The 135,139-nt window shown below is 35.1% G+C and overlaps 6 protein-coding genes, 1 non-coding gene and 1 pseudogene across 7 annotated transcripts; 5 read left to right on the top strand and 3 right to left on the bottom strand.

Moving 5' to 3' along the window:
• Positions 1–24,235: 24,235 nt before the first annotated feature.
• TRNAQ-CUG (transfer RNA glutamine (anticodon CUG)) lies at positions 24,236–24,307 on the bottom strand. Its single transcript has one exon. It is a non-coding gene; the product is annotated as a tRNA-Gln (tRNA).
• Positions 24,308–29,028: 4,721 nt separating this feature from the next.
• On the top strand, positions 29,029–35,178 carry bgm (bubblegum). The gene is made up of 6 exons (XM_068295238.1): positions 29,029–29,187; positions 31,588–31,835; positions 31,978–32,323; positions 32,401–32,900; positions 33,758–34,349; positions 34,413–35,178. The coding sequence occupies exons 2-6, from the start codon at positions 31,597–31,599 to the stop codon at positions 34,734–34,736; spliced, it is 2,001 nt and encodes a 666-aa protein (XP_068151339.1). The 5' UTR covers positions 29,029–29,187; positions 31,588–31,596; the 3' UTR covers positions 34,737–35,178.
• A 59-nt stretch (positions 35,179–35,237) lies between these two features.
• Positions 35,238–35,942, bottom strand: NimC3 (Nimrod C3). The gene has a single exon (XM_068294728.1). It carries the CDS (start codon positions 35,940–35,942, stop codon positions 35,238–35,240), a length of 705 nt encoding a protein of 234 aa, XP_068150829.1.
• Positions 35,943–46,135: 10,193 nt separating this feature from the next.
• hll (heimdall) lies at positions 46,136–48,279 on the top strand. The gene is made up of 2 exons (XM_068295159.1): positions 46,136–47,243; positions 47,304–48,279. Exons 1-2 carry the CDS (start codon positions 46,144–46,146, stop codon positions 48,277–48,279), a joined length of 2,076 nt encoding a protein of 691 aa, XP_068151260.1. The 5' UTR covers positions 46,136–46,143.
• Positions 48,280–48,290: 11 nt separating this feature from the next.
• LOC137580622 (insulin-like growth factor-binding protein complex acid labile subunit) lies at positions 48,291–50,251 on the bottom strand. The gene is made up of 4 exons (XM_068294727.1): positions 49,394–50,251; positions 48,724–49,317; positions 48,468–48,662; positions 48,291–48,416 (listed from the first exon to the last, which is right to left on the bottom strand). Exons 1-4 carry the CDS (start codon positions 50,249–50,251, stop codon positions 48,408–48,410), a joined length of 1,656 nt encoding a protein of 551 aa, XP_068150828.1. The 3' UTR covers positions 48,291–48,407.
• Positions 50,252–58,860: 8,609 nt separating this feature from the next.
• LOC137581280 (28 kDa heat- and acid-stable phosphoprotein pseudogene) lies at positions 58,861–59,667 on the top strand (annotated as a pseudogene).
• Positions 59,668–62,060: 2,393 nt separating this feature from the next.
• On the top strand, positions 62,061–131,605 carry nAChRalpha5 (nicotinic Acetylcholine Receptor alpha5). The gene is made up of 14 exons (XM_068295108.1): positions 62,061–62,602; positions 64,057–65,074; positions 86,734–88,444; positions 97,464–97,603; positions 108,540–108,875; positions 109,157–109,232; positions 113,089–113,283; positions 114,442–114,528; positions 116,706–116,815; positions 123,297–123,448; positions 123,635–123,757; positions 123,869–124,007; positions 125,119–131,269; positions 131,336–131,605. Exons 3-13 carry the CDS (start codon positions 87,469–87,471, stop codon positions 125,269–125,271), a joined length of 2,487 nt encoding a protein of 828 aa, XP_068151209.1. The 5' UTR covers positions 62,061–62,602; positions 64,057–65,074; positions 86,734–87,468; the 3' UTR covers positions 125,272–131,269; positions 131,336–131,605.
• NimC4 (Nimrod C4) lies at positions 71,276–72,524 on the top strand. The gene has a single exon (XM_068295327.1). It carries the CDS (start codon positions 71,280–71,282, stop codon positions 72,426–72,428), a length of 1,149 nt encoding a protein of 382 aa, XP_068151428.1. The 5' UTR covers positions 71,276–71,279; the 3' UTR covers positions 72,429–72,524.
• Positions 131,606–135,139: the final 3,534 nt, after the last annotated feature.

Here is a 135,139-nt window from a genome sequence, read left to right as displayed (position 1 = left end):
ATGTTTTTTTTTTTTTTGGTAAAGCATCAAACTTAAACATTGTTTTACACATTTTATAAGATACTCTTTCCTTGCCTTTGGACAGCAAAGACTTTAAAGAGTAGTTTAAGTAAAAATGGATTAAGAGATGTCTAATAAATCTATTTTACAAACATTATAATTGAATACTAAACTGAAAAACCCTTTTTTTAGTTTTAAAGTGTTTGGCTGAAATCTCTATTACCCCGGACTAGTGAAAACTATTTTCAGGGTCGTTTTGCATAGCATATTAGAGGAAAGAAGTTAAGTAAGAGTAAGACCAATGGCAGCTTTTGCCAATTTCAGCAAAACAACTTTGAAAACAAATCAGAAACTGCATTAGTTTTTTACTTTTTTTTTACTATGTTTCAACACGCAAATGTGTTTTATTTTTATGACAGAGTCCCACGCTTACATACATACATACATAAGTATTTCGAGGACTCTTTATCAACTAAAAATTAACTTCTACTTTCGGATTAAAAATCTCTCAAATATATTACTTATTGAACGTTTCCATAATTCTAGATATTAAGGTTTGCTTTTTAAGGTATTATTAAACTTTTCTCAACTATTTCCTTGCCTTATATAAGATACGGAAAGGAAGTAAAAATCAATTGGATTCTGAGTCTTTAAGAATATTCAAACAGAAAATAAAAATAAAACTATATTGGCCTAGTTTAAAACACAACACGGAACCAAACTTTATGTGAGTGATGATAAAAACGAATTCAGTTTTAATTTGGTCGAATAAAAGGATAAAAGTTTGTTTTTCCTCAAACCTGAATATTATAAATAATTTACATATATCTTAAGTTTTTCTTTATTAAAAATAGATTACAAAACCGAATCTAAAATTGTTGCTGTTGCTTGGTCTAAACTAAGATAAAGTTCTGTTTTTCTTGTTTTTTAATTAAACTTTTCATTTTCAAATCATTTCTCTTGATTAGCCTAATTGCTTAGTTGACATTGACTCGTTTATTGTGACAGATCAATTTCAAGCGTTTATCACATAATTGCCTAAGCTCTTTATCTAAAGCCTTTCCATGCAAATTTTCACAGTTGAACGATTGCCAATTTGAATGTAAAATTGTCACACGATTTGTTATGACGGTGACTTTAATTGATATATGTGTAGAGTCACCTTTTTGGCTAGTATAGATACATTGGTGTGTATGTGTGTATGTGTATCTATGAGCTTGGACACACGTGTTTCATTTTTAGTTTCGCCACGCACTTCTCTCAATGCCAACGCACATAACTCAAAGAGAACGCTTCAAAATTTCTTGAAAATCTCATAAATTTTTGCATTCATGGCGATTAATTACACACACACGCACATCTACTCACACACACACACGCATAGACACGCCCCAGAAAAAAATTTATGCATGTATAAATGGCAAGACTGATCAAATAACTTTTCAATTGTGTGGAAAATATGAAAAACTTGAAAATTGATTTTGACATAAAGTGAATTTATTTTATTTGGGAGTCTTAAAAGTAAAAAGAAATCACAGCAAATTACTTCGATGCGTAAGATTTTGCCTTTTAAACTACGCCTATAAGAAACGAGGTCTGACTGAAGAGTTTTGAATTTATTTGTAAATAAATTCTCAAAACTATTATTAAAGATTAATTTACACATACTAGACGAAGTAAAAACTGTGAATTCTGAAGCTTTCATGTTTATTTAATAAACCAAAATATTTTCTTGTAAATTTTTGAAAACTGAAATCATAAGACAAAACTTAAAAAGTTCTCATAAAAAAATTTTTAATTATTTGCAGGTATTCAAAAATTTGAAAAAATTTACAAATTTATGGATTGAAAATATGGAAGTTCAGTTTTTTGATTGTAAACGTTGCTTCTCTGAATTCGATCAATCGATTACTACTAATTAAAAAAGAACTTTGATTAGCCCACAAGTTAAAAAAGGGCAAAGGAAAGTTCTCTGTGATTTTGTTTAGTTTTTAGCAATATGTAGGGGAGAGGGCCCAGTTATGACCCGGGTTTTGAAAAACCTCAAAATTTTTTCTACAGTTCCGGAAAATTAAAAATTAAGAAGTTTAACATTTAAATAGTAACCAAACGCAACTTTTTTCCAAAGAATGTATGTTTATTTGAGTTACTCAAAAATTTTGGAACAGGTTTAATGTGGATAACTTTTTTTAGGCCGAAAAAAAAGTGGCCCAGTTATGACTCACCTTAAGAAATTCACTAAAAATAAGAAAATATGAAAGGAAAATCACACCAATTGTTGTGATTTAATGGTTTACTTATTATGAAGGCCTTCAAAGACAAAAATAATGAAAAACACAAATTAACATTGAATTAAACTATATAAAGTTTTTTAATTCCCAAACATTACTTAATTTGTGTTTTTACCAAATGAAACAATCCCGCACCTTCCCGCTCGAAATCTTCCAGAATATTTTCGGACAAACTGGTCTCATTAAGTAAATTTCCTTTCCTTGTTTTTATACAACAACAAAAATGTTTGAATTTGACAATTTTACATAATCCTATTGCAAAAAAAAATATGGGACATAACTGGGCACCCCAGCTGAGTCATAACCGGGCCTTTTCATAGTTTAAAGTTTATATGTATATTTTTTATAGACACTACATAATCACATAAATCCTTATAGGATCACAAAATATACGGAAAATAGAATATTTTAATGCATTACACTCACATTTTCACTGTTAATTTTACAAAATTTTGGTACTTTGAAAAAAATCAAAAAAACTTTTTCGCACGATTTTCAACACGATGTTTGGTACGCATATATACAATACGATATTAACGTTGGGGTCTGTCCAAAAACTGCAGAACGTCTAACAAACATGATTTACAGGGCTCAAACTGTCATTCAATACTGCATTTCAAAAATATTTGAGAATGTCACAACTGGGCCTGAGTCACAACTGGGCCCTCTCCCCTAATACATTACAAGGTAAGATAAGAGATTTTTTATGCTCAATCTGTCTTCTACCCTATACTTTGGAAAACAAGCAGCTTATAAATCTTATAAGTTATCAAGTAGGTCAAAACATTTAAAGATTATTCCAATAATGCTTATAGTATTAGTTTCATAAATAAAGTCTTGAAAATGATCTGATAATAATGTTCATTTGAGATAGAAAGACGCTTTTTAAAGCTGACATCCACTTACATTGGGAACTTCAGTTATGCTAATTACCGATTTGGATGAATTTTGAATTTGTTGTAGAATACCCCGTTAATTGAAACTGTGTGAAATATATCGGCGCGCTATTCTATATTTTCCTATGAAATCGCGTTTAATGTTATACCTGAAGTTCCCCTTGTTAGTGCCTCTTCAATCCGTTTGATCACTTTTAGATACTATATCAATTGCCCTCTTATAAATAAATTTTCGTATTTAAGTTGCAGTTCACCAAATACAAACAAAAAACTGGATTTTCAACGCAAAATGCAACTTAATTTTTTGTTTTGTTGCTGATGCATTTATGCTGCTGCGCTTTTTGTCTCTCCCTCTCTCTCTCTCTCTCTCTCTCTCTCTGTATGCTGACCTTCATTCATTGTGGGATTTTTCACCGATATTGCTGTTGGTGTTGTTTGTGTTGTTGTTGTTGCATTTTTGCACTGGACTTTATTAATGACAGTTGTTGCATAATTTATATCAAAAAAAAAAAAAAAAAAAAAACTTGATGTCTCTTGGAGAGCAGAAATAAATTAAATGGGGAATATAACAAACAAAACAAAAGACAACAAAGAAGTATGTGAGTGCGTGTGTGTGTGTGTGTTTGTGGCTTATTTTGCTATATTTATTTAATTCAATTCAAGCCAATGGCCAGGGCAATATGCCACATCAAAGTTCACACCTTACTACCACCTATTATATCCGTACATATATATGTAGATGTATATGTGAATTGAGCGGATGAGCTGACTTTTAATCGCTTTGATCTCTTGTTCGATTTTCGTGTTCGCATGGCGTATAGCCCGAGGGCCACATCACATCTCATCTCATCTCATTATTGGCGATTATTCAACTGTTTATTTTATGGCTTTCTCATTTGCCTGCCTGTTCTGGCCCTCCTCTTAAATTGGCAACGTCATCATCATCATCTACATTCACATTTACAAAGTTCCATCATCTCGATAGCTTGCCATCGCCCATCATAATCGGGCTATTAGCAGAGAACAGAACAGAGAATAGCGGAGAAATGAAATGAAGGCTTCCTCTTCTTACACTCCATGTATTTACATTTCATGCTACTCAATTTTATTGGCAGTTTGGGTCAATTGTCTGATGACTGAAATGTTTCTGATCTGGTCGTTTCATTCTTTGTTTCTTTAATGAAAACAAAAATATTGTATCAGCCAAGACAATGCATGACTACAAAGATACCCTGCTTTAAATTGATTAAAGAATTTAAAGACTAGTTAATATTTAGATAAATATTTTCAGTAGTCAATTCATTAGTTACTAGACCAAACTACTATTTGACCTATGTTGACCTAAACCAAATCTTCATCACACATTTACGTAACTCGTTTTGTATTGCTTCAAAAAAATAAATGAAATTAATATATGTAGAACGTAAAACTCTTTGCATTGCACTCATAAATTTCTGCATCGAAATGGAAATGAAACTATGTTTATTTGTATTCAGTATTCTTCTTCTTTCTTTCTTTTTTGGCAATCAATAGAACCTAGAGAGCTGCCAACTGGCAAGTGACCTGAAAATGTTTCCAGAAAAAAAAAACAGCCAAAAAAAACCTCGATTAAGTAAATTGTAAAAGAGCAGAAGAAAAAAAACAGACAACAAAACGTTTTCAGTGCGAATGAAGCCAAAACTAATGGCCAATAAGTGTGGGAGAAGGACAACTTGGGTTATCTGAAGAACGTGTCACAGCTGCAGCAATTGATTACGCATACGAACCGTTGAACTTGCTTGCTTAACTTTGACCATTGTTGCACTCTGGACAACAAGACAGTGAAACCTCAAAGTGAAGAGAAGCAGCAGAAGTTGCTGCAATCTAGAGCTGTTGCATTTTACCTCCTCACCTTATTAAACAATGAGCAAAAAAAAGGGTATAAATACTCTATGACAGAAAATTTAACCACATTTCGTTATTTATTTATAAAAAGTTAGAACTTCAAGACAAAGTAACATAAACAAAATTCGTCGATATCATTCAGATACTTTGTTGTTGTAGACACTTAAAGGCCACAATAGACTTTATATTCGGCTTCATTCATCATTTTATATACTTTTTTTCTAGCCAATATTTTTCTTTTGAAAGAAATTGTAAGAAGGCAACAAGAATAAAGAGCTATGACTGAGCAAATTACATCTTAATTACCAACTCATCATTACTTAAGTGAAATTAAAAACGATTGATTGTTGTTAATTATTGTTTAACAAAATAATAATCTTTCTCCTGTTAAAGATTGACCACCTTAGGGAAGCTATTGAGCTCACTGTACCATTCAGAGTTTAGTTTTGCAAACTTTTTTCTAAGCAAAAAGCTAAACAACCAAAAACAGAAATACAAAAAAAAGTGTTTTTGTTGCAGACATTTTTATGAGTCCGAAATTGGTGGTGGTTAACTGAGGATGTGCGGGAGGGGGAGTGAGAAAAGTGGAGGGAGAAGATGTCACTAGCAGGCCACTAGTATAAGTATTTGCTATTTTATTAAAGTGCTTGCCTTCGAGAAGAGTTCTGCTCTGGGAGGGTAATTGCCGGCTGCGTATTGTGTTGACTGACTTTTGTGGTCTGTCCATGACCGTTTTGGGTGGTCTATGAACAAATCCCTACACCATTGTTTGACACTGACATTTATTGTATGCTAAAATTGTCCAAAACGAATATCGAAAAGAATATCTAGAGAAAGGTCAGAGTGCTTGTGATACGGTTAGATACTCAACCCTTTAAAACCCTCAAAGGACTTGGGATTAATTAATCAATTTCTTGAACATTTTCCAAATCATTTTCATTTTCATCTGAAGTCAATGAAAAGTAGATTTACTTGCTCACACCTTCGATTGTGTGGCAACAAGGGCAACAAGTTTGGTGTTGCTGCTGCCAAGCAGAAAATTTTCCATTTGTGGCAAAAGCGTAAATTGCATTAAGGGAAAAGTTTTACTTTCTACTTGAACGATTTTGTCAGCAGCATCCTTCTTGGTGCTCTTCTGTCCCATTTGCCTAATTACACCAAAGTGGCAACATCATTAAAAAACTTGCACATTGCTTTTGATTAAAGCCAAGGCAACTGAAGCGACATATTTATATATGTATATATATATGTCTATAATACGTATATAAAGTCACATTATGCAGCATATATATAATATTGTTTATATTTTATCTCCGTTTTTTTTTTTTTTTGCGAAATCATGTCAATTGCGTTCAAGAATTTCCGTAGAACACTCAGTCAGCATCAGTCACATAACGCCCACGCCTCCCCAGATATCATATCATACAATATCGTATCAAAAAAGATGTCGCCATTCAATAAATATAAAATTTTAATGAAAATGTTTATTTTTACGCTACCAAATTCGCACAAATGAACAAAGTCGCAAGACTTGTTTGTGCTATTTGAAATACTCTTGCCACAAGTCGAGACTGTGGCCTATTTAAAGTGGAATTGAGCTAAATACCCACATTGAATCTCTTTATTGTCAATCTGTTTCTAATCTTGATAAACTGTCTGCATACCTTATCGTAGTGAATACGAAAGAATTTTGTGTCACACGCATACAAAACGTATTGAGATTTTATTTGATGTTTGCAAAGTTTTAAAACTATGCTCCAAATATTTGAGCATCTTTAATTTGTCTAGACAATATTTCAATTTGATAATTCTTTAATGATCGCTTTCATGTTTATACATATAAATAGAATGCCAAATGAAAGGCAGTTAATTATCAAAATTGAGTTTCTTAAATTCTTAGAAAACTTAGGCCTCATTTTTGGAATATTTAGAAGAATGATCTCCTAAGTTGAAGATATATTAGAAACCGGAAAGAAATAACTAAATAACTAACAACAGGCAAAGTTTGAGGAAAATGCTGAACTTTAAATGACTTTTGGGTACTTAAGATAATTTCGAAATTCAAAGAATAGGTCAAAAGGCCATAGTAGCTCTAAATTTAGTATTTTAATAACCCTGAATGAATAGTCTGAGACAAAAGTAGTAAGAATTCATGATATTGTCTTTGAAATAGTGTATTACTCAGTCGACTTGCCGGCTTTTATAAATTGAATTTTTAATAATGAAAATTAGTTTGTTCATGCGTAATATTTATAAACTGTCGTCATCAATAGACGCTACTCCGCCTTTAATCCTACCCCCGGTTAGCATCTGGTCTTCCCCAACTAAGCAACAACTCGTTAACAATTCACAAAATGAGACCCGGTCTGTCTGTTGGTGTGTCTATTTGTCGGTCTGGTAGCTTGCCTTGGAAATGCACTTAGGCTTCAATTTAAGATTTTCAATTAGTTGCAATTTTTGTTTTGTTTTTCGCTTTTGGCTTTAGCATGTTTGCCGAAAATTGATGACTCTCTAAGAGAAAAGAGAGAAACGAAAACTTTTCTTTTCTGCTACCAAAACTTGAAGGTCGTAAATTAAAACAAAAACCGTAAAATAAAAGGTTTCAACCCTCTGACTGCTGATGGATTACAAATTAAGTTGAAATTGATGCAGTCAAAGAGTTCAAGTCCGAATCTTTCGATTCAATATGCAAGGCAAGTTGGAAACGGAATTGTGGGGAATTGTTTTTTGGTTTTGGTTTTTTTTTTTTTCTCTTTTGCTTTATAAGTATTTTGTGTCTCTGGGGTTTCGAGCCTAAATGGAAATCCAAACACGCACCATTTAGTTAACACTTTTGTGGTCTGGTCAGTGGGTGGCTGTGGTTTGGCCTGCTCCTTAATGAAATGCATGAGATTTCTGTTAGTCTCTTTCTCTGTCTTGTGTCTGTCTACGTCTGTGTCCGGGTCTGTATCTGTGTCTCACTTATTCTATCTCTCTCTCTCTCTCTCTCTCTCTCTTTTGGTATCTGAAGTGTTATGAACATTTCCAGCTACCAGATTGGCATACATAATTACCAAAAATTGCACTCTGGGTGTACGCTCTTAAGGTCCGATGGTTCGCTGATGAGTGCATTGACTTGGTTTCTTTTTTATTTTTCTTTCCTTTTTTTTTTTTGTTTTTAGCCAAAACGATGTCTGACTACAGATAAAAAGTAATGAAATAAGTGGCCACCTACCTATCTTTCATACATTATGCTTGCCAGGGGAAATATTTGGTATTTTTTTCTTTCTCTTTTTATGTAGACTTGTTTTATTGATTGGCATAAAAGAATAAACTTTTGTGAGTTCAATGAAAATTGAATAATTTTAAGAACTTTGCCCTAAACGTATGTATGTAGACTCAATTCAAATGTAAATTAAATTAGTTATAAAAGTTGTCAGACTTATTTGTAGTAAGTAGTACTGCATAGTACTGCATTCGATTGCTGAGTTAACTGTTGTTAATTGAAGTTAAAAATCGTTCATAACATTATTTAAACAACATTTTTTACATGGGCAAAATGTGAGCTGATTTTAAAGATATTCTTAAACCAAGGATAGATATTGTATAATGATTATAAGTCATATAATTATGTCATTACTACATATATATTTCTTGATATTTCCGAGTATTACCCCTTATTTCCATACTACTCCAATCCCTCTTTTTTAATTCCTTGATGTTTTAGGTGAAAACAAAAACCAAACAGAATTCATTTAGCATTTATAGATTCAACTGATTTTAATGGAAGTACCCAAAACAAAGTTCCAAGTATTTTTGGTTTTTTTTTTACCACTTTTAGAAAGTTTTAAAGATCTAAATATAATCAAATCAAAATTATTTACTTATGGTATCAGTATGTGAATGTAAGTATATATTATATTACTTTTCAAATTTCTCATCCCCATAAAAAAAGTTTGTTTGTTGGTCCTTTTCTAGCATTTGAATGTTTCGAAAGCATAAAACAAAGCCCTCATTTATAAGCTTCATCTTTTATTAACTAAGAATAATTTCTCTAAAGTAATGTTTTTTGAATGACGAAGCATAATTTGAAGTAGGGTAAAAGTAATAACACACATAATAATAATAAAATTAAAATAAGATATTTCAAAATGTATAACATTCGAAAAAGTCCTTTTTGTAAGATTCCATTCATCATTAAATGATCAAAAAACCACACCGAAATGCCAAAATAAATGGCTCAAAACTTTGACAACAATTAAATCCATTATTACGTGGGAATAATTTTTAGTTGCACATTTAAAATTTTTGGTATATTTATATAATTTCATAAAAATTATCACGAATTTCACTCATTTTCCATATCAATTTTCCTGTATTTTTATAGAAATTTATTGATGTGATTATTGGAGTTTGTTTATTGTATTCACTTTTAGAAATTTCTAGATTACTTTGACACTTTTAGATCAGAGAATCACTAGGATCATATATTTTTGCGCTTTAATTGAAAAGGAATTGATTTATTATTCACTTGATATGTAGAGCCACAGCACAATTCATATTTAATTACATTTCCAAATATATATTTCGGGTAATCACTTTTCTGAAATCATTATCAGTTCGTTAGTTGCGTTTCCCATAAATTACATATCGAACCCACTCTAAGCTCACAATTGCCGCTCGACAAATTCAAGCCATATACGATTTGCAAAAATATACTATATAGACACATATCGTATGGGTTTTTTGTTTCTTTTTGGCTCTACGTTATCACGATCACGAATTCTAGGCATAGAAATCGTCACGAGAGGCATAAAAACAAATCGACGTCATCGATCAGTGTGTGACTTTATTTATTTATTTGCTTTTTATTTATTTTTTTTTATTGAAAATTGAAAGTGTGTTATAAACACAAACACACACACACACACATACACAAGCACAAACACTCACACACTTGGGAGATGAAAATGAAAACAACAACAAAAGTTGTTGGATGCCGCCAAAAAGTAAACGACCTTTAACGCCAATGAAACAACAAATAAAAAACCAGAGGAAAGCTGCAACAATATTGGCGACTCCTTGCAACAATTTTGACGCTGTTTCATTTGTGGTTACTACTGCGATGTTGTTCTTGTTTATGGAATCGTTCAAAACGCGGTCAACTCACTGAAATGTAATTTATGCGTAACGAGTTCACGCGCCTACAAAACTTGCGACTTGTGCTAGGTACCCCAGACACACACACACACACACACACACACACATGTACTACGGTGTGTGCGTGTATGGCATACATTGTGGACCACAGGCACCTATAAAGACTTCCAAGTCACAACAACTGATTCCAATTATCCGTTTTAGCTAAAACCAAAAAAAAAAAAAGAATACAAACTATTTAGCTGCTCTCTTAGCTCCGAAATAAACCGTCTAAACGAACCGCACGCGTCGAACGCACAAAGCGTACTGAACCGAAAAACTTTGTTTTGAGGAGCCTCCAGCGGCAACGACAGCGACAACATGCACACAGCGTACACTGAAGGTGGCAGCAACTGTGTGTGGGGCACTGGCAACATTTTGCTGTGTGTTGCCAGCAACAAACTAAATGTTGCCAGTCTCCTTTGGCTTAATGTGCCAACACAATTTAATAACTAAGAAAATCTATTCAGATCTTAGTATCTATTATTAAGTTTCTCATTTGATATATTTTATGGATTTCAATGGCTTTAAATAAAACTTAGTTATCACTTAAGAATTTGGCCTAAATGAAAATATTCTTTACTAAGATTCCAGACTGTTAAGAGACTGTTTAAGTCTAAGTCTTAAGAACTATCAAACACTTAAATTTTCTAAATTTATGAAAATACCTAAAATTCGGATCTTTGCTTTTTTAACAACTTTATGAACTGGAAAACTTTTTTAAAACTTTTATAATAAAATTAGAATAAATTTTTAACAAAATGTTTGTGTAGTTCTTAAGAATTCCTTATAAATTCTAGGTCAAAACTATTAATGACAAGATATCCTTAACTGAAAATATGTTTAAAATAACATAGGATCACAATTATTAAACAAATTATATAGAATTTAAGTAAATTTTTAATTTGTGCTGAGTATAAGCATTTTCCACTTATTCAAATAGGAAATGTACAAAGGAAATTAGTTGAAAACGGCAATTTAAAGATAATAACATGGTTTTGTTAATGGAAGAAAACTTAAGAAAATGACATATGGACTTGAATCTTCGTGGGTTCCTTTTTAATCTAGCAAAAACTCTTCATTAGACTCCAGGTCTAAATTGTGCCAAAATCTATAGTGTCTGAGATGAGATATTGTTACCAAAAATATTCGTTTTTCTAACACCAACTACAGCTTCAGGTATTGCACTTCCTTTGGCCACATGTTGCTGAGTCTGCGCCTTGAATTCCCATTAAAGTTGCCTGTTCAGAACTTCATCTATCTCACGAGTGGGTCCCTTTTCGGCTGGCTGGGTGGGCCTTGTGCTTAATGCAAGATTTACGCCGGCATTCCATTGAGTGGCCATAAGCACCTGTTGCTTTCCTACTAAAGGTCCCCCCCAGCTCTGTGACCCAAATTTTTAGCAACAAAGAAAAGTTTTTCATGGGCCTAAAATAAAAATAACAAACTTTGTTGTTGTTCCATTACTTAAAAGCGGCTTATGCGAAATCAAATATAAAATTGTACGTATTATTATTTGAACAAAATAAATTTTTTGTTTTTTGTTCTATTTTTTTAAGCTACTGGGAAATTTTTTTTGGAGACATTGTCATGGTTTTTTTTTCAATTTTATTAGTTTGAATGAGATCAAAAAAAAATAGAAAAAAACGCGACCTTCCCCTTAGCCACATGAGGAAAATGTCGAAGCGAAATATGTGACAGCTGATAATTGAAAAGCATTCATTGGAAATGCGGAAAATTATGTTGTTTATTTGTATACTCTTTTCATAGGGTACACACACATTTGATACAAAGTTCAGAGTTTTAAACTTGAATTGGAAACTATTGAGATTAAAAAGTTACACTCACGGCCAGATTAATAGGTTTGTGACTGAGAATTTGAAAAATGTCAGGTTCTACTATCAGAAAACTGTTAGAGCATAGAACATTCGGCTAGGTCTTATAAACAATTTTACTCTAAGCATCTACTATGCATTATATTTTGTGGTTGCCATGTGCCATTATAAGTTTGCTAAGCTAATGGTAATTATCTGAAATGTTAATACATTAGTTTCAATTAGTTTTGTGAGGTCATTTGATAATTTAAATAATTAAACAGGTCAAAATTATTGCTGACATAAATCTTTTTATTCTATCAAGTGGGTGGGTGGGGGAGAGAAAACTATTTTAAATTAGATGAGAGAAATTTCACTTAATTCCTTTGTACAACATTTTTCGTGTTTTTTTTTCCTGGACGAGTCTGGGGGCGATGCGGGCAGAGCAACCATTATGCATAAATTTCCGTTAATTAAAAGCCTCACAAAGTGCAAAACTAGAAAGAGGAGATAGATAAAGCCAAAGAAGAGGCAGGGAGAACGAGAGGGAGATCGAGAGAGTAGAGAAATGGAGCAGCTTTTATGCAGGCCCCAATATAAAATATGCGTGTCGGTAATTTGAGGAATGCAACAAAGGACACCCAAGCAAAGGACTCGTAAATTTTCAAGTGCATGTTACGAGGCTAGAAAATCTAACCCCCCATATGAATCCGAACCACAAACCCCCTCTCTCTCTCTCAACCACTCTTTATATGCGATTCATGCGGAAGCGGAAGTTGCAGCCAATGGCGTATGTGGAATGGGTGAAATGTTCTTCAGTGGACAAATGTCCTCGTAACAAGAGTCCTGACCATGCAGACCAGTCGGGACTACAACAACAACAACAACAACGCCACTAAGAACCTTTCGTTTTGCTTTCGACTACAAAATATTTACACATACTAAATCCGTTGGAAGTACTCTGTGTGTGTGTGTGTGTGTGTGTGTGATGGATTATGACCATGTCCGGCTGGCCATGTCCCTTGTGCACTTTTCCCAAGTCTCAAGTACACTCATTTAACTTGTCCTGCTCCTCTCAATTATGCAATTAGTTGAATACATAAGTATCTCTATGTATGTGTTGAAAGTGAACTTCTAAACTGCAAAACTTGACAGGGAAAACAATTCTAAATGATTTGCTGTGAAAAATGAGAAAATGATTTATATCTAATGGCAATTTTTGCTAAGTTTGCCACAAAAATTCTATCTTGCTTAGGTTTTCAGAACTAAGTTCCATCATTGCTTAATTGATGTCGACTAATTGTAAGATCAAGTTATATAAATATGTAGTTGAGCTTGTTAGATCTTTTAGAAAGCTTGATTTTTTGAATTTGCTTGGGTAATTTAGCCATTTTAAATGGCTCTTTATTAATATTGAAAAAAGGATTAATATACTTGGGAACGATAGGAATAATCAGCTTATACTAGCTTAAATTGATTGGATTCATCCATTTCCATTATTTCTATTGACTTTCTTTGGCTGTAAAAATTGATAATTCCTTGGGATTATATTATTCATTTGGTACTCATTACTTTGCAGACGAAAGATTTCAATACCCTATCTCATTGTATATTAAGAGCTAGCTAAATCAATTCCAAATGGTATTCCTATTAATTAAATATTTTAGTTTATCTGTTATTTATTTAATGCTTGAATGAAAATCCTTTTTTGCAGCCATTAAAAAAATACCTTTGACTATTAACCTCCCATGGCTTGATAAATAGCCACAATTGCAATGTTTTTTTACTTTATAGTTTTTTTTTTTTTATTCAAGACCATTCATAAACCATAATAAACTATTCATTAGCCATGAATATGCTGTCAAATGCAGAGACGCATATTTTACGCATAATTTATCAAAGTTTCATTGGGCATATTGAATGATTAATTTGATGTCTGCTTTGGATATTCTCATAAATTGGCGCAAAGTCTCTATGAGGCAAAAAAAGGTGACGAAATAACTGAAGCATAAATTGCATAACTCAAATGTTTGTTAACAGAGACTAAGTAATTGATAGAAAAGTTTAATAAATTTTCCGGCCATCAATGGCAGTGAAGCGATTCCAGTGAAACTTGCAAAGAAGTTTGTGCAAACAGAAAATAAAAGACTTAGTAGAGATTGTCTGAAAAGAAGCCAAGTAACAACTTCCAAGACTTCAATTCTTAAAGTAAATAAAGCATGCAATGTCTTCTGTTGTCAGCATACATTTACCTCATTGTCAGTCAAAAGAAAACTCCGGGAATATGGACATTAATGTCTAAACAATAAACATGCAAGAAAGACAACATTTTCCTCCTTAGTCTCTTTCCAATTTTTCCTCCTCATTCTGTGTGGTTTTTTCTTCTTTTTTTTTCCTTTGGCCGACCTACTTTTGGCATATTGATGTCTAGAAAGAAAATATTCGTATCCAAGGGGAAACATAGAGAACAAACAGCAGCATTTAGCTCTCATTCGTTATGGGTATGTGACAGCCCAACTGGACGTGGAAGGGCGGTGGAGGTGGCAGTCAACGGAAACGGAAACGGGAACTGTAACCAAAGACGTCTACCACACACACACACACACACACACACACACAAAATTGCATGTCGAGGGCTGCATAAAACTCGAATTACAGCAAATTTGTGGATATCGTTCACAAGCGACCTCTTGTTAGTCGAGTGCAATGGCGTGACGCTTTTGTTTTTGGGGGTTTGGGCCGGGGTTGAGGTTTTAAGCCAAGTGCATTTCGTTTATATTTGTCAAATACGTACTTTACAATTTTGACTAGAACAACAATAAATTCGGAAAAATTAAACAATTGAAGAACACAAAATTGATGCAAATGGTTTAAGAAAATATAGTGCAAAAAATTTTTGTTATCAATAGAAGCTATAAACTGAATATGGTCTAGTCCATTCTCTTCATTTGTTATTGAGCTTTTTGTTCTATTGTTTTCCTCATCGTTAGTTAGATTTGAGTCCCTTTGTGTTTAGTTTACCTCTGATTAACATTTCCAACATTCAAAACATTGACTAGTCTTTCCCGCTAGAGTTTAGAAATGGAAATCAGTATTCACTGCTTAACAAAATACTTTTAAATTAATATGACTATTTCCTAGTTACGATGTGACAAAGAACACTTATAAATCGAAATATTACAAAAGAACTTTTTACATTTTTCACAATGATAAAAACAAACACTATAAATCTTAGAGCACATGAAAATGTTATTTATTTAGTTCCAGGATCATAAACAAATTATTTTATGTGTTTGCGATGTATTTTAAATTTTCAGAATAATAATCAACGAAGGAGAACCCAGAAATTGGATAAGCAAAACAAAGGCTAGGTAAAAAAAAAAAGATTTGTTCTCATTTTTTTTAATAAAAGTAAAAAAGAAATTTATAGTTGGAAGATGAATTATAGCTAGAAGACATATTTCCTGTATATCTTCATAAAAAATCTGAATATGTCAGGAGGAAAATGTTTAATCATACAAAAATATAAAATAAACAACTTCACCTCACCACACCCAATAAGATATATTTTTACAATTTGTGCCACTGCAAGCAATTTATATGTTAAACTTAGATTTTTCCTTTCGCAAACATTTTCCCCATGTTGCCATTTTCATTTTCATTTTGAATTATGTGACTCCACCCCGAAAAAAGAAACCTAAATTAAAAAAGGAAACAGAAACCAAATAAAATAAATAAACCACAAAACAGAACAAAACAAAAACTGATAGAGATAGAAAGATATTCATTCATATAAAGGGGCAGGGCCCCAAAAACTTGACATCCATGTGTGTGTGTGAGTGTGCGTGGGTCCGATAAAAATTTCTGTGTCTACATATGTGTGCGTTGCCTATTTTTTTGAATACGCCAAACAAAAAAAAAAAACACAAAAGGGTAAGTCAAAAAGTTTTGCGGTCATTGACCTTAAGAGAGAACAAACCCTTTAATGAGCTTGTGTTAGTGATTTATGTTCCTTGACAGTCCTCACTGCAAATCAATTCATTCAATTCAATTTGTTGAAATCTTTCGTTGCTCGTTAAATGCAATTCAGTAGGGCGTTGTTAACTAAACTAACCTTGACTAAATTGTGACTAAACTTGTGCACTTTATTTGCATATTTATCTAATCCCGTTAACTGGTAGCAACAACTGATGACAACATTTAAAGTCTTCTCAGTCCTTGTCGGATTTACTTACTAAGGGCCCCAAAGTAATGACAGTTTGATAAGTTTACAGGGCGTGGCTGGCTACAGAGTAATAAGGGATGGACGAAACGAGGGGAAAATGGGCGGAGGGCAGAGGGTCAAAAGGTGCAATGCCAGTGTGAAAATACTCGGGGGATTATGTCGAGCCAGTTTCAATGCAGTTGTCAGCATTAAGCAAAAGAATTTAACTTCATACACAGAACAAAATAGTCACAAGTGTTGGATAAATAAAAAAAAGTTTTAAAATAAAGAAGACTTTGAGAAACAGAAGATGAAGATCTTCAAAAGTCAATTTTCAGGTCAAATTTTCAAAAATTTTATCTAAAGTTGATAACGTATACGCAGGGGGCACCAACTAGAACACAATTCTTGCGGAGAAGTAAAGTAGCAAGGTCAAGCAAAATAATGATGGTTATGGTCATGGAAGTTGAAAACGGCTAACAGACTTATATAGAAGCATCTTTTACCATTTACACCGAAGTAGAATATACTTAAGAGTGATGTGTTTATAGTTAAGTCTGCAGATTATATTGAGTCCAAACTAAAACACCTTTCTAACAGTGTACGAACGGTTAAACAATCTGGGATAAAAGAAAACAAAAATTCAAATCAAATATTTGTGAAACGGCTCTAAAGGGCTGCGCTCTTGGGCCACTGATGGGGATTGCCCAGGCGACAATATCCTTAGATTGGTTTGTGCTGCATCGCGACCAGAACATTGCTCGTTGGCGCTAAAGAAATTGGCACAAAACCGACATGACAAGCAGTCAACTAACCCGCACGGCATGCACTGGCATCGGCAAACAGGATCAACAGGAATTTGCATTTTATGGCGTCTGCAAATGCAGTTCAACCCAACAACGAGCCATACTTTGCACTCCTTTCCTACATACCTACATGAATACGTACATACATGACCGTCCCGTAATTGTTTAAATTAAGTTTGGACAGAATGAAATAAAATAAAAAAACAAACAACCATACACACGTACAAACTGATACCCTACACTAAATGCAATTAAAGTCAAGCGGCAGACCGCAAATTAAGTGGACAGTGTCATTTGATGCCCGACCAGTATGAAGAGTGTCCTTCTGCATCCTTTGTACTCGAGCAACTCGTGAAACTTTCTGTTGGGCAATTAAAATGTCAAAAAATGTGTACTCTGACAGGGTGATTCGGGTATCGCTTTACATATTTTAATTGTCCCTGACAAAGCAGTCAAATTGTTTGTTTTATACTTTAACTTCAAATTTTTTTACCAAAGATGGTAATGTCAATGCTGATGCAAGAACTAATGACTCCAGTTGGTCGGATTAGATTCTTTAGAAAATGAAATGAAATGGCAGTTTGGTCTTCCTTGAGGGTGACCTAATGACCTTTCTGTATAAGTAAGGTTAGATATAACCACGATTTAGTGTGACTACCTAGTTTTAGCCATCAGCCCAATTAGTTCTCTCTTAAAGTTAGCCTCCAAGGGAGGTTTGCTGTTTCACTTTTAACCCTTATTAACTGATCATCCTCCAGGGAGTTGTCTTTTGGCTATCTTGGAGAGCCTATTACTATTCTGTGTAAGCCGAACTTAAAGCCAACACTATTAAAGTGCTTATAAATGAAAAAAAAAACCTCTTGCCTATAAATATTTGCCATACTGTAAAGTTTTCCTGTAGTCTTAGGAAATTCTTATGGCTATTTTTAATGTTCAATAAATTATAGTATTTGCTTTCTCATATCGCATTGCGACGAGAAAGAAAAACTTCTTATCTGCTTCAAAAACTATTCCCATCACCATAAAACTCAATCGTTTTCCAACGTTTAATGCCCTTCGACCTGGCACATACGTGCCTTTGTCCTTGACCAGAAACTTAAAGGCAACCAAGCAAACAAACACGGACAGCACGAAAGGAAAAGAAAAAAATCTGCCAAATCATAGGCCATTTCAATTTAAATGTCCCCAAATGTCCCCTAACGAAAGTCACACTCCCGACCGCTCCACTCCTTCCGTTTACTGGCCACACTTGGCTCCTGCTCCAGTTCCTGTTCCCTCCCCATTGGGGAATCTAATGCTTAATGTGTTTCCTGTTGACGAAGCCGTTTCATGGTCTTTGGTTTGTCCAGGCGGCTTTGGCTTCAAATGACATGACAAACACGCAACTGAAGCTATCCCTCTTGTTCCTTTTCCTTTCTTTCAATTTATATGTATATATATATAATTCCTCAACACTGAAACAAATATTGATTATTATTGGGCTCTGGTTCTGCTTGCTGTGTTGTTGTTTGGTCAGAGCTTTCCGCGGATTTGGTTGGACAGCTTATGGGGTCCATTGACCTCTGCAACGATTATGAAACACTTGTCCTCAAAATGATGTTAAGTACATGGATTGTCTTGAAGCCAAGGTGAATAGACAACAAATACGTTGAATGTATACACAGAGTTATCTATTTGCTATGCTTTTGGTCTTCGTCTTAAATTTGTCAAACAGATAATCTAAGTGAGTTAATTAATTTTATTCCGGACTTGATGATAAGCGACTAAGTAGCGTCATTTTGGGGTACAAATTTAGGCTGACATTTATAGTACTTGATTCAAAGATGCGAACAAAAAATTCAACCTAAAAACAAGTTGAGGCAGAAAATTGTAAGCTAGAAACATTCTCAGAAGCAACAAAAAATCATTTCAGATGACTGGCTAAAGGCTCTTGGCCTGCCTTAAGTTTAATTGTTGAAGTTTCAATTTCAGGAAATGATTAAGCCATTTTTCATGGAACACTAAATCTTGTTGTTCTTTTCTTTAACAAATTTTCTCAATACCAAGCTGAACAGGTCGTAATATCGAAAGCCATCCTAAAGTTAACTTCTTTTTAAACATTCTTTAAGTTCATAATCAAAGGACAGCTTAATTATATTCTATTTGCAATCATTAACCTATTATTACTTTAGACAATAAAACTATTCGTTATATGTAACTCACAAGGACCTTTTATTTCCCTTTATAATTCCAGCTCATTGTTGATTTGTTTGTTGAAGTTATTGGATAATGTCAGCTTCCGATTGTGTATCCGAAACAAACTGTAAGGCAGCTGAGTTCAGAGATCGCATTGGTGACGGCATCACAGCACATTGGATGCCCAAAATATCGCGTTGTGGCCCAAAACGTCTTTTGCGCCAAGTATTCAAATAGACAGCAGCGCAGGTCAACCCATCCACCACCTCACAGGTGGCTTCATCTAGACAGGGGCCTACGAAAAGTCCCAGAATACCGAAATGAGGAAGCACAAGTTTGCATGCTTTTGGTAGCTCCACCCAAAGGACTCTCTTAACAATTCGGCAGCCAAAGCAAGTGACATCGGTTATTTGATCCACAGAACTGCGTCTTAGAATCCAACCGAAAAAACGTTTAATCCAATTGATTTTGCTTATTTCTCTCTCCAAATCCTCTGGCTGGACTAGAGGCGGCAATTCGGGATGCAGCATTTCTGGATTTATTGGTTGAAGTACCCGGAGAGGAATATTTTCCTTACCATCGTTCGAAATGCTACTGCTAGACAATATGGGACGCAACATTTCTTTTTTCTTTGGCTTGAGTCCCTGGGGCGGAATATTCTCCTTGTTGTCGTCCGAAATGCTACTATTCGAAAGTCCCTGGGGAGGAATATTTTGCTTGTTGTTGTTGGAAACGCTGTTACTGAACAACTTGCGGCGCATCATTGCTTTCTTCTTTGATTGAAATCCATTGGGTGGAATATTTTCCTTGTTTTCGTCCGACGAACTGGTTAATTCTGAGATGAATTCAGAAGACCCATCGGAGTGGAATACAGACATTTCGCAGTTTGATATTCTGAAAATTTTCGTATCTATATAAAACCGCTGTTTAAAACCCGATTTTTACAGGAAACGACTATTTGAAATTTTGTTTAGGGAAAGTAAAAAGTTCCAAAAGTAAGCAGAGTTACAATAAATTATATATCAAAAAATTCAGAATTTTTTTTTTTTTTACTGTGTGTCCTGTTTGTTAGAAGACTCTGTGAAACTGAATGAAACTGGTTATACACTTGTTATTTATGTTTCATAGTCGACAAATTTTAGTTCAAGGCATTCTTGATTTCTCTAAAAATCTTGACATGAAAGAAAAATTCATTTGACACGTCATTAATTATATTTGCAGAGAAAATCTTCTTTATATTGGTCTTAAACAAACACCTGATCTATTTTCTACTACTTTCTGAGAGTGTATAAAATAATAAAATGATTTCAGATAAAACTTTGACCAAAACAATTTGGCATTGTTCTCTGATGGGAGGCACAAACTTTGCATAAAGAAAACATTTAACTGCAGCCAATTGTCCGAGGAATCTCTTTTTGCTGTCAACAATTCAGGGAAAATCTTTTTTTTTCTGTCTCTTTGCATTTTTTTCGTCATTTTTATTGCTTTTTTCTTCTTTTTTGGTTGCGAATTGATAAATCGTAGCGATTTTCTTTATGAAGCGTAGCCAAACAAACATGCGAAATTGGCGAGAGAAAAAAGTTCCAACAGAAACAAAAAAAGAAGAACGAAAAACTTCCATATTACTGCAATAAAAAATGAATGCCAGTGAGTGCATGTAAGTGAATGCATATGAATAAATATTTGTGGCAATTTTTTATGGATATTCCCTTTTTGATTGCTACAAAATACGAAAAGAGAAAAAACTCCAAGAAGAAACTCATCGCAGAATAATCAACTTACAAGTCATGAGTTTCATGTCACAAAATTTCATCGTGAAATTCTTCCCTGAAATATACCGAAACACTTTATCGAAAAATTTCATAATATATACCTTGGCCAGCTGTGGGGCACTTAAATTTAATAATCCATTCGATGTTTGACCTATTCCCAGCTTTAACGCTTACCGCAATTGTTTATGGCATAATACGCATAAAAAGTTCAGGCAGAAGCAAATAGGTGACATTAAGGACAACAAAGTGAAACTAAGCAAAGGCGAAAGTTGAATACTCTATATTTAGGAGTTTTTAAATCAAATTGTGGGCGTTTCAGATTACAATTTGGTATTAATTAAAAAGCTATTTTTGTTTCTATATTAAAGAGTTTTTAAAACCTAAAATGTTATTGGATAAAAGGTCAATGAAACTTAATATAAAACCATAGCAACTCACTTTGGTTTTGAACTTTAACAACCTTCAAGTAATACGCTAAGACAATAAGACCAAAAATATTCAAAAAGTCTTCAAATGGACCGCATTATTGGTTTTTGATATCTTATTGACATAATCTATGACAATAACTGAATTGTTTTGAAATAAGCATTCTCAAAGAATCCCACTGATATCGTATATGACAAATTTTGAACAAATATGTACCTATGCCAGGAATTTAATCAACTCTTGTTTCTAGAGTATTCAAAGTTAAATCCAACCAAGCGCATTAAATAGACGCCACGAGACGAATCCCGTTTAATTTAACGTTTACCATTTCTGCCACCCAAAAATCTCCACCCACAACCCCATAATAAACAAAGCCACCCAAACTCCACCCACTTTGCCACCTAGAAAAACAACCCTGACCCATGAGTTGCCTCTTTGTCTGTCTGGCTTATCTGTTGACAGCTTTTTGTCTGGCAAATTATCGACATTCAAGTGGAGTGTCCAGTATACAAGTAGCTACTCAAGTTGAACAAAATGCAATTAATTAGCTCTTCTATTGGCAAAACTGAAGGCACGAAATTAAAGCCAAAATGTCATTTTCTAATTGTTACTTCATTTGTATCTTCTTTTTTTGTTTTTGCTTCTCTCGTAATTTATTATTGATTATTGATTATGATGGGTTGTCTACCCACAAGTTCAACCTACATTAAGTATTCTGTATTGGGGCGAATTGCGTCGCATCTGTTTCTATTATTAACTTTGGTTATTGGGCGTAATGTAATGTGATGCTTTTGATACCTTGTAGGGGTTCTGTTTTTATTCAACATTATTCTCTCTTGGGGTCAAAGTTCCTTTGAGGGGGCAAAAGTGTATGAAATGTGTGAGAAAGATAGAGGTAAGTAGAAATTGAACTGAGTGTTTAGACACTTTGCTATTTATTAGCATGTCGAACTAAAAATAACATTGGGCCAGGATAAAATTAATAGAAAGTAAGATGATATTTCTATATTTCTGAAGTAGCCACAGATCAATATAAATCATTGATTTGGGGTCCCTCTACTGAAGTCACGCGATTAATAGTTTGGCTTTTGTATATACTTATGATTGAAGTATTATTAAAATCACAAACTAATTAACCACACGATTTAAATTATAAATTTCAGTTCAACCTAAGAAAATAAAGTTAGTCAGTAATATTTATTGATCTATGACTAAATTAAGTTATAAGATTTGTGCATTATGTTTGTAGTTGGTATACAATTTAATTGACTAATCTTTTGAATATAATTATTGTTAACATTTGAGTTAGTCACATAATATCTGTAGCTTAACTCAAGTGATAGCCATAAACTAGTCAACTTAATGTCAGATACACTTACTTATAAGTCTTCCATTCACTGCATTATCTTAAGATCTCCTTGTCTCTGTGTGTGTGTGTGTGTATGGCTCTTTCTTTCTCTGTCTATTTCTAGCACTCGCAAGAAGCCAAATCTGACAAATTAATTAATCAAAACAATGTTGTGGCAAATGCCATTTAAAGTGGCTAATGAAACAGCTTCACAACAGACGGCCAAAATTTCAACATGAAATGAGTTGCCACTTTTTATGGCCAATGCAATTTTATTAGAGCCACGAAAACTATTTGCTGCAGTTAAAGTTAAGGGAAAATAAAGGAAAAAACTAAAACTGAAACTGAAGCTGAACACAGATGCTTACCCAAACATATGCAAATGCAATAGTTGTATCTTTTGTGTGTGTGTGAGTGTTTCATGTTGTAAAATACAAAATAGAAAATTCAACGAGCCAAAACACAATAGTAATAGCAACAAACTAGAGCAAAAGGATTTTACTGATTGCAAGAATCACACACACAGACACACTCACACAAAATAGATTTTAGCATTCTGATTAAAGGACTTCAAATTTATCAGCAAAAATCAAACCATTTGCCAGAGCGAACCATCAACTAAAAGAATTTATGTTATAATTTGAAATTATTTAAAATTGTTTTATATACGTTAAAAAAATTGGAAAATTTAAGAATTAACCATCAAAACCTTTTATTTTTAAAAAGTTACTTTTACAAGAGAATTTTAAGATTTTAATTTGGAAATTAAATTTCTTCTTTTTCCGTTGTGTATTTCAGGAAGTGACACCTTAATCGCATTGATGATCCTCCAATTATTTATTTATTCCCTCCTTAATGGTATTATAAAATTTGTGAAATTTTATTGTTAACCCCATAAACAATATATTTTCTTGATCAGCGTAATAATTCGAGTCGATATACCCATCGAATGAAACTTACTATTTATGTTTTTGATAGCCTAAATGAAATCAAGTTTTCTAATATATGGATGTATATCTTACATAAGTAGAAAGAAGTTGACTTTGTGAGAAGTTTTCCATTATAGAAAGAGAATCGTATAAAATACAAAAAATATTTTCAAAAACGAAACTTATTCAATAAAATTTGCTTGAAGAAAATAACAATTGAAAAATTTCCATAGGTATACATATAAAAATATATAAACATATAAAAACATTAGTCTATGGTAAATAGAAAAGTTAAAATCTATTAACTTATATTTCAGTTTGTAGCCTAGTCTTACTTCAATTAAATGCCTAAAATTTAAAGAATTTATTTTATGATGACATAACAATATTTAAACAGTCTCTTCTCTATGCCCATCAATATTAAAATTCAAGCAAGACAAATTACTTTAACTAAACCAATAAAAAAAATGTTTAACATATCTCAATAGTCGTCAAAAAGAAAATTTCACCTTAGGTTCTACCGAGATTTGAACTCGGATCGCTGGATTCAGAGTCCAAAGTGCTAACCATTACACCATAGAACCAGTTGTCAGCACGGCGAATGAATAACATTCTGAAAATTATGGCCAAAAAGAGAAGAGAGCACAAGTAAGAGAACGTAAAATATGGCTAAAGAGAAAACGTAATTGGCAAGAAGGTGGTAAAAAACTAAACTCTAACTATAAATAGATGCAAAAATAATCGAGTCGAATTTTCTTTATTACAATTTTACATTCAATGTACATCATCAGGAAGGGAACGTTTGGTTTAAATAATTGGAAAGTTTCCCACCATTTTCTTTTTTTTTATACAAAAGAAAGTAAAATTTATATGTCATTAAATTCCTTTATGGTATGCTCTTTAAAAGCCATAAATTTCCAATATTTTTCCTAACCAATTATAAACACTAGAACGTGCATTTATTGCCCACTCTTGCTCTTTACTTTAGTTCATTTTACAGTCACTTCTTTTCCTTTGTTTTAACTATTATCTATGTATATATATTTCTGTGGGGGCGTGACATGTCAATTATATGCAGTTCACTTTCATTGTGTTTGACTTTGTCTTTTAACTGTAGTCACTAATTAGCCAAACACTTGTTATTCCAACCGTCGTAACCCGGCCATCGAAGCGCCAGAGTGCCATGAACTTGTTGAAATGCCAGGACACGTTTACGTTTACATTTAGCTTACCCACCTGTATTTAAACTGTGTGGAAGGGGGAGGGGCGCGGTTGGGGAGGATTTTAGCGCATTTATTTTTATCTCCAACCCCGCTCTATATACGCCATTATTATCACATCATTTGCATGCGTTTAGAATAAGGACAACAGCTCGGTGTAGTGACTGTAATTTGATGCCAACTTTGACGACAATCTCATTAACATGACATCAAAATCGGAGACCCTACTCAGTGTGTTGTTATGTCGTCATATAAAGAAGGTTTCTTTACCTTTAATTGAAGTACCGACAATAAATATACCCTAAACTAATAGGAGAAGGAATTTCAGATGCGAAACTTAGAGACTTAACCTTAGTTCTTTAAAATCTTTGAAGTTTCTGTATCTTTATATCATTAAAATCTTCAACAGTTCGTTGACTAACTTTAAGAATTGTTCTTGGCCCTGTCGATAACACTTAATGTATTGCCCTTTTGCCTTTTCTTAACTTGGAGTCGACAATCCCAAAATACCCTTCTTTACTACACTTACTGGGTGTGTAAGAGAATTGCAATGACTGGGAGATGAAATAAAATGGCTGAAATGTTAAATGATAGATGTTCTTCGATATGCGTAATCAATGCAATTGTTGTCTGCTGTCTGATAATAAAATTCCGACAACAAAATTGCATTTATCACATTTGTTAATAAAATGGATATTGTCGATATGCTGGCTGTGGGGGTGGGAATGGGCGGTTATCTGAATTGCACATCTTAAGAGGTTAAAGAAAACTTCTTTCTTTGATTTTATAACTTTAATTTTCAGAGCCAGAAGTAAGCTCTTTGCTTTAAAAGCTTTATCAGGTTGAAACCTTTGCTTTGTGAGAAAAGCTAACAAAAAGCTTTACAGTCCATTGCAAAAATCAGTGTACCAAGATGTGTATTGTTATTATTAGTATAGGATATCGTTGTAAACTATCAACATAACCATATTTTAAAAGCACTGGCGACTAAGGCCTTTGGATTAGACGATAACTACATCCATCCTGGGATTCGATTCCGGATCCTTGTTGACTGGGACATTTAGACAAGTCATTTACAGAGGACTTCATCAAGATCTGTAAGTGAAAAACAAACTATTAAAATGAGTCAAAGTGCCATCTGAATATTGAATGAAGGTAAAAACCTTTGTTGAAAATAATAAAACTTCTAATTCCTAGCCAAACTTTAAACTTATATTTAGAATCGAATGTCTCATAAGCATTTGTTTAAGTTTAGTATTAATGCTTTGTCTAATATTGTAAAATATTTAAGAGAGACTCTTTTATAAAATACTAATTCAATACATAACCTTTCAGTAAACTTTCCTTATTCTCATACCTTCTAAAAGATTTCTGCTTCGAAAACTTATTGTAAATATTATAGGTACTTCTTTCTACGACAAATGGAGAAAGGAATCTTTGTTCCTAAACTAAACTTGTATTTTAAGTTTTACTAAGTCTATTTCTTATCTTTATGAAACGGGTCGAAAAGAATACCATATAACTTTATTTCATATAGAAATATATTAATGATCTGTGGCAGGATATCATAGAGCACCCATTGAAATTATGCTTTTATTATATACTTGTACTAAGAATTCTAAACAAAAGGCCATTATGAGAAAAATAAAGTGAAATCTATCAAAGGGAATCCCATTTCGGAGTTTCTTTCTAATAATAATCATGACTAGCGCTTTACCACTGTTTATTCTGAAAATCCAAAAATACAAAACAAAACCGATCGACAAGCTGTACAGATAAGACTCTCGGGAATCGCGCTGTGGAATGAATCAATTTTTTTTATTTTGGCTTTTTTTTTTGCCGAAAAAAAATAAAAAACATTATCGCAAACAAATTATGGCACATTATGTCAGGGCAATGAGAGATAATAATGCACCCAACAACACAAAAATTATTTTGTTATTTTTGTGCACGCGTTAATCTATAATCTATTGATGTTTATACATACATTTCGGTACTTTAGGACTACCTTTGATGAAAACTTGATACGGATTTTAAAATTTGCTCTTTATTCATAGGTTTTACATATGGATTTTGCATCATAAAGTTTCATTAAATGTCCACGGCTTATCAGTTAGTTGAATTTATTAGTTCTGTAGATAATTTTATCAAAATTAATTGGCTGTGTAGTATAACTAACCATAACACTTATCAGTTAATGACAGTTACCACATGATATACTAGGGTATAGAAAGTCGAGGTTAGTCTCTGATAATTGCTTTGATTACCATGCTCGAAAGTGATTTGTAGGAAGATAATCACATAAGCTTTAGCCATAAAGATCCCAGGAAATTGATTTTGATTTATACGAACTACGGGCTAAGTATCTAATCTTTTCTATTGCCCAACAGCTATAGCCTATGTCAAATGTCGATGACGCGGGTAAATTTTGTTTTATTTTTGAATTTGTACCATTTGGAACGGAACAATGACCATTGGTTCGGGCATATAATAAATATTGAAAAGGAATTGCCGACTATACACACATGCATAGGTATGTAAACCATGGATAGGTTAAAATTTGTGGCTTATCATATCATAAAAACAAAATGTTTCGCATTGTAAACTTCAGCTGATAAGAAAGGAAGAAAAAACAATTGGCAACAAACTGAATCGGTCAATTGTTTATATATGGCGTAATATAAGCCGGACAGCTAACAAGTTAACCAATTTAGATAAGCTGTTCGATATGTTAAAGAAATTTTGATGATTCACTAAATGTCGTCAACATTGTATCTATTTTTATGAATTATATCTTAATTTAATTAATTTTGATTTATTTTTAAATCCATTTATCCGTGCTTCTTATCAATCTAGCTGGATACCATAAAAAGGTTTCCTCTTTCAAGTCAGAGCTCCATTTGTTGGACGCGTATTCCAAGTGTCGGTACTTATTAAATATTAAGCGTAAAATAGTTTCAATAGTTTTGTTTCCGATTTAAATGGTAAGAAAATTTTCCCAACATGCGTGAGCTGATAAAAACACACACACACAAAAAAAAACAAAAATGATAAAAATCGTCTGGACTCGAGTCAAGTTCAGGCCTTGTCTCAAGGTCTACATATATGAACATTCGACTAATTCACTATTGTATACCACATAGAAATCTCTTTTCAATTGGGGAGAGAGAGAGAGGGAGAGATTAGTTTTTAACTGATTAGCGTTAGAACATAGACGAAAAAACTACTGAAATTTAAATAAAATAAATGTGTCAAAGAAAAATTATAGCGAAATCTATTTGTTTTTTTAAATGGCGATTAGCAAATTGTAATCATGGCAAAGATTGTGCATTTCTAGTTATTTTTTATAATCCTTTGATATTCAGAGAAGATTGAATGCTCTTTGCCAAATTTGAGAAATATTTTAATTATTTATGTCACTTGGTTTTAGTTTTTATTTTTAAATGTTCCAAAAACCAGCGAAAAAAATGTGAAAGAAATCAAGCTGATGTTTTGTATTGGAAGACTAATATAAAATTTAATGGATATTATAATTTTAATCTATAATTTTCCATAACTTATATTTTAGATAACAGACATTCATCCATGACAAAGCAATTTAAGTGGTTACCATGTCGATATGACGCCGATATTTTTGAGCGAAGTCTGTTGGTATCCATAGGGGCAAAGTGTTTAGAAGAGGACTCTGGGATATCTCGTTGAGTGCATGCTAATAATACATACAAATGTTCTTATCCGGGACAAAAGTCTTAAGAAAATCCGAGTATACCCCACTAAAACATAGTTATTTCTTTCACTGATAAGAGTCTCAACAGTCTGTTTCAGTGTCAAAGCAAAGATGTTGTTTAGAATGTGTGCGTAAAACACATCATTTAATTTTCTAATCCCAAAGTCAGCAAAGTGCGAGTGAGAAGGCCATATGCATATATCCCCCCCAATTGTTGATAAGAAATACATAACACAGCGGCATTTGCTGTTGGCAGCAGGTATCGACGACGGCGACGACGACGACAACGACAACAACGTCGACGTCAACGTCGATCGACACCAGCAACGTTTTCTATAGCATCCGATCCTGAAGAGCGCGATCAGTTCACGCTTTGCCCTCGCTGCTTGCGGTCGTTTGTGTGTCGTCGTGTCTCAAGAACAGGAATAGACCCCTCTAAGAACCACAACAAATTATTAAAAACCGTCAAAATTTTTACGGAATATCCAACAGTTTTTTAAGTCAACACGTAAATTATGTAAGTTGGCCAAAACCAAAAGAAAAAAACAAAAAAACATTGACAAATATGAAAACAAGTGCGTGACTTCCCTCGAACACGTGCAAAAAAGAAAAAGATAATAGAAAGAATCCAATTTTTGTTTCTCTAAGGCAGCAAAAAAAAAAAAAAAAAAATTTTGTTTTATTTTTGCTCTTCTTTAGACTTTCGTCTTTGGTTTTTAGTGGGTCAGTGCACTTCGATTCGGGTTCATTGTCATGCTTACCGCTATATTTTGCCATCTTCGTTTGGTTTGATCGAGCGAGCCTCTTTTACATAGAGTGGACATCTCACCTCACCCACTCTCGCTCTCTTTCTTGCCCTACCATTCTGTCCATCTATTCCCCAATTCCGAAGAGAATGAACCAAATAACCAAAAATGCTTCATCCCCCCCTTTCCATCTCTTGTGTTGTCATTTGTCGTGGTCGTCGTCGTCGTCATCGTCGACGTCTGCGTTGGCGAGAATCTCGCAGTCTTTTGGGCAAATATTTTTAGATGTCGCTTGGCCTATTATCAGTTTTGTTTTCACACGCTTGTTCTGCCTCTCTTTTTCAATTTTGTTGTACATAAATCTTTAAACCAAAAACTATTATGTGTAACTTTTCCATAGTGTGCTGCAATGAGTCTTAGGATCAGGCGAGTTTGAACGGAAAATGTCTCGACAACGGCTTATCACAAAAAGCCGGTTTTCTATGATTGAGTCCGACTAGTGTTTCCTGATACTGCGCCGCTGGATTATATTAAGTTGTATATTGTAATACCCTGGAAACGTAAAACTCTAGAGCATATCAGGCAAAAGGAAGAACAAGTTTCGTGTAGTTTCTATTCCCTTTTATATGTAGATAACAAAGAATGATAGATAAATAACTTCTATGTAATAGTAGCCTATCATTAAAGTCGTAAAGTTTTTATATAACAGTAAACTTTGGAATAGAAAACATATTGTATCTTATACATTGTTAATAACAGATTATCCTTTTGGACTTTAATAACCAATGTGGACTTTAATAATATCACACTTGAACCACTTATACATATAGCCATTCAATTTTCTCTGTATAACAGGTTATACTTTGGTAAGTCCTTTCGACTTTATAATTTTCCCAACTAGTCAGTTCATATTAAGCTTCGTAATCAACTTCAGTCGATCTACTTCAAATTGATCTGTATAGCAGCTTTTCAAAACATTCTAATTAGTGGTAATACCCAAGTCGACAACCTGACGATCAACTTGTACTATTACGCAGCCATTAAACTTGATTTCTATTCATAATTTGATTTTATAATTACGAACATGAGTTCGTCGCGTGCCTTAGTGTTTATTCATCACCACGAAGAGGTTGCTGTGTTTCTTTCATATGATTTATGGTGTTTATATTTGAACTTACTCAAGTGATAATCGTATTCCCACCCAAAAAAAAAAAGTAGGAAAGAAATGAATGAACATATTGCGCCCTGCAATAACATCTCAATTATGAAATGATTTACCTAAAGGTTATGAGTCTTTCCAACAAGTTAAAAGCGCCAATTATTCACTTTTAATGTTTTTGTCTATTTCCACGACACGTTGGGTGTCAATCAATCAAAAATAATCACATTCGAGCGTTACTCCGTACTCTATCTGCTATTACAGCTGACCCTTTGGACTGTGCCTAAGTCAGGTGTCTTAGAGGTGTATTTTTTCCTTCGTGCTTGCCTTATTTAAATTCTGTGGAAGTATTTTGACTATTCTTTAGTTTCTATTATTTCGTGGGTATTTTGGGTTGTTCTTATCGGTTTTTTTCCCCTTTTTAGCAAGTTGGCGACTGTCGACTATTTATTGATTAATAAAATGTTATGGAACACAAGTCATGGAACTTTTGTGTATATAGATATCAGAAGAATTACGAAGAATGGACTTTGGTAACAGGGAAATAATATCAACTATGTTTGGACAGACTTCTGGTAGCGTGTGTTTTTGTGGTATAGCTAGATAAGTTATTATATAACCTGCTGAGCAATTGGATACCTTATTCGATCGTCATGGTAACAGGTGAAAGCCAAGTGAAGGAAGTAACCGACTCTTTGGTAGTTTGAGCCGTCATCTGTTTTTTGGTATACACTTATATATGACCCCCTCTTCAAAGTTGGCCGACCAATAATCAGGTGTTAAGTAATAATCTTTTGACGATAAGAACCTATTTTATTCATATGAAACGGAAGCCTTGACACAGGCCTTTCAAGTTTTCAGCTCTTATCGTTTAGATGAAAATATTTATATACAATATATGTATACATACATATATGGGTAGAAAAAAACGCATGTACTTTAGCCGTAGATGAGGTGATTGTGTGGTCAATCAAGAAAATGAACTAACATCAATTCGATTTTGTTTTCACAGTCAATTGAAATGTCCACAAACGAGGCGCTCTTTAATCGTCCTGGCCCCAATCGCCTGAGGCCAGCGGAGGTCTATCGCACCACCGTACCCACAGAGGCGGTTAAGATACGGATGCATAAGGATGGACTCGGTGCCGAGGAACCCATCTCCATACCCGGACTCCTGAAGCGCACTGTCAACAATTATCCCGAGTATCCGGCGCTGCGTTCAAAGAACGGCAAAAATGGCTACACGACTGTTACCTACAGGTAAGCATCGAGAGAGAAGTTGCTAAGCTAATTAGCTCGGCTTTCGATTTTTACGCTTCTTGGCGAAATTCGTTTAACGTTGATTGAATTTAATCAACCGACAACCCAACCCACCTGATGCCATCATCTTTCCATTCGACAGACAATATGAGCAAAAAGTACATCAGGTGGCCAAAGCCTTCATTAAACTGGGCCTAGAGGAGCATCATTCGGTTGGTGTGCTGGCCTTCAATTGCGCGGAATGGTTCTACTCGGCCATGGGTGCCATACATGCACGCGGTATTATAGCTGGCATCTATACCACAAATTCTGCAGACGCTGTCCTTCATGTGTTGGATAACTCCAAGGCACAGATCGTTGTGGTCGATGATTCCAAGCAGATGGATAAAATTCACGCCATACGCGATAAGTTGCCCAATCTAAAGGCTGCCATTCAGATTCAAGAACCCTATGCTCCATACCTGAAGAAGGAGGATGGCTACTATAGGGTGAGTGTTTGAGTGGGTTTTAATCTTCATTAAACTTTCATTTGATAATGGGGTATTCCCTTCTTCTTTTCTTGCAGTGGTCGGAAATTGAGTCGATGAACGTTAGCGATGTGGAGGACAAGTTCAAGCAGCGTCTGGAGAATATTGCCATCAATGAATGCTGTTGTCTGGTCTATACATCCGGCACTGTCGGTATGCCCAAGGGTGTAATGCTGTCACACGATAACATCACCTTCGATGCACGCGGCATTGTCAAATCGCTGGAGAAGATTGTGGTGGGAGCTGAATCTATAGTATCGTATTTACCACTTTCCCATGTGGCTGCCCAAACGGTTGACATTTACACGGCGGCTGCCATTGCCTGCTGTATTTGGTTTGCCGATAAGGATGCTCTAAAGGGAACCCTGGTCAAATCATTGCAAGATGCCCGTCCCACACGATTCATGGGCGTTCCCAGGGTCTATGAAAAGTTCCAGGAACGTATGGTTGCCGTTGCCAGTTCCAGTGGTAGCTTCAAAAAAATGCTTGCCGGCTGGGCCAAGGGCATCACATTGAAGCACTACATGGAGAGTCAAGGGTAAGTAGCAAAGAGCCTACAAAAACAACAACAAAAAAAACAAAAAATGTGCTTCAACTTTAACTTTGTGTGCGCATAAATTATGCAAAAAGGATGCACAGTTAAAGTGGCTTCCAACTCCCTTCCTATGCACAATCCCGGCCAGCCTCTGCTGTGTTTTGGCCCGCTAAATTATGCAAGTACATCGCTTGGCAACGGCGTGCTCTGGTTTTAAGCGAAAATCACTGACAACAACATTCCTCATACGTCACGTTGAACCTGCCAGCGAAAGCTCCTTGCTGGCATTTACCAGAACATGCCATGGCGGACACGAGCCAAGGAGTAAACACATCGGGATTTTCTAGGAGATATTTGGCTAGCGTGTAAAAAATATCAAGGAAAACTAGACTTCAGGATTGTAGAAGCTTAAATACTCTTTACATTACTCGATGTCTAAAACCATTTCCTAAATTCAGACAATTGCAATTTCATCATTATGGGCAACCATTTCAAAAACAGCCCAAATATGCCAAAAACTCTAAGATACCAAATTTACCTCAAAAACCTTAGAATTCAATTAAGAGGTTCGGCAATCTAAAAGGTCGAAATCGCTTTTACCCTTTGCAAGGGTATACAAAAAGTGCTTTAGCAGTGATTAGATTAGAGACATTAGAAAAAGAGGATTCTGAGAAGATTCTAAGAGATAACTTGATACACTCAAAGACTTTTTTGACTTGAGCTTAATAAGAGTTATCTTTAAAAGTGTAGCTCGAATCCTTTTTGCCTACTTTAGTGTGCAAAATCTAAAAAGTTGTAGTTGCCAACTCATAATTTAAACAAAATTGTAATTAAACTTTTCACATTTAACACACTTACAGCAAAACCTCCGGCGGCTTTCGTTACAAGATTGCCAAGTCGCTCATCATGTCCAAGGTGAAACAGGCCTTGGGTTTCGATCATGTGGTTACTTTGGTCAGCGCCGCTGCTCCTATGTCACCGGAGACCAAGAAATATTTCCTTAGTTTGGATTTGAAAATTCTTGATGCCTTTGGCATGTCAGAGACTGGAGGATGTCATACCATTTGCCTGCCTGACTCGGTGGCGCTCAATTCCATTGGCAAAACGATGCCCGGCTGTGAGTCGAAGATCATCAATAAGGATGAAAGCGGACATGGTGAATTGTGTATACGTGGACGTCATGTGTTCATGGGTTACATTGACAACAAGGAGAAGACCGAAGAGTCACTGGATGACGATTGCTGGTTGCATTCCGGTGATTTGGGCTACATTGATGATAAGGGTTATGTTTGCCTAACAGGACGTTCCAAGGAGATTATTATTACAGCCGGCGGAGAGAATATTCCCCCAGTTCATATTGAGAATATGATTAAAAAGGAATTGGATGGTATTTCCAATGCCTTCCTGGTGGGTGAGCAACGTAAATATCTTACTGTGTTGCTAACTATTAAGGTGAGTTTCACATAGAAGCTACAATTTTTCAGAAGATAACTAACCTCATATTCTTTGCGGCAGACCGAACTGGATAAGGATACTGGCGAGCCACTGGATGAGCTTACCCACGAGTCTTCGGTATGGATGAAATCATTGGGAGTTGAATACAAGACTCTCTCGGAAATCCTTAAGGCTGGCCCATGCCCCAAGGTATGGAAATCCATTGAGGATGGCATTAAACGGGCCAACAAACACTCCATCTCGAATGCCCAAAAGGTGCAAAAGTTTACCATTTTGCCACATGATTTCTCCATCCCCACCGGTGAATTGGGACCCACTCTAAAGGTCAAGCGCAATGTGGTAGCTAAACAATATGCCGATGAGATTGAGAAACTCTATGCCTAAAAAGCGAAAGAGAATCATTTAGGAACCTGAGCTTTAAACCAACAACAAACACACAAAAACTGAATTAACTGAATTTAACGGACTTCTTATGCCATTCATTGAGTGCCAGTTTTAGGATAGAGAACGAGTTGACACTGGAGTCAACGTTTAGGACAATTATGCTGGTATGCTTGTGCCTACAAATAGTCCTTAGATCAACAAACTATTCTGATTTCTACACACATATATAATATATATACATAGTTATATATAGGTGTATATACTATATAGAGAGATCTTTTATACTTAGTACTTTTTAAGTCTAACAAGCAAATTGTATTTAATTTGTTTTTATTTTTTATTTACTTGAAACGCAAGATACAAAACAAAAAAAACAAAAAACAAAATTGTTTATTGTCTGAAATTTATACAATAAATATTTTTGCTTAGATATATGTTAAAAGAGATGTGATTGCAAATGGTTTAGAATGGAATATTAATCGGGATAAGTGGAATTCCCCTCTACCTCTGCTTTGATTGTTCAGGCTGCTCTTGCGCCTCCTCCACAGCAATTGGTGATTCACTGCCATCTTCTAAACCTTTGGCCAAACGTTCTGCTACACGTTGCATTAGCTCCTCCACACTCATCTCGATCTTAGTGCAAGCATGACGATGGACATCATAACGTTGATCTTGACCACATTTAATGCGTTCACATTTTAAATTCAAACTAAACCAACTGCTCACATCCTTATACCCGGCACGACATTCGCATTCATTGTGAGCAATGCATTGGCTGTGCTCCGGACAACCGCCATGGCAAATGGGACGACAATTGAACTCGTGGTTCTTATGCTGATGCTGATGGGAATGCTGATGATGATATGAATGCTCATAGCCCCGCATGCAACGGCATTTGTTGGGTTCCATGCAGTAGCTGTGGGCGGGACAGGCCTCCAGACAGATGGGTTCACAGAATCCGAAAAGTATTGTACGATAACCAGGGCAACAAACTTGAACCGTATCCCAGCGAATGCGTTCCTCATAGACGACATACTGCTCCGTATCAGTGCTGCCACTTGGAGACTTGGTAACCGGCACCTGGTACTTGACACTAATATTCTTTTGGCAATGACCATTCGTAATGGCAAAGCCCAGACCGGTGGACGCCATTAGACCCACACTGAAGAGGAGTAGTGGAACCACGGCTGCGATAGCCGACAGCATTGTGCGTACTTTGTGGCCACTCCAAGTGCACTAAACGCAGCATCAGTTGATAAAAGTGAAATTCTTTTGTTCGACCATCCTCTTGGGACAGACAAGGCAGACAGTTTGCCAGATGATGATAAGTCGTTACATCGTTTGTTTTGCAAATGTCGTCTTATCAGGGAGTTGTCGCAGCATTGGAAATGTACCGAGACGACTTGATCAGACATTTCACATCGAACATGTTCCAAGTTCCTGGAATGTCGATCAGAGCTGCAGTTTCGTTCTATGTTCAATTGAAGAAGTTTCGTTGAATTATGCAATCAAAGATGGATTACTTTCGCAATGGTATACCTTCTCATGGGCTTCTTGATATATTTTTCGCTACAGAAAAGTCATTAGATTAACTACAACCGAACTTCAAGCCAAATAGATGGCATCCAGGTAAGCGTTCGATCACTATAATCAAAATAATTCCTTTAAGTTGATTTTTCTGCAGACTTACATACAAATATGGCCCGGTGAACTGAGGAGTTGTACTTTAGAACCTTCCGGACCCTCCAATAGCTTCTATGAACAGATGCGTCTATAGAAAAGTGTTCCTGTCTAAACGTTAACAAATTAAGTGGCAAATGAGATAATCCTGTCTTGAAGTGCGTCTATTTTGTTGAACTGTATGGGTTTGTGTAGCCAAGCGTCTCTAGAAATGATTTGTTGAATTTCAATAATGTAATGAAATATACATACATTGTACACACATAAAAACAAAAGACATGTAAAAAAAAAAACACTAGTTTAAGGTTTAAACTTAAATTTTTTAATTTTAAACATAAATCCAAAATAAGATTAATTTGAATAATTTGTATTTTTAATTGCATAATTTTAGGCTTCGATGTAAAAACTTATTCAATTGTATTGCATACTTACAGGCAAAGAATTACATCGTTTAAATTAAATTTGTGTTCTATGTAGGACACTCTCGCGTAGTCCTCCGGCTAAATTTGTTAGACACCTTACAACTCTGAACAACTAGACAAGTGTCTAAATAAGGACAATTAACTATTTATCGATATTAGATACTCATTTATCTTCTAGGGTTTTGAATTGGATGAAACTTTATCTCAAATACAAGAATTTACTTTTTTAAAACATTTATAGAAGTTTTGGGATATCCTGTGGATAAAAAATAATACTCTAATAGACTAATTTTAAGAAAGGAAATGTTATAAATTTGTTAAAAAAGCTTTGTATTTTGTTTCAGCGTTCAAGGGGCAAAGTTTCCCCTAGATCAACCCCTGTCAATACCTGAATAAAAATTAGTTAAATAAATGCCAAAGTCCTTTCATAACCATTTCTTCAGAGCAACCTTCCTTACTCCGCAGACTTTTGAGGTGTCTTTTGAATATCTTCTTAGAACAACTTGTATTTTGTCGACAAAATGACAAAACCACCACTGGCATTGCAAAGATGTATGTATGTACATATCTACATACATTTGTATATACATATGTACATACATCATTAATATCTGAGAAAAGGCGGAAAAAAAACAGCTGAGCAAATGCCGACTTTTGCTAATGCCAACGTCAACGTCGCCGCTTACTATTCCAGAGAGTGCTAGCCTAACCATATTGTGTTTGTTGTCTGGTCTCCCAAAACACAAGTTGGATAAGTATTATATGTACATACATATGTATCTACAAACGTATGTACATACCTTACCTACTACCTACTTACTAGCTAACATGCTGTACGGGTATCTCATAGCTATCTGCATAAATATGTATGTTCGTATATGTAAAGACAGATACTGATGGGCGTGGGGAGGGCGCGAAGGCTGGGCGGGACAACCATCCAAACAACCAACCAACCATCCATTCATAGCCATACCCGCTACACATGTGTGTACATACAACGACATCGACTAAGTTTTGCATATGAATATTGTGCGTTTGTGTTGCTCGATATATACAAATAAACATGAGCCGAAAGCAGGCGAACAGAAGTGATTAGCAGGCAAAGGCAAAAATGTAGTCAGAGGCAAAAGGCAAATATGTGTATGCAATGTTGTTGCTGTTGTTGTTGTACTTGTAGCTGGTGTAGTAGACGGACTTTAATGTTACCCCATATGAGAAGCTAAAACGGTAACAGGCGACGACGTCGGCGACGTTCTCTTCAAAAAAAAAAAAAAACAAACTTTGTACGTAATGTTGTGTGTTTTTACATATGTATGTAAGTATCTAGCTAGCATGCACATATAAATGAATATATGTGTGTATATTTGTACAAATATATATGTACATACAGTTGTAATGAGCAGAAGAGAAAAAAAAAAGGAAAACACATATGTACATATGAACATGTATACAAAATAAAAGCGAAGCAAGCAGAAGCAAAGCGAAAGCCAAAACCAGAAATGGGCATGAAAATGAAATATAATAGGTAAGTGGGGAGGGCGGAAAGACGAGCAGTCAGGTGGGGGGGCACTGTGACGTCGAGCAATTTAAATATGTATGGGTGTAAGTTTTGGTGAAAACATATGTAACCTGTATGTTGTATGCTGTCTGACTTGTTCATACACATGTACACACATATGTATGTATGTATGTACATCCATGTGTGCCGATAAGTTGAGTGAGCCCAACGCTTGCTCTCATCATGATGACGATGACGATAATGACGATGATGACGTAGCAAAAGCAGTATGCATGTATGTATGTACATACATATGTTAGCTACACCAACAACAACTACAACAACTTAATTTGTTGTGATTATCGGCATTCAGCGGGTGCTTCATACGAGTTAAACGTTTCATGATTTGCCACACAAACACTGGCAGTCAGAAAAATTAGCCTGCTCCGCGGTACATTTAACTAGCGAGGCCATAAGTATAAGAACGACTTAAACGGTTTGGCATCAATAGATCAAGTTTTTACAAATTCTATTATCCATTTTTAGCTGCTTTAGATTCGAGATTAAACGTTTTCCCGTATACAACTATACGGTTTATCCTAGAAGGTCCTGAATTGGTCCTAAATCACTTCTTCAGTTTTAAAAAAAAGAACCAAAAATTAAAATATTTGATTTAACAAATAGATTAGTACACTTAAAAAATATTTTTAGAAATTATGGAAATTACTTTTGGCGAGTCCATCTGTTTTCCTGAGACCCAAAGTGATCCATTGATGACATAGAATTTAGATACTTGAGGAATTGATCTTGTTTAACTAAAATAAACAATGTTTTCCTACCTTATACCTTCAAGTAGACCATTATTAATCCAGCTTTAACAGTTATAAATAAAAGAAATATCAAAAAAGAGAAAACAAATGTAAGGTCAAGGAAGTTATTTTTCAAAAAAAAATTACTTTTTAGCTTTTTGAATCCCAAATGGTTTTTTAAAATTTGCCTTTTCGGTTATTTAAATTATTTTAAAGCACTTTCTCCCTTGTGAACATCGTTCAGTGTCAGAATGTTTAACTTAATTGAATATGTAGTTCAAAGGAAACTAAATCATTTTGCTTATAATCTTTCAAGTAGTGTTGAATGAAATTAAATTTTTGTTCATGTCTTTAAACAAGTGCATGTATTTGATTTCATTTTCATAGCAAAACATTTCCCCCAACTTCAATTTCAATCATGACTTACACAATTGATAGTTGACATTACTTGGTTATCTTCCGTTGAGTCTGCTTGAATTCAGTTTTCAGCTTATCTGGGCTGGCATGTAACATTCATTGGTCGTATAATCATGACAACGCATAAATAATTGCCCTCATATACCCCATTTCAATTCGAATCTGAATAGTAGGCCTGGAGAATTTTCCATTATGGAGACGCAAAGTGCGGCATCATCGAAAACAGAGACTGCATCTCATCGATGCGTAGCCAAAAACAGATAAGACCCAAGCCCAGGGCCTTATGACAGTGACAATAATGACGACGATGGCACTGATGGGGTATTGAGAATGGAAAACATACATATTATAGAAGCCATAGGCTTTTGTGGCTTCTTCGGTCAAGCGATTAGCAGGCAAAAGTCCAAGAACATACAATGGTCTTGTGAGGTTCGAATGACGTAAGTGCATTTGTGCATAACGAATGTGCATTTATGCCTCTAATAGATAAGCAAATGTATCTTTTAGTATGCCTTTAATAGGATACCGATAAACGATGGATTACCACTTATAAGTCTTGTCCTTTAAGGTTTGGTTCAAGGGTGTTTAAAATGTTACATAAACGGAGGGAAGGTTCGATTTAACAAAACATTTCGCATAATTGTTTCTTAAGTAAAACTTCTTTGGAATCGTTTTGGAACCAAAATACGAAAAAGTCTTGTGGTTGGTCAAAAGGTGGAATAAAAACAAAACCGCATTAAGTTTTGCGGTACTTAAGACCAGACATTAAGTCTTTGATCTTGAGTGAAATACTAAAGGCTCATGTTATGCCAAAATCCGAGTTCCGAATCTTAATGTACCTACATACATATGTATATTTAATATAAAGAACAAAGCTAGATACTACATGTATGTTGTTTAATAGCAGTAGGGATATATGTAGTTGTAGATATTGGGGAGTCAAATCTACATTTTTGTGCTTTAAGTGGTCTAATAATGTAAATAAAACTTTTTCGATTATATTACAGAAATGTCCTAAAATATGTAAACAAATGCTGTTTGTATGTATGTATTTGTATATACACGTTTCGATTCCTTAAACTTTAAGGCTTAAATCTTCTAAGAATGTAATAGAGTAACATACATACACATGTACATATATAAAGGACACATTTAAGACGCATCTACTACTTCTTTTAGTCTTTTGACTTTCATTACCGTTCAGATTTTAAAATATACATAGATCGATGGGCGAAAATAGTTTTAATATTAAGATATTGATTATAGATCGATGATCAGTTTCATTTGGCCAACAAGGGTAAGATATTGGTTAAATATCTATTATCAAACGGTCAATAGATTTGTGTGAATTTGAATAGGCCTTCCCATATCAGTCAATACCTATGCAGCTGTACACCAGACAAATGTGTCAAAGTCGTCAAGAGTCATTGAGTTTGGGGACAGCCTTTCACATTGACTCTGACAATTTTGTCACCTGTTGATATCTTGAAGAGTTGTTAGTGCTTTGTTGTGTTAATGATGGTATTAATAGAAATAAGCACAGTTTTAAATACCGGTTGTTATTGTAATTGCTATTTATGCGAATGACTGACTGGTCAGTAGAAGAGAGAGAGAGAGAGAGACAGAGAGAGTGATAGAAAGACCTCTCAGAAAGAAAGAGAGAGAGTCAGAGAGAGAATGACAAGTGAGAGCGGGTTAATATATGTATATTGTTGTTGTTATCTTTCCCATTCTGACTGATATGCTTGGCAAGTAGAAATGAGTTTAGTTGCATGATGTGGGGGAGGGGAGTGGCCAAATGCCAGAAGGGGATACAAAGGCAATGCAATATACATGTGTGTGAGGAATATGTATGTACACGCTTGTTTGTCAATATATGTATACACATGTTATTTGATTTTCGTTTCGCTTTTTATGTCTGTCTGTCCGCCCCACTGCCGCTGCGAGAGAGTGCGCGTGTGTGTGTGTGTGTGTGTGTTTGCCGCACTTCTGTTGCTCGGTACATGAATATAAATGTTGTTTATCTGCCCTCCGCCTTACTGCCCGACCTATACCCCAAACCCCTCCCCAACAACATCTACATAGCAGTAGTTTAGTGTGTGTATCGTTTGCGAGTGTGCCAGTGTGTGTGTGTGTGTGGTATGTGCATGAATATGTGCTGCTTCTTTATTGTTGTGTGTACTTGTTGTTGTTGCTGCTGTTGTAGCTTTGTCTGGCTCACTTGCTGCTGCTGCTGCTCGTATGAACTTTTTTTTTTCGCTTTGGCTTTTGTATTCGGTCGGGGGGTCTTTCGGTCTGGCCTCTTGCTAATCAATGCTGTGCGCCGGGTTATTTCGCTATATCTATATGTACACAAACAAATCTACAAAAGTCACAGACATGCACATGCTCATGTTGTATTATTCGAATCTCTCCTCTCCGCCCATATACCACCACCCCCCACCACAGCATACTACATGAGATTGGTGCGTGTAAATTGTATGTACAACAAAACACAATGTTTTGTCGGTATTACATATGCAAAAAGACGAAGAATAGGCTCACACAAGTACGTATTTATGTATGCATGTACATCAAAACATATAGAGTACATAATATATGTGCATACATACATATGTATGTTTGTAAGTATGCATGTCATTTCAGCTATAGAAAAACTTAAGGCTAACCGCTAGAAATATGAATGGAAAGACGACAACGCACTACGCCCAGTCATCAAGCGGGCGGGGGAAACAGAAAATAAAAACGAACCCTTTTGACCTCAGCTGTCTTTTGAGGGGTAAGTGAGAAAGATATGAGATATTTGGATATCCTATGCTGCTTATGTGGGCATAAACGTTGTTTCTTTTATTAGTTGTTGGCCTTGAACAACGGAAACTCAAATCAAATTGTTTCATACCCTCTGCAAGAAGAGGATGTATGCACTTACATGTCCTTAATGTACATCATGTTTGTCCTTTACATCATTGTTTGTAATGGTAGACATACAAACCATTTCTGTGTGTGTAACTTTTTTAGGGTATACCCTCGTCGTCAGTATCAATTCCCATATCGTTTGATTGCCTAGAAATTCTTGATTATTTTCTTTTAGGATGGACTTTATTTTATAAAGAATTTTCTTCTTTCAATCTCTTTAAAGCCAAACCTTTAAGAATGCAAAACTTCCACATGAAAATCTGAATTCTATAGCAAGACAGACCATTAAAATGCATTTCATAAATGTAGGACAATTTTGCGATAGTACAATCGGATAAATATTTACGTTTTGAAGTACTAATAGGAAAGCCAACATAGTTTGTTTGTTTATTAAAATAAGTGTCTCACAACTCCCAAAATAATTTTGTAAGGTTCGTAAATTCTTATTAGTCATTTCAAACCTCCAGTTTAAGTTTTAAACTGCGTCAATATTAGTCTTTATTATTCAGATATGGATAGAATTACGCTGACATTGTGGGTGTATCTTTTCTAATGACAGATTCTCGCATATGTAAATCGTTATGTCCCTATAAGGTCCACTCTAAAACTGAATTATTTTATTGCTACCGTTTGTTGTTAGTTGGTAGTTAAGGTGAGCTTTCTTTTGCAGTAGAAATGCCCAGATGCCTATTGTATGTCCCTCCTCCCCACACAAAATTCATCCATTTACAACTATCTAAAGATATATACAAAAAAACATGCATACATATATTCATATCTACACAGATACTTACTTACATTATATATTTGTATATATAGAGAAGTATTTGTATATATGTAAAGCTCTCCGATTTTTATCTTTCGCTTTATTTGATATAATTTCCCCATATACCGTTACACATATCACACACACACACACTTAGCCATAGATTTGTATGTACAAAAATACTATAACAAAACAAAAAAAAAACAACAACTGCAACTATTTGTGTTGTGTGTAGTTTTGATGCAATAAACACACTCCTCCCTCAGTACCCCCCACCTTGCCTCTTACCCACCGACTATTCTTCATACACTCTCTCCTTAGTTGCTCGCGCTATTTGCCACTCCCCACTCCCCGATATCCGACCCCCTTCCACCATAAGCTCCAATCGCTGAATTGCCTACACTTGTTACGGATTCATGGGCTGCTGTTCATTGGTAAATAATTTCATAATAATGTTGTTGTTGGCAAACATAATAAAAGATAAGCCGCAAAAAGGAGTGGGGGATGGCAAAAAGAAAAATAACAACAAACTACATAAGCAAGCAGCATACAAATTACAACAATTACAATTGTGTTAATAATATTTCATTTTGATTGCGATATCATTGCCCATGCATGTACATACAATACAAATGACTACATATTTACATAGCAAGTGAGAGAGAGAGAGATAGAGAAAGAGAGAGACAGACGTACATACATATGTGCGGCAACATGGTTAGATGGACACTTTTGACATTTTGCAATAAAATAAATTAAACAATAAATTATAAATTTGTACAAAAAATGACTGTTTGAGTAGCAGGCGCGCAGAAGACCAAACACTGTGCTTGAACGTCGACGTCGCCGACGACGACGCCAGCAGCGTCAATGATGACGATGACGACGACGACGCCAGCGTTTTGGGTCTGAGCTTCGGACTGGTGTTTGTGTGAAAGTAATTTTTTTTTTTTTTTTTACTGCCGCCTCTGTTGCTTCTATTCCCAATGCTTCTGTTTGTGTGTCGCAGAGTGCGTGTGTACCTAAGTGTATGTATGTGTGCGGCTGAGTGACCAACTGGGTGTGCATACATGAGTGTGTGTGTGTGTGGGTTGGAGGGGTAGACATACCCGCTATAAAATCATGTTTTATGTACGACAAATAAACCATCAGACGCACTTTCCCTATATACTTTGTACCTGAACTGTACATATACATATACACATATGGATAACCGTAACCCAGTTTTCCCCACAATACACACACACACACACACACATTGATGCATGCCTGACCTAACCCTCTGAATTTATGGTGGGTCTTTATACTAAGAGATCGTCTGTGGGCATTTGCCTCAGGTCAGTTACATACAGTATGTTTTTTTTTGGGTTTTCTAAATGTTAAGCTACCCAAAATGGAAAACTTTGAGGGAAATTTGATAAGTAAGGATACTATTTGGAATAATTGTTGTTAATTTGAAATTTTTAATTAGGCAGCTTACGAAATAAATTAAAACCATAAGTTTAAAGCGAATAAAGGTTTTAAATGAATTCAATTTAAAATTCAAATCTATTCAAAGGAATCCGAAGTATGTCTTTAAGCATGGAAGAAAGTCCAAGAGATCCTGACCCCAAATTGTATTCGACTTTTTTGCTCTTCTTGCGCCCAAGAAGTCTTCGAAGTGGTCATTTAATTTGGACAATTCCTTATACTAGAAATAATCCAACTGAGAAATATAAAAAATTTGGTCGAAGAGTGCTTTTAAATACAAAATATTTACTTATCATCTTATTATGTATGTATCAGATATTTCTCTAGACTTCTTTGTTCATTTTTTAACGAAAACAATTGTATAGCTCCTTGACTTTGGAGTAATTCAATAAAATTTGCCTAAGGTCCAAATACTTATAGCTTAAGCGTAAACAAATAAGCATTATTTAAAGCTTCACAAATTTAGTTGACTATTTTGTGACTAATCTTAGGAGAAATAGAATTAGAATATTTAAACTGAACTCAAGGTTAAGAGTACCTATAAACAGCATCTAATGAAAAGTCAAAATGAGTTTCTTATATATTTTTATACAGGTTTATGGTATTTCCGAACACTAGGTCAAAGCGAACTGGAATTTGGGAGACCTAGGTGGACTTGGATATTCTAAAGTAATTTTAACTTTAATGAGGACACTTTATGTGTCTACATGTTATATGGTTAGATTGGTTATAAAAGTTGGTACTTTTAATAAAACGTTTAGCCAGAATTAAACTTTATACCTTAGTTCAAGTTAGACGTATGAATTTAAGCTCAATTGAAGTTTAGACGAGAAGACGTATTTGACGTAATTGGAGTCTTATTGAATTTTCGTCACTCAATCAATTTAAAATAAAAATCATGTTGCTAGCTCCAATACAAAATGGATTGTTACTACATGGAACTATTGTTTATACATGTACAATGTGTGTCCATAATCAAAATTTTGTCTAGCATGTTATCTCCATGAACAAAACAAAAAAGGGAAAATTGTGCTGATCCCATTGCCCCCAAATGACTGATCGAGAGCCGGAACATGAACTTAGGAGCCAAGAACCCAAGAGGGTTTCGACTCAGATTTTGGTGGTGGAACGATAAGAGAGCAACAGAAAGACTCCTATCGGTTAGCCACGTGCGTCTAAAGGTCAATCAGTTTAAGAAGTAGAATCAGCATCAAGCATTTGACTAATCACTGAAGAGACACATTATGAGCAATAGAGATTATATAAATATACGGAGCCCGTAACCTTTTTATGGTCAACGTCATATGTCTGCTTGCCTGCCTGCTGCTGCTTCTGTTGGCTCCTCTCGTACATTCTCGTTCTTATCACTCGCCCATAAATAGAGGTCGGTTAAACGTTCTGACATTCATTTACTGTACGAGCCTTCAGCATGAACGACGTGGATCTAAGACAGAGCATCGACAGTGGCAAACTAAAGCCTGCCACGAGTTATACGAGTACCTCACTCCATGAGGGAGTGAAACTCCGTTTGGGTGAGTCGGGACCATTGTCCGAGTTGCCACCAACGACATTGCCGCAGATGTTTCGCGAGGCGTGTGAAAAATATCCAGAACATCCTGCTTTGACCTGGGAGACACCAGGAGCTGGCGATCAAGGCTGGACAACGTTGAGCTACAAGGATTATCAGAAACAAGTAGAACAGGTTGCCCTTTTGCTGATCGATGCTGGTTTGGAGGAGCGGAGCTCTTTGGGCGTCTTGGCTTTCAATTGTCCCGAGTGGTTCTTCGCCGAATTTGGAGCCTTGAGAGCTGGTGGTGTGGTAGCTGGCATCTATCCCAGCAACTCGGCAGAGGCTGTGCGTCATGTCTTGGATACTAGTGAGGCCACCGTTTGTGTGGTCGATGATGCTCAACAAATGGCCAAATTGAGAGCCATCAAGGAGAGGTTACCGCGTCTGAAGACTGTCATTCAACTGCATGGTCCATTTGAGTCGTTTGTGAATCAGGAGAATGGCTACTACAGCTGGCAGAAACTACTGGAGAAGGTGTACCCAATAAGCTTAAAGGAAGAACTTTTGCGACGAGAAAGTCGTATTTGTGCAAATGAATGTGCCATGCTTATATTTACCTCTGGAACTGTGGGATTACCCAAGGCAGTGATGCTTTCACATGATAGCATAGTTTTTGACACCAAAGCCATTGATCTGACAATGCGGAATATAGAATTGGGAAATGAGCGAATGGTCAGCTATCTACCATTGAGTCATATAGCAGCTCAAATCTTTGATATATTTCTGGCCATGCAACATGGTGGATGTGTTACATTTGCGGATAAAGATGCGTTGAAGGGAACTCTAGTGAAGACATTCCTCAAGGCCAAGCCAACTAGAATGTTTGGAGTTCCACGTGTCTTTGAGAAGTTTCAAGAGCGTCTGGTTGCTGCAGAGGCCAAAGCCAAGCCATATTCCCGTTTGATCTTAGCCAAGGCTCGTCAGATTGTGGCCCAACATCAAATGAGCAGCATATTGGGGTAAGTTTCTCTTAACTGTTACAAAGTTCCTTTAAAAAAAAACAAAGTTTTCATTTCTAGAGAGAAACATTCTATATATTCGACTTCGAAATATTGGCTAGCCTCTCGTGTCATTCGTCCCATACGCCAAATGTTGGGACTTGATAGTTGTAAATCTTTCCTCACCGGCGGCGCTCCTGTATCGGATGAAATGAAGAACTTCTTCCTGGGCTTGGATATGCCTTTGGGTGAATGCTATGGCATGTCGGAGACCGGTGGAGGCATCACTTTAAATGTCGAAATCACAAATCTCTTCAGCTCTGGCCGACCGATTTGTGGCTTGGAGGTTGAGATTCAAGAACCAGATGCAAATGGTCACGGTGAAATATGCATGCGTGGTCGCAGTAACTTTATGGGTTATCTGGGACAGCCCGATAAGACTGCGGAGGCTATCAAAGAAGATGGTTGGCTGCACAGCGGTGATCTCGGCTATCTGGATGAGCATGGTAATGTGGTAATTTCAGGACGCCTTAAAGAACTGATTATAACAGCTGGAGGCGAAAATATTCCACCCGTTCACATAGAAGAACTGATCAAAAAGGAATTACCTTGTGTCAGTAATGTCATTCTTATCGGCGATCATCGCAAATATCTCACAGTGTTGATATCACTGAAAACCAAATCGGACTCAAAGACTGGCATACCCTTGGATGCATTACGTGAGGAGACAATTGAATGGTTGAACGAATTGGAACTACATCAGACCCGTCTTTCGGAACTTTTGGGCATTTCGGCTGATCTGCAATTACCCAATGATGCAGCTGCTCTAACCGCCGCCTTGGCTATTAAGGCGGAGCCAAAACTTCTCGAAGCCATCGAAGCTGGCATCAAGCGAGCCAACAAGAATGCCATTTCCAATGCCCAGAAAGTTCAGAAATTTGCTTTAATACCACATGAATTCTCCTTGGCCACTGGTGAATTGGGACCCACTTTAAAAATACGTCGAAATATTGTTCATGCCAAATATGCTCAAGTTATTGAACGGCTCTATAAGTAAATTAAGTAGACTTTTCTCTTAAAAATATTATGTATTATATAACACAAAACTCACAAGAAATACAATTACATATTTTAGAATTAATAAAAATAATATTGAAATTAAGTCGAACACTGTGCAATGTGGTTTTAGACTTTCTATAAAAAAGATAGAATTAAAAGTGAAGTTCTTATTATTCATTTACTTACCGCTCCATTTATGGCCTGCATTTTTTTCAATCTTTCCTTTCTGTCCACATATCGACGAAGCCAGCGAAGACCTGCAAATGCTATGGCTATGGCCACCAGCATCCAAATGATCACTGAACGTGAATCGAAACGATCAGTTGGAATTTTTGGCCAGGTTAAAGGTGGAGGAGATGGATTCAAATCATCATAGGTTTCCTGCAAGTTCAAATTGGAAAAGTATAATAATAATTTTTCCTGTGTATTCTTTTTAACTCACATCGCATTCACACTTTTCTTGCTTTTTCATTTCAATCCCTCCCACATTGAGTAGGACTATGGAACGATTTTGTTTACCCTCCCAACAGTCGAGACCTTCGGCACTCAAAAGATCATCTGACCAATCGCTTAGCATGGACCACGAACGAGCAAAATTTAGAGTCGAGGGAAGCTTACGGATCATATTTTTGATTAGCCAGGCACAGTGCCAATGATTATTCGCCAAGTTAACCGATTGAAAATTTACTACTTCACTTAGATTGATGGACTTTAGGCGATTCGAACTGAGATCCAAACGCAGAGATAGACGATTTAAGGCAGATGGCAAATGCTGTAGCCACATGACATCTTCAAGTAAATTTCCAGCCAATTTCAGATCATGTAAATGAGTTTGATGTTTCAATAAATAGTCAGGGACTTCTCGTAAATGATTGTGTGAGAGATTAATCTCATCTAGCTGAGAGTTGGCATGAAATAGTTTTTCTGTAAGATTCTTTAGTTCATTAAAACTCAAATCAAGATGTGAGAGCGGGTTAAGGGCCGCTAGGCTATCAGCAAGTAAATGGGACAACAAATTGTGACTGATGTTAAGACGCTGCAAAATGACAGAGAGAGAGATAAGATAAGAACTAGATTTGGCGACATTTATATTTTGTTTTCAACTCACTAACCTCCAAGGACTCTAAGCCAGTGAGAGAGTTGTTAGACAATTCCTTTAGCTGATTGTAACTCAAATCCAAATTTTGTAGCTCAAAGTTTTTGACAAAGCTCAACGATTTGAGGTTTGTTAGCAAATTATGTGACAGATTCAAGTGGACCAAACGTTCCAGTCCACTTTCGGTAAGGAAGTCGATACTCTTCAGACGATTGACATCTAGCCTCAGACTACGCAAATGGGCATTGCTCTGAAAGGACTCCTTTGCGACTTTCTCAATTAAATTATGCTGCAAGGCTAGACCAGAGAGACGATGCAAACTCTGGAAATAAGTGCTTGCAATCAATTGCAAGCGATTCCCATTCAAATGCAAATGTTTCAAATGCCCAAGACCTTCGAAGGCATCTGGGTCAATGGTATCCAAGTGATTTGTTGCCAAGTTTAGTTGCTGCAATTGTGGATAGAGCTGGAAGGCTTTGGGACTCAGTTTACTAATCACATTGTGACTCAGATCGAGGTTCGTTAGACCAGCCAATGGATCACTAGACCAAGATCGAACTTCATTAATATTATTGTGAGAGAGGCTCAAAAATTGTATCCTGATTAAGCCGTGTAGAGAGTAATCCTCCAACTGCGCCAAACCACTGTATTCCACATTTAAATGCAACAAATGACTAAATTTGAGGAAAAACGCGTTTTCCAGACGCGAAATATTGCAATTACTCAAACTTAATTCAGTCAGGACGTCTGACTCATGTATAAAGGTCACATCACTCTTTTTACAATTATTTAACTTCAAGGCATTTAAACTTGAAGTTGTGTGAAAACTAAGTAACACAAAAAACCAGAAAAATCGGTAGTTCTCGCGGCTCATTTCGTTGGGATACTAAACTCTAGTAATGCTCTGGTTGGGGTAACTTATCTCATTGCAGCTGATGCTGTGTAGACTGACAGCCCATCAAGATAGAGTTAATCAGTCTGAACAACTGGACAATATTTGTTATGGCCCAATATTTACATACCCTTCAGTCAACACAACGAATAGTGGTGCTACCGTTGCGAACTGAGAATGCAATCAGCCTTGTTCATTTTGCATTTGTTGTTTGTTTCGAGAGACAATTAAAAATTTCGATTAAAATTCGCTACTTGTGATAGAAATTTTTTCAAATATCTTTACCATTTCAACTTATTTCAAAGTTGAATTACTACATTTTCAGGTGTTACTATTTATAAGAGCTTACAAAAGTGATAACCTGTCTCATGCGTCTTAATAGTTTGGTGTGTCTATTTTAAGCATAGGCAAATGTGCTTAGTTGATTGAAAGTTCCACACTGCCTTTTGATTATAACATGGAATTACAGTTCAAGATTGCTTATTAACTAATAATACTTTATCTTTTATGAGCAGTTATTTATTTTATATATTTAAATTGAAATCAAAACGAATTTTTCGTACAAAAGTTTTGTGCTTTTAGCTCTATTGTCTATGGAATTGCAGGCAAATCCCCCTTTGGGCTTAACCTGTTTCATGGAAGTTAATTGTTTATTATTTATTTTATTATTTCAGGTTGATTAGAGAGTGTTCAGAATGCCTTTCAAAACAACTTACCAACTTGCAATCAATTTATACATCTATTATTTATATTCATTTGGGTTTTGTAGCTCCTCCATCAGTAGCTTGTTAATCATAGCAAAATGCACTTCATTGGCTTCCATTTGCGATTGGCTCTACCACAAATCCAAAAAACCAAGATTACACATGCATGTCTATTGTTTTTTGGGCAGAGATATGTCTTCTTTTTTTTATCTCAATTTCAATTTGTAAGCAACTCCATCCTGTCAGCCCATATCAAATAACTTTATTTGGCTCGAATTCAAAAATCGAAATTAATAAACATTACAAAATGCCGCAACAGGCAAATTTGTATAGTCATAATCGTTTCTCTTCTCGTTGGTCTGTATGCAATTCCATGCCATGGATGGCTGTCGGTCTGTGTGTGTTGTCTGTCCATTCGGGCTAAGTGCATTGGTTGTTGCGGCTTTTTCTACTACCCATCTTGCTCTCCCTGTCTCTCTCTCTGTTGGTCCCTTATACGGTCTCTGTCGCTTCCGTAATACCGTCAAAATCCACAGGCAAATAGGATAAAGTAAAAGTTGAAATGCAGGTGAAAAGCAAACATACAAATAAATCCTCCACACAGACACAGACCAGAAGAGAACGATGTGAGAGTTGGCGGGTGGAGGGGTCAGTACAGAGATTTCAATTGTGGAAATTGCACATTTTAATTGAAATATTCATTGCAGCTATACAATTTTCATTTTCCAATGAAATATACCTGCAAAATGAGTGAGGTTTTCTTTTTACTTTTTCATTTTTGTTATTTTCCATAATAATTAATGGAAATTTATTGAAGTGAGGATGAACAAATTCTCACACCATATTAATACGCTCCAAACAATTTGCAATGATTTTTTCGTTTTGAATTTATTGCATTATTCATTTCATGCAAATTTTGTAGAGTGAATTTATGCACAATTTATTTTGCCTACTTTTAGGCTGACTATTTATTGAGGTGGAATCGGTACAACTATGTTTTCGTTTCTTCCTTGTCTGCTGTTGTATATCTCCATAATGAGTGATTTAGTTAGAACACTCTATTAAAGTTTGTTTCATCGTTTTATAATAGACCATTGTCAGTCTTGGGTTTTAATTTTTAAAATATTCTACATAATATAATTTAAATCAAGTCGTCTAACTAACTTTATTTTTAATACTTTTTTCATTGCCAAGAAAATGTATTTTTAAATTGCCATGCAATTGACTGCCGCCTACCGCCGACACTGGAAAACTTTCGGCTAAAATGACAAATTTAATATGTTCCTTACCACTGTCTGTCCGTCTGTCTGTCTGCACAGACATTCGTTTGTTTGTTTGCCTTCTCGACGCTTCTCTTTCTATATACCCTAGCCGAGTTTTAATTCTAAATTGGCCGTTTTTGCAGTTATTTAGACTTTTTCAAAATCGGAAGCTGGCTGTATCTTTTGACTGCTACGATTTTAAAACAATTCACCATAATCAGAGAACAAAGAAAATTTTTACAAAAGTCTAGACTCAATTCATTCGCAATTAAATAGTTTTACCACTGCGGTTCAGTTAAAACAGCAGACAATATTGCCAAGTAATCCCCAACAAAATGGAAAGAGTATATCAATTTCGTTACACCACGCTAAACTTACTGTATCTCGGTTTTTGTCCTTTTTTTTCATTGTGAGAACTTGGCAAACTGCCAGAAAAGAAAAGGACAGCCAACATATTTGCTAGAAGCAATGCAGTTGCTAGGCAAATGGGCGAGACGAGTGCAAGCGGGGGAAACGGGGTGAGGTTAGATAGGGCATTTCTCTGCACACTTACAGAACCGTTTTTATTTGCACATTTTATTTGGCAATGCAAGTCTCGGATTCTAGGACTCTGTTTTCGCTGTCTTATGCTGTCCGTCTCTTCCTCAGCTCTCTCTTTGTCGTTTCCTCCTCTTTTTTGGTATTAAAATATTTTTGTACATATTTCAACTGCCAAAAATTATTTCAATTTAGTTCCGCAAAATAAATTTGCGTCTGCCATCCGATTTTATACACTTGCTATGGGGCATTATTATTCCAAGCAGATGTTGTTAATGCATCCATGGTAAAGTTAGCTGAACCTATTGAATCCAAATCTATTTTAGACATTTCATTTCGTGCTTATTAACAGTTAAAGTTAATAAGTAAATTCATATTTCTTTTTATTTTAAATCAAAAATAGTTTCTTAAAGAGCATTTGATATTCAGTACTTTTAAATTTGTTTTTTGTTGGCAATTTTTCTTAGCGGATGTCTACCACATAATTTTTGGCTCATAATGAACATGATAGTGTCATAATAGTTACTTATTATGAGTATATTAAGTGCTTTTTTGTTATCTGTATTGAAGAATAAAAAATATTGATTTAAAGGGGAACAATAAATCTTAATTTATTAATGGAGTTATGAGACTAAAGTTATTAAATGGTACACTACATTTTAGATCATTTCATCTACTAATGTGTTAGCTATCTCGAGGTCAACCTTTGGGACAGATTTTTTGATAGACTCAAAGGTTTTGCATGTATATAAGATTGTCGTCTGCTTATAAGTAAGGTCTAAGATATATATGATTTATCCTTTAAACATAGAAATTTGAATTATCATTCACACAGTTCTTATTATCGTCAACAATTCAATGCTGAAATGTACACTCGGCGTATACGTTATATTAGTCATATATACATATGTAGTAAATGCTGTAAAATATTTGCATACCAATTGAAGTTGTGAAATCTTTCAATTAAAATTAACATATTTAACTAAAATTACACATGTATTTTCAGCTAATCCCACAATGAATGTATTACAAATTAATATTCGCACATTTCTCTTGTAAAAACGTTAACAAATTATAGCGATTATTTAATCATATTGTAGTCATTCATTTTGCAAATCTTTTTTTTACATGACATGTAAAAGGATGGAGAGAAAACATTTGACTCTGATTTGTTGAAAGTTTCGTTGTCAGCAGCAATTAAAACAAGGCCCACAAAAAAAAAAATTGGACACGAATTACGAGTTACCAAATAAAATGTACACCAAAATAAAGCCTGGTCACACACACATTTACACACAAACACACATACGTATACAGGTCTTTCATAAATATTTGTTGCAAGTGCCCAGGCAGAAAAAATGAAATTAAATGCAAAAAGCATGCGGGCGGAAAAGCGTCAGCCGGTCAACAGAGACCCCCGGACTAGAACAAAAAGTCATTTTATGTCCAGAGTCCAGGCCAAATTCTCAAACTTTGTTTCCTACCCATCCGCCCGAAATTCATGTACACGTTCTCGTTCATTGTTCGCATGCCGAATTTTTGGTGTTGTTGTTGCACACCAAGTAAATACAAACACATACCCACAAAATATGTACAGATATACATACATGTATATACATACATACGTACACATTCGGCACACACATGAAAAACTAAAAAGGAAACACAAACTAAATGCAGTCCAGTGTTTCCTGTAATGAAAACTTTTTTGGAAAAAGACGTTCTCATCGCGTGCTATGTGTGAGTGTGTGTGTGTGAGGGAAAGCTGCCCCGTTGCAGTAAATAAAAGTCCAACAAAAAGGAAAATTCTATTAAAATTGAAAAGGCAAAGAAACACCAAGCTGTTTCAACAAAAGTCGAGAGTCGCTGCCCTTCCATTGGCTTATTCTCACATTTCGCCATCGGCGGAAAACAACCGCTCTGAAGAATTGCAATTACAACGAAACTAAAAAAAAAAAAGAAATAAAGAAAACTGCTGAAAAGAAAAGGGACAATGCGCTTATTACCCAGAATTCATAGCGTTGAAAAATGAAGCCAGATTCCAAGGGAAATTAATGCGAAATGAGCTGAACAATTGAAGTGAAATCCAACAGAAAAGAAATGTATAGAAGTTCAGGCAGGTTGAGACATAAAAGCTGTGAAAATGAACTACAAGCCACGTGAGAATCAATGCTGTTTTCATCAGTGATCAAGTAAAGTCATGAAAGTTCAACAAGGTAATTAATTTTGAGATTAACACCTTCAAAAGATTGGCCTCTTGAAGAAAAGTTGCAAAAGAGAATTTGTGGGTCTTTGTAAAAAGGACATCGAATAGAAAGAGCCAAACTTAGGAACTAAAAATTAAGGTAGGATTACAAGATGAGCCATAAGATAAGAAGAATGATACCAAGGATTGATTTGTTGTTGGAGATGTCATCGATATGAGCTGGTAATTCTCAAATTAATTACATATTAATGAAATAGATGCTTTTGAATTAATATTCTAAGATGCAGTATTCTGTATATTAATTGGTTATAAAGACAAATGATCAACAAGGATATGGGTTTGGATCCCATTCTATTGTATGGATTAGTGTTCGTTTAAACGATTCTTATAATTGGGTTGACAGTTTATCTAAAATGAAGTGTGTAGTATGGGGATGACAGGATTACGACTCTATCATTATGGTCTGCTTTATAAGTAATAGATTTGAATAGACCATGAAATGTTGGCCTAGTTGATCTATTGGAATATCTTGTCAACTGGGATTGTATCCAAAATGGTATCTCATCATCATTTGACAAAATGCTGCAAATGTCTATCTAACATTTTCTGCCATCATCATCCCTGCGGTACAAGAGCACAAAACATAACATGCAAGTCTACCCAATTCAGCAATTACCCAAACATTCGTTGCACTCGCGCCAAATAGTATGCAATGAGAATTCTGTTTGGGGAAAAAGTAAAAAATGAATTGTTGTCTGCAACAGGGCGAGGACGATGACGATGAGAAGGGCCCTGAAATGGAAGGCGAAACTGACTGATATCTCAGCTGGGGCAATAACAAACCCAACCCAAACCATTCGTCGCTACGCCTCCTACTACTCTCAAATGAAAATGGCTGACTGCACACACTCAACAACACACACACACACGCACACAGGCATACACAGACGAGACGAATTCGTGTTGCATGCCAATAAATCATAACCGCCTGCAGAACGAAAATGGATTCGTCGCGCGAAGTGTTGGGTAACGGTAATGGTGCAATCGGCCATGTTATTATTATGGTTATTGTTGTTGTTGTTGTTGTTGTTACTGTTGTTGCAGTTGCCGCCACTGTTGCTGTATTTTCCGTTTACCACCGAGTTCGTTTCGTTTCGTTTCGTTTGGTTTGCTTTGGTTTGGTTTTGGCTCGGTTTCGTGCTGGCAAGTTGACTTGTCATAAAAATTGAAATTGTTATCAACTCGTCCGTGTGTTCCTTTCGAAGGATGCGAAGGATTATTGCATTAAGGCGAGTGAGCGTAATGGAAAATACTGGTACTCCAGGTGCCACGCCTCCCACTGCCCCCTCAATAAACTCACACTGTGCAAAAACCCATCCAACAACAGGCAAGATGCAGTTGAGCGAACATCCGGAGGATTAAAACTTTCGCCCAGCACAAAAGTGTGATGTGATGCGTCGCTTTGTCCGTGTGCAGCTGCAACAAGAGAGACGAAAGAAAAGAAAAACGCAGGAGAAGAAAACTCTTCGCCGCTTACTTATCAGTGTAGACGTGCGTGGAATCGAAATGACCAATAAAGCACATTTCACATCGTTTATCATATTTCATATGTATTTCGCTTTATGCAAAATGCGATATGAGTTTAATGCGCCAACGTCAAGTGCCATGGCAATTAAGGATACGTGTGCAACAACCTTTAATTGACAGACTTAAAATTCTCGCTCCCTCTCGCTCTTACCCTCCTTTCCCACAGGCAGATCAAATGTAATGGCTGCAATGAAACACGAGAATGATTGAGCGTCTGTGCCATAATAAATTCATTCAATAATGCAAAAAATTTCCCATTGCAATGAGTCAACACGAGTGAGAGAAAATTAAAAAAGCCGTTGCACAGAAAGAAATTTACATTTTACGAGTATTCAAATACCGGAATCTAATGAAATTTATTTCTTAAATCGAATCGGAGTGCCAAATCTAAAGTTATAAGTATGGGTCTACATCCATAATCAACTGGAAGAAGTTATATTCGATAAGTCGGATAATCCTTAAGTATTATTTAAATAACATCGCAGTACCAACTTTTTCATGTATCTTAATTCCTTTCCACTCTTTCTTTTTACTCAATTGTATATTAAAAGTAGATTCTAGACTTAACTTTGTGCCGATGCTGCTGGTAAGAGCATAAAAATGTTCTTAAAGATATTAAGAGCCAATAAGATCACACAGAATACCTTTTATGGTAACTAAAGAGTTACTCAAGTAACTAAAGAGCTACTTAAATCTAGTTAAATCGACATTAGAAACAATCAAGACTAAATACAAATACTAACGAATGTGTTCAGTTTTTTTACCCAACATTCGTTTGGAGTAATTTTACATCAACTGAACTTTAGGGAAACACTTCTAATAAAGAAATATAATTGAAATGTTCGTTCGAATAAATTACCATACTCTATTACACTCAACTAAACATAAAGCTGATGTTTTAAAATCAGTGATTAAGATACTTTATTGGTTCTTAAAATGAACTTGCTGAATTTCAAACAAATGTTAAATTTCTAATCCTTGTGGTCTTTTTTTAGTTAATTTAAAATGTCAATGTCCTCGACACACTTTGGTAGCTTGAAAGTTGATTTCGTTTTCCTTTTGAGTGTCACGAAATCAATTGGATGACTAAAAAAAAAAAGAGGGAAAAAATAACTGAGATTCGAAAATCCAAGTGCATAAATTATTAAGAAATCAGAGCTAAATTGAAACAATGATGAAACTTGCAAATTCTTCCAAAGCGAATGCCAAAACGATGGAAGAACTGTCAATTGGCAGGACCTCAAAAGAGTTGATATAAAATTTGTCGTCTTTTGGCTTGCATTTTCAGTTGCAGTCAGCCGATTGCATTTTGTCTCTTCAAGGACTTTTTGCAAATGGCTCGTAAAATCAGGCAAAAGCCACGCCTTCAAATGCTGCCAACGTCTGGTGGCTTATTGACAAAAAAAAAAAAAAAAAAAAAAACGAAAGGAAGAAAAATAAAAAGAAAAGGAAAAGGCCGTGGCTGAGGCTGAAGCAAAGTCAGAAGAGAAAACGAAGAGCATAAAAATATATAAAAAGCCTTTTCGCTTCCTTTTTCATCTCTGGTCTGCTCTAAATTGCACTTTATTTGCGGTTTGTTGATTTTATTGCACAACTTTGTTTACAATTCTGCTTAAATTTCATTACACGATCCCCATAGCACAGGACAAGCTGGTTTCAAAGTTGGATTTCGGTTTGCGGGGAGCCTGGAGTGGAGTGAAGTTGAGTGGCTGGGCTCGGGTCTTTGGTTTGGGGATTGAAAATGAATGCCAAAACCTTGATATGAATTAATATTTGAGCAGCGCGTTCTCCGTTTTTTTTTTCGTTTTTGTTGTTGATGGTACGAGGAGAAGCTGCCAAGTGGAGCAGACACCAACCAGGAGTTGGTCAATGTGAAACTGGTCGAATGGTAAATGGACATTGTGATGAGGGGGTTGCTCGCGCCGCGTATAGGGGTGTTGTGGCATGAGCATTGAATGGACATTGGTTATATGGGTCAATACAACACTTTTGCGGATTTTGGTATTGGTTTCATACGGTCAAATGAGAATTTAACGAGCTATTTTTAAGTGCACCGAAACTTACAGATTAAAGTTTTTAAATCTCTAAATTAATTGGTCGCCAACAAAACTAGCATTGAATATGTACATAATAAAATGGTTAGAAATAATGTTAAAAATAATGGGAATCATATTTATAATCGTCATCAATCTTAAAAAACGTTTTTCTCGAGATTCTTGAACTCAGCTGTAATCAAAACCTGATATCTGGCCTTAAATAGCTAGACTTAGCTATATTACCGCTTGGTTGTAAGCATTATTTTAATCCAAGTAGGCCAAGTAGGCAAGCAAATTTCAAGTGAAACCTTACGAAACAATTGTCGACTAAGGGAGAAAGATTACTTTAGCAAGAGACTTTGTAAGAAGCACACGTTCAGGTACTTACTTTCTTACTTACTTTCACTTAAACATTCTGTTTAATTCTTAGTTATATCAAGCCATCATGCCCCGTGGAAAGTTTGTTAACCACAAAGGCCGCACCCGCCATTTCTCAACACCTGAGGAAATGCGAGAGGATTTAAAAGATGATCATTCTAACAGCGACAACCAAGAGGAGCCACAAACTGCTTCCACATCTAAGCCAAAAGAGAAGACAAACGACGAGAATTCCGATTCTGATAATGACAATAATGATAAAGAAATAAGGACACGTGAAGCCAAAAAAGGAGTAGCAGCCCTAATAGATATTGAGAATCCAAATCGTAGGACACACAAGGTCACTAAAAATTTGAGCCTCCTCACTATGGAGGAAGTTTCGTCGTCAAGCTCCCCGAAACCGGAACTTTCGCGACGCCAACGCGAAAAGATTGAGCATCAGAAGGCCAAGCAACGCTATGAGAAACTTCATGCAGCTGGCAAGACTAACGAGGCCAAAGCGGATCTGGCCCGATTGGCTGTCATTCGTCAACAGCGCGAAGAGGCCGCTGCCAAGCGAGAGGCTGCCAAGAAGGCAAACGAAGTGGCCAAAGGCACAAAGAAGTAGTTTCAGCTAATTCAAAAATAATACAAATTATTTTCAAAAAATAAAGCGTATATATTTATATACCTACAATTTTAAAACAAATGGTAAAGGTGAAGTCAATAATATTTAAATTTCAGGCAGTTAAAAAACTTTTCACAAAGGAATCTATAGCAAAATCTCCATTTCCATCTCCATTTGAAAAAGGATTTAAAAAATGAATTAAATCTAGCGATAACAACATATTACTTGATGTCTTGATCAAATAATGAATTCACTTAAACTAACGCCCACTGTTATAAGTCGAATACCCTTTCTAGTTTTGCTTTCAGAAATCTTTACATCTCAGCTTTCTACCTTTAGACAATTTTTGTTTTGTGTAAAGCTTTTATATTTTGTATATGTATATATTTCGTCCTTTTTTTGCTTTTGTTATTTCCCTTTGTGCTGGCGCAACATTCATGTGTATTTGTGTTTGTATTTGTATTTTATTTAATTTGCTTGGCACTTTGCCTGTTTGCTTATTTGTTTTGATTGTTTCTTTTTTCGTCATGTTTGCCTGTGTGTTTTGTTTCTTATTAGTTGCATTTGTTGTGGTTGATTTTAAAACGAGAGTCAAGTTAAATAAAGCGATAACACTTAAAAGAGTCGAGGAAGGGGCTAAATTGAGCTGTCAATTGAAATTATCTGTGAGAGCCATTAACCCAAATGAAATACAAATTAAATGACCGAAAATCAGAAGTGCCCTCAAATGTATGCAACAAAAATACAAATTCCAATTTACTGCATGCATATGTATGTGTGTGTTTGTGTGAATGTGAGTGTGTCCGCGTTTGTAATCAAGGACACGACTGACTCGCATCGGTTTTCGTTGAGATAATCAAAAATGTTAATTTAGCCCCCCTCCCCACAACCCAAAAAAAAAGGAGAAAAAAACCATTTGATTTTTGTTGCTTTTGCAAAAATCTTTGCCCAGGCCAAAACGATTAGGCTGGCCGCATATCCTGCCATGGTCTGCTTTGAGCTGCATGCCGAAAGCGAATGGCATTATCACAGCCTTCATTCATGGATACCAAACAACCAACCGACCAACCGACCTACCGACCAAGCTCCTCTGTTGTCCTTCGTTCAGTTTCGTTTGAAAGCCATTGGAAGGACAAACAGGGATAAGTGCAATGGAAGCCTAGCAAAGCTAACAAAAGGAAGAGAGGTTTACCTAAAAAGAGAACCAAAAGGGGCAATGAGCTTAAAGCTCTATAATAAGAGTACAAAATACGTGTTCTAGACCAAGTTGCCTACAAGTGTCCGAAGTATAAGAGAGATATTGTTAAGTAGTAAGAATGTGTCTAGGCCTAGTTTGAGCCAGATTCTCTGCAGCTTTCGTTCGTTTTCTCTCTCTCGCTTTGGCTTTCTCCCTCACTTGCTCATTGGACGCCCTGTAGTTTTGCGTTTGTAAAAGCCATTTTTCATTCATGCGAATTTACTTTAAATTAATTTTTTTGTGGGGTCATAAATCATTTTTGGCTCTGGACCCCACGCATGTGGATGCTGTTTACATGTGTATTGGTTCAAGAAAAAGGACCAATAGCATAAGATAGAAAGAGGGGGAACCAAAGCGAGAAAGTGAGCTAGTTAGACTTTGCATAAGTGGCAAGTATTCATTTTAAGTGAATATATGAATGAGTAAACGAATGTTCAGCTAAACTTTAAAAAACCTCACATTTTTTAAGTAGAAAAATATATTAAGAACCATATAAAAAACAATAAAAAAGGGAGCCATAATTTTAAAATTAAAGTTCAATAGACAATAAATATATCTTTTGAGTAGGTTAAATATGTTTTACATATAATTTATGATTCATTTGATTCTTACAAACAGTTTCTATTTTAGACATTTTACTAATATAAAATCCATAGAAAGGCAAAAACCTTTTGAAAAACCCTTGAAAATTGTGAACATCTGTTAGCTGACCGCATTCAGCCAACTAACTCAATACAAATTAAGTGAGGCACGTCTGCAATTTCAAACCCACACCCTGTATGACAAAAAGCTCTCTCATTCAATCTCTTTCCCTCACTCTCTTAAGTTTTGTTGCAGCTTAAGGAGACACTCTCTTGCTCTGTCTCTCTCTCTCTCTCTCTCTCTGTGTGTTTACAGCTTCCCAAAAAAAAATAAAGGGAGAGCGAAAGCTGCCCGCCTATGCCAACAATCCAACGCATGACTGAAAAATCTTCCAAAAGGATTCTCACACTTATCGTTCGCATCTCATTTCCAGCCTTGAGCATCTGCTTCGTATTCTGCAAAAAAAAAAAAAAAAAGAATGTAAAGGATGTTTCGCAGGATGATGTTCGCTTCGTGTTGGCTGCTTCGGTATGTACTTCGGTTTGGGCACTACGTTAATTCTGCAGTCACTTTCCAGCATTGCCTGGTTGGCTATGTTGGACGAGCATCGCATTCAGTTGGTGTTCCGGTTTCGGGTTGTGCTGTTTGTTGCCTTCTTTTCCACACACAGGACATAAAAACAAAAGAAAAAAAAAAAAAAAAAATTATATACATATATATTAACAAAAAAAAAAAAAAAAAAAAACACTACAAGCCAAGTGAAAGATAGATTCACAAAAAAAAAGGAAGCAAAGCACAAGAAGACGAAGAAGAAGAAGAAGCTGGTGAAGAAGAAGTAAAAGGAAGTCTTCTTCTTGCAGGAGACTCGCGTTGTGGTCGCGCGCTTTGGTGTCTGTGTCTCTGTGTGCGTATCCGTGCGTACTGGTGTGTGTGTGTGCTTCTCTCTGCGTGCGTGTGTGTGTGTGTGTGGGGTGCGTGTGTGTGTGTGTGTGTATGTTTGTCTGTCGTTAACGATGCGCGCGCGTGTGTATGTGTGAGTGTTAATACTAAATAGATACTAATACAACCAACACAATTAACCAAAAATAATAATAACCTCAACCAAAAAAAGAAAAAAATCCAAAAACAAAAAACGAATATTTCTTCGAAAAGGTGCATTAGAATACAAAGACAACAATTTGCAAACAACTCAAGCAGGTAAATTATAGAACTCCAACTAGATATAGACTAAGTTATACCTACATCCATATACCTACATATATATACACATAGAAGTGCGTGAGTGTGCGTGGAATTGCTTTCCAAGAGGAGGAAATTGATATTCTTATTTCTTCTTGTGCAAAAAAATAATATATATATACATATATCTATGTATATATATATATGTGTGTATGTGTGTGTGTGAAAATTCCATCATGATGGCTATACAATGTTGTACACATATTTCCCATACTCATCCTTTTTATTCGTTTTGTTGTTTGCCCATTTTAGAATAATTTTATATTTTGCTATTCTTTTTATTTGATTATGGCAGAAAGAAATGTAATTTTTGTTCTAATAGACCATTAAATGTTCTCAATTTTGCAGAAAGTATCTTTCAGATACATGTCAAGTTTAGCGCTCTACATACATACATACAAGTTTGTCTGTGTGTGTGTGTGTGTGTATAACAGGTGCCAAAAAATAAATGGCAATGGTAACTTTTATGTTCATATAGTGACATTGTGTTGGCTTCTGTATGCTCCTGTGTGTGTGTGAGTGTGAGTGCCTGTCTGTGTGTGCGGGAAAAGTGGCAAAAGGAAAAGGAAAAGAGCATATAAAACTGAAAGATATTTTTGGGTATTGTCAACAAGTGAGAAATTCGTGATTATTGCACATTGAATATTGTATTTGTTCTGCTCTTCAAGACTCACACACACTCACACACATACATACATAAACGCACACACACTCACATATGCAAAAGTTTTGTCAACTGTTTTAGAAATCACTGGAAATTGTTATTACCAACAAAAATATGCCATAAGAAGAAGAGAAACATGTACAAATATTGTTTCGGGCACTTTTGGACAATTTCAATCATTATTTCAAATATCTTAAATCAATTGAATGAATTCAAAATGTAAAATTCTTTACGTGCATATGTGTTAATAAATATTCCTGGACTTAATTTGGAGCTCATGAGGATTTGACATTTTCATTGTTAACTTAGAAAAAGTTTAATGAATTTTCTGTCCACGTCAAGATATCAGATATTTAATGCTTGTAGGGATAACAATTTATAAGAGCCTCTTAAAATATGAGAGCTTTGTCTCGTAAAGTATAAACGGAATATTTAGGTTTCATTAACAATATGTCTTAAAATTGTTTGGAAATAGCTAAAGTTATTCCATGTATCTGAGGTTACAAGATTCTCTAAGACAATAAGTTAAACCAAATGCAGTATTGGTTTGCTTTTACTGACTGATTGGGAAAAGACTTGATAATGAATGAAAATATCTTCTACATGGACGATTTATATTATTATTTAATTATATTAAAATTTGAAACAAAAACTACTATAAAAAGGTTTTCCATTTCATTTAGCGAAACAAAAAATTATTAAAAAACAAACTAATAATGTTTTAAATTTTGAATGCCATTTCTTTCAGCGTCCTCCAAGCCCAACAAATAGAACACAAGAAAAATGGATGACAGAACTAAATAAACCCACAATATTATAAAGAAAAATTTAACTAAATATTAAATTTAATACAAATAAAATAAGCAATATTTATTCTAATCGAGTGAGAGAAGCACAAACAAAGGCAAAAAACCCAATTCGTACGAAAGTTGACTACTACCAAGAAAAACAATCTCTTACTGAAGCAATTGCAAAAGGCTAAAAACTAAAAATATATTCAAAAATAATTTATAACCATGACTATTACGAAAGAAATTTTGAAATTTATTGTAAATATTTAACGAAAAATAGTTGAATAAGAAAACAAATTTCACTAAAAGATCGACTTGAAATTCACGAAGTCAAAGAAAAGAAATTTTCAAGCAAAACAAAAAAAAAAAGTATATATAAGTGGAATATATTATATATATACATGTATTCATTGAAATAATCGGTAAAGAAATCAATTTTTCTATTATATAGAAAGAAAATTCATCTACATCTAGTTACAAAATAATTGATTATCAATTTAATACAAATATAACAATAACTCTCTCAATAAAGCAACTGAAACACGCACAAAAGCATTAAGGATAAAGAACCTATAAACAGATATATATATATATATAAATATATATACACCTAAATAAGGATTGTGAAATCATGCTAAAAATTTCCCTCGAAACCTACACACATACAAGTATTGCATATTCAACTATAATACTAATAATAAAAACATAAAATAATAATAATAAATATTAACAATCACAATTGATTCACAATTAATATCATAAACCAAAAAAAAAAAAAAAATATCCATTCAAATCGATTCGTATGACAAATTTGATAACATATAGTATTGAAGAAACATAAAATAAATTGGAACATTTCTGTTAAATATAACAAACAAGTATTCAGATAGGTCAACTAAATCTTTATAAATTTACAACAAATTGGAAAGGACTTACAAATGATTGATTAAAGCAAAACTAAAAACAAAAGTCAAGGTAAGTGAAAGCAATTAAATGTTAAAAATCGTTTTATTTTTCCATAACATTTGCTCATATAGTTTGGCAGATTTGAAACAAACTACATTAAGCATTCAAATTGCCTTGATGTACAAAAGAATTCAAAACACGTCTTCGTCTTCTCGAAAATTATATACTTTTGGGGTTTTGATAACACAACTAAAGGGTTAAAAAGCTTAGACCTTTATTAATAGTTTTCAGCAGTTAAATATTTTTTGTAAAAGCAAAATTTAGAACCCAGTCGAAGATCCTTCCCCACAAGGGATATTGTTGTTCTTAAACATCTAATGTTTTGGTTTCTCACCCTCACGTGACACATATCACTTAACAAAACCTAATCTAAATGACCCACTGTGAAACCTGAAAAAAAGTTGAAGATTCAAGTTGTTGATAAAGATTTGTAGCCTGTCCAATGCATAAATAGTAAAATTGAAACCTAACATAGGTTAATACTTTCCATTTCAAAACCCATTTGACTTTGATTCGATCAAACTCTTTATTTGACAGTCAGACTTCATTTATAACGAATATTTTTCTTTCGCACTCGTTAAAAAGTTTGAAAAATATTAGCTGGAGAAATAATTTTTTGATTATTATTGCAGATCTCTTTCTGTTTTTTTTTTGTCAACAAACTATCTCTTAGCGTTATTTCTATTTGTATCTGTTTTTTGTATGAAAGCTTATGATAATGAAAAGAGAAGTTTACCATAACCACAGGCAAATTTGGCAACGCATAATTTTTGGAGTACTTGAAACTGCTCCGCCTCTAATGCCCCGCCCCTATATTCACCACCCACCCACTTTAATATCCCTGAGGTGCAACGGTTGTCCTTAGCTCGACTTGATTTTGGTTTAGATTTTTGTGTGTGGGTTTGAAACATTTTAAAATTGTTCCATTGACCTTTGACGCAGACATACACAGAAAAAAGAAAGAGAAAGAGAGATAGAGAGTGGGAGAGAGAAAGCGAAAGGGAGCTGTGAGTAAGGAAGAAGGGGAGGAGGGCTTGGGGGATTTGGCATTGGATGATGGTTGGCCATGCCCAAAAGCAAACAGCAGCCACTCTGAGGACAATAAAAAGCAAGCTCACAATTGCCAAATAAATAACTTCGCTTGGCGCGTTTATTTGCTTTTGTACTGTGTTGTTGTTGTTGTTTTTGTTACTGCTGTTGCCTTTTTTCTTCTTAATTTTCATTTTCAGTTTGCCACACTCAGTCATATGTATACACACCAGAGACACACACACACACACACACAGCTAGAGGATTGTTGCATATTAAAAGTGCTTTTTGGGGTCTCTTCCTGTTTTTGTTGTACTTGTTGTTGTTGTTGTTGTTTCTGTTGTTGCCATCTTCATTTGCACTCGACTCAAAAATTTTTCATTAATAATATGACACAATTCTTGGTCTGCATTGTCCTGCGCCTGAGAGCACTTTTGGCTTCTTATGCTCATTTTGCTCATTTGAGGCTTTGTCTTCCTTCCCAACGTCTTTAGCCATTTCTTTTCCCCATTCATTCAACACACACACACAAACACACACCCTCAGCAAATCCAAATGCAAACAGTGAGGCAGCAAGTAGACAACAACAACAGAAAGAAAAGAAAAAAAAAAAAAAAAGTGCAACTTTTTGTGTCATAAAGCAAAATGGGCATATGGATTTTTTGATCAACTTTGTCAATGGATTTTCGAGATGCTTTTTGCATTTGAACAAAAATTTTCAAATTTACCTGAAGTCTTTTTGTAATTAACCTTTATTATTGTTTTTAATCATTGATTTCAAGTTCGATTCAGTTGATCCACTCTCTCTTTTTGTTGGTTTTACATATAAAAGTTAAAATATTTCTTAAAATATATATTTAATTTTATGCTCATTTTCAGAACCCGTAAAGTCTGAAAAATTTGATTCTACGTTGTAATAAATTACGATTTAAGGATAGTCCAGTGATTTGAATCGATTATAGAATTCTCATAATAATACCCTGATATATGTGATTAGTAAGAACTAGGTTTAATCCTGTAAAAGAAAATTGAAAATTAATAATTGCCTAGTATTTGGTGTATTTTACAACAGAAATCACTTTATCAAGTCTTTTTAGGCCTTCTCATTGATTAATAAATGTTTTTTTTTTTAAAGCCAAAATAAGACTCAAAAAAAAAAAATTTAGTTAATATTTAAAACATGATTTGACAGTTTAACAGAAAAGCTCACAAGGAAATCAAGTTACAAAATCTGAAATACTTTACTTTTTAGAGTATTCAAACAATTCGTATATATTTAGTTTCACCTTCATTTATTTGTCTCCATCTCTTTCTCGAAGTCTCTCTTGGTGAGTGTGTGTATGTTTTTTTTTTCTTTTGCTGTTTTTGTTTCGTGTTGGTCGACGATGTCCTTAATTATGTGCCAGCAGCCATGACTGACTGCCATACTGCCACAGTGACTGCTGAAAGGACACGCACACACACACACACACAAACTTTGCCACATGCACACATACACTTTTGACATAGGCGTTGTCAGCCTCGGCACTCGCGAGTGTTCATCGTCGTCGCCGACATCGTCGTCTTCATTTCCGCCCCCCCGCCAATACACTTTAGGCTTTGCCAGATTTTTGTGGACCCCACGATGATGACGATGTGTCATGTTGGACTTTGCCGCGTCGAGTCTCGAGTTCTCAGAGTCCTTGTTGCGCTTGTTTTTATCGCTCTTGTTTGGACCCGTTGTTGATGAGTGTCGTAGTCGTCGTTGTCCTCGTCCTCGTCGTTGTCGCCGGAGACAACGCCGCCGCCTCTGCCGCTGCTGCTGCTGCGTTTGTTGTTGTTATTTTTATTTTGAAGTATGCTCTTGTAGTGGGTGTCATGTCCGTTGCCTGCATGTACTTTGAGGCGACGAATGCCGCAGCAGTTGCCGCCGCCGCCGCCTGCTTAGTGCTTACTGCTTATTTATGTATGAAGGACCTTAAACTTTGCAACAAATGAAAATGGCCGCAGAAAATGAAAAGCACATAAAAAAAAAAAACGAACGAAACGAAACGAAAAAAAAACACCAAAACGCACAGAAACCAGCAAAACATAGAGCAAAAGCTGCGAAAATGGCGTACGCGATGCTTTTTTAATCACAGCCGGCTGCTGCTGCTCTGCTATGGGGCAAGTTTCAGTTTTTCCTTTCAGTTTTCACTTGCTTTTTTGCTGTTGTTGTTGAATTATTTCCCATTTGCAAAGTTTCTCACGTGTGTGTACCCAGGCTCGAACAATGCTCACTTTTAGCTGGCTGCGTTTCTCCTCTACTGATGATGAACCTTCGCTGTAGAAAAATATACAATAAAAATAATGTAAGGTTCAGCATTTCGCTTTCTCTGTGTACTTGTCCTTATTGTTTAGGATACTTAATTTGAAAATAGAGAGCAAAAACGAAAAGCATCACAAAAAACCAGGCCAGGGTAGAGGTTGTAAATTTAGATAAAGGTTAGGCCAGGCTTTACAATTTGTGAAGAATCTTTCACCATTTTGTTAAGCTTTAACTAACAGTTAGTTGATTGGAGCAATATGTATGTCATTGAAAAGGGTATACATAACAGATAAGACATCCTTTCAGTTCCAGACTAGCTCTCAGATTGTGTGATTATCTTATCTTTTCAAAATCTCATCAGATTTTCGAAAAAGAAATCTCGATCTTCATTTCATAGTAATCTTATTAACTCCAGTTTTATTTTAGAATATAAACCACTATAATTATCAAACTAAGCGGGAACGGAAATTGGCAAGAAAACCAAACAAGACCTTCAATCTCTGTGTTGGAGAATATTGTCTCGATTCGACTTGTAGATGTGTTCAAATGACTTAAATGCCAGTTTGATTGAACGACGATGTAGACAAAAAACGCTTTTCCTTTCAGTTGATAATTTCAGTTTTAAACGTTTTACAATTGTGTCTAACAGCATCATTTGGCTTTGTTACAGATGTAACTTTGTGTTTGCTTGTAATTTCAATTAATTAAATGAAAATCCCACTCATATATTTTGAAGGTCATGTGTAGATAGATACACATAAATTCACACATTCTGTTATTAGATGGAATCAATTTTTTTGTTTGAATATTTTGCCATTAGGCTTTCGCAATGGGTTCTTTCTTTCGCTGACGTCATATGGCAATGTAACATTTTGTAACTTTTGTCACGCTCATTTCAAGTCAGATCTCTCTGGGCATACACACTCACACACACACACCAAACACACTCAGGACGGATACAAAAAGAGAGACCCGCAGACAAAGAGAACTGTCAATGCAGGAACAGGCAAGGCAGGGCACGTATCCTGGGGCATGCCACATACGAATGTACATACATATGTATGTATGTATGACTCTGTGTGTGTGTGTGTGTGTGTGATGAACGGATGAATGACAGCTGACATAGAAACAAAAGTGTGTGTGACACAGTCACATTCTAATCTAAAATAATTGAATTGAAGTCAGATTGCAACTGATGCCTCACTCTCGCTCGTTCTTTTTGTCTTTCTTTTCCTCTGCAAGTGTGTGTTTGTGTATCTTACAGATACGGCACGAAAAGTATCTTTTAGTGTGTATGTATTTAAGTTTAACTGGTGAATAACAGTGGATATGATGATGAGTAAACGGCAGCAGTTACCATATACATACATACATACAAACATACTTATGTATATCTAGGCATATGCCACTGACAGACTTGACTCGCTCTATCTGCATTTTGTATCTGTATTTGTATCTTCACAGCCCACATCACACACACACACACACACACACACATGTGTGTGACTGTTCGTTTTTGGGTTGGTTTTGCTTACGATAATTAATGGTTTTGTGAGGGTTTTGTCGCGCTCTAACTGGATTTTGGTTGGCCCAGATTTTGCACGTTGCAATTAGACTGAGACTAAGTCAAAGTTCCTTTTACGGCTCTTGGTGAAATATATTGCCGAACGCAACCCGCTAATTGCCAGCGATAAATTTGCATTATCGCACGTAGAATAAAGACAAGCAAAAAGGCTTTGGCTCGAACTTCAACTTCAAACTTTCTGCACACCGATTTAGTCTCGGGCTCATTTGAACGGTTAAATTATCTAAGTTTAGTGGCTGGCCAAAAAAGGGCTGGCAGGCCGACAAAACTTTTGTGACATCTGGCCCTCAAATGCACAGGCACGCACAGGACATGGCCCAAGAGAAGAAGTCCTAGCGAGTAAGTTTGCCAAAAACTCGAGTCAGAGAGACAGAGATAAAGGGAGAGAGAGAGAGAGAGAGAGAGAGAGGTTGTGGACAGTTTAACATGCAGCCTGTTAAGGTATTCCATGAGTTGAAGGCCAAAAACTTTTTTCGCTTTGGACTCATCTCCCAAATGATATGACAATAATGTTAATTATAGATTAGTCCAAAACAAAATTCTCGATTGGGTACTAAAATTGTTCAAATTATGGTTAAAGCATGGCTGGAAAATAAAATTGCTTGGACAAGAAATGCTAGCTACCTAGATGGCTTTTCTCTTTCAAACAAACAAACAGGTAAGAGGTCAAACAGGTAGATGGACCTGTCCCATGGATGCTAGGTTAGAAACAGGTTTAGATATACAGAAATTCCATGAGAACATTGAAGTAATATATGTACATATATGCGTTTTCTATATCAATTATATTTTCCGCAAATAAACTAAACTAAAAACAAAATAGGCACATTAGTTCCGTTGCTTTTGTGACTCATGTGAGGCCAACACCATCCGACTGAAATTTGTCGTATCCATTCAAATGAATGAAAAACAAATGTATCTCTTTTTCTCTATATATAATTTTATATGTATGTGTGTATGTGTATACATATTTATGGCTTATCAGCTACAACTGAAGAATATGCGGGCGTCTTTATGAAGCGGGGACATTATGATAAAACCAGAGTTCGAGGGTGACCTTTGCCAGTCGCTCTTTTTTTGTGAAGGAGAGAGACAGACCGAGGGAGATATGAAAACACAACCCTCCTCTCTACATCTCTTTATAGTAGTAGTTGTTGTTGTTGTTTTCCTCGCTCCTCCTCTCACTCTCCTTCTCAATGTTTATCTCATTCATTCTCATTCTGAGGATTATCTAGCTGCGGATGTGGTATGCCTAGGCCTCAAGTCAACTCAAATGGCCTGTCTGTATTTAGTTCAGTCGTGAGACTTGTACAATGAAGATCGTTTTTGGTTTATGCCTTCTCCTCAGTCCCATTGTGGCCACATCGATCAGAGAGAATTACTGCGAACGTAATGTAACCAGTCGCACTGTCGTCCCCGTGATCAAGACCAGGACCATAGTAAAGAAACCATCAAAATGGACACCCTGGAAGAAGACGGAAAAAAAATTTGAAGAATACACGGCATATGAAGAGCAAATCACCCATAAATTGGTATCGGATTGTTGTGTGGGCTATCATCAAGTGGAATCAGGTCTCTGCGAACCGATCTGTGAGCGTGGCTGTCCGGCTCATGCCAGTTGTGTGGCTCCCCAAAGATGTCAGTGCACAACAGGCTATGTTTCCGCCTTGGATCATCGTGACGGCAGTCATTACTGTGAGCCAATCTGTGAGCGCAGCTGTTCAAAGGGCTCACAATGTGTTGCTCCTAATACTTGTTCCTGTCGTGAGGGCTATAAGCAGCTAAGTCCCGCGGGTGATGGTGTCAGCGGGGATTGTGTGCCCACTTGTCAATTGGGTGATGGCTGTGCCAACGGCAAATGCATCGACGTGGAACGTTGTGAATGCATTGAAGGCTACGACTGGGACGAAAATGAGAATAAATGTAAAGAGATTGCTCACGTAGCGTCAGTGGAGGAGGAGGAAGAGCCAATGTCCACCACCAATGATATACCACCCACTTCCGAAGAATGTAGCGAAGGTTTTGTCTTATACGGCGGGCAATGTAGACCCGAAACATTCGACAGCAACGAGGCTGAGGTCAAGGATTGTCGCATAGCTGGCTGTGTGGGTCATCATCAGGTGTGCAGTGATTTAGGCTCTTGTATATGCGCCGAGGGTTATGTCCAGGAGAATGATGCCGAGCAAAATTCAACTCTCTCCTGTCGTCGTGGAATATTGGAAGAGCTATTAAGCATTGATCAGGCTGCCGATGAGGATAATGAACTGAATCCATGGACTATACCAATCATTGGCTTGGCCAGTGGCTCACTGTTCGTCCTGTTGCTGGCTGGTCTGATTGGTGGTGTGCGTCATCATCGCCAGCGTCGTGATCAATCCGAGAACGAGGCCTTACCCAAAGAGCCTGTTCTCCAGTGTGAATACTCAAAGAAGAGCTACGATGTAGACGAATGGGTACCATAATTCTGTCGGCTGTGTTAGTTCATTTTTCATTGTTAGCTATTAAGTAAAATTTATTTTTTCGATATTAAATTTAATAAAGTATGTAGACTGATTAAATAGACTTGATATTTCCCTCTTCCAACTAAATGCGGGTGGGCACAAATCTTTCAAGTGCTGATTGATAAATTAAACTTAATGTTCCAAAATCGATGCTCAGCAAGGGAAATGTTTAATGGTTTTTTATTTCATTCAAGTGACATGTAGATGATTTCTATTTAAGGATGCATTCTCAGACATTTCTTTATTATTAATAGTTTCAGTTTCTCTGCAGCACTTTGATTTATATCATAGTTAGACAGTTAGAACGTGAATAGATTACGCATAATTATATGCATAATTTGGCATGGCATTTGTTAAGTAATCGCTTGTGGACCTTTGTTCTATTTGTCATCTATGCAAATGGGAATATGGAAATTTTTCTATATATATTTTCGTGCACTTTGACTTTTTTTCCATTGATACGAGTACTTAGTCAAGGACAAGTTGGATAAGAGCTGCACTTAAATAAGAGATTTATTCGTAGCAACCAAAGACAATGGGCAACATATCATCTTTTATCTGCTTGGGGGTATGAAAGACTTGAATTGAATGGAATACAATGAGCAACAAAAAGAAAAAGAAATATGTATGTATATACATATGAGCTTATACCAAAAATAGTTAAGCATATTTGTAAACATTTATTAGGGTCAGATAAGGCAAGAATTAATATGTCAATGGCTAGAAAGCAGAATTTTTATAATGTGTATTTAAGAAGTAATAATCTTTCAATATTATTTTTCTCTTGATTTATGGAATTTGATTAGAAAGTGATTGCTAATGTATTCAAATTTGTGCTCTTGACTTATCTCTTAAATCCGAAATACCTATAGTTCTTTTTTAAATGCATATTTATAATGCTATTCCTTAAGTTTTCTATGACCTTGAGGCGAAACAAGTTGTTAACCTTATTAAATGAATTGAAGGAAAAATGTTTGAAAGATTCCAAAAAAATTTTTGCATTTTTCAAAAACACATTATAATATTAAGTGTGTTGAATTGTATCTGGACGATATTATTACCAAAGAGATTATATATGTATATCAGTTAAAAACTGAACTTTTTTGGTGGTGGTTAATTGATATAGACAAAATAGAAATAGACCAATGGACCAGGTTCTACTTCTAACGGTAACTTCTTGATAAAAAATAAATTCCTTAGAGATAAATGTAAATGTATATGTTTTAGTGGTAGTATAAAAAAAGATCTCGATAGATGCACATTTTTAATATATTTTCTTTTAAACCTTGACGAAAGCTTTAACACAGAGAGGGATAGCAAAAGAGAGTGAGAAAGAGAGAGAGGGAAAGTGCTTAAAGAGAGTGTATTTTACAGAGAACATATTATTCCAAGAGAGCAAAAAGTGCGTGAGAGCTTCTAAACTTTGACTACGTACAAAAAAAAAAAAAAAAAAAATCTTAGCAAACGAAACGCAAAAAACACATGAACAGCCAACGCACCAAAAATTCGTATAGTCCTGCCGCCCAAAGGATGGCCATCATCACCCCCCCAACCAGCTAGTGAGCAGGGCCACCACCAACAGCTTCCACCTCAGACAGCATCCTCCCCCCACCAGCCCTCTGTAGCAAGGATACTTAAAGCTTCTTTAATTTTTATGTTGTTTTCTCTTCTCTTTTGTCGGTGTTTTCTATGTGTGTGAGTCTGTGTGTGCCTCAGCCATTCTCTTTGATTGCTTTTGTGCGTGTCTGTGTGTCCCTGTAGAAGTCTGTGTGTGTGTATTTGTGTGTTTGTAACCTTTGCTGCCTCACATTTTCGCGTGGGAAGTTGCCCAAGGACATGGACTCATACTCAACTCAACTCATCTCATCTGGACTGGCTGGTTGGTTGGTTCGTCGCTTCGTTGGTTTGCCTTTGCTTTTGCCTACTGCCTTTTTCTTTCCTCTTATTCTGCGTTGTCTTCTTCGCTTTCCTTTTTGCATTTGCCATTTGGTTGCTCTTTCTCTCTCCATCTTTTTTTTTTTTTTTTGCTTGGTGCTTAGTTATTTATTTATATTATTTGTTGTTTGCAAAATTTATTTTTGGCCCAACGTGCAAATGTTTCTCCTAGAGAAACTTGCATTTAATTCAATTAAATTAAAAAACGAAAGTGTAAGCGAGGCAAAAATAAACAACAAAAAAATCAAGAAACCTTGAGGTAAATGAAAACTATTCTTATTTATATATAGGACTGTATAGTATACATAGCTACCACAAGAGGATCTCATTTTTACGTTTCGTTAACTTACTAAATGAAATTAGCATGAAAGTGGAAACGAAAATGCGACTCAAAACGAATGCGAGACACAAAGACCCGAGAGTGAAGGTAAAAGAAAAATTTGTCGTAGTTTTTAGTTTCGAGAGGCTTCTAAAACAATAAGCAAAAAGTTCATCTGGGTTAAATTTTTATTTCAACATTCAAAGCACTTAGGATGAAAAAAAAAAAAAAAAAGCAAAGAAACTTCTTTAAATACCTTTGCCAATTATAACTAAAATTATATTTTAGTCAACTGTGGCGTATAAAAGAATTATAGAAAAAAAAAACTAGTGCTCATATTACAAATAAAAATTAAAACTATAAACTTTGTTAAACTTTAGTAAATTTATAAATAAGACAACAAATGTGATTAGCAATATTAAGATTTGGGATAACTTGGCCCCTTAAAGTATGCAATATGGTGGAAAAGTATTCTTTATTTTTACGTTTCGTTTTCTCTGTAACTTAAAAATTGCCTATAATTAGAATATTTGCTTGAAAAATTATTTTTTTTAAAAGAAACAATCTCTTTATGTTTTAAAAAGTGAATTTTTACTCTGTTTATTGCATACTTTAGTGGACAAAGCTTACAATGTTATAATACATAAGTAAAATTTCATCTCAGATCATGTTCTAAAACAATTTCATAATATTTGAATTTTAAATGCGAAAAAGGATCTCCTATTCATTCTGACAGCAACAAATAGTCTTATAGCAAAACGTGAGAACTTTATTATAAATATTTGTTAACTAGGTTTTTTTTTTTAAATTTATTCCTTTGCAACAAAAGTTAAAGATTATTTAAATTTATCTTAAATTTTCGTTTGAGAATTCTGAAAAAAGGTTTGTTTGTATTGTGTTTGCAATTATTCAGCATTGCTTTTGTGATTCTATGCATAAGTTTTGACTTCTTTTATTGTTGAGATTCATCTTGACCTTTTATCATAGTTTTTATTTATGGGAGGGTGGTGCGGGGGAGGAGCCTGAACTTCAATTGGGAGATGTAACAAAAGGAATAAAGTAAAATTTAACAACAAAGTTTCAGCTTTTACTTATTTCCCCAGTTTCCTGTCTATAGATTGTGTGACTGAGTGTGTGTGTGTGTATGTGTGTGAGTATCTGTACTTGTTGATGCAGCTTCTTTACCCACCCTTCAAACACCACCTTTTTGCACAACCTTTCATTTGATCCACTGATGCACTGCAGATTCTGCAAAAATGCATTGTCAGAAAGTAGGTCGCTGCAGTTAAATTCTGCTGCTACCGCAGTTGCTGCTGCTGTTGATGCAGTTGCTCCTGCAGCCATCAAATATTAACCACTAGTTGCTCTAAAAACTGCTTAGACCCTTTTTTTTTTGACTGCCACGCCCACAGTCAGCCCAATTAAAAAGCTGGAAAATATGTTGAGGTTTCTTTTTTTTTTTTGGGGAAAACTTTTTGTTTAGATTTTGTTGGGGGGTGTTCTGAAGGGAAGGGATGGGGTTCGGTGGCATAAGAAAGGTGGTTTTTGCGTTTTTAGGGGCGTGGCAACTGCAACTTCAGTTTTGCCACTTTCACCGTCACGCCCAGTTTAACAGTTGACCTATTTTTCCTCATCTTTGAAAATTATTTACAGCAGCAGCCCAGCGAAACAGTGTGAGAGAGATGGAAACACAGTGTGTATGTGAGAGAGAGGAGAGAGAGTGTGTGTGTGTGTGAGACAGAGTGAGAACAAGGAACTAACATATGGAACATACGGATTGACAAGGTAAAGGAGGAGGGGGATCAGGTGTATGGTGGCTTACTTGGTAATGTGTTTCAATAATCACAAAACCTGTCTCTTTCTCTTTCCTGCCTTTCCTCTCAGTTTTGGCCTCACAAATTCTACATTTTTATTGTCAAACATGAGCAAGGCCACTCCCCCCCTTCCATACGCCTTCATGGCAACAGCAATTAAACGCACACACACACATACATACATACACACGAACACTCCTAATGCACATCCTGAAGTATGTTAATAAGTTTCTCCCGTACAAAAATATTTACAAATATAAGTGAATATGAGTGTGTGTGTGTGTCTGTGTGTGTGTGAGTATGCGAGTGGTGCGTTTGTGTTTGTGGAAAGAAGTTTGGTTTTTCTTTTTGCTCACAGAAAACTGAAATCTTATATGCATATTCGTATTTTTATGCTAAAATATTTTTGTGCTCGTGTCTGACCTAAAAAAATATTAAAAAAAAAGAGAAAAAAAAACAACAGCAACAATATGCATATATCGTTAAATGTTTGAAAAGCGGTTTTTCTCTCAGAGTTTAGTTTTTCCTTAGCTTTTTTTATTTTTTTCCATTTTTTTGCCTTCTTTTTTTTATAAACCAAAGTGCCCAGACCGCAAAGCATTTAACTTAATGCACATGAATCTCAAGCATATAAACATATATATTTATATTATATACATATATGCATGTATAACTACATACTTTTCTATGTGTGTGTGTGTGTGTGTGTGTTTGTAACTTGTTGGACAGGATGGAAAATTTTTTTGTTGGGCATTCCAGAGTTGAGTTGTTGTTGTTGCTGTTGTTCTCGGTGGCATAAAAAGTTTGCTATTGCTCTAACATTTTTTAGTCTCATAAATTAATCACATTTGATTAGGTAAGTTAATCTCGGCATAATCAGAGTTAAAGTATCTATTTGCATACAAATGTGAGATGAACAAAACAGTTTCTATTATGAGAGTTATTATTTTTAGTGTAACGACTTTGAAATGCCGTTCTTAAAGGATTCTGACCTTTGACTTTGTAGTGAAAGTCTGTTAGAGATATAGTTTTTACAAAGAAAAATATTGCAAAGTTCTAAGAGAGATATTAAATTACACTTTCAAACTAACCTTTATTTGTTTAAATTTCTTTTTTATTTTGAGAGTCCTCCTTCTTTATCCTTTTATATTATATACTTAATTTCTATACTGCAGATGATAAATCATTTTAATGAGTCTATTACATCATAAAATCAAATTAAACGAATCCTTTTAAGAATCCTTTCAAAAACTTTTCCAAACATATCAATTTTATCAATTTGAATAATTCGAGGTAACCTTCAACTGGCATAAGATCAGACATGATATTAATGATACTATTTATATACATATATTTAGAAATTTGCAGTTGGTTTGAATTTTACAGCGAGTTTAAGATAAAGTTTAAGTCAATTATTGTCCTGAGAGATTAAAAATATGTTCTGTCATATTCAAATTCACAATTTCTTGAACCATGAAGAACTTTATGTTTTTAAAGAAGTAACTTTTCTCACTTCAAGTAACTTTTGTCACTTAAAATATTATAAGATTTTTAATTGAATATTTTGAGTACCTGGATATATGCCATGGTTTGTAATAGTTAATGGGCTAGTTTCACACCTGTCATAAAATAAACTGCAAACTTGAAAGAAACTCAAGGGAGTAGCATATATACCCATGCCTCTATTTAACCACCAACCACACACATCTCCGTGCCATCAGCCATCATTCTTCATCTTCTTCCCCTTACCCAACATTAACCATTTTGCTTTCAATTATAATTATAAGATAAATGTTCTGGGCTATGGCAAAAAAGGTTAACGAGTCACCCATATATAAACTTTTACTGCAATATTTTGTGGCATAGCACGCCCTCCTCCCTCTGCCACCCAAAAAAGAAAAACCCAGTCTGATGCCAGCAAACTGATGGTAAAGGGGATTGTGGGGATATCAAGTTGGCTTTGGCCAACAGCTGCGCTTCAAATAACTCAACTGTGCGTTAAGGAGAAGTTTTTTTGCCCCCCCTTTCCCAACATCCTTTTGCATGGTGGCATGGGGCAACATCAGCCATGGGGCATGTAAATGTTTGTGCAAAGCGCTAAAGAGGAGAAACAACGAGCATGAGTCGGAATGGGAGGGAAGGTGGGACGATGTCGCGCACGACATGGACACATCTCGTTCTTCTTCCATCGCCGCCACGTAACGTTTGCCTGATTATTGGAGCAAAAATTAATTGAAAATGTTGGTCAATTGCCTTGAGGGAACAGAACGGGATAGAGTAAAAATATAAAAGAGAATAAGCGAGAGAGAGAGAGAGAGAGAGAGAAAGAGAGAGGGGAAGAGGTAGCCACAGTGGCAGACTTTTAATCGCAGTGAGGTGAGGGGCCAAAAGACTCTATGGCAGTTGGCCACGCAATCTGCTTTGGCTCTGGCTCAAGTTATGATCATCATTATAATTATTACTTACTCCACGATGCAGCGAACTTTGCTGCAGTTTTTGCTATTTTCAAACATTAATTAGTTTTAATGGAGTTTGAGGTTAGTTTTGTTTTTGGGAGCGATATTGGAAAGTAGCTTAGCATGGGCGTTGCCATGGGGAATAGTAGACAAAAGCTTAACCAACTTTAAGTGCCCAATAATGGCTCTCAATCGATGTTTTGTTTACCAAGACAAGCAGCCAGATTAATTGCTTTGATGGCATACCCAAAATTTTCATCCTCAGATGAATTGCTTCAAATTAAGTGAAAGCATAAACACAATAAATGCATCAAGAAACAACGACCAATTGAAAATGAATTAAGTACTCATGTATAGCAAGAATAAAGACAACAATACATGGTAAATGCATTATAGATTTTAATAATAAGGATTCAGTACTAAATTTATATGAGTTAGAGGTACTAATATAATAATAAAAAACTTTTCCGTTTTAAATTAAACAAAACTAGATATTGGCTGAACATAAAATATTCTCAATTAGCTCAATGCAAAGTTTGTTTCTTTCCTTAAAGTTAAAGTTTGTAAGGTTCTAACTTACAATGTTGGTTATATTCAAGTTTGTAAGTGTATGAAACAATAAATAATAATAATAATTTTTTAACAATTTCTAAAATTATTTTTTAGTTTTAGTCTTTTATTGGTATATTATTAATATCTTAAATGATTATCAATCGATTTTTTAAAGATTTTAAGTGGATACAAAAGTACATGTATCGGTTATTGTTAGACCTATTTGTTAGATGTTTTAAGTTTTCGTTTTTTAAAGAAATGATTGTAATGAATAACAAAGAAAGGAGCCAGTGGTTCAGGCTTCATGCAAACTGATTAAATCTCATCAGCTTATCAAATCGGTTGTGCATAGTCCACAAAAAACTTTTGCTATTGCAATTTGTATTGTTATTTCAAACACTCCCATAAACCGAATCTGAAGACTCTTGTCAGATTCATATGTATAATTGTCTCAATATTGCTTAATTGCAAAAGCCATCAAGCAATTTACAAAATTTTCTACAAACTGACAACAATGTGAAAGTTTGAAACAAAAACATTTTGATTGCATTTCGTAGAGCATAAGGAAAAAAGAACTCTAATTTGAACAGATATAAATTTTCATCTACTGTGTATGCATTTTTGCTCTCAACAGACAATAAAAGCAATGAAAATCAAAATGAAATTTTCGTTGTTTTCCTTTCTCTTTTGTTTTTCTTGTCGTTGTTTTTTTTTTTTTTTTTTTGATATTTTGTGCCATGGCACGAGGATAACATTAAAATTTCGATGCGTGCGCCTATAAGTAGGCAACGACAACACAAAAAAGAAGGAATTTCCAGCATCCAGGGATAACATTTTAGCAAAACGAGCTTTTACAGAGAGATAGAGCACAAGCACAGAAGGGTCAGGGGGAGTCAGAGAGCGAATGAGAGAGAGTAAAAGAGAAAGGGAGTGTGTGTGTGAGTGAGAGAGCAAATACGCTCTCTCTTCTTTTGAATGGGAGGTAACACAAAACCAAAAAAAAAAAAAAAAAAGAATCTAACGAAAACAGGCAAAAACCGACACTTAATTCGATTTGGCAAATGAGGCACCCTGTGTTGGCTCTTTAAGTGTTTGTTTATGCATCCCCTAAACTAATAAAATTCATTAGAATGAACGAAAAATCTATAATAAATACATATTCAACTACATGGCGTATACGTAATGTGGGAACAGAAGAGAAGATACGAACTGCTCCATGCGATTTGGTTGTTGTTGTGTCTTCTTTTGGTTGACATTAATTTTTTACTTAATTTATTGTTGCGCCAGCGCAAATCGCAAATTTTCCACAGACCATCGCCTTTTTTTTGCCCCTTGCCACCTTCCGCGCTCAATGACTTTTCGTTCCCTCTATAACCACTCTTCAAGTTTCTAGCTTAAAAAATAGAATAGCAAAACAAAATTTCTATTGCCTAGCTCAGTTTTTTTTTTTTGCCCACTCTTCGTTTTTTGTTTACATACATATTTATTTCGTTGCCAGCCACCGTTCTACTCGTTCACATCAATGCTCTTCCAGCTCATTTGCCGCTTCGACGACAAAATTTCAGTTTTTCAGTACGTTAATGTGCTGCGAGGATGGCATAGATTGCTTCGAATAGGTGGAATGGTGGTGGTTCCCGTGCTAATGCTAGAGAGGGGAGTCCAAGAGGGATGGCGGGCTGATGAGGTGATGGGAGGGGGTCGGGGGAGGGCAGCTGGTGTGTGAGCTTTAAGTGGCACTGAGATTGCGTTAGAAACGGTGTGGAGGTTGCTTGGTTGGGAGGATGGTGTCAGCCATTGGAAATATGGGTCAAGTTGTTGCCGTCTGTGCTAAAAATTAAGTTTGGCTTGCCAACTGCAGTCGACGTAGCAGTCGCTGTTGGCGTCGGCTTTGGCGTTGACGTTAACGTTGGCGTTGGCCTCAGCTTCATCTTCATGCCTCCACATGGCTATAATTGCTGTTAGGCATTAAGGGTTAATCACATTGGCCCTTATGTACACACAAACAAACATATATATATATGTATTTATATACATTAATATATAGAGTACAAATATATGGCTTGGTTTTACTTGGGTCTTAGGAGCTTATTTATTGTTACAGCTCGTGGGAAATGTATCAATGACTATTAAATATGGTTGAAGCAGCTATAACATTTATATTTTTGCTTTTCCTTTTTTGTTGTTGTTGTGTTTTTGGTTTTACTTTGGCTTTTTGGTTATTGGTTATAACTGGTCGATTGATATTGGTTGTTATTTTTATTTGGCTTAACATAACAAATTTTATTCTCAACTAGAAAAGGAATCGGAAAATTTCAATAGTAAGTCATTTATTTTTGTTTAAGACCGGAGATGAAAAAACAAATTCGAAATGCTAATCAAGAAATGTTTAATCCATAACAAACAGATAGTTAGAAAGGTTTGAAATGGGGAAACACTCAGACACAATGAAAATTAAATTGAAGTTTTTGATATTTTGAAGATTATTAGGTAACAAGGATCTATTTGAATTGGAAATCTAAGTTCATGATTTAGGGGCAACATTTAAGGATCTATGGAACGAAAGGTTCTCAAGTCTCAGTATTAACTAGGACCATGTTAAGTAAACTGGAAGTCAAGTGCTCTTTCAATCTAATTAGTCTTCTTCTCAGACCACAATTATTTCTTATCAATAATAAACTATGTTTCCTTTTCATACTTTTCCATTGCTTGTTTAAGGCTGACTATAGCAAAAAATGTTAGCTTTGTATATTAAATAGTTTCTTGTCGGTCCATCAAACAATCTTCGTTCTTTTCTATTCTTTTCCATATGTTACGCACTATTCGAATATGCTCTTTAACTACTTTTCCATCTGCCAAGAAAATATGCTTCCAATTCATTGAACAAAGTTTTCAACACATATAATATAACACAAAAAAAAGAAAAAAAAAGAGCGAAACAACAAAATATATCCATCGTCTCTTTTTTTCTGATTATGAGCAAAATTATGGCCAATTTAATGGGATCCTGGGCCATGTGGAACACCATAATCCATACACGAACACACATAACATACAAGTTTTGAGGAAGAGAACACAAACCCTTTTTTTTTTAACGCTTCAACGCATCTGAGATGGAAACTGAAAGACATAAAAAAATTCTACTATTTCTGTTGTTTTTGTTGTATTCTTGTGCTTCACGTTTCTGCTGACCAATAGAAAAATCTATTGAATGAACGCTAAGAAGTCTAAGAACGACTTGCAGTTGCTCTGCATCACGTTTTAAAATCTGACAATCGGGCTCGTTTTTTGTGGAATTTTTCAGTATGCTGCAATTTTTTCCCCATGTGTCAAATTTCGATTCTTCAACATATTTTTAAGTCACTGAGACAACATTACGATTTTATAGTCATTTGAAAAGAGAAATTTGTCGATGCCATAAAAAAGTTAATAATTGTTGGCCAAGGCCAAGAAGACCGAAGAATTTTGTTTAAAGCAAAGCCAACATCATCATGATAATGCAGAAAGCATTTCAATAATTTATGTGACTGTTTCAAATGATTTATGTTTGGTTATATTTACACACACAAACACACACACACACACACACTCACTCACACAGCCATTCACTTCACATGGGTTAAAAGTGTTTTCCCGTTTCTGTTTTTTTTACATTTTCTCTGTCTTTTTTTTTTTGCATTTTTTCCCTTAAATATGCAAACAGCCATAACAAAGAGAAAGAGAAACGATAAAGCAGTGAAATGATGATGACAACAAGAAGAAACAAACTGTAAGGAAATATTCATGAGTTTGTCAGGTTCTATCTATGTAACTGAACGAGCAGAACTTAAATATCGTATGAAGAGAAAAAACACAATAATTTATTTGCATTCGCCAAACGAGTCTACCAGACAGTTGAAGAGTGCCCAATAAGTCAACGCCACTCCAAAGAGTCAAAGTTCAATAGACTTTAGTTCCAAAAGGCAAAACGCAGCTTACCCATTCAGCCAACAGATGGCAGGCAATGCAAATGCAAAAGTCCTGACTGAAAATAATAAATGCACAAGTCGTAAACTTTATGGTGACCCCGACGTGTCAAGTAAACAAGAGCTCTCAATATTTCGAATAGTCTTGATATTCCTTTACATTTTATAACTTATAACTTCGTTTTACTTTAACACCAGAACAAGTTGGAAATTATAACTAAATGAAGCGAAATAAGAATAGCTTACAACTCTAAAGTTCACGCAGCAAAGGTTTATAATTTAATACTTCAGTGGCAAGCTTCTGTAGTTTCAATTAAAAATTTAATTAACCTAATGTGAGATGCGAATAAAATTTAATTGTTTTTATTGGTGACCCTGACTAGATCAATTTAATTTAATATTTTAGAAAACCTTTGTATCACTAATTGTTTACTAATTTTAATAATATTATTCAAAACACATTTGAACAATAGAGTTTATCGAAGCACCATCAATTATAAATTACATATTTATAGAAAAAAAAGGACTTGAACTGAATTATGCCAACATAATGAACGAAAATGCCTTTGAGGAGCAATTTTTATGCCCACACAATGGATAACGAGACATCATTTAAACTGCAATTGAACCTGTCCGGGTGAAAAAAAAGTACAGCAAGCTTATTTGTTCGACTTCCAGCAACAGTTGGCGGCAATTTTGGCCCGGCAACGTTTTATGGGTCACTTGATGCCACAAGTCAAGTCGGGCAGCAGCCAGTCAAGCCAAGCAACCCGGGGGCAGCTGCACCACCAAAATGCAACAACAATGATGCCACTCAAATATTTAATTTGCTGTGTGCGGTGACTGAAAGAGAGACAGAGAGAAAGAACGAGAGAGTCAGGTGGCAGAAAAGTAGGCAACACTTTTGATATTTTTTTTGTTGGCTCAATGCCCAAAGACCAAGCAAAACATTTTATTGCAATCGCAGTTGAATACATCCGTTTATATGTATATGTAAGTACATATATAGTATTTTGGCGACTGGCTAATCAGTTGAAGTGGCAAACCGCCAGCCCTCTTACCTGTTGCCTCACTTACTCTCTCTTTCTCTCTGTCTCTGTCTATATATTTGGCTTGCTTGCTCCATCTTGTTCTCTTTGGTATTGATGTATGAAATTTTATGAAATTTATGCGATGGCCATAGCATAAAATGGACCACAAGTTGAGCAATGAGAAGGGCCATAGCGAGGGGGCAAACTGTTTTCGTCGCATTGCAGATGAAACCATTTTACCTCCTCATCCTTCTTATTGTCCCCCTCCTTATGCCCCTTCATACGAAACTCGAGAGACTTTTCCGGGATGTTTGGTTCATTTTTTTTTTCTCTTGCCGCTTTTTCGCTTGGCGCGTGAGCAAATTAATTTTCAGCGCACAGAGCAAAAAATGCCAAGGGATAGACCAAACGGTTGGAGTGGTTAGAGGTTGCTGGTTGGCGGGAGGGGTTGGTTAGCAAAGAGTTGCGGGGAGGCAACTTGCATGGTGTAAATGATAGCCAAGCTGCCGCCCTTGCCTCCGAACCTCTGGCTCAATGAATTATGGAAAAAAACAACTTTTTTGCGGCTAGCTACAAAAAAAAAAAAATTAAACAAAAAAAATAACAAGAATTATGTGCTGAAAATGTTCTTAGCCATGTTTTTTTCTTTTGCTCCTCCCTTTGGTGGTGGTGGGGGGCGGGGGGGGGCAGGGACATTTCTGAAACTGGCGACAGTTTTTCGCAATGCCGGAAAATTAATATTTGTACAAGTGGATTTTGCAGTTGTTTTTCTTTCCACTTTCTTCTTGTTGCTAACCGCTTAAAGTTGATGACAAACTGCGCCGCGAAGTTGTTTCGTTTGCATGTGACAAGAATTTAGTGGCCAAGACTAGTATATACAAAAATAGAATGGACAAAGAGCAGGCCATGAATCATTTGTTAAGTGCACACAGACACAAAAGCAAATTGTTGCATAAAATAGATAAAAATTTAATTTTTTCATAGAAAAATTCCATAGAAATTCTTTAGAAATATTTATTAAACGTTGCCAAACTTTTTCATTAATTTTTAAATGTGATAAAATCTGAAAACAAGAATAAGCCTCAAAAGATGCTCAAAAGAATGAAACTATCTGAAAATCGACTTCAATTAATATTGAATGAATTAAGATTAAGTTTTGTTTGAAACACTTCTCATTTGGTCGATTCATTTTGGGTAGAAATACATTTTTATTGCAACTGCTGACTTAAAGTTTTAATAGCTGCAAAATAGTTTCCCCCTTTCAGCTTTTCTAGATATATTACAATTTTCATAGTTTGTTGTTTCTTTTATCACATAGAAATAAGAGAACATCGATTGACATTGTTTGGTGGGGGGAGGGGTTTGTTTCAAAGTAATTGCTTAGTTTTAATTTTTGTTGGCTTTTCTTATGCAAAAGACAAACTTTTGAATGCAAAATGTAACAAGTTTTGACATAAATATGCATAAGCCTGTCCTGGTCTAAACCAGGACATGCCATAAATGTCCCGCACATGTCCATCAACGTCAGGGCAAAAGCCTGTTTTGGGTTTCTTCTCCCCATCTCCCCATCTCTCCCTCTTACTCTCATTCTCTTTCCCTATGGCATTTGCATATTTTGCATCCTGCAGCTGCTGCTGCTACTGCTGTTTGCCTTCTACTCGGCCATTTGCCAGGCCCCCAAAGTCCTGGATACACTTGTGTATTTATCGTTTTGCATACGCATTATTTATGAAGGCTTTGTTTTGCGGGGGCATTAAATAGGCCTGCAGGACTCTTTGTTAGCCGGTAGCAGCAGCTGCTCAAATTCCTTCGAGTGATTAGCATGCACAATTTTCCGAAGGGTTTATTGTTTTAGTAAAACTAATTATTTTGAGTAATTTGAAACCTGAACTGACACATTCGTCCATCCATCCACCCAACCACCCACTCTTTTCAACTCTCATCATCACCCATGACTCAGGCATTGCCCGCAAACATGCATTTGCATTTTGCATTTTAGTCTTATTCAATTTCATTTCGATTGCACTTTACATTTTGTGGCTAAGATGAGTAAAGATTTCTGGTTGAGTCTCCAAAGAAGACGCTCTTAGAACTTCTAAGATTGCATTTTAATTGAATAAGCTGCTAAAATCTAATTCGACCATTGCTACAATTATTTCTAATTCTCCTTCTCTCTCTCTCTCTTGTATCATTACAGACAGCAACAGCAACAACAATAGCAACTTAGCTACAAAGCACTGCCATCAAAAGAAGAAACCAACAAACGGGGAAGAAACCAAGTAAAAAATACTGCAACAAAAATTTAATAATTTAATTGTGAAATACAAATAAATTTACAAATATTTAATAACCAAAAACAAAACACGAAAACGGAAGATAAAAACGAAACAACAAATTTTACAACAAATCCGAACAGATGCAAAAAAGAGATAAGCAACACCGGAACAACAACAACAACAACAGCAACAGCAGCAGCAGCAACAACCAACTGCAATGAATTAATAATTTACCGAAAACTGAAGCCAAGGCTTACAATTTTTATTATAAGCGAAACAAAGAAAAAAAAAAAAACAAACCAAAAAAAAAATTTCAACACACACACACAAAACAAAAAACGCTCTTCGGGTTGTAAAAGCAAAAAATTATTAAATAGATAAAGAGAGAAGAAAAAAAACCAATAAACTTTAAAGGCAAACAATAAAACATATACTCGCCATAATTGATAAAGAACAAAATAAAATACACACACACACACAAACAAAACAAGAATGAGAAATTTTCTCATAATGTTAAGGACAATGTAAGCTGCTGCAGGAACAAGCCCCAACAACAACAACAGCAGAGAAAATATAATTACATATTATTATTATTATAAAAGCAGAGAAAACCATATCCGCTGGCAAGAAGAGGGAAAAAACTTTGCAAAGAGACTATGAAAAATGCACAACTGAAACTGAGTGAAGTTGATGATGATGATGAGCTGTGGCTGGCAGTGAGATTAAGGCACATCAACAGCAGCAGCAGCAGCAGCAACAGCAACAGCAACAGCAGTCAGCAACTAAAGAGCTTAAGTACAAAAAAACATCATAACAGCAACAGTAGCAGCAACAACAACATTCAGTCGGTAGTGATACAAAATATAGCCAGCAATAATGAAAACGAGCAGCAGCAACAACAACAGCAGCAACAGCAACAGCAACAGCAGCAGCAACAACAACATTTAGACATTAGAAAAATTTCAGCAACAACAGCAACCAGTATAACACAACAACAACAAACAACTATAAGACTGTGCACACGCAAGCGACAAAGATTGCGTCGACGACGAAAAAGAAAATCCACATCAGCAACCACAGCAGCAGGAGCTGGAGCAGGAGGATCAACATCAACAACAACAACAACAACAGCCACAACATTAGCAACAACATATAGCAATAGCAATTTAAGCAACAAAAACAGCAACAACAATAATAATCTCTGCTCTTTGACAACTTATATGCAATGTGGCAAGACTAACAGCAGCAGCAACAGCAGCAATATCAGCAAACGCAACACAATGCATGACCTTTGGCCGACCACCTTATATTGTCTATTGCAAGTGTTGCTGCCGTCAATCAAACAGTGGCAACATAGAGTCAAATTTCTAATTCGTCGTATTGTATTTGGCTTCAGAGCCATAATTTCCTATACAAATTGCCTGACCAAACTGTGGAGTAGACACAGTATTAGTCACAACAAGAGCAACAGCAACAACTGTCAAACCAGAACCAGCACCAACTGTAATAGTCATCACAGCAGCAGCAGCAGCAGCAACAACAACAACAGCAGCAGCAGCACACACATATTTAATCGACTTAATAAACACTCATGGATATTTTTATTGATATATTTGAATTTATCTGCTAAAGGTAAGTGCAATTACTTTAGTACTCATAGTGCCACTCCTAGAGGTTAAACTGCAACAATTGTTGCCCTCAAGTTGTCAATTGTTGCTTGCACAAAATGCAAACACAAGCAGCGGCAACAGCAACATATTGTCACTTTGACACATAAAACCACTCATGAGTGGGGAAATTTTGTGGGCCTATGTTGTTGGTGTCGGTGTTGCTATTGTCGTTGTCATTTGTTGTTTGTTCGTTGTGACATTTACGACAGCTTCAAGTGAAGCAGCCAGCAATCTCAGGACCCTGTCTATGCCACTTGAAAAGCGTCTGCACCTAAGGCTGTTTTTTTTTTTCTGCTCTTCTCCTTGTGTTCTCCCCTTTGTTGTTGTTTTTTCTTTCTTGTACATTTTAGATCTTGTTATTGTTGTTGGGGTTCAGGCTAGCTTGGTGTGGGTAACCGCCAGCATACACACGCTCACTCAAAGAGAGAGGCTTTGAGTTGCAGGAAAAAAATATAAACTACTTGTCGTTTTAAGGCCCCTTTTTGAGAACTCAATGAATTGCTTTCAGACATCTTAAAAAATAAAAACTTAAATCCTTTGACATGCAAAATGAATAAAAAAAAAGGAAATGTCTTTTTCTATTCTGTTTGTTCAAGCGTCTTACAGAGTCACCAACAAAAGAGTCGCCAAATTATTGCAAATCTATAAATTAGTTTGTGTCCTTTATTCATAAATAGTTCTCGAAGACTTTAAGTTGTTATTCAATACCTTAAAAATAATAAAGGGCTCTGACGAGCGGAAATCAAACGCATGAAAGTTAGTTTGAAAGTGGAAATAAAGTTGTGCATACAATTTTTCTATTAATACTAATATTTCTATTTAAATAGAATTGAAGTGTCTTAAGAAAACCGCTTTAGCTAATAATAATCATTTTATTAATTAAGCTAAATTAATAGGCAGAAAGCGAAAGCTTTCTTAGCTATTTGTGTACTCTGTTGTATTTTTTCTTATCCTAGATTGAAAATTTAAATGTGTTAACCTTTTCTATTCTTCATAACTTGCTCAGTAAGTTGGCACATATTTGTAGAAGATAAGTAGCTACGTATGTATATAAACTGTAATATTAATATTATAATGTTTAGGTTGGCCATATTACAGGCATATATCTGCAGTTAGTATAGGACTTAAACAATGGTTCTTAGTTACATAACTTTCGCAACGACTTCAGTCAGTCGTGTAAGCTTTTTGCCCTTCCTGACTCATGGTCTTGTTACTCACTAAACTAGAATGATCGATAAACGCATTAAAATGAATTATTTGTTTAGATACAATAAAAATAAAGAAAGGTCAACAAATCAAGTCGAATGAAATTATCGAATGACACCAATTATCTAACATTTGTCGCCTGATGGGCCAGAAAAAACTCTCTATAATAGCAGCAACCAATAAACACTAGACACACCTATCACTTATTAAATCTCAACTAAATTGGCTTAATAAATATGTTTTATAGCAGACTTTAGAAAAATCATTTCCAACTAAATTAAAGTTTAACTCAGGTAAAAATTTTGTGACATAAAATGTTGTATAAAATAATCAAAGCCAACGCGTGACATGTTGGTTTGTTTAACAATTTCTTGAGCGTAAATATTTTTAGTGAACAATTTCTTTGCCAGCATGCCATTTTTTCCCAGAGAGAGGGAGAGAGAGCGAGAGAGAAACAAAAACTATCCGCTCAGCTTTATGTTCTATTTTATTTTACCTCCCATTTTGGGGTGGCTGTATGTGTGTACACTGTACATAGTGTATATAGTTTGAAAAATCTTTTCCCACGCTTTGCCCCCTTTTATTATTTTATTTCTCATTTTGGCCAGCTTAAAAATTCTTTGTCACGGCAACAATATTTCGAGTGAAAAACCAAGCCCAAGCTCTCCAGTCAGTGTCAAGCTTCTGCCTGGCGCATGCCATTAGTGAAAAAGTTTGGAGTTGGGGAAACAGAAAATGGACGGGGGAAGATGGAGCAGTAGGTGAAGCGCACCTGCTGAAGGGTAGAGGCTGGAGGTTAAAGTCCTGCCACTTACACATATTGAGGTTATTAATGGCTGCCTACATATACGGCAAGGGAACTCATATAATGGTCGGAGGAGTCGGCAGAAGGCAGAACGTGCGTTTGAAATTGTTGCCAATGTAACTTCTTTTGCTGTTGCTTTTTTTCCACACATATCCCGTTTCTTTTCTTTTTTTACATCGACATAAGTCGTTGGGCCATGCCGTGTGGTTGTTTGCGTGCCAGGAGCTAAGCAACATTACAAAACTTAGACAACGAACAGTGGTGCAAAATATAACGAATAAGCATTAAATACAATTTTTATATAACCTATTTTCTAAAAGGCATCAATTATTTAAATTATTTCAAATTGTTTGCTGTTGAGTTTTATTGCAGAAAATGCATGTGTGGTATATCAATGTGTGTGTGCGCGTCGATTCAGTTCATGTTTAACATTATCTTTGTCTCTGCTGCTGTAAGTCGGCAGTAACATATTTTCTTCTTCTTCTTGAGCTGTCTGTCGCTTTGGCTTTTGAGTTCATGTTTCATGCAATGCCAGCAACGGCAACAACAGCAATAATAACAACAACAATTGTGCTGTCCATATGCGTGTGCATGTTTATGATTTTATGGCAGCACTTCCGTTTCCGCTATGGCAACAACTCCTGCTTCTGCCTCGGCTACTTCCTCGGCCTTCCTCTTTGTCTTGGTCCTGGTCGTTGGTCTTGGTTGGTTGTGCCCTCCGCCCCTTTCTGTTGGCAAGACGCTAATCAGATTTAAACTTTGCACAACGTCAACGTCGCTTACACCAGCTGCATATGTGAGTGTGTTGTGTACATACATTTTGCCCTATGACATCGCTCATACGCCCCGTTGGCCATTTAAGTGCCCGATTCTCCTACTTCTTCACTTCTCTCTTATGCTCCCTTTCTCTCAGTATCTCTGTCATCCTCTTTATGTATTCTTTATGACATTTATTGCTACGGAAAGGCTTTTGGCATGCTTCAAGACTTTTTAAACATTTTGACAGGCCAGCCCATGCCAGTGGAGAAAATATTATAATGCGACTAAGTTGATTTTCTTTTTTGATTATAAAGCCAAACGCTGTCACTTTTATACATTATTTTAGACTATACACTTATAATCCTGAACATATGTTGAAGGTAATAAGTCAAAACACCTTCAAACCAAAAATAATTAATACAATTTTTAACAGAGTTTTTGATTTTCTGTTCTTCAGAATGGAATTCTAAATATATATATTTTATTTATAGCATTTTATTTGAATCAAAAAGATGGCAAAGGCTTCTGTCTAAATAGGTCTTTAAAACTAAACAAATTTTGTTTGTTGCATCTTTCCTAGTTATACTCGTAGAAAGTTGTTCTTTTCCATCTAAATTAACTTTATTTTGTTGGCAAATTGTTGGATGCTATCCATTATACGCCTGCCTACATATGCTTAGAATGTCAACTTCTCGTTTAAGTCTAACGTTTCACATACGTTAAAGCATCTTGAAAGTCTGGCCCACTCTCATTTTTAGGACCATTTTCCATTCGTCTACCATAAATGTCACAAGTTCCTTTTCCATCATTAGCTAAAGGGTTACACAAGAAAGAAAAACACAATGTCATGCCTGCCATTTGCATCAGATGATGATTATGTCGATGGGCCCAGGCGTCAGCTAGTTCAAACATACTACACACACACTCACAGAGCTACATAATCCCTTCCATGCCTCCCTAAAGGAAGGCTGTCTTCTTGCTGTTTCTCAAAACACTTCCCAAACCTTCAATCTCTCAATCTTCCCTCACACATAACAATGAAATGTTGTCTGAACTAAAATCAATCATCAAATATGATAGCATTCATAATTTTCAATAGTGGACACAGGCATTTGATTGATGGGTCTAACAGACTTGTCCGTACCTCCGACCCAACTCCGCCCGTCTATTCATCGATTCATCCATCTGTCCATTCCACAACCATTCTGTCTATCGATTTGTAACCATTTTGAAGCCTCCTCATTTTTTTCATCTGCCCAACTCATCTCAGGTTACTGTTACAAACAACTGGAACAAAAAAAAAAAAAAAAAAAAAAAAAAAACAAAGAAGAGAAAAGAAAAAGGACTTACACAAAAAAAGTAAGTCATAAGCAATTAAATCTTTGCCCTAGCCCACCCAAAAGCCTTATCCAATTAGGGGCAACCCCTTTCTTGTTTTCGCTTCCCCCTTCGTATTTTTTTCCATCACTTTTTTTTTTTGGTTAGCTGTTGGAATTTTTATTGCATAAATTAAGCTTTGAATGGTTAAGCGTCACCTTGGCGCTATTAAAACTCTCCCCTCAGCCAGCATATCTCTTCGTTTGCCCCTGCAACCATTAGCAGGTGTGGCACATAAAGCTGTGGGTAGAGACAAATTGAGAGGGGACCGAGGGGAGAGAGCCGGAGCACATAGACAGGCCCCTTCTGTCCCCGCTCCACTCTTTTGTATCGGTTTTGGAAGCTTAAGTGGTTCCGAGCCGCGTCAGTTTTCATTTCTTCTTCAATATTTAATATTGAGGGGACACAAGCACAGCTCAAAGTGGTGGCCACTTTTTTTTTGTTGGGAAATGTATCTATAAATGGATATTCCGGTTAGGAAAAGAAGTTTGCTTGGAGTTCGTGCGCAAAATGTTAGATCTAAATGGCAAAAGTAAATACATAGATGGAGATATTTCACATCCTTTGAGTTTCTCTTCTTCTTTAGATACCTGGCCGAGTTGTGTTTATTAGCGACTATAAATTGGGCACTTAATAGGAATAAAAAGAAAAAGAAACTAACAAGGTTGAAAGAGTTAAATGACAAAGGGAAAAAAGGAATAATATTCCATGCTTATTTTCCGACTTCTATTGATTGGTTAGTAGTTGGTAAAAGGATAATGCCGAAATGAATAACTTTGTTATCCTTTTTTCTTCATGTTGTTGTGTTTCTCAACCAGTTCTAGCTTTTTACATACATACTTTACATTCATAACGAATCTTCTCGCCATAATCACAGATGAAGAGGAATGTTTTGCATTATATTAGTCTGCAGTTCCAGTGCAGCTGTTTACGGCGAACCAAAGTCACTATCTGTATACAAGGAGTATTCAAACCAAATATTTCACAGAGCAAATCCTCCTCCAAATGCGAGCCCAACAATCTGATAGTGCTCATACAATCTGGGCACTGGTGTTGGCTACTTGCAAAAGCCTCTGAAAAGAAGGTCAATTATAGTTTGTTCGATCGTCGCTCTGTCGATGGAGCCACCTGTTATGCCTACGCCTAACTGACAGAGCAGAAATCGCGCTAGGAGGCCACCCGAGACATTGGCAAGATGTCGTTGGCATTGCCAAAGTTCCAAAGGCTATGATCTCTGTTATTATCGGTTGGTTGTGTCCAAGTTCCTCGGTCGCTCGCTAATGTGTGTATATTCTTTTTTCAAACAATTTTAAGTGCAAATTGTTCAATTAAATGCGCCAGAGATAGAATAAAATTATGGAAAATGAAATAAAATAGAATCTTCGATTCGTGCTCACTCTTGGTCTGTTAGTTCAATTGTTATTTTCTTTGTATGTATGTACATGATGTGGTATAGCGTGAATAATGGAAATTAACTTTTGTCTATATAATGCTTACAGTTAGTCGGTTTTATCGGTCATCGCAACAAAATGTTTACCCAACAAATAACGTTAAGTGGCATCTAACATGGAATGCATGTGAACTTTTATCAAAGAGCATTGGCAAGGTTCAGTTAAGTTCAAAACAAAGCAGTTTAGTGTGTTTACATTTTCCGCCTATTGCCTTCTGTCTCGAGAGGAGAGAAGAGTGTTTTTCATATCTTTTTTGTTCAGTACGCTTAGAGGAAGTATCGGCCAATTCGCCGCTGTCTTCTACAGACTGGCTTGGCTGCCTGCATTTTTCGAACCAATTTTATGTTTTTTGGTTTCGTTGGCCGTTGTGGGATTCTTTCAACGTTTTTATTTTTGCACATTAAATTGGCTGCTCGTGCTTTTGTGGTTCGTCCTTTCTATCCTGGCCTATTCTGCAGCTGTTGCCTCTCATTTTTTGCACCCATTTAGCTGCTGTTGCTGTTGTTGTTGTTGGCCATTGCCTTTGCTGCCATCGCTTGCTTTGTGAAATAGCAATTACTTTTTCATGCTCCAGTGCAATAAAATTGCAATTTTATGCGGCCTGCCGCCAAACAACCAAAAAGTAAGAAACAACGAAACAACAACAGCAACCAAAGAATATTCCGACGGAAAGCGGAAACGGACAACAAAAAAGACAGAAGTGCAGCCATTGAAAAGGCATTTCAAAATGGCCGCAGCATATGTTGTCTGCCAGCCTGTCAAAAGATGAGCCCACAAAAATGGAAAGTTAATGGCTCTTGACATGTCCATCGAATGAGCCCTTCATCATGTCTATCATTAAGAAGTCATCGTCGGAAAACATTCGAAAAATGTCTGGGGGAAAAAGAAATTGCCTTAAATTTAACTGATTTCAACAGCAAGAAAAATAATAATAAAAATGTAGACAAAAGTCATCGTCTCACGTAGACAAGTGGCCAAAAGTCGCCTTTGTGTCCAGTGCACAATGACTCTGCCGCACTATATACATACCTATATATGTATATATTCTCCACTCACTCAACCCTTTCATTTCTTTTACTCTCATTCTCTTATACTTATTTGTTTTATTATCACATTCATTTTGACACTTCATCAGACGTTGGCCCTGTTTCTCTTTGCCTCTTTAACCCTCTCTGTTTGCTGTGTTTGCTTTTGCCACTCTCCTGTTGCTTTGTACTGGCTTTTCGTTGGTGTCAATGCTTTGCCTTAAAGGCCTAGTTAGTTGTCACGCCCCCTTTTGGCTGCTTCTCCTCCAACCCGCTGCCCATTGTTAGCATGTGCTCGTTAGTTGCATTCTCTTCTCAGCCTTTTTTTATGCTTTTCGCCTTTAGGCTTGTCGTCATTTTGTTTAAGAATTTTTTTTCAACATTTTTTTTTTTTTAGTATTAAATGAACAAGGAAAGTAAAGCGTGAAAAGCTTATGAAATATGCAGGAAAAAAGTAGATAAAAGTGTTTTCGTTTGTTAAGTCGCACTTAGGGTACCCTTAAAAAGTCTGTTCTCTCTGGCTCTGGTCATGGGAAGCCCAATGAAACCGATAAAAACTTGTTGAGCGGCACAAGAATAATTAACTCTTTAGGATTTCCTTTAGATGCATTTGATATCGATCTTAGTTTGTCCTTTACGAAGTTCAGGGATTTTTACTCTGGCATGTAAAATAATATTCTATTGCCTTCCTTACAAAGCTTTCACCCGGGAAAAAGTAATTTAGGAGATAAAGAAATTGTAAAACAATTGTAAAAATTAGGAAACTTGCATCTGTATTCTTGCACCTTTTGTACTCCTTAACCTTCTTGAATGAAGGGTATGCCAAGTAGAAAAAAGAGCAGAAAGAGGAGTATAACAGCCAAGAAAAACAGGCAAACTAAAACTAAAAAATTCATGTGCATAATATTTAGATTTGATCATTTTGTATGCAAATCTTTTGGGCTTACGTTTTGATGAACAATATGTTAAGCACTTAACTTTTTTTACATTGTTGCATATAAATTCTAGCTCCTGGCTTAAACGTTTATATTATGTGCAATTAATTAAGTCTTCTTACTTTAATTTCAAAAAGGGGAAAGTTAAATTATTATTATTTTTATATGTTTTAGACGATGATTCGATGGTTTTATGTAATCAGTTTATGTTTAATTTAAACTATATAAATAGTTGGCAAGAGACATAAAAAGCTAGAGAATAATCGGAAAAAGCAATTAAGATGCCATCTTTATAATCTGCAACATAAAAACTAGCGTCCTGTTCCACAAGTGGCAATCATTAAAAATGAATTCATTTTTCGCTGTAGATTATCCTTCGTCCTTGTTGGTTCTTCTTCGAAAGACACACACCAACACAAGCACTTTCCTTTACATCAATTGAATTTTCAATCGCTCAACTCTATAAATCTTTCACTTACAGCTACTTAGTGTCGAGAATTTTTGTTCCATTGTTCACAGAAAGAGAGAGGGAGAATAGAGAAAGAAAAACCCAGCTGAATGGGGAAAAGGGAGGAAAGGGTCTCTTAAGAAATTATCAAATTTGAAAGCGCAAAGAGCGAGTAAAGTTTTTGCTTTATTCTCAATAGTTTTTTCATATTTCTTTTATTTTTCTACTATATTCTTGTTCTGGTTTGTTCTTGTTGAATATCTTTTTGTGGGGGTTCGCCCATATGCATGCATAAATAATTCTCTGATAACGATTCGAATATGTCTTTCGGTCTCTCTATGCCATGCTATGGGATATGTGCGTGAGCCAATCTATTATCGCCGTTTGGCAAGAAAAGAAAAACGAGAGGAAAAGGCAAAAATAAAAATAAGTAAAAAAAATTGAGAAACGTAGCAAGAAAATTTGTATGTGGAAAAACTTTTGTGCAGCTCAATAAAAGTTTGTTCCTTTTGTTGGGTTAACAATAGAGAGCAAACCCAAGTGTGTGAAGAACAAGAAATGAGCAAACGGAAAAGTTTTCATCCTTCTCTTGCCTTGGTTATATGTATGTATGTATGTATGTTTGTATGGTTGTCTGTTTGTAGCCTTTCCAAGTCAGCGAAGCCCGCATGCATGCATGTCGGATAAACCAGCAGCAAGACCTAAACCAAGAACCAAGACCAAGACCAAGACTAGGACAAATCCAAGTCAAGCTAAAAACCAAAAACTCGTAAACTTTTGCATATCAATAAATTTGCAGTGCCTTTTCCCATTCTCTTTCGCTCTTTGTCTCTCCACCTGGGAGCCATTTGCTCGAATTATTGATGTTGATTTACGGAACCAGAAACTAAGTAATTCGCCTCTTTTCTTTGTTTTCTACTTTCTTGCATTCATTCATTGTTTTATTCTCATCCCTCAATTTGCTTTTTCTTGCAGTTTGCCTAGCAGGATATCATGAAAAGAGACTGTTACATGATCTATTGGATCCTTATAATACACTAGAACGTCCCGTTCTCAATGAATCGGACCCGTTACAATTAAGCTTTGGTTTAACTTTAATGCAAATTATCGATGTGGTAAGTACGAAAATTCAAATTAACTTTCCTATTGGGTTATTAATCTTTTAAGCTACTTTGAGCAATTTCATAATTGAACATCGAAACTAACATATATATATATCAATCCTTGAATTTATAAGTTGCCCATGGGCACACTTTGCTTCGTCGGATAATAAATTAAACATTTGCTTTCAAATATTGATTAAATTGAAAATAAAGTTTCAGTTTGATTGACATACTTAGTCTTCATTTAACCTTATGAATCTTATCATGTGTATCTTTATTTAAAAAAAAAAAAACAATGTGAATGGGACTTAGAAAAGGACTTTTTAATTGAAAAGAAAAACCAGACATTTTACTATTGCATTAACTGAATATGGATAAAGGTTTAGTTAAATTTAAAGACAACTTTAATTTAGTTCTTGCAATTTTATGTTCTTAAAAATAAGTCTAAATACTTTTAACTAGTGGCTAAATAGAAATTTTGAGTAGGCCAAGGGAGAATATTCATCAGTTTTAAAACTAAGTGGTTCAGATATTTTTTTCAAAATATCTTTGAAATTCCTGTAATCGAAGGCATTTCTGTAGTAGTTAGTTCTATTAAGGTAATTTTCTTGAATTGGCTTTGTTTTCACTAAACTAAATACAAATCTGAAGCTCACAAGTATGGATAATCCCAAAGGATGTTGCGGAAAATCAGAGGACTGGCGCAAAACCTCATATGTTCACAGCATATTTGAGTATTTAATAAAGAATTTGACGATTCCAACGGATATGGGAACACTGATTGCCTATATGATAGTCCTTTTTATTACATTTTATGTAATTGCCGCTGTGTGCCGATTCCTAGTCTCTCTCTTTTGGCCCATTGCCATTGTAATGGGCGCTTACCTTTTATTTTATTATCTGGAGACATTTGGATATACGGCATGAAATTTCTTTAAAATGTCATTTTAAATAATGTCCTGTAATATATTCACACTTTTCGTCTAGTTAAAGAAAAGCCTCATTCCTGGCATTAATTTTTCACTTTCAAACTGAAATCAACGAACCAACTACCTGATGACACAATTTCTGACTGGGTTGGAAAAAAAAAGAACTGAATTGCCAAGAAAGTGAAATTTTAATTATTTGCCACACACACAAGCACAGAGTAACTCACACATATGGAGTGTCCTGTCTGTTCCTTGAATGGCGTGTTGCACTTCCTTCTATCCAGAATTCAGACATACATACACACAGACACACATTCTGACAGCAAATTACATGCAACGTCATGTGGCATGTACAGTCTTTGACTCATTTTCACCTTTGGTGGGCCAAAGACGGCATGAGGATTCGGGGGCAAATTGCATTCATCAGTTGCGTAGAGGGCAACTACAGAGAGTGAAAGGAGAACAAGAAGAAAAAGGTGGTAACTGTATGAAAAAAAGGAACAAAAAACAAAAAAAAAAAAAAGTAACGAGAAAAAAAAGGGAAAAGTTGACGCGGGTGGCGTTTGCTTTTGTTAGTTGAGACAACCTCAATTCATATTAGATTTGCCTTTGTATGGGTGTATGGGTGTGTGTGTCCATGTATACGTGTTAGTGAGTGAGTTGTTTGTTTGCCTATGCCAGGAGTCCGGAGTGCAAAAAGTTGGGGATTCAGCAAAATGGAGCGCACAAACAAAAGACACACGCATACAGTGTAATACTCACACATACACACACAAACACATACATATCTAGGTGCTGAATGAAAAGGCAAAAATAGCAAAATCCAGATGGCAAGCAAACGGCGTTGAATTTCAAAAAAGGGGAGTGGCCCAGGCTAAGACAAAATCATTCGGAATACTCATTTCCAGGGCTGGCGAAAACATTGATCATTTCAATTTGGATTCTAAGATCCCATATACTTTAATAGTCATTCTAATACAAAACATTCTAAATATCTAGTTAGATTGATTTTTAATGTCAAAACTTTTAAATGGGTTCAAATTATTATTTAAACGTTAGACTTCTAACAAATGGTTAAAATAAAGATCTTTTTTATATTTTGATCTATTTTGGTATATGTCAGCACTTTTCAATATACAGTAGAATCCAGTTATAACGACGCTCAATGGACAGACTATTTTCGTCGTTATATCCGGAAGACGTACTAACCGAAGGCCCTTTCATATAAGTTTGTATTGGGACCAACCAATCACTCATCGAAGTTTAGTCGCTACAACCGGACGAACGTTATAAGCAAAGTTGTTATAATCGGTTTCTACTGTATGTAGATAACTGAGATGAGTTTGATAGTGTTAGGATCTACAGTGGGACCTATTATGACTAAATGCTTCTATCTATTACCTTTCTATCATCTGTCTAACATCATCTACCTATAATTTATTATCCTTACTAGTTCTTGTATTGGAAATCCATTGATCAAGTATTGAGTTTAGATTTAAACATTAATAAAGTCCTAATTATTGTTCTTTTAATATTAACGATTAGATATTCATTCTCTATTCGTTTCGCTTTATTTCTCTTTAATACATTTTACAAAGGACTGAGAACAGTTGAACTGTTAAAAATGTTCAATCATTTGTGGTATTCCTTTATTTATTTACCTCATTTTGGTTTTGATTTACAATTTATTAGAAGAGAAGATTTATATGGAAATAATAAATGTATAAAAAATCTAAGAAATGCCCACGGGATCAAGAACAACTTTGACATTTTAGTTAATTATTTTATGATTTTCTGATAAGTATTTTATAGTTGTAAATGTTTCACTAACTAGTTAGAGTGGAAGTTGCCCTAAATGATCCAAGTTGATGCATAGGTCCCTGATATACTTTTATAATAAAATCGTTTTTAATTTCTTCTGTGTACTAAAACTTTACATGCATCCCTGAATTTTCTGCATAAAGGGAAATTTAACTCGATTTCAGTAGCTAGAAAGCTCAGTATGTGTGTGAAGGTGTGTGTGTTGGTGTGTATGCCGCGTTAAAAGTCACAACAAGAATAAAAGCAGCAAAACACCGCGAAGGAACAGCAGTAAAAGTATTCACAACACTCACTAACACACACACACGAACGCACACTCATATGGCATGCAAATAAAATGAATAAATAAAATGTTGCCCACGTATATTCCATACATATACAAATATATATATATTCTTGTTCACACCTTGCACTAAAAGGCATAGCGAGACCAATGAAGTGTGAGTTGTTGTTGCCGTTCCCGTTGCACAAATGAAGTTGGAATTGTACAAATGGGCACAATGCGTTGCTGCCTTTGTTGCTGGTGGTGCTGGTTCAGATGATGTTGCTGCTGCTGCTGGCAGTAAAAACTGCAGCATACAGCACACTTGAAACGCAGCACACAGCAAAGCAACTGAAACGGCGGCAGTCGCCGCGCCAATTACTGCTGGGAGCAGTATCATAAAAACCAAAATCAGGTCATTCCCCGGTTGTCCCAGCAACTGGAACTATGTATGTATGTATGGTGTCGAGGTGGAGTGGCATGGCGTGGCATGGCGTGGTTTTATGCATGCCTCGTCGAGGTTGTCGCAGGAGCAGGAGGACAAAAGTGTCAGGAGCAGACGCTTTTGGTTCAACTTTTTATTGAATGAAATTATGTCGCGTATTTAGTAGATGTTTAGGGAATTTCATTGCGAAATTCATTTCAAGTCTGGTATTTGTGGAATTCATTGCAGTAATCAAATGTTGTTAATGCCTCGCAGGACCTTTCCCTCTCTCCTCCCCTCTGTACACTCTGTGAGTTTTAGCAACTTTTTATGAAAACACAAAAGTTGGTCATGATAAATTTATGAATGCCGTTTGTAAGCATAATTTACTGCAGTTGAAACCGAAAATTTAATTAAAATGATTACAGAAATAAATACACATCTTTCATAATAATAATAATTATAATTATTTACACAAAACAAACATTTCTAATCCCTAATTTTAACACGTTTTTTTTCACTTGCTTTTTCAAAGTAAAGTTATGTAAACAAGTTGATATGGATAGAGTCAGATCTAATTGCAAATAACTAAAATAATTCATCAGGCATTTGCGTACTAATTGTAACTCTTTATAAAAAAAAAGAAAACTGTGCTTTAAGGACTCCATTAACTATAAAAATTAAGGTTTTTGATAAAAGTAGAACAATTTTTTGATGTTATACAAAATTCAAAGTAAATCTAACCAAGTTGAATATCTACAAGGGAAAGGATAGCTAGAAATTGTCTTTCACTAGTTCCTTCAAGATGCATTTAAGGTTAAACTAAGCGAGAAAATTTCTTTCTTTACAACAGACATAACTTTGCAGCTGAGAGAAAAAAAAAACTTGGGCGAAAAGATGCATTATTTGGCAAGCAAAAATATTTATTCATGTTACACTTGCAATTCCTTTGGTAATTCTCCTTCATTTTCCTACTTCTCACTTATTTTTTTTATGGGGATTCTTTTTTTTTTGTTTTGTTTACAGTTTGGTTCCAGGTCGCCCAATGCCATTAGTTGTCCTTTGGGATATTGAAGCATTTGACACTGGCAATATTTTAACTGTTAACTGCACTCGCAGCAAGCTAGCTGTCACTGGCTCTGGCTCTGGCACTGACTCTGGCTACGATTCGGTCTGGGTCTGGGTCTGAGTCTGACTCTAGCTTTGGTGCTGGTTCGTAGCTCTGGTGTTGGCATTTGCATATTTTTTTCTTTTATTTTCAAATTGGTGGGGTTTAAAAGGCATGGCCATGGCAGGCAAGCTTGCTGGTCTCAAAGCAATTTGAAGATTTAGCACCTGGCAAAGACCATGCCAAAAGGAGAGTCAAGTGGAAGAGTGTAAACTAGAAGGAAAATCAGAGGGAAAGAGCAGTTGCAATTCAATTTGAATGTGTCCTACAAAAGCAGGACATACGCATACATACATACATACAGAAAAACACAGTAGATAGCAAAGGAGAGAGATAGAGAAGGAGCGACAGCGAGTCCTTTGGCCTTTCATCAATTTTACTTATCAGCCAAGTCAACTTCAACTTTAGCTGCAACGTCAACGTCTCCGTCGTCGTTGTCGTTGTCGTCTTTCTGAGTTATCTGACACTTTGCCAAGTGATTAAGCCTTAAATCATGTCCGCCCACAATGCTTGAAATTTAATCTCAACTTGGCATCTAAAGTGCATTTGTGTGTGTGTGTGTGCGCGTGCTCTATTCCCACTCTGGCCTTTCCCTACTTCCATATGAAGAATTTGATGTCATAATTGCTCTCCAGGGTGGGGTCAACTGTAAAAAATACATGCACCATACAGGACTTGAAGTTCTAGTACATTGTGTTTCTTTTCTTTTCATCTTGTTCGTATTCTTTCCCTTGTAGAAGGACAATGAAAAGTAACCAGTCATGGTTTACCTTTTGTTTGCATATGAAGAATTTTAGAACGCAATCAGGTTTCTTCAATTTTGCCCACATCTATCAACAGATTTTAACTCATATCTGCTAAAAGGAATAAAGCCGAGTGCAGTGTAGTGGAGTGGAGTCCTTTGCATGCATTTCATCAACATAAACAGGACACCATGCTTGGCATACTTTCCTTAGCCGCTTTCAATGCATCTATTTTGGCTTGGATAGAAAGCTTCACTCACTTTCACTTTGATTGATGTTGTTGCATGTGCGAATGACTGCAGCTATCCATATGAGTGTGTCTCTGTGTATCCCGGTCTCTGTGGTCCTCTTCACCCTGTGTGCCTGTGCTCTAAAATCCAGCCTTTAGATAACACTTTGTCATATGTGCTCCCTGTCCATGGCATACCATTACATTATGGTCTATATGCGTAGGAAAGTGTTTTTCGTCAAAAATTGGGACAGTGTTTCGACCACAGTTGACACAACTGTACTAATGTTGGTCCTATAGGCCTGGAGTCGTGTGTATGCAGGCTGAGTTTTAAATAGAATCTCACTCTCTAATGGGTTTCACACTAATAGAATCTAAACAGAGTTTAGGCTTTGAAGTGCTGGCAGGTCCCAATTAAAAACGAAACTTTGTCTCTCTTGATAAAATTGCAGAAAACTTTGTTTATTTTTTGGGCTTTTTCAGGTGAGTTATGCATTAGATTTCATTAACAAAATCACTAATTTAATAAGAAGCTTAACATTGTAAATAATTATCAGTTCAAATGTCTTCTTATGATGCCTCGTTAGATGCGTTTCTCATACGAAGTGTAATTAAAATTAAAATGTTGATTTCTAGATTTGTAAGAAAAAAGTTCAGATGGGGTTGGAGTTAAGTGTTTTTAAGTCTGTCATTTCAAAATCATATCAACAAAGTTTTGAACTCTTTTGGAAGACTTTATTTCCATTGGATCTCATATGAACTTTTCATATTGACATTAGAGGAATAGAAGACAATTAAAGATAGAATTGAAGAAAGTTATTTATTCAATACCTTTTTTCACATCTTTTTCGGCTTTCAGTTAAACAACAATTGAAAGAAGAATTACCACAACGTAATTCGCCTCTATGCATGCTTTGTGGTTCTTTAAATGAATTTGAATTGAATTTTGTGGTCATTGCTTTAAGCATATTTTAGTCGCTCATAATGTCTATCAACATAATTTGTGTACATATAGGCAAACAGATATATATCAATATACATTACATTATGTATTTTGATAACTGTCAAAAAAGGACAAGACTCACTTTAACTTTAGGAGGATTAACGTTTATCTTTAAGGTCGCAGCCGCTGCTGCTGATTCTACTATAAAACTGGTATCGATAAAACTATTTAAGCCGAATTAATGCATTAGGCAAATGGTAAAAGTAATTACCACTCTCTAGCAGTTTAGTTGTCAATTTAAATGAACTGCTGGCAAATTGTTTTGCCTAAAAATTTAATAAAAATAACAAAGGCATTTCGAATAACTAAGCATTCATTTGTCATGATAAATGAACTGTGCAAACAACTGAAAAACTATGCCAAAGAAAATCTACAAAATAGACAACAAGCTGAGAAATGACGCGCGGGGGGGGGGTGGGGGAAACGAAAAAATTAAACAAAATAAAATAAAAACAAACTCCCAGGCGCATTAATTAAAAAGGCGCAGACAAAGCGAGTGGCAGATTAATTGGCGTCAATAAGAAGGATGAGCAGCAAAAGAAGATGATGAAGAAGTAGGAGGTGCTAGGCGGTTTGAGGCAGGCGAACAAAGTGGAAGTTGCGATAAGAAGGCCAAAAGAAAAGTGATTAAGTAGAGAAGAAAACGGAAAATGAGTATGAGAGAGGGAATATCCAACGGATATCAGCGGAAAATGAGTAATGAAGTCGAGATGAGCATTACAAGTGGGAAAAGAAGTGGTGAAGGAGCAGGAGAAAAAGGGCGAAAGCATTTTTTTATGCATACAAGACAATGAGCGAGACAGAGATATAAAGAAGGAGCAAGAGCGAGTCAGATAGAGGGGAAAAACTAGGCCTTGTGTCTGCGCTGGGAATGCGCGCCGCGTTTTATGCTACACTTTGTACTTCGAATTGGTGATGTGTGTGTAAGAGTGGGTGTGTGTTTGTCCACCACGCCCCTTTGAATGTCCCCCATGTCAATGAACTGACTGCGCCTGCAATTGTATATGTGTGTAACACACATACAGACAGACAGACATATGTGTCTGTGTATACATATGGATGTATGTATGTATATGCAAATTTCCGCATGCCGAAAGTTGTCTTTGGCCTTTTCGTATAAAAAACAAAACGAAGGAAGGCAAAAAAAAAAAAAAGAACCAGTGAAACTCTTGGGCTGTAATAATTTTGCCGTTTGCTTTTTTTCTGCTCATTTAAAATTCAACAACTGCTGCTCGTTGATGCCATTTTTTTTTCCTCTGCTACCCAGAGCATAGTCAGGGAATTTTGCTAAGGGGATCATAAACTATTTTGGGGGGGCGAAAGAAAAACACTTTACTTAATCACCGCTTAAATACAAACATAATATGTATATGTGTGCGTGTGTGTTTTAAACAGTCAACTGACTGTTGTGGCAAATTTATGGCTTAAAGTGCATTGTGCAGTATAATGCAATTTAAATTAGTTAATAATTGATAATGTTTTAAGCAAATTTCTTGATAAAATGTACAATCTCTTCAGCACTATCTGCTTAATTTACTCTCATACTTATTTCTCACATCTAAAACAAGTCAAAAAGTGCAAGAAGGTTTTATCAATTAAGTAAGTTCCAACAGAAGTTAGTTTTTTATGGTTCATGAAGTTATTTATATTGAAATAAAGTGTTTATTTAATTTTCTGGCGGTTTCTAGTGGTAATATAGCTAAAAACCCTTGAATAGCGTCGCACAATTTAATTGTATTTCTAAAGATTTCTTTAAAGATTATTTTCTTTTGACAGTCAAGACTTGAGTGAGTTAAAGCAAATTTCTGATCGCATCATATAATAGTCATTATAGTTTATTCGAACTTTAAGTATAAGTTGCCTCGAATGTTTTAAAAGCAGCTTACTCCATATTGCCAGGGCCAAGTTCTAAGCCCCCTTTGAACGACATTTTTCCAGAGTACACCCTTCGCACAGACTAGGTTTTAGCCATATACGCACACTATTTGAATGCGAATAAGCTTCGTTTATATAATGTCTGCTTCACTGTTTGTGCGGTTTACTCTACGGGAACAAAAAAAAAAAAAAAAAAAAAAAAAATGTAAACCAAATAGAAAATAGTAAAAGGAGCAACCTCCTTTCAACATTTTGGTCTGCTGCATGCAACAGCACCACCACCAACAACAACAGCTACAACGCGTTTGCTGAGGCCACCAAGGCGACAAAAATTTTCTATTTTCATTCGTCTGGTTCCCATTTTCCCACTCACTCCTCATCAGCGTCATCACCATCCACATAATTTTCTTCTTTTTTTTTTATTTTAATTAAACTTGGAGCCATTTCCTTTTTGTATTTTGTTTTCTTTTTCAGCGGTTTTCAGCTTTATAATTGTGTAGAAAAATTGTTCTGAGCATAGAAAATGCAAATTGGGAAACAGCAAGACTAGAAATGGTAGAATGAATAAGAGCAAGAGAAAGAGAATGTGATGAGAAGAGAAGCTAACGAAATGCAAAGGAAAAAGTCATAAGTTGATTGGTGGCACTTGGTCTTTCGTTATTTTTTTCGTTTGTTGTTGCTGTTATTTCTTTATATGATGGAATATACTTATGTGGAATGAATGAATAAAGTTGAGAGTTCACCGGAGTCGAGAAGTAAAGTGAACTAAAAGGATATGAAAAATGTGCGCTTGGTTTTCATACAAGATGAACATAATATATCATCAAGTGTTGGCGAATTCCTCTTGAATGCGAGGGAGGAGGAGCGAAACTGTTCAAGAAGAATTATATTGTATGGACTTTATTATTTGTGCTATTGTGCGAGTTGAAGACCATGATTAAAAACAAGAAAAAAAACTCACACATGTATAAAAGCTGTGTACTCAAAATTGTTGGCTGAAAGTTTCAATCTTTGTTTTTTGATTGGAAAAAAAATTTGCCTGTTTTCAATTAAAACCATCGTGGTTATAGCTTTGCTTTCTCCACTCCCGATTATGACTGATTGGTAGCATATTGAATGCCAAATCAGAATGAAGGCTGTTGCTATTCTCATTCATTCCCTCTCGCTAACAAGCACTATGGAAATTAGTTTATCACAAGCCCACACACACTCGCACATAATACACACATGCAGCCAACTAGAGAGAAGCCAAATTGCGTTAACCAACAAGCCACGCCTCTAAAGCCACAACTAAGAGGAAAAAAAATTAAAACTCAACCCACTGACACAAAAAATGCACTTTTATTAGAATGCTACCGCAACCATGACACACAGATATACAGATATACACACACACATACATATTTAGCTATGTGGAGGGCATGCCAAAAAATTGCATTGCTATAGCATACTTTCTGGGGGGAAGACCAGTCTGTTTTTCTGCGGTTATGCGACGCAAAGTGAACCGCAGAGTGTGAGAGAATTGAGTTTGAAATGGACTCTGTTGCTGTAGTCAAGTGCAATAATGTAATGGCTATATTTAGGCAAACATTCCACACACACATACACACACACACTAATGTGGTATAGCTATGCTGTACGTTTTCTATGTGGAAAATGTTTGCTTTTGGCGCAATTGGACCGCAATATTATCCAAGTCCAAGCAGGATTGCAGCTCTTGGGCTTCGATTTTGTTAGTGAGCTCGAAAAGCATATTGACAGCAAACAAGCCGCAATTTCGGTTACATTTTTGGGCGAGAGAGAGAGATAGAGATAGAGTTGCCTTTTTTGTTCAGGAAATTGTCTAGTGAAAAATATTTGTTCCATACATTTATATGTATAGGAAGGACCTCAAAACTTTATATGAACTTGGTTAGTTAAACGCCAGAGATTTGCGATTTATTTTTTTACTTTTTGTTGTTTTTTTTTATTCAACTGCGCCATGAATATTTTAGGTATTTAATTGTAAATTACACATACGCCCTGTGTACAGTTGTTGAATTTTTTACAATTCCCCAAACTGAAGTTTTTTGTTGCTGCTGCGGCTACTGTTGGTTGGTTTTTAGCTGGTTCTTTTTTCCTTTTCTCATTTTTTTCGTGATTGTAAAGCGCGGATTTTGGTTATTGGGCCGCGTCCTTTGGGCACAAACATTTTTTTCTGTTTTTGGCCTGCTTTTTTTATTTCACAGTTTCGCTTATTTCGGTATTTAAAAATTCAACTGTTTTGATTAAAGTTCTTGGGGAAAAAATTTAATTGATTTGATGTTTCGAATGTGATTTTTGTGTGATCTTTGAATGGATAAATCATATGGATCTCATACGTATGCGGAATTTAATTATACACTTCCATACACCACAAAGTGCAAAGTGCATTTCACATTTAATTCTTTATCGATTCATTTTTCTCGCCAATGACAACTAATTGGAAAAATTTAATTTTCATTCCGTTTTGCAGGACGAGAAAAATCAATTGCTGGTCACGAATGTGTGGCTAAAACTCGAATGGAATGACATGAATTTGCGTTGGAATACTTCGGATTATGGTGGGGTTAAGGATCTACGTATACCGCCGCATCGCATCTGGAAACCGGATGTCCTTATGTACAATAGCGCCGACGAAGGCTTCGATGGCACCTATCAGACCAATGTGGTGGTTAGAAACAATGGCTCCTGTTTGTATGTGCCACCGGGCATCTTTAAATCGACATGCAAAATCGATATCACATGGTTTCCCTTCGATGATCAGCGTTGTGAAATGAAATTCGGCAGTTGGACCTATGATGGATTTCAGGTTTGAATTCAGTCTCCAAAGATCAATAAAGCAAGGCAACCCAAGGGAGTACAAAATATATGAAAATGCTCGTAGTTGTTAATGCTTGAAATCAAATTATCGTTTTGAATTATGATTTTCTCTTTGGTTTATTGAAAAAAAGCTAAGACTATTTTTGTGTTTTGTTTTAATTTTTCAAAAATGAATCATATATTTATATTTATCTACCCTCTCCCTGCGAAATCAAAAACAAACAAAACAAATTGAAAAAATCAATCGAAAATCAATCATAAAAAATAAAGTTGGATTTACAATTACAAGATGAAACTGGCGGTGATATCAGCAGTTACGTGCTCAACGGCGAGTGGGAACTACTGGGTGAGTAAAGGCCAAAAATGTCAGATGAATATATATATTCCACAAATCAGACTCAGACATACTAGAAGAAAGAACAGAAAGAGACTTCTTGCTATGAAGTCTATAGTTTTCTACCAGAAAATAAAGAAATTCACGTTCTCGGCATATGAGAAATTACGGCAAAAACATTTTCCACAATTGATGTGTGTGTGTGTGTATTCTGTGTGTGCTTGTGCAGAGAAAATTTCTCATCTTTCTCAAAAGATGCTGCTGATTCATGGAGTCAAGACACCACAAAACACATACATACATAAGACCCACACACACACCGACACTCTACTCATTCTATCTCACTCTACATATTTCTCTTGAAATATATATATTTCTTCACATTCTATCTCTATCTATCTAACTAAGCAACTAACAAGCAGGATTCAAAAGTTAGTCGGCTAAAGCAACAACTAGAAAATAGAAAAATGAAACGAGAAACATGAAATATGTTCCAAACTCGTACCGTTCGAAACTTCGACTGCGTTTGCTTTATCAAATTGATTGAAATTCTACAACTACTTGTCGTATAATTTCAATCATTTTGGCATTTAAAATGCAAGAGAAAAATGACGCATTTCATCGATTTATCCTTGTATTAGTAAAATTACTATTTCTCAACTTTAACTTTCATACCTTACTATTTGTATCTCTATATATATATCTCTCTCTCTTTAAAAATATATATGTACATGTATCTCTACCTCTCTCAGTCTGTCTCTAAATCTCTCACGCTTATCCAGAGTTCTCCCACTCACTTAACTCAACCAAAACAAAAACCAATCAACAATTCTGAAACATAGTTATATCTTTGGGCGCTTTAACTTTTCAAGACCGAAATAGCCGCGTAAATGTTTCGTTTTATCTTACTTAGAGCAAAAAAATAAGAAAATTCTGATAAATGCAAAATAAGTTAAGCGGGCATTAGTTTAGCATAACTTTAGACCAGATCCCTTGATCGGGTCTAAATATGCTGGCCTAACTGCAAGTTTTTTATGTTGAGAAAAAGAAAATACAAAATAAAAACATAAGAGGTAAGGTTCGGGCTTTGAATATGCCCCATCCACTTAGATATTCAATAACTTTTTCCTAAAAATCTAAGTCGGCATGGTGATAAGATTGTGAATGATTAGTCCTAAGAGATATAGCTCATTTTTTTCTCTGCATTCAAAAATTTTTGTAAATACTTCTACAAGAAAAAAAAACCGGCAACATTTGCAGAGTCAAGTTAAATGTTAAGTGAAAATTATTGCATTTTGTATAGATCTGATAATTTAGCTACAATTAAATAATCATATGCAATAAATTATGTTTGCGTACTTTTTATCTGCTCAATATATAGTGTGCATAGGCATTTGCATATCGCTTTGCATTTTAGTTTAATTCTCACACAATTTATGAATTTTAATGCAAAACCTAACAAAAAAGGGCAACAATTAAAATTTTAATTTAGTATTGGTTTTTGTAATGAAAGGCTTATGTAAAATGTTGGAATAAGAAATCGATTAGCAAATTACATATACCCAGAAATAGGGAAAACTGATAGATAAAGGTAAAGGCAAGTAAATGATAATTCAATTCTGTCTTAACACAGACAAAGAACCTTTTATTGAAGACCAACTTTTGTCTAGTAAATTCAACAATTCGCCAGAAATGAAAACTTTTACCTTTAAACAAATGACTAGTGTGCAAATGGGCACTGTATAAAGTGAAGCAGTTTTTATTCAATTACTAGCTCAGAGCACACACAAGAACTTTCTTCATGGTAATAAGATTTAAGCATTTCCTTTTAGCTGATATTTAATTTTCGTAGCATACTTTTCAGCAACATTTTTTCCACTGACAATAAGAATATTTTTATAACAATATCTATGCTCAACTATAAAAAGGTACAATCCCCCAACAAAGACAGCCAGCTTATTTTTCTATTGTTTTTTATTTTCTTTCTATATTTAAGCTTGTAAATTACAAAATAGCACAAGGAGCCAACTTTAGAAGAAGGGGAAAGGGGGTAGAAACGAAAGCAAGAAAAAATAACTAATAAAAACACAAGAGAGCAAAAATGTTTTAGGAACAAGTGAAAAACTGTAACGAGAGGAATTAAAATGAAGAAAAGTCTTTGGCGCACAGACAAAAGCGTAAATTGCACTTTTCCGCATAAAATGCCAAGTTAGCTGCAAACAAAAAATAGAAAAAACATGCCTCGCCCATCCCAAAAGATAGCTGAAAAAGTTTTTCAACCCACAGAAAAGATAGAAAAGCCACCCAGATAGAGAGAGGAGAACGCAGTAAACCAATTAAGAAATTAAAAGACAAATACTTTTACACTACCACGCACACACACTCACAGCCACTTACACAAAGACATATATGAGCACACTCGCACTCAACACACACACATACACATACATACATACATCCTTTAAAATTAAGACAGCCACCGAAACATGGGCGGAAAAAAGTTTTCACTTTTACACTAGCCACAAAAGTGCTAAAGGAAAGTTTTGTGCAACAAATTTTATTTTCATTTGCCATTCTTTTTCTCTCTATCTATCTCTCTCTCTCCCTATCTCTCTGGTTCTTCTTTGTGTTGGCTTTTGGGTTTGTTTTATTCTTTGAGTAATTTTCGTTTCTGGTTTTTTCATTTTTGGAGTTTTCAAAGTTTTTTTTTTTTCTTTCTCACTTCTATTTGTGACTCCTTTTTTTTTGTTTTGTTTTTTGGTTTTCACCAGTTTATGCAAATTATTTCAAGTTGAGCAGAGAATGTGCTTCAGTGGGGTTTAGTTGTGGGTGGTGGGAAGGATGGTTGTAAGTAGGCGTGGCACATAAGTAGCTGGGTCATTTTTAAATACTTAACCAAGACGCTGTCTGTGGTAATCCCTTTGGTAATCTCTGGACTAAGTTGAGCAGATAATTTAGCATGAAATTTGTCTTGGGGCATATGGTAAGAACACAACGCAAGCACAAAAAAGCAGAACGAAAAGAAAAAGTTTTATTTTGTGGTTAGACAATTAAAATCTTGAGCAACTGCAAGTCAGAATATGTATATATAAGTTTGTATTCTAGGTACATAGTGTATAAGAAGGAAACTGCTTAGAGTCTATTTACTACTACAACTACTTTCTTCTGTACTTTTGCTTAAATACATTACTTACACAACCTTCCACCCCAAAACATTTTCTTATCTCTTTTCATAACTTTTCCTTGTACTGTATTTACACTTAAGGCAAGAAAAAAAAAAAAAAAAGAAAACCCAAAAAAGTGCATAACATCAACTTTATCCACTCTTGTAAAACTTAACGAAATGCTCTGCTTTTACGTACTTACAATTAGTTGCCTAGATAAATACAACTCTCTTTTTCTCCCTCTCTCTCTCTCTGGAATCCTTTTTCCTCCCCACTTGTGGGAACTAAAAATTTATTTACAACTCTCTTTCTCCACCCCTTAAACACACACACACACACGCTCAGCATGCCTAGCCCACACACACTGAATCCCAGAAATTTCTCTATCATAATTGTAATATTTTCATACTTTGAGCCAGTCTATGCTTAGTCTTTACTTTCTGCTTCTCCTAAGCCTTACTCTCTATCTCTCTCTCTCTCTCTAAATTTATATATTCTATTGCTTTTCCATAACTCATATCAAATGCTCGAGATATGCTCTAAACCAAGGCCGAAGTAATTAAAAGACAGTCGCAGCAGTTACCAACAAAAATAACAAGAACCGTTTAAGAAAAAAAGAGATTCACACACGAATTGAGATACACAAACATAAACTTTTACATTATTTTTATTAATCTTTTGTCTAATCATGCATGTGTCTTTAGGTGTGCCTGGTAAACGCAACGAAATCTATTACAATTGCTGCCCGGAACCATATATAGATATAACATTCGCCATTATCATACGTCGTCGTACTTTGTACTATTTTTTTAATCTAATCATACCGTGTGTGTTGATTGCATCAATGGCACTGCTTGGCTTTACCCTGCCACCGGATTCGGGTGAAAAATTATCGTTAGGTAAGTGTCCCCGAAAGCAAAAGCGAACGAACACACAGATTTTTACCAAGAGATAAGTAGAGACTATATAGTTGAGGCAGTTGTAAGAATAAGAAGCTACATTAATTTAAATCCACTTTACACACCAACCAACACAAATACTTACTGAGGTGGAGGAAACCCACATGCCAACAGCTTAAGAGTCCTTCATCTCCGTCTCGCTGCCACCGTCTCTTCGAAAAGTATTTGCCAAGTACTTTTTAAATAATGACAGACCCGTTCCCTTCACCCCCTTTACCGTGCGCCTTCACGACTCGTATATAGAGAACGGCAAACTAAGGCCTTGGTTAAGCCGAAAGGCGAATTTAAAATTAGATGTCTGCCAGCAAATGTTTCTGATGAGCGCTTGGAGGCCACGAAGGCTCCGTCGACTGATGTCGCACATTAGACGTTATTGCCCATGTTGTTGATGATGACGCCACAGTTTCGTTGCTCGTTGGCTCTCGTTTTCTGGCTCTTTGGGTTGAGTTTGGTAAACAAAATACTATTGAACTTTTAATGTTACCATCTACTGAGTAGTAAAAAGTATTCAACAGCGACGAAAACATATAACTTGAAACGGCTGGGATATAAGCTATATAGCCCTGTAGAAAGGAAAAAGTTTAAGACTTTAACTTAAGCATATACATACATATATAGTTAAGTACACAAAAGTTAAAATAGATTTTAGGGCGGGGGCGTGTATGAAAACAAGTGGGTTATTCAATGACGAGCACTTAACACTTTGCTGGCAGTCAAAATAGTTCAAGAGAATAAACAGTGAAAATTGCTTTATAGTGAACGAGGCAAAACAAAAAGAAAACCAAAAAGAAATCAGAGTTTAGATTACATCAATGTCTGGGGGAAATGCTTTAAACGTTTAGAAACTTAAACTCAAATGTATTCGACTTTTATAAATCAAGTAAAGCGATGTAATTAGTTGTCATCGAAAGAACTAACCAAAGGTTAGTTTCTTATAAGATGTGGGTATTCAAAAATAATGACTTTCTGAATCGCTTTTCTATATTCAAGTCCACCTCGTACTCTAGTCGATGTTGTGTCAATATTTCTAACTAATCAATTGCTTAACTAAATCATCATATGTATTCTCTATATTCCAAATCGTGTTTCGTATCATAGGTGTTACCATCTTACTCTCGTTGACCGTGTTTCTCAATATGGTTGCTGAGACTATGCCGGCGACTTCTGATGCAGTGCCTCTGCTAGGTAAGATAATTTTGTTTACCAAATCCATAAACAAAACAAATAGTTAGTTGATTAATTATTTGCTGATGCTTGTAAATGTAATATCGTTAATTGTATTATCATAACAATACCTATATATATAGATATATTCATATTCACTGTGCTTTCTTTTGAGTTTATCTGTACTCTTGTTTCATAATCTTCGCTACATACTCGTTTCATATACTTATAACATTTATATCCTATATAAATCTAAAGTTGTTGCAATTATGCATACTCTCTGATAAATAATACAAATATTCATGCATTTCTAAAACGATTTTAAAACCGATATAAAATCCGATGATTTTATAATATTAAAACTTTGACACACAAAACTAACAAAGCAATAAAAAAAATAATCGAAAATAAAACGATTAAACCAATAAAGCATCAGACACAAATTTGTGCTCTTAATAATTGATGTCTTTGGCCTCAAAGCCAAGCGATATTTATCGTTTGACTTTGGAGTCTTTAAAGATATTGCTGATGCTATGATTTTGAACCCAAAAACAGAGAAGCAAGTATAGAAAACAAACTAAATAATTTTAAATAGAAGGGCAATCTAAATGCTTTGCCATTAAACCAATGAAATATTCAGCAAATATATTAAAGAAAACCAAAAAACAACAATATAAATGTTAATAACACAGTATTGTTCGATATATATCAATATATATATACGTACACACACTCCAAACACACGAGTTGGTTTGCAAAATGCACAAACACACACACACACATATTTGAAAACGAGTTTCTTGCACGCTATATAAACTATTTTTCTTTGTTTCGATTGTGAGAAAATTCATAAGAAAACTAAAGAGAAAAACAAAAGTTGAAGATATTGAGTGGTTGTATTGGTTATTTTGTAGGTATATAAGATTAAATGTATTAGAAAGTCTAATCAGTATTTTGCAAAGTTGTTAGACTTAGATAGAAGATTACTTTTAAACAACTCAAGAGGTTGTTTTGGCATTGATCCTTTAGGTATATATGTATATACATATATGAATTATCATGTTGATTAACAAATTCTAATTTTAGAATTAGGTTGAGTGAGGATAAAGTCATTTATAGTTGTATACAGTTAGAAGTTAATAATTGACTTACTTCATGCTCTTAACCGCAATAAGAGAGGCCGAATAAAGAAAGGAACCCCTTTAAACCAAGTTAACATTATAATAATGTAGACTTTTTGCTAAGAATACAAATTTTTGAAGACTAGGAAGCCAATAGAGGAATGTATAATAAAATATTGAAAACTTAACAAAGGCCGTTCAATGGCTTTTGAATTTTTAAGTTAGAATTTATTACCAACCAAGCGAGTTCTCTTATAAATAAGTTATAAAATTAGCCATATAACCACTCAATATATGAAACGAAACATTTTCTTGTTGACAACCAATCGATCAATTTAATTCTTTTTCCTCAAAAGTTATAATTAGAAAAATTTGAAAATAATTCAATATTCAAATTCAAATTCAATGGGAAACGCCTTAAATTTTCTTTCTCTATATATATAATACATATATGCATTTCGAGACTCTAATGTTAAATCTGAAATTTAATAACTCAACTAAAGTTTTTTTTTTTTTTGATTTTGGCGTAAACGTTTTTCTTTCGGTGTCTAACTTCCATATATACAACAATTAAATCTATATTAACAATTAATCAAATCGTTTTACAAATTACCTAAGTGTGTGTGTTAAATACAAATAAATTCCAACTTTTCCTTCCATAATATCGATTAATTACAATAATTGTTATGCCAGAAAAGAAGCGAAAATAACCAAATGAAATATTACTTATGTATATATATCTTTGCCTTCTTTTTTCTTTCTTTCAAACAAACCTTAATGAAAAATAAACTAACAAAAAAAAAAAAAATAAACCGAAATAAATACGGTTATGAAAAATGTGCTACCCTGTGAACAAATTGCTCGACAAATATACAAAAAAAAAAAAAAAAACGAATCTAACTAACAAAATAAAACACAAACTAATCTCTGCACTACACCAAACAATAACTATTACACATACACACACACACATAAACACTCACTCACATATGTATATATACTATAAATATATATATATATAATGAAAAAATATATATATATGCATATATATTGACAACACGCCCAACCAACCAACAGGTACATATTTCAATTGCATAATGTTTATGGTAGCTTCATCCGTTGTGTCAACGATTTTAATATTAAATTATCATCATCGAAATGCTGATACGCACGAAATGTCCGAATGGGTAAGTTTAATATATAAAAACAACAACAACAAATAAAAAATAAGAAAAAAATACCAACAACTACAAACTCCAACAACAAGTACAACAGCAACAAAATATATAGGTCACAATCAACCAAACAACAATTGCAAAAGCGACCATCACTCATCATATATAAAAGTATATATATATATATATAACTATGTATATGTAGTATATGTGTGCATTATATATGTATGTATGTATATGTATATATAGCCTCAGTCAGCCTCAGTCATCGTGGCCCACAGGCAACCGCAGCAGCCAAAGGGATGCCACCACATCAGGCAGTCATCCTGCCACTGTTGCATCCTTCATTGGTCGCTCACCCTCTCCCCCACACCTCTACAACACTCCCTTTGGCTGTTCCGGCTGCAGTGTTGCCATCTCCTTTTCGTGTGTGTTTGTGTCCACCATCGCCTAGCATTAGCATTTGTTTGATATACGATTTCAATCTCAAAAGGCAAAAAATCCATACATACATACACATAAATAAAAAGAAAGTGGACGCAAAATATTCAAATACTCAACAAGCAAAAGCAATTCATTTATGTGTTTAGCTAGAGATATGTTTTTGTGTTCGCCCGCCTAATTTTATGTTGTTTAGTTAAACGTTGTATCTTTGTGTTAACAAAAAAAAAAAAAAACAACAATATTATATCTAGTGAATATTTTGTGTTAGTTTTTATATTACTTATATTTTTTCTTACACACAAATATCATCAAATTGGCAAACCAAAAAAGTCTAAATGAATGTCACCAAACACAAAAAAAAAAAAAAAAAAAACGTAATCAACTCGAACGGAGCCATAGAATTGAAAGAGTGATAGAAAATGGATACATTTCAAAAACTCAATATTCTTTTTGAATTAACTTGGTGGAAGATGTAATCTTCTTTTTTTTAGTTTAAATTAAGTTGATGAAAAATCGAATGACCCAAAAAGTGAAGCAACTTTATCCAACCTGTAGTACGTAAACTGTTTCTTCTGTTCTACCATGAACAAAATGCTTTAAAATATACAATATCAGGAGTAAACCGTGGATAAGGATAACCTATCGTCGTCACTGCTCTTAGCAACTTGCGTCTTTGTCCAATACGTTAAAGTTTTTGCGAAAGTTCTTGGTGTACATCCAAAGAGGATGTTAATGCAAGAATTGAACCCATTTCAATATACCAATCAATATACAACTCGTAAAATTTTGTTAATAGGAAAATGGACTTTTTCAAATTCATTAGATGGAATTCGACATAGATAATATCTGCAAGATGCTAATAATAAAACTAGTCTAAATTATGCTGCCGATTAGTAGTATGTTTTTCTTAAGGATTTTTCTTTAAGCTCTATAAAAATTATGTCTAGGATCTTTAGACATATTAACAGCCTTATGAACGCAAACATTTGTTGATTATTTCCATGATTAAGACAAATTTTATTACATTTTGAAATCCCATCCATCGCACATTCATTACAATGGCTCTTCAAGTTGAAAAGACAAAGCAAAAATGCAAATAGTTTGCACAATATATATGTTGTTTGTTGTTTGTTATTACATTATTATGATTGTCATTATTGTTGTATACAAATTGTTGTTGTCGTCGCCTTGTCGTAACAACATTCACAAAACACAAAACACACACACATTAACTAACACACACCCAGAAACACATCAACCCATACAGATAAACTACTTTTGATTTTCGTTATTTGTGTTAGTTATTGATGCCTACTTAGAGGCGCTTATGCAAGCTATTTTCTTATTTCCTTTTAAGTTACGTATTTTTGAATAATGAAAAAAAAAAGGAAAAACCATGTCGGCGAAACATGTGAGTGTTAGGTTAAGAGAAAAGTCGTTTTCCTTTTTTGGTGTCCCAACATGTGTGACCCAGAAACGTAAATCAAAGAGAGAGACATACAGAAGAAAATATAAGTGAAAAGTATGAGGGAATTATGACGGACGGATGTACAGAGTACGAAATGAATGTGTTGTAACCAACCAACAACATGTCTGGCTACTACTATACGTGTCTACTATAAAATAATTTATGTAATGAAAAATATCGTAATGTTGATGTTGGGCCCCCCTCTCCATAATAATTTTCTTATTTTACTTCTCTCTCTCTCTCTAATATATATATGTGTAAGCCATAACCTCAGCAACAAGAACAACTACATCAACTACAAATTACAACAACATATCCTAGCAACCAACCAAAAAACCCAAAAAAAAAACCCACTAACTAAACCTAAGCTAACAATTCCAAGCCCCACCCAAATCCCAACCCCATTTCCCATATGCCACGCAGAGTTGCCTACATTTTGCTCGTAACTTTGTCACCAGTTGCACTATGCATTTTCCTTCTTTTTTTTTTTTTTGTTCAACCCCTCCTTTTCTCTTATTCCTTCCTTCTTCTAAGTATTTGTATCGTCTATTCGTATTTGTGTGTCTGCTACAACTCCTACTACCACTACTATTCTATGCTGAAAAGAAGTTGAAATGATGACAGAACTGAAATGCCAACTGCAGTCAAATTATGTATACAGATTATGCAATATGTTGGCAAAAAATGTAAATGGTAACTCGTCTTCTTCGTTCTCTTCTCCTCAGCCCGCTTTTTCTTCGTCTTCTCTATATACATATAGCTATACGTTTACATAATAAATATACTAGATACATACGTAAAAAAAAAAAAAAAACAATATCTTTTCTGTACATAAACCGCTGAAATGAACTATTTAATGTCGTAATGTGAGATATGTTAATATGAATATGTGTGTGAATGTGAGTGTGTAAGTGGGTTTGGGATTGTAATTATAATTAAAGAGTTGGTCAGAGAAATAAATGATTCAATTTGTCAATACAAGTAATGGGAAAATTTGCTGCATAGTTATAGAATTTTCATAGAGACTAAATGCATTGGCAGAACAAAACTGACCACAAATGTAGTTAGAACCCATATCCATGTTAGATTTTGGTTTCAAATTCTCACCATTTTGTGGTTATCCAAAACAGTTTATGATTAACGTTTGCTTTAATCGTTGCGGTTCAAATAACTTAGATCGAGATTCTAGATAATAGTAACATCTATTAGTTAAATTTATACATCTGTAGAGCAGGCAACGAATGATTCTACTGTAAAAGTTTCAATCAATGATTCACTTTTTAATTTAATAAACGCATAGAAAATTGGAAAATAAATCAATAAATTGAAATTGAAAATTAAAATTATGCAAATAATTGATTGAATTGTCAAACGCCGTGCCCATCAATTTAGTTTGACAAATTTAAAGTAGATTTACTCGTTCTCTGGCAATAGATTTATCCATGCGTGGCATTTGATGTAAGTGAAAAATTGATTCTCTTTCTCTCGATCCGTTTTGATTAAAGCTGACATAAGCAATATTTCTCCTCGTGTTGATTTCTGCATACTCAGGTGTTAGTCTGTGAATTAGGTCACTGGCCCATAATGCCGAATAAGGGAATTGCATTTAGCACAGTGGAAAATGTTCTGAATTATAATCCTTTGAGTATCTCTTTAATTGGCATAGAAGTTCATAGGCTTAGCTTTTATTTCAGCTTGGATGCCTAAGTTTCCATTATACTTTGCTGATATTTGACTAAAAATTTTGCTATTATCTAAATTAATTACTTTAGTTTTGCTTCAATGATAAAATGCTTAATTTTCTGAGATAAAACATTGACATATACTTTATGTATAGGAAGATTTAATTGAAAGCAGCAAATCTGCCATTGCAAAAGCGATTAGTCAAAATATCTTAAAATTAGGTAAAAGCACTTACTAGCCTTTAAAACATTTCAGATATGTTTGTTAAATCTTTTGGTTCAAAGAGGACTTATGATTGGCAATAAACGGAATAAACCACGAGTCACCATTTCCACCCTTTCGACTTTATAACTCTACATCAAATTGCTACCTAAATGGCAAATAGAAAAATCAAGAAACCATTTAAAACCATTTTTCTGTCTAGTTATACCACTTATTTCTAACATATTACCTCTTTATTGCAATTGTCCCTTTTGAGCATTGTAATGAAAAGTTTCGCTAGTTGCCAAAAAGTAAAATTATCAATGAAAAAATCATGGTAAAGTGAAAGACAGAAAATAGAAAATAAGGGCAACTTCAGTGGAAGTCGATTGGCTTTTAAGAAAGTCACTCACATGAAAGAAAACTTTTAGTATGGTTTTCGCTTAAGAATGTGGACAGGCGGCCCTTTTTTTTGCCGTTTCCCGCCATCATCTCCATTACTGACATGCAATTGAATTTGGAGCAAATCGAGAAATCGAGCACACAAAGTAACTGACGCAGGAAGGAAAGGGTAGGGAAGGGAATGGAAGGGTAGAAGCTGGAGGATAGGTGGAAGTTGGCCCAGTTGCAAGTTGTTCTGACATGGGCACAAAAATTGAGCCAATTGGCAAAGGAAGGCAGGTGCATTAGAAATGTGCATGTACAATAAGAAGAAGACGACTTTCATTCCCGTTTTGCCAACATCTACTTCTTGTTGTTGGCTGCCACTTGAATTGGCCCCAGAGAAAGAGAATGTCCCCACAACCCGTTTAACTTTGCTTCTTCTTTTTCGTTGGGTATGTAAGTGTGTGTGTGAGTGTGAGTGTGAGTGTGAGAGAGTGTATGATAACAACAAATCAATTTGCACAAAATTTGCACAAAAACCAAGCGACAGAGACAAGCGAAAGCGAAGTGGAAGGAAGAAAACAAATATAGATAGTGGAAGGAAGGATGGGGTCATATTGATATGGATATGGCGAATGCCAGCCAGTTGCTCCATAGCTCCATGGTTAACTTTGCATTTAGTTTGCCAACCACGTTCTCGAAGCGCATTTCCATGTAAGCGTCTCTCCTGCTTGTTAGCAAAAACAAAAAAACCAAAAACTGGTAAAGAAATGGATAGAATGAAAAACCGCCAACATGAATGTGGATAGGGCAAAATGATGGGGAGAAATAGAGAAGACAAAGTGCAAGCGAGGTTGTCAATTGTAAATTGAGGGTTAGACAGAGATGAAAAGCGAGGGAGTGGAGCTCCACTGGATAGAATGACATGCCATGACAATCGATTTGGTTTTTGTGTTTTTTGTTTCTTTCATGGAGGGATTTTCGTTGTGGCATTTGAATTCACTTTGGATTCAACCACTGGAAAAATAGAGGAAGACAAATGACTAGACCAAGCCACTGAGATTGCAATTCAGAATATGTTTAATTAACAGATGAAATACCCAAAAATGAAGCTTAGCTTTTAATGTGTCAAATAGAACTAGCTTCCAGTATGCTGTTGTTTTCAGTTTCATTCCAGAGTTCATAGAAAAATAGTGTGGCATCTGTTTGTAATCCACACAAAATACCACAGAGTTTCATAAGCCACTTAAAAGCAAAAGAAAGAAAACAAAAAACAGACATAACCAAAATTCAGCTGTTTTTTTAGTATTAAATAAAACTTGCCAAAAATTTTAGTATTCCAAAGCATTTTTCTATTCTTTCGGACCCCTTTTCACTTGTTGCCCGTTCCAAACTCCATCTCATTCTCACTTGACTATAGAAAGAATAACAACAGCAACAACAAAAACTAGTCAGCGTAAATCAAATGAAACTCTATTTGGTGTGAATGTTTCTAGGGATTATTTATAGCTTAGCAGCTCTATATTCATACATTCACACATACACAGCGAGTGTATGTGTGTGTGTGTATGAAAGAGAAGATGCACGAAGAGAATAATTGGGTGTAAGGGCTTTGGGGGGGCCGCCTAAGCGATATTTGTTTGTTCTTATTGCATAGAATTGTGTCTCTGTGTCTATATGTGTGTGTATTTGTTGCTCTTCGTGTTCTTTATCTGTATTTGTATCTATATCTGTATTTGTATCTGTATCTGTAACGGTGTTTGTGTTGTAAATCATAAATTTTGCATGCAAGTTAGCTATAAATAAACCAAACATGCCAACCATGGCGAAAAGCGAACACTAACTCTCACACACACACACACACACACACACACACACACACAAACACAAATGCAAACACAGACACTCATATACGCATACAAAAAGTATAAATATTATTATAGCTAAGTGTAATAACAAAAGCACCTCGTACCAATCCACATGTTGCTTAGTTGTAATCAAAATCAAATATAAATCATACTTGTGGTCTGTTCGACTGACAGTCTCGAGTCTGTGTTCATGCAAAAGAGCCATAAATCGTTCTGTCCGCCCAGCCCGGTTAAGTATGCTACATATTTTCACCACGCATACACACATCCACACAAACATCATCTTCGAAACACTATTGAAAGACTTTTCGAAAACAGAAGAAATGGAAACATTTCTGTCTTTTTTTTCTGTTTTCTTCTTATTCGTTTGTTTTTGGTTTTTTTGTGTTGGGGTATTGGTTTTTGTTCGCTCTCTAAATATCTTAATTTTGCCACCTGCCGTTAGATACGCATCGTATTTTTATGCTGGTTGCCATGGATATTACGAATGAGTCGACCGGGACGTCCATTGATATTGGAATTCCCCACAACGCCCTGTTCGGACACCTCATCTGAGCGCAAGCATCAGATTCTCTCCGAAGTTGAGCTAAAAGAGCGGTAACAAAAAACATGAAATATAAAGTCATACTCGTATATGAATCATACATATATGAAATGCATGCCAAATTTTAGTTTCATTCGAATGAAATTTTCCCAAAAATGGGGAAACTACAATTTGGTTTTTAATGAATGTGATTATTCCCAAATACTCAATCATATTAATCTGTTAATGGTCTTATGCAGCTCTTCGAAGTCCCTGTTGGCCAATGTGCTGGATATCGATGATGATTTTCGTCACAATTGCCGACCGATGACACCAGGCGGAACTCTGCCACACAATCCGGCTTTCTATCGCACAGTTTATGGGTAACAAAACGAAGCATATCAAATTCCCCTCTGGGGGGACTTTAGACAACTTCATTTGAATGGTGGACAACTGATTTATCCCCTCTCTCTCTCTCTCTTCACACCTTGCAGACAAGGCGATGATGGCAGCATTGGGCCAATTGGCAGCACACGTATGCCAGATGCGGTCACACATCACACATGCATCAAATCATCAACAGAATATGAATTAGGTTTAATCTTAAAGGAAATTCGCTTTATTACTGATCAGGTATGTTGGACGAAGTCAAATTGAGTTGCTTAAGAGCAAATGAAACAATTTCTTTCAGAGTTATAATAAAATTTTTACACTCATGTCAATCAGTCACTCAATTTAGTTATAGTTCAGAGAGACGTTGCAGTTATGCTTATTTGTAGTTTAACATCAGACTTGTTTGCTTATTAAAAAGGACAACACTTTTAAAAATATCATATCAAGGAAACAGTTTCCAAAAATATTAATGATTTCTTTAGGACAACCTTATTTTTACTTTTATTAAGGCAGTAGAAGAATCGGTTGAGTAAGGTCAGAATTACAAGTCAATGACCGATTCTCGACAAAATTTGGGGCTTATATTTATCCCAAGACCCTTAAAAGGTGTTAAAGCAAAATAAAACTGGAACTCCAACTTCTTGAAAACCATTTTCAGATGTCTAGGATCAATATTTAAAAAAAAAGACCAAAGTATTGAAGGCAGTATATGTATGTAGGGACTATTATTGAACATAAATAAATCGTGACATATTTCTCACTTTATTTTAGAACGATACGGGATGGGAATGGGCATTCAGATGCTAGTTTATTCCAATAGAAAAGAGATCCCTTTTATTAAAGTTGATCTAATTTTATATTTGTGATAGAGCATGTTCCATGAACACAATCTCAGAAGCTTTGCATTCTATCGAATGTGTCAAATGTTAATCGAATATTATTATAGAAAGGAAAAGCTATTAAAAAGGGAAAGCGCAGAGGCCTAGTACTAAGAAATAATATTCATAAATTTAATCCTAATACTTTTACTGCATGTTCAAAATTGCACAAAGCATTGAAATGTACTTACATCTACTTCATTATATATATATAAAACCGAATATACAATCCTACCATATATACCCTATATATAACCATATTAGATCTAGTTATTAGATTGCCAGTTTTTATGACATTTCTTTGGTTGGCAATTGATTTTAATGTTCATTTTCTATGCAATTTTCAAAAATTTATATTTCTCTCCCTCTCTGTTCTTTTTCCACACAAAACCATAATGAATAATCATATTAATTTGATCATAACTATAAATATAAAATGAACGATTATCGATCAACAAACTGATCGATAACAGCTACGTAAAGAAGACGAGGACAATGACATTGCCAATGATTGGAAATTTGCAGCTATGGTCGTTGACAGACTGTGCCTTATCATATTCACAATGTTCACAATATTAGCCACAATAGCTGTACTACTATCAGCACCACATATTATTGTCTCGTAGCCATATGGGCGAGGTGGTTATTGTTATTGGTTTTATTATAAAATCAATTTGTTAATTATTAAATTAATAACGAAACTTTTTAAGTAAACCAACCAAAAAATAAAAAAAAAACACAAAAAAATTAAACAAAACACAATTTAAAAAACAACAAAAAAAAACCAACCAAAAAAAGAGAAAAAAACACTTAAAACCATTGACTAAATAATATAAAACCAAAAAAAAAAAACCTAAAACAACTCTCTAAAAAAAAAAAGAAAAAAAAAAAACAATAATTTAAAAAACCAAAAAAAAAGAGAGACTTAAATTAAAAACTAAAATTGTTTACAAATTTTTAATTCCAATTTTCCTAAATCTATACAAAACAAAAAAAACAAAAACAAAAAAACTCTTTAAAAAAGTTATTATAAAACTTTCCCAAAAGCTTTTCCCGATCAGCATCCCAAGAAAAAAATTACTTTCAATATAAGGTATTTAGATGAGGATAAAGAAAACCAAAGAAGGAAACAAAAAACAATTGAAACGGGTATATTTTTTTCTTTTTTTAAATTTTTATATTTTACAAATAAGATAAACCAAGACAAGAAAAAAAATAAGAAAAAAAGGAGTAAAGAAACAAACTAAAGTCAACAAACAGCAAGAACAAACAGAAGAAACAAACATTTTCGGAACTTTTTTGGGGTAGATTTTTTGGAAGACTTCATTTCTAATAAGAGTCATAGGATCTTTACAGAGACGAAGCAAAACCATGATTCAGTCGGAACTCCGACTACAAAATACCCTGTACCAAATACGCATTTAACTGAACTTGGCATTGAAATCAGAAAATGATCCTTACAATCCTATATCCGACTTTCTTCAACGAATTGTAAATGAGTGAAATGTACTTATATCTCTTAACCACCATAAAGGTTGGGATTCATTATTAACCTTATTGAGATAGGTGATTTTAGCCGACTTGGCTACAGGTTATAAACATGGAGAGGAGAAACCCAACGTTCTAAGTGAATCTCATTGAAGTCAAATCCATTTTTTTTATAAACTCAGTTCCAATCATCTTAATCACGTCTATGATTAGAGAAGTTCTACCAAAATGCTCATCACAACCCCGCCTCTAGGAACGCCCATACATACACACACACACACACACATACAGAACTTTGACCAATTTGACCCTGTGACATATCCTAACTTCTATTTAAACTTTATTTTGATTTTGAATCAAATAAAATCCCTAAGATAAATAATCCCCATTATCCATCCCGCCCTCTTAAAAACCAAACAAAACCAATAGAATAACCCAAATGCAAATTGGAATTACAAAATTTTTTACAACCAATCAAATAAAACATAAAAAAAAAAAAAAAATCACAGAAAATTTTTAGAAAGTCAAGTATGAAATAACAAGACAAAAAAAAAGAAGTTATAAAAAACCGAACCCAAATTACGTACAGCAAATGAAATGCATAATTTTGTAGCATATTTTTGATTTTCAATTATATGAATTATTATAATTTTGTTAGGTTTTTGCATTACATTTTGACTGACGTAGCGAATCGAGAGAATGAGACAACTTTAAAGAATTGAAAAAAAAGAAATAAGAAATAGATGAGAATCCAACGATCGTATGAACAAAAGTAAAATGGTTGCGAGCAATAATATCTGCGTGTTGATGAATTGCATGATAAAGTTGCAAATCGATAATCGATCGAACTAATGTATTCAATCTACAGCCAATACATGAGTTCGATCTTTTATTGCATTGAGAACAGCGAAGATAAAACATTATTATCTTATATTTTGCGATTCAGCACACACACACATACACGCACACTGAAACACAGACATCACTTTTCGATATATACACCGAAATATGGGTGTATATCTGAAAGATATACTTATATATGAAAGAGGGTATCGATACCTTCTACCAATAACAATGAACATCAAAAGACCATAGAACATTCAACATGCCGGTGCATGGGTAAATTATGTGCTTTGCTTTAGTATTGAGCACACAAACATACAAGACACAACAACAACAACAACAACAACCCCCTTCCCACAAACAAAACTTAAAATTAAAAAAATTCCAAAAAAATTACACAAAATATAAACCAAGGAGCTTTATACCCTAAACACTTACACCTAGATACTATATAGATATATGTATATCGACATATACATATATATATGTACATGGAAATTGGCTGCTCAAGTTTAATGAGTCTGAATCCAGATACATTCTATACACACACACACCCATAAAAAAATGGAATTATTAGTCAAAGTCGAACTTACAGTATGTTACTGTCCACAAACTAGCCAAGCACACAATTTCTTCAATGAAACAAACAAAAGAAACACAATCAAATCTTAAAAATTACAACTTTGCATGGAAATCGACAATGCTTTTTGATGCCTTATGATGAGGCAAATGCTAAAAGGGTTTATTATAGTAATTTTATTATCCTTCAGCAGAAAGATCATCAAAAAGGTGTTTTCCACAAGATATCTAAACACTCTGTCAGGACAAGATCCTATTTTGATAATAGTCCTTCTAACTTTGGTCAAATTTTCAACCTTGTTGAAATCTCTTCAATGATATGAATCATTCGATAAAAAGCTTCATATATTCACATTCGATTAAATGGTTTATCAATTGACAATTCATTTCTAAATGTGAAAGATATGCAGTTGTGAAAAATCTCAATGGAATACCATTTGATAAATTCTCTTTTATCTTTCGAGTTAATCCCAACATGTCAAAACTTTAAAGAAATAAATCTATTTAACAATTATCTATTTAAACTATAGTATTTCCTTTCCGCTTTATCCCCTCATATCGCATCAAAAGTAAAAGAAAATTTTCACATGCCACAAAAACGAAAGAAAAAACAGAACAAAGAAACGCCACAAAAACTTTTCTATTTTCAAAATCCGTATAAGAGAATGGAATGAAAATAAAAAGAAAACGTTCGAAATGGATTATTATGATTTTAATTTTTAAGTTACAGTTATTCTGCTTCTAATTGTAAATCTTGTGCAATTGAAACAATCAGAATTTTTCTTTGAATATAACTAGAACAAGAAACAAACAAAAAAAAAAAAAAAAAAAACCACAACAGAAACAACCACAAAAAACCAAAATACAAAATATGAATCCATAATTAATTAAAAAACTAAATGAAAGTACATATAATTAGAATGAAATGTCATACAATTTAGACTAAGCTACAAACAAATTTATATGTAATTAAGATACCATCAAACCCAGAAACAAATGCAAAATGAGAGCTCAATACATAGAATGGAAACATATATATATAAATATATATATATATAAATAACTAGCAATAGTTTTGATTTGTCAAAATGATTTAAATTTGAATCAAAGTTTTTGATTTAATTTTTTTTGACAGGAGATTTGATAATATTTTTTTGTTAGCTTTTAATAGGAAATAAAACGAGAGAGCGAAACTTTGTAAAGGTGAAAAAATTTTCGATTACAATTTTGTTTTTAGATTTTCTACTCAATTTTCAAACTCAACTTTTGATATAATGAAATACGATTTTCAGTTTTTTTTTTCTTCTTCCTTTTTTGTATGCTTTTTCCAGCAAAAAACGAATGAAACAAAATATATATGTATAGATTTTCAGTCCTAAATCTATAAGAGAATATGGAAAATAATAAATTCATAGCAATCAAGCTGCCAGCATATAAGAAAAACAGAAATACACAAAAACAATAATTAATTTTAAATATTTTATACATTTTTCCAAAATAATTTGTGCTCAAGTAATAAGAAAAAACAAATAAACCCAATAAAAACCAAAAATAAAGTAATTCATATAGCCATAGTTAAGGGGAAAACTGCATGAAACTGGAAAATTGTTTGCAAGTTGAAGCAATTTTTAAGAAAGAACAAAAAGAGAAAACTCACCAAATTAAAGACAAGTAAGAAGCAAACACACACAAACACACACAAACACACACACATTAAATAGTTAAAAACAAAGTAAGCAAATAGAGGGAAAAGTGCTAAGTGGCAAAGAAAATGGAAAACCAAATCAAGAAGAAACTGAAGAAAGTAACCGTTTGGCAAATGATTCTTTCATCGTACATACTTAAATAAATATAAACATACATAAAGAACATAATATATGAAATGTATACATACATATATATTTCTTTTTTACACTGACAAAAACAAATATATATAGCATACTATAAAATACATAATAAACAAACCAACAAAACATTATTGAACAAAATACAAAAAAGAAAAAAAAAAAAACAACAAAAAAAAATGATGAAACTTTTTCCTAAAAACTAGTTGCATTTAAATGAATTTTAAAAATATACATAAAAAGTATATATTTATTAAAAACAAAAAAAAATCCTTTCTCTACTAACACAAAATAAAAAAAAAAACAAACAAAAATGAACAAACTTTAAAAATAACATTTAACTAGACATTTAAAAATAGTTTAAAGTAAACAAAAATCAACACAAAAACCAAGAAAAAATCGTAAACTAGTAAATATTTAAATTAAATTAATTTTAAAACAACAAAAAAGAAAATGCGCTGATTTTTTATGTCGTTATTAGTATTTAAATTTAAATAATTGCATATAAAGAAAAAAAAACTTACAGAATTAAATAAAAAAAAAAAAAGAAAGAAAACAAGAACAAGAAAATTATATATAAAAAACCGATTATATGGATATAAAAACAAAAACAACAAAAAAAACTTAGAAGAAATTGAGAATTGGTCATTTTGACCTAAATAGTAAATTATAGAATTGAAATAATAAAAAAACAAAAAATAAGCAAAGGAAACCCGAGCAAAAAAAACCGATTGTAAAATTTTAATTATTATTATTCAATAATAAATACAAAGAAAAAAGAAAAGATTTAACAGAAATGCAGATGAAAAATAGGTTTTTCATTCACCAAAAAAAAAATCTCTGATTTGCTGATGTAAACGTCATTATGCACAGATGAAGCTCATCCTAATCCTGACCAGACACAAAAGGAACACCAAAGGCAAAATCCATTTCTAATTCAACTTGGATTTACCTGGACATTTGAAAGGACCGAAAGGACTAAATTAAACGTTTTTAATTCTACTTCCCACCGATAATTGGATTGAACTGGAAACTATCATAAAATTTTTTTAATCTAGAGTGAAGATTAAACGCAAAGGAAAGGTATGGTAAATCCGTGCAAATATGTATTTAGTCTTTAGTCTTAAAGGTAAATGACAATGTAATATAAAGACACAAAAAAAAAACAAACCTGTACATACAACCATTCAAATCTTATTCAACAGATTGTACAAAAAAAGCATTAAAACACTTTAGTTTTACAGATATAAAAGAGAAAATAACAAGTTTTCTGATTATATTCAAAGTGGTAAAAATTTAAAAAAAGTTTTTAAAAAATACAAAAACATTTTACTTGAAAAATTCTGATGCCCAGCGCAGTTTGTCAACCCAGGCTCAATTTATTTTGTATATCTAGAAAGAAGGCAAAGTGAAATCGATTCTTTACGAAAGTAATTAACTGAATAACAACAAAATATAATACTAAAACATATAGCTAGCCCACAGCAAATCATGCGATTTAGGATTTAATAGTGTATGTATAATACCAGACAGATATATGTATCTATATATTATTGTATTTCTTTTTTTTTTTTGTTGACAATCTAGAGTTTTAACCCTCCTCTAAAAATTTTGTTTGGTTCATAATTTAACCTATACTCCTATGCTTAATTATGTTTAGCATTGATTGATACCAAAATCCACATAAAGTATTAAAAAATATAAAATTTATTCTCCTCTTTCTGGCACTTGGTTATGAAATTTAGTTTTTGATGCATGCTTATACAACAAACAAAATATATTCCCATCTTTTAATGCCTTTACAATATACATAAATATTTTTCCAACTGTTTCATCTTTGCCAATAAAAAAACTGCAAGAGACTAAGGAGGTAAAGTATAACCAGAATTAAAATAAATCAAACTCATTAATTTTGAAATATTTTTCTCTCAATTAGGATTGAACAATGGATCAAGAGGCCACCAAATCGAAAAGTGAAGGATCACAAATCAGGAGGAAGGATCTCATCAAAAACGTCATTACAATGGACCACGCAACTGGATCACATCTGAAATTAAATTAAGATATTTAAATATATGCCAATTTTTATAATAAAATTCCTTTTGTTAATATTATTGAATTTAGATTTCCAAATTAATTAAACTATTTAAAATTGTTAGATTGCATTTAAAATAAATATGTTTTGTAATATTTTTAAACATAATAACTTGAACATTTATTTTCTTTGGTGTTTGATTAGGAACTGCTATAGTTTAAATTGTTTGAAGGTTTGTAGATTCGGGACAGTTGGGATGTTTTTAAGATCAAGATGAATATCTTTAAAAACTGCAATTTTACCCTGAAAGGTAATGCATATTATTGGAACAATTATTTTTTCATTATGACTTACAAACTATTCGGAAAGAAGAAAGAAAGAAGAAAAGTAAATCAGAGATTAGATTCAGAGAATAGAGATCATTAAAAGATAGATTATGAGCGAAATCTCGAATTTAATAACAAAGTTATTCTCATTATCCTCGTTTTTCCTTATTGACTTCATAATTGATAGTTGCAACTGCTTCTTCGTCCTTGTATATTGAACCAATACCTTAAAAATAACCAAGCGGCATTACTACTGGTCATCCATCATTACTCATGAAAATATCTTTAAAATAATATGTGCCTTTTGGAATAGGCCACTGTTGGCCATCATTTGAAAAATCGGTGTTAACATTGTACTTTAAAGTATCCTTACTATATAATGCAATGTTTTCCCTAAATAACTTACAAATGGGCATTCTGGGCATGGAATAGAGAAATTTCTTGTAATTACCGTTACCAGATGCATCAGTAAAGGTTTCTATGTCAAATTCAAAATGCTCAGTGTCCAGATCTTCAAGTAAAGTAACAGTGCCATTGAAAGTCCTTTCGAGTCCTTTTATGCGTAGATTACTGTTGGCTATATAATAATCGTTAGTTGGGAATAAACTTAACGATTCCAAACGCAGTGTGTAGATCTTTCGAATCGAGACTATGAGGCAAGGTTTTATACATACATTAGCTTGTCATAAAACGTTTAAAAGTTATATAAAAAACCCAACCATCGACGATTAGAAAGAAGAAGGTAAACAGATTTTTTAAAAATATTGTAATCTGAAGAAGCTTTGAAATACGAATTATGTACATATGTATATCAAAACCTATATTTATAATTGATGAAGTATTCTGCGAGATTTGTAGCTTTAAATATCTATTATTGAATGACGGTAATTGCTTACAAACAATGTCACAATTTAATTAAATTAATAGAAAGCATATTCAAGTGTTACTTCATTGAGTTTATCTAGATAGTGACTTTTTAATACCCTTCACTACCTCAATGCTGTTAACCCAAAGAGAAATAAGATATGATGCGTAAATAAAAGTGGACGAACTTCGTCGATTGTTTTTGCACCTTAAAAAGCGTCAGACTGAATACCAAGAGTCTCTACTTAAGAGTATGTGGGCGAATCTGTTTAAGGGTTTTTTCTTTTCAGCATTTAAATAAACGCGCCAGTTTTTTAAGTCCGGTCACACTGGCCTTTTACTCACCACCAGAAGCTTTTACTCAAGTTGAGGTGAACACAATTAGAAGAGCTTCCATTTGAGTGAAAGCTATTCAGGGGTAAAAGCACATTTGCCGCTCTCCGTGAGCGGGAGGCGCACGAGTGAGTCGAAAGCTGCTCCCGAATGGGAAAACAGCTGAGGCAACCGTTGAGTCCAGGACCACCAGGAAACTCTTCCACTTGCTACCACTCCAGCGGAATACGCTTTAACCGAATCCCTGTTGGCCAAAACGAATCCGGAACTTGCTCTAAAGTTGGCTGGCAGCAGACCCATCTGTAGGACCTGTCAGAGGTTCCAGCAATCAGCCTCAGCATTACTGTCCCAAGGTAGCCAATGCGGCACCAGCTGCCACTGTGCCGGCACCCAGCCCGGATGACCGCCTCATTGTGGTCAAGGAAAAGTGTATCAAGTGCAAGAGTTCGCATGGTGCCCTAAGGCATTTCGATACAGCATCTGCCAGTACAAGGGCAATACTTTGCGTGGCATGCGCACCCATATCCGGACCCATTTCGACAAGAAGACCAGCGACGTCAACGAGGATCACTACATGACATCTTCGAAGAGGAAGCAGCCGCCTTGACAGCCCCAGGAGGAGGCGTTGGAGGAGGAGGTGGCGGTGGAGTAGATTTGCCGTGGCTCACCATCCATATCGCCCGAATCGCGTGATTCACACCAACAGGACATCCTGACCAACTCCCTTCCGGATGTGGTGAACGGAGAAGTGGCAAGGTAAAAACCTCGAAATTATTCTTTCATCGTTTAAGTTTCTAACCCCAACCCTCTTTTGTATAGTTTCCATATAAAATCAGAGCCCATGGATCACACAGTGCTGCCTTCTGCTCTACCTCCGCCTTCGTTGGCCTTGGCTCCAACTCCCGTGTCTTCACCTGTTTTAGCGGCTGCTGCAGCGGAGGCCATGAAAAAATACTGTTCCACCTGCGACATATCTTCAACCCTGTGAAAACCTTTTGGCCCACAAACAATTCTATTGCAAGGGTGGCCTTGGCGGTGCGGGTATCCAACTATTGCAGTCTCCTAGCGAATTGATGATGCTGCAGCAGAATAAGGAGAATCTGCAGGAGACGTCCATTTGAGAGAGCCAACGCATTTGGGTGGCTCAACATAAGCACCTGGAATGGTACTACAAGTGCTTCTAGAGAGACACAGAGACAAAAATATAATGACCAGACAGAGAAACGCAACACCGTATCGTCACAGTATTCCTGGAGAATCTTCTGGACCGATCGATATATGTATACGTACAATTATCTATACAGATTATCTAAAATAGCTAAATTATATACACCAACTCTCTTAATTAAAACTTCAATTGCTTCAATTGGATTACACAACATCGGTAATATTAATTTATTCAAAACCATCGCTTTTCGTTAAGATAATGTATATTAGCTTCCTTAAAGTGCCCACTTTTTCGACCTCCGATAGTTCAGAATAAATGGGGAGGTCGAACAATTCTGCACTTGAATTAAGAATTAGGATTCCCAACAATTCTATGTAGTGGTTGGTGCACAATTTCGCACACCACGTATTGTCGTCCTTCTTCACTGCGAAGTAGCGTGAAAATGCAACCTTGAGAGCCTCCCGCTCTCTGTGGTACTTCTCCTCCAATATTTCAGGGAGCCAATCTGGGATGGCTGCGAAAATGGAATCAATTTTCGCGTCTTAGCCACCCCGATCAACTACCTCATTGTACATTTTGTACAAGATTCTATCCGTTGATTTGTATGTCTTGGCACACATATGCGTGAAATGCGCCAAGTCATACAAAATCGAAATGCTGCCTCCGACGTTAGACCTAACGCCTTTGCTAGATCCGCCGTTGTCCATGACATAAGCCAAAAGAAGCTTATGGACATTCGCCCTCTTGGCGCATTTATCAATGTAGTTCATGAGGTCTGCAATCATGGTTGCAGAGGTAGCCACCAGACCCGTGAAGACTTTCGCGAAAAGCACTATCACTTTTGCGCCGTATGCTGTCACCAGGGCAGATGTAACCAGCGAATTCTTGTTGATTCGCTTCTTCTTGGTAGAGGACTGGTCATGGTCCATCTGGTGTTTGAAAAATATTAGTTTGTTACCAGAGCACTTGGCAATGAATCTTACCGTGTAGGGCAGAAATAGCTCATCGATGGAT

Source organism: Drosophila tropicalis, unplaced genomic scaffold, assembly GCF_018151085.1.
Source record: "Drosophila tropicalis isolate 14030-0801.00 unplaced genomic scaffold, ASM1815108v1 contig_845, whole genome shotgun sequence".
NCBI classification, from domain to species: Eukaryota; Metazoa; Arthropoda; class Insecta; order Diptera; family Drosophilidae; genus Drosophila; species Drosophila tropicalis.
This window is presented reverse-complemented; position numbering and strand designations above follow the sequence as displayed.

Excerpts from the sequence above, each read along its gene's own strand:
- nAChRalpha5 (XM_068295108.1), top strand. The coding sequence starts at position 87,469 with ATGAAAAATGCACAACTGAAACTGAGTGAAGTTGATGATGATGATGAG. Across the intron at positions 108,876-109,156 it reads GGACCTATGATGGATTTCAG|TTGGATTTACAATTACAAGA; the intron begins GTTTGAATTCAG and ends TAAAAAATAAAG. Across the intron at positions 113,284-114,441 it reads GGGTGAAAAATTATCGTTAG|GTGTTACCATCTTACTCTCG; the intron begins GTAAGTGTCCCC and ends TTCGTATCATAG.
- LOC137580622 (XM_068294727.1), bottom strand. The coding sequence starts at position 50,251 with ATGAGCCGCGAGAACTACCGATTTTTCTGGTTTTTTGTGTTACTTAGT. Across the intron at positions 49,318-49,393 it reads CTGGCTTAGAGTCCTTGGAG|CGTCTTAACATCAGTCACAA; the intron begins GTTAGTGAGTTG and ends GTCATTTTGCAG. Across the intron at positions 48,663-48,723 it reads AAGAAAAGTGTGAATGCGAT|GAAACCTATGATGATTTGAA; the intron begins GTGAGTTAAAAA and ends TTGAACTTGCAG.
- bgm (XM_068295238.1), top strand. The coding sequence starts at position 31,597 with ATGTCCACAAACGAGGCGCTCTTTAATCGTCCTGGCCCCAATCGCCTG. Across the intron at positions 32,901-33,757 it reads CACTACATGGAGAGTCAAGG|CAAAACCTCCGGCGGCTTTC; the intron begins GTAAGTAGCAAA and ends ACACACTTACAG. Across the intron at positions 34,350-34,412 it reads CTGTGTTGCTAACTATTAAG|ACCGAACTGGATAAGGATAC; the intron begins GTGAGTTTCACA and ends TCTTTGCGGCAG.
- NimC4 (XM_068295327.1), top strand. The coding sequence starts at position 71,280 with ATGAAGATCGTTTTTGGTTTATGCCTTCTCCTCAGTCCCATTGTGGCC.
- hll (XM_068295159.1), top strand. The coding sequence starts at position 46,144 with ATGAACGACGTGGATCTAAGACAGAGCATCGACAGTGGCAAACTAAAG. Across the intron at positions 47,244-47,303 it reads CAAATGAGCAGCATATTGGG|AGAGAAACATTCTATATATT; the intron begins GTAAGTTTCTCT and ends TTTCATTTCTAG.
- NimC3 (XM_068294728.1), bottom strand. The coding sequence starts at position 35,942 with ATGCTGTCGGCTATCGCAGCCGTGGTTCCACTACTCCTCTTCAGTGTG.